General features: G+C 47.3%; 1 protein-coding gene and 1 long non-coding RNA gene across 4 annotated transcripts; both read left to right on the top strand.

The window, feature by feature from the left end:
- Positions 1-16,505: 16,505 nt before the first annotated feature.
- Positions 16,506-85,890, top strand: LOC142574308 (monocarboxylate transporter 14-like). 2 transcript variants are annotated; one of them, XM_075683428.1, is made up of 4 exons: positions 16,506-16,870; positions 57,156-57,299; positions 58,188-59,177; positions 85,694-85,890. In XM_075683428.1, the coding sequence occupies exons 1-4, from the start codon at positions 16,573-16,575 to the stop codon at positions 85,849-85,851; spliced, it is 1,590 nt and encodes a 529-aa protein (XP_075539543.1). In that variant the 5' UTR covers positions 16,506-16,572; the 3' UTR covers positions 85,852-85,890. The 2 variants fall into 2 exon arrangements, with proteins under 2 accessions (XP_075539543.1, XP_075539544.1); XM_075683429.1 differs by having other exon boundaries at positions 58,188-58,366.
- Positions 85,891-95,170: 9,280 nt separating this feature from the next.
- LOC142574309 (uncharacterized) lies at positions 95,171-100,697 on the top strand. Of its 2 annotated transcripts, XR_012826490.1 has the most exons (5): positions 95,171-95,215; positions 95,892-96,000; positions 97,114-97,240; positions 99,557-99,669; positions 100,437-100,697. It is a non-coding gene; the product is annotated as an uncharacterized LOC142574309 (long non-coding RNA). The 2 variants fall into 2 exon arrangements; XR_012826489.1 differs by lacking the exon at positions 95,171-95,215 and having other exon boundaries at positions 95,733-96,000.
- The last annotated feature ends 43,482 nt before the right edge of the window (positions 100,698-144,179 follow it).

Consider the following 144,179-nt stretch of genomic DNA (forward strand, 5'->3'; position numbering starts at 1 on the left):
CACTCATGCGACGAAATCCTAAAAACCATATTGAGCACTGCACAAGGTTAAAGAAGGCATACTAATTCACTGTGACCCCAATGACTGTATGAAGAAAGCTTCCGATAACTTTTGGGCGGTGGTATCACAGCACTTTTTCAAAATAGTAGTATCACGAAACATGGCTTTGAACTTCCACATTTTACAATGTTGAACCAAATGGGAACCTGTGCCTGTTGGTATGGATCACTCATGTTCGCAATGTTTCGTGATACTACGATTTTGAAAAAGAGCAGTGACACCACCACCCGAGAGTTACCGGAAGCTTTCTTCATAAAGTCGTTGGGGTCACAGTGCATTAGTGTGCCTTCTTTCACCTTGTACAGTGCTCAATATGGTTTTTTTTTTATTCTGTCGCTTGTGTGTGCTCTTGTGAATGGGATGTTGGTGGTTCCTGCACACGGTGTTCAAAGCGCATGTTCTTGTAGATTCTGCTGTCTATAAAGGAGTGACGCAATAAAGTGATGTCAGTTGAGAGTAGCGCCTTGTTCTGGTCGTCTTTCTAGTGTCTGTCGTTTTGCGCAGAGTAATTATGTATTCCTTGTGTGTGTTTGAAGACAGCTCCACACGCAGTAGCGATTCCAGTATTGGTGCCCAGTGGTTTAACTCACCGCAGTATGAAGTGCCACAAAATATAAGGAGAGAAAACTGCATTATAGTCTTGTTGCAAACACGAATATAACGTGAAGTGCATTCTGAGGCCAGAAACTATCAAAAAAATTTTATGATGCACCACTGTGCAGGGTTTTATAGCAAAGTCAAATACATTTAGTGCAAATATTATGCTATGATGGCACACAATGGTGATAATCTGTAAAAACATAAATGGTGCCTTAATATTAGAACAGAAGTTGACATTACTTAATGATAGCCCTGTAAATTTTAGCATGCAGGGGCACCACTTGGTTAAACAATCGTGATGTAATGTCTATGTGTACCAGTATTACCCGTGCATTTCTGCCATTGTCACAATGGCAGAAATGAATGGGTAATACTTGTATACATAGATATTGCATCACTATTCTTTAATGAAGCGGTTAAAATATGTCGGCCTCATACAAGATTAGAATTAAAGCATAAATTATATATAGTCACCCTAACAGTAACGCCTCATTTGAACTTCACTGCAAGTAGGCGCCTGTTGATGCCAGCCTCCCCCAATGCTAAACTGTGCTGCATGCTTTACAGAGAAATTATAGTGGTATCACTTAACTCTGAAGCTATTCAGGACTGCAGCAATGTAAAAAAACATTGTGGGGTTTTACGTGCCAAAACCACTTTCTGATTATGAGGCACGCCGTAGTGGAGGACTCCGGAAATTTCGACCACTTGGGGTTCTTTAACGTGCACCTAAATACACGGGTGTTTTCGCATTTCGCCCCCGGAATTCGTCTTTTCCCCGAAAAAAAAACAAACTAAAGAAAAGTGGGGAGACCCGTACCTACTGAAAGCAATAACGGGTTTAAAGCCAATTAAATATAAAAAATGAGGGGTGGTAACCCAAAGGACGATTTGAAGGTAAAAGCCAATTGAAAAAAGAAAGAGAGGGCACGGTAACAGCAGGTGTCCCAATGTTCCTTCGGCGAGGACAGAAAACCGCGCATAAAGCGTTTATTCAAGTAAAGGAGAAGGTGACTCGATGATGAGATGACAGAGACCAGGTGCCCGAAGGGGATGTGGCCTGGATCAGCCTGGGACTTCCGAAAGCTGGAAAGGCTGGATGCCTGTGCTGAAGAACACTGTAAAACTTGAAAATGAAATCAGTGGTAACTCGACGGGTCCAATATGGATGGACCAGTAGAATGTACGTTGGCGATCAAAGGATAATTAATGAGACAACTCAGAATAGGATGAAATTGTAGTTGGATAGAAATGTTTGTTCGCAAGAGAAGAACAATGTGGCGTGCTAAATGGGCCACTGAGATATGACGGTCCTTCATTGTGGGTAACTGTCCCCTCCCATCCACGCACGGACCAGCTGGGAAGCAGGCGCACTTGGATGTACAGAGTGGTCGCCATGGATTGTAGTGTTTTTTTTTTTTTTTGAAGAGACTGGTAATACTGATTAGTCGAGCCGATATATACGTCGAACTAGCCCGTTACTGTAAACTACAGCTATTGTGGCGGTCTGTCTAGAAACAGCAGCTGCCCCTCCCATCCACATTCTGAAAAGCGAGAAGTGAGGACGCCGTGGCGGCCGAAAGTTGTTTTACTATAGAATGAAGGAAGAAAACTAAAGAGTATAGGAAAGAAGTAAGGGATAAGCCAGGCAACACACCTATAGGGGTCCGAAGCATTTCCTGAGCCTTGTGCTAAGTGTGGGCTGAGGTATGGTCTAGGACGAGCAGACCTTATGCAATACATTTGAACAGGTACCCGACCGACACAGCACCGCGAAGCCACCCCAGAGCGCCGCGGCACCGCGACACGTGCGAAACCCCGGTCCCCCGGATGCGCACAGATTAATCAAGCAGGCAATGGTCGGCTGCTGAAGGTAATGACTTAAGCCAGCCCACGCAGGTGTGGAATAATGACCTCGTTTTGTAGGCATGCGTGCGCCTGTTTGCTCTCGTCATCGGTTGCCTTCTAATGCCCAACGGGGAGGCGCGCAGCGCAGACGCGACAGCAGGCCCGCCGCCCGCGCACACGAATGAATGGCGCTCGACACCCTGTCAAGAGTGGAACAGCAAAGGTCAGCATTGGCCTATAAATGAATTGGAAAATGCGTGTTCCGGCGCAGTCTGGGTGGGCATTGCCGCAATGCAGTACGAGGGAGATCAGGCAGGCGCTGAAGCCCTTGCGGGTAAGACTCGCGACAGAGCCACCATTAAGATATGGAAGGGCATGCGGGTCGGCATCGGGCACACGTGTGTGAACCTGGGTGAGACTGCTGATGCCGAGTGCAAGACGGGTAGTGCGAACTCATAATTGGCCTTTGACGTCGGAGCCGATTAGGCGTCCGCATGCCCCTCCGAGTCGCTGGAGCAAGGGTCCGCCACGACCCCCAGCCGTCCGGGTACATGCAGCAAGGACTGGAAGAGGTTGGCAGCAGTATAAGCTGACCCATCCCGTTGCCGGAGCAAAGTTGACGGCCGTCCCAGTCGCTGGATTTAGTGTCAGCCACGACACTGGGCATGCACGTCCGGCCGTGCGTTGGCACTCGAGATGTGGACCGGTATACACCCTCGAAATGTAAAGTTGGCATCCAAAACAGGAGCCTACTGCCTGTAGAACAAGATGCGCCAACCCAGCTGCACTTGGAACTGAGACGCATTCTATGGTGTGTGGGAGGAAAGGAAAGTGGTAGTCTACGTATACATGGAAACGTGCGGCAGACAGCGCGACCTACGACGCATCCACCCGCGGGCCGCCCCGCGGATAATCCGGCAACGAGCCACCAATAAGGTGAGCCATGCGAATAAGAAGTGCCCGGTTTCGCTTAGGCCCCAAAATATGCTTGTATGAGGTCTCGTCAAGACGGCCCACCGGCACGCCCGCAAGCTGTCTCGCAAGTGCCGCCGTAATGTGGCACTTGCGCCCATCAAAATGCGGCCGCCATGGCCGGGATTCGATCCCGCAACCTCGTGCTCAGCAGCCTAACGCCACAGCCACTGCGCAACCACGGCGGGTTCGTAGCAATGTAGAAGACATCTACAAATGTCCCATTTCATGTATAACAGCCTGAATTGCTTGCACATCTTACCAAGTGCAAATTAAAATCACTTCTACTTGTTTAGCATTTTTGCCTGCTAGACCACAATCCAATGACATCAATATAACAACATATTGCCTCAAAGAACCTAATGTGGCTTACAGATTAACACCTTCGCATATTGCCAGAGCTGCACTCTGTCATATGCGTTGCAATCATAAAGGAGTGTTTGTCCACCAGCACTACAATGTCACTAACAGTGGTCACCTGCACAGCTACGTAGATGGTCATGATTCAGGTAGCAAATAGCCAAGAGAAAAAAAATCCACTCACTTTGAGAGCTACAATACTGCGATAACTTGAGAGAGATAGACCCATTGCAGGTAGCAGACCTCTTCTCCGCTCCAGCAGAACAACAGCAACTTGCCTTTCAGTAAAAGAAAAGGATTAATTATTAATGATAAGTTACCTTGTTTTTGCTGAGTATTAATATAACTTGAATTTCACGCATATCCACTCTCCGCTTTAGTAATACAACTGAATTATTCGTAAAATAGAGTCTATGATGATACCATTCGCTTCTCTTGTATGTCCAAATTTTTTCGCACTGATACACCGTTTACTGTTTGCTTACTGACACGAATGTCTTGACTGCCCAGACATCATTCGAAGCAACACGTCTTGTTGCACCGCAAAAAGTTGCACCAAGGAAACACAGCAGAGCAGCCAGAGCGAAGAACTTTTTTTCTGGTCACAATTAAAACGTGCACCTAAGCAAGAAAGTAACGATCACAGGTAGTGAGCCACTGCTATTGCCTCGAACGTTTATTTCCGTATTCTTGCAGAAGTTCCTGTATCAGATACAGTATGCTCTCAAGTCAATACAAGCGTCAATACAAGCGTCAATACAAGTGCGCAACTGAACGCAGTTTTATTCTACGCTTTTAACGCGAGTGAGAAAAGGTTAGAAGTACCACACGGAAATTGCGATCGAGCCGATCGCGCTACCACTGGAATCGATCTGAAAAGATAGGGTGATCCCTTTCCCCATTCATGCGTCATTTTTGCCCTAAGACGTTGCATAGTGGTCTTTTGAAACAATATTTCTGTTCGCGACACCGGTTTACCACATATAATTTTAACACCTACGTTATACAAACCAAATAAGATTAAAATGGGCTTACCTCATGAGCAAGTTACAAGCGCGCGTAAACTGTTGAACACCCGTTGAGAGCAAGCAGGCTATCCGTGTTCAAGCGCATACGTGCACCCAAACACAGGACAACTTCTTCGCTGCCGCAGCGTGCAGAGTTTTGTACACGAATTCAAAGACATCCAGTGCAAATATCCCCGCGCGACGACGCAAATGACGAGCGCACAAGCGTACACCACACAGCGACAAATTCGCAACTTTGCCAATTCGAACGTGCCGAGACCTAAGCAGCGTAACCATCCATCGTTTCTGTTCATCGCTCCCGATGCGTCAATCTCTCTTCCTTGGGGTCTTGCTCCACTCTTGAGTACAAATCAAGAGATATTTACGGCAAACTAACAACTTTTATAACACTCCACGATAAATGCCGGCTGACTTCACATCTGTCGGTTCGTCCACCACTCCTAACGGAAGCGCAGCGCGCGCTGTCCCCTGGTGCCGCACTCTGTGAGCTCGGAGAACCGAACAGAACCGGTTTCGTTTTCGCATTTGTGCTCTAGCTACTGGAACTGCAAAATAATTGCTTGACAAGTAATTCAATTCTTAAAGAGGAGAACGCTTTCTCTCCCACAAGTCCGTGCGTTTTATACAAAGGGAGAGAGAATGCAAGAAGCAGAAAGGCGGGGATGTCAACCAAACAGTTCGATACTGCGGATAGCAAACCCCTGTGCTGCAATGAAGTGCAAAGCAGTGCACTGCGATGCATCAATAAGCTCTAGTATAGTGATAATTTGGGCTGGTTGGTGCATGTAATGAACGGGTAAATAATGAGTTGTGTCATAACATTCACCGATGTATAGAGCACATGGAACTAATGGTGTAGCATTCTGGGTCAAAAAGAAATAAAGCTTGAACGGTTACGTCTCGGCACTGGGCATTCTTTCTTTCCGTCTTTTTTTTCCTCTTTTTGACAGTACACACAGTGCTAGCACGGTAATAGGTCCTGCATCTTTAGTCACCTTCCAGTAGTTTGCGCACATGTCGGTGCATGTTCGCGTTCTTTATTCTGCCGTGCAAGAACGAACACGCTTACCGGTCTTGTTTCAAGATGAAGCGCCAAATGGTTGCGGTTACATCTTACCTCAAGAATATACACATGAACAGTGAAGATTATGCGTAATCGATTTGTCTCAATGAATAGGCAGTTATTGACAGAGACGAGATATTTTGTAAATATTATGGGAATGAATTACACCAACTATATTGCAGTTCAGCAAAGCCCTTTCACACTTGGATTAATTGCTTGCCGCATTCGAAAATTTCATCCGACCGTTGTACTTGGATCTATAGGCCGCCAGTCGCCTTCGAGACCATTTGTTGCTAAATGTAGACGCAGTTACGGTCATTATAGCACTCCCTGCGTTTCGGTACTGATCTATAGTGCGCACAATTTTTGGTGGAGAGCACCAAAATCATTCCCAGTGCACCAGCACCTGCGTGCCGCAAGCTTGTTTACGTATACGCGCATGCCCACGGCTCTTCTTTCACTTAAATATATATGCTGCATTATTAACTACAAAGCGCTTAATTTGAGAACATTGCAAGAACACGCATATATTTGCGCATATGATCAGCGTTACAAGGCCCATATGCGCGGCAAACAGCGACCGGAATAGAATATGCGTATAAATATTTATACGATCTGTTATTGCAGCTTTTGGTGAAAGGGTAGCTCTCACATTTTGTACGTATTTCATAATGCGTACAGTTTGCGTGTTCAATAAAATATTGTTGGCTGAAACTTTGAGTACGAGCGCTCATTCAGACAGCTTAAATTTTCTCACAATAATACGGATGTTCGCATAACAAAAATACGGAATTTTGTCTGTTTCGTGCAAAACAGTGTCCATAAAGCTTAAAACAGAGAGCACTTCCGTATATTAACGGCAGATTTTGCCGTATTTTTGAAATATGACAAACTTTCCGTATTTTTGCCTGCAGTTCTCCGTATCATGACGGAATTTTTTTACAGTGTAGTGCCAGAGAAATCGGCGGGCGTTCATCTTGTATTCCTCTCGGAACGGGGCAGTCTGTCTGTTCAGAAAGGAAAAACACTTTTGTTAGGCATAATAATGCGTCTTTAACATGTCCACGTCACCTTGACGCGGTGACATTTCGCGGTTTTGTGACGTCTCGTGAGAGACAGGCGAAGTGGGAGCAGTGCGAAAACGTTTAATCAATGGCTGGGTCATCATCATCATCATCAACCTGGTTACGCCCACTGCAGGGCAAATGCCTCTTCCATACCTGTCCAACTACCCTACAACTACAATGTCGGAGTATTATGGCGGAAAGGCGTCGAATCACAAATAATCATTTTCTTTCGTTCAGTCTAATCATGTATAAACAGTGCGCACACATCATATCAGTTGGGGTGTTCTCTCCGTTTTCGTGACGTCGCGTGGGGGACAGTCGAAGTGAAGGTGGCCGAAAATGTTTTACAGAACATGGAGGGCTGATTGCAGAACTGGAATAGAAATGTTTGGAATAGCTTTATGTTATAGCGCCCATGAAAGCACAGATATGCTATGAACATAGAGGGAAATAGAGAGGTTAGCCGACGGGCAACTTCCACCGAAAAAAGGCACAAAAGCGCATACATTTTTAAGAAGGAGGGAATAGAAAAAATTCAGCAGAGATACTTAAGACTGCTTCCGTCCGATCAAAGCGGACCCTTTGATCAGATGTTCTTATTTCATACACTCGTTTTATAGATACATGTCATGGCGCCGCCTCCTCCCTATTGGCTGCGCCATCACATGCGCAATGACGCACGCATGAGGTCACACCTTTAGTCAGCCAGAACCGTGGAGGTGCCACGGCGTTGGGGAAGTGAGCTCGTCTCCAAGATAGGAGGCCCGGGATCGATTGCCACCCACACCGAGATGTACCAAATTCTTCGTTCGAGCCAATAATTTACTTTGTTTACAGAAACATTCCTGATAATGTTGATGTCAGTCCGAGGATTTTTTGACGTGCCTTTACCGTTTGCGCAATCTGCCATTTTTGGTGACATCGCTCGGTCACGCCACGAACGACGACGCTGGAATTTCCCCGTAATATGGCATATAATGCTTTCGCATTAAATGGATTTGAAGGTAGGGACGTCAGAAGTAAAGAAGAAAGCTCACCCAGATTGCACTAATTTCAAAAGTTGCAGCCGATGAAAAACATTGTTTTGCTGGTTGAGTTGGGTTTAAGCATTTATCACCACTAGTGCCACAATTTCAATTGTAATAGTCATTATCATCATTAGTGTCCTCTTCTTTGCCATCTTTAGCGTAATCTTCATCATAATTACCTCTATCATCGTCACAGTTATCATCAGCGCGGCTTTGAGAGCAACTAAAATGGTTCATCACCTGCAATCATTATCCTAAGTTTGGTCACATATTTAAGCTGCCCTATCTTTGGGATCGTCGAGGCTATAAACAGAAATTAGAACAGACATAGCAGACACGGTAAACTGGCACGAATTAGGCAATTCAAAAGTGCAAGAAATAAAAAATCAACATGGTGTTGCTCCCCGCAAAAACAAGAAAAAAAGAAAACGCGCTGCTCTACAAAGGCAAAGTCAAGTCAGTTTCTCGTAGGGAAAGTAAGCAGGCCGCAATGGATACCGGTCGCGCAGAGAAGCGCTGCCGCTTGGATTGAAGCAATCACTGAGAGCAATGCATCACCGGCGAAGTAGACTATAGTCCCTGAGTGGCGATGTCCACTGTGCAAGGAAAGGAGGACATTTCATTATAAGGCGTTGACGTGTCTCGCAGGATATACAATACGCACACGAGCGACTGTACACGTTCAGCATAGCCTTTCAGACACCAATACAGAACCACACCTAATTTAAGCAATAGTACTCTAGCACGATGAGGCAAGCCTCAAACCCCAGCACGGGGAGGAATTCATCCATTTGCTGCATACCAGTCCGGGTGCCGCTTGAGGGATAATCGAGGAATCAACAAACGAGCGTCGGCAAACCTACACAAAATTTTCGAGCAGTTACATTCGATGTGGGCCCAATCGCAAGCAAGTCGATCGACATTTCAACTTCTGAAGATACGCACGTGCGAAGGTATTCATTGGGCAACGATGGAGTAGATGTAGGCCAGTAATGGGTTAAAATGATACAACACACAATTGGGCGATCAGCGTCACTTCTTTCTAATTCGATAGTGGTAGTGCGGAAGTACGTAAGAATGACAACCTGCGATGTGCTTAATTATTCTCGGGAATAATTCAGAGCAATATCAATTACCGAAAGCTCCCTAGTTGTTGATGAGGTTGGATGCTTTATGCAAAACACGCGTCGCATTTCAGTGCAAGCGCAGAAGAAAGCTGGAGAGGCACCTTAGCCACCGCTGTGTCCACATGCAAAAGTGGGTACTTCAAATAATCACATAATATGTCGAATAACTTCGACTGAGTAAATGGCACTAACGCCGGAGTCTACAGTTTATAACTTTTTGTGTAATTCAGGAATTGAAAATCAAACAGGCAATAGACGCTGGTTTAATTATTCGGGTGGTGTAGCCGAAGTAGAACTTTCAGCATTGTCATCAATTGTTATGTGCATTGTCACCATTTTTCTTATTAAAGGGAATTCGCGCTGAACCACCCGAATAAGAAGTGTTTTGCCGTCCGACGTGTGATGCAGTCGTTCGATGAGACGTAGAGCTCCCCAATCTGATTGCACCCTCAGTAGCAACTGGTGTGCTTCAGTAAGATATGGAACAGATTGTGTCCCAAGAGGTAAGCCAAGCATGTATCGTAGCAATACCGATGGTCCCGTTCAAGTTGGACCATCAAGCTGGGTTGGACATTATGGACTGTCAATGCATAAATTGACCCATACAGTACCGATTAATGATACATGTGCAGTGCTACCGTTTTGTCGTAGCTGGCACCTCCAGCTGTTAAGGTGGCCACATATTTTAGAAGGCAACATGGTTTCGTGCACATATTTAACGACGGGGCCCCTCGAGAGGGTGATCATCAAAAACTAGTGCCAGAGAACGGTTTTGTTGTACCCATTGTATTGATGTCTCGACGAGGTAGAGTGGATTCATGGTTGGAAGAGCGCATCGACTGAGGTGCTATACAATTAAAACCAATTTTGCAAGCGAAATCTACAGGCAAACTTCTCTAATGTAACCTTAAATTACATTCTGGGATATCTGTAAGCTTACACCGAGGTGTGGACTAAGGTCTAAAGAGTCGCCAATCCGCAGAGCGGTTGCACCGGAATGGACAACTATGTTTATCAAGTATTCGCATTCCTGACAAAGGCTGCGACACCCAGCAAGAACTCTGTTAAGCAGTGACGAGAAAACACGGCCTTGCGGGAAACCTTGACTCCCAGCACAATAGTTACTTGCTGCTCTTCAAAGAGCCCACAAACTGAGGCAGAAGACCAGATATTCTAGCTACCGAAAGAGCGAAAATATTTTTTCTGAAGTGGAACCAAGTGGAAAGCTTGCTGTATGTCAATAAATGGCATATATGTGGAGTGCTTACCATCGGAGTGCTTAATCGGTCATACAAGGCCTGCACCGCTGTTCAGGGCTGAAGGATGGCTGCGAAAGCCGCTTATCACACCAGCAAAGAAATGAAATTCCTCTGTTCTGACCTACAGACGAAGAGGGCGAATAATTTCACCATCTTAATGACATACGGGGTTTGTAATATCGGCAGATAAGACTTAAGCAGCCGAATTCACAAATCTTTACGTTTGTACGTGCTCTTTGTTATTGGCTGGCCACTTTCGCTTTAGGATTGGCTGGACTTTTTTTTTCCGAACAATTATCGCGTGATAACATCCGTAAATACAGGCCTAGGTATCTCACAGAGCGCGGAAGCCTTGATACTGATATCACCACGGATGATTTCCAATCAACAGGGAACAGACAAGTTCCCCCCACATGGATATATTTGTCCTTTATACACTAAAAATACCTGATCGATATTTTGTAAGGTTTGGTACATAATAGCATCTTCACCTGGGACCGTACGGCGCATTATACTAAGAGCGTGGCGCAGCTTCTCGAGAATGAAGGCTGCGTCGTCAATCTGGTATGTTATGGTACCCTGAGAAGTTATGACGCTCTAACTTGCCCAAGAAGAAAGTTCGCCGTTTGTGATGCCACTTGACATAGGACAGACGAATATGCCTGCAAATGCTTCTGCCAGAAATTTCGGGGACTGGTCGGTCACTGTGCACAATGCAGCTGTTGAATGCCCACAGACTTCCTGAGTGCGGATAACCTTTGCGGTGCGCCATGCACTTTCAAATCCACTTGCAACCTGCAAAACAAAAACTACGTGGGGCTCGAAGTTTTTGCGACGAAATTGTTTGCTTCATCGAGGAGGCTATACGAGGGCGAATCAGAAAGTATTTGCGCCTATTTTTATTCGCCAATATAAGGTAGATACAGCGATTGCCAATATGGGCTCTATTTTACGCACCTTACAGTATTTTCCAACATAGTGCCCACATCGGTTCTGACCATCTGTCCCATTGAAGCACTTAATTTGAAATGCCCCTGCGGTAGAATTCTTTCGGCTGACTGTCTTGCATGTCCCGTTGTCATGCAAGTCTTCAGGCCTTTCGCGAACCTACAACAGCACCATCTCATACTTCTCAAAGCGAGACAGCTTTTCCCATACATGCGCTGCGTTTGCATGTGGATTTCGAAAAGCGTTCGTCCATTGCTCTATAGAAAACGAATCACTCTTCGTTGCTCGTATGCCGTGGACATGTGAAGCACAAGCGCCATCTTCAACAACTGATGGCGGTGCCGTGCCGCGTAGCTACCGGCAGATAAGGCGGTGCTAGTCCAATAATGTTCCACCGCTGGGAATGGATATGCTGACTTCGAATTTACAGCCGTAATTTGGCTAAAAATTAGGGGCCGAGACTTTTTGATTCGCCGTAGTACAATGTTTCGATGATACGTCTTTTAGAACATTCCGCCCCCTAGTAAGCACGCCACCGACAGGCCCGTAGCGTCAAGAGCTTAAGGTCAGGATTTGGGTTATTTATGCTCAGCGGTTTTCGTAGCGCATACCCTGTTGTAGACACTCGCTCACCAGTTTGAACAAACTGTTATGTGATGGCACTTATGCTATCAGCTGACTTGTCCAAGTTTGTCGCTGTAGACGGCAGTCTGTGGACGTTCATTCGCCAACGAAATGAGTACATGATCTTAGCTCTACGGATTCGCTTCGCATAACTAGGCCAGGCACACATGTCTAGCTGATATCGAAAGGTGGACGAAGGACGAATATATTCCCCAGCCCACGAATGTAGGTGATTTGTCTATAAGTGTTGGCATATTACGTGTATAAATAAGATCGTTACTTTTCGTCCCACGACTATTTTGTGGATAGGAACACCAGGGGGCACGGTGGTCATTAAAATTGCCGGATCACGCAAATGACGGCTGACGAGAGGAGACGAAGCCCTCGTCTAGTATGATGTCTGAAGAACGTGTAGGTCGATTGTATGTGCTTGCTACTGTCATTGTTGCAACCCTGAGATGAACACTAAAAGGTCTATACTCAAGTTCCTCGTCGCTTTTATCGCGTTTATCAATAACAGTGACATTTAAGTCAGCGCCTACGTATATTGATGCTCCGAATACATTGCACGAATGCGAAGCGCACACGGGCTGATAAAGCCACGTGGTCATGCTGCGCATCGAGAGTTATTGTGCACACCTGAGGCACTAATTTCCGGCCTGAAAGCCGCAATTTTTCATCATATGAGTGTATTGAAACGCTGTAACATCTGGCGCAGTCTCGATGGCGAAGTGTCGAAGAACTGTATAACCCTGTTGTGGTCGCAGTTACGTGAGATTTCATTGAAGAACAATGGGAGATACTTTCCAAATGTCTTCAGAATACTTTAATCAGAATGTCAAAGAAAGCTGTCGAGGGCTGGAACGATAGCCTCTAAGATAGGCTCTGCCGCTGGTGCTGCTGGTGTCTGACGGCCTACGATGAGAGACGTGATTATGTTGACTAGAGTCTTGTAAATATTTAGGAGTTGAACAGTCTGCCTTGGCCAAGGCAATTTTAAGCACCATCTTTACAACGTGTTCAAGTGAGGCAGGGGTCTTGGCGGACCCCTTCCCACGCTTCCGATGGCAGCGTGGGCAATGATGTCAGAGAGGCAGAAAGCCCACTCCATGCTTCCTACCAATGCAAAGGTTCTTCCATTGTTATAACGTGAAATAATTATATTCTTAGTTGAGGCTTTTATTTGGAGCCACCATTCGTACACTCCGGGTACGCGTTATGTTCTCTTCTGTTACCTTCCTTTAACGCGTTGGCATTCTTTGGGTACTTCACGTGCATTTCGGGGGCTATATTAGTATGTTTTAGGTACGTATGTATGTTTCTATCTAACCGTTTTTCTGCCTAGATAGGTCAATGGGTAGTCAGTGACCTAATGGGTTGTGCGTCGGGCTGCTTTACTGAGGTATCAGGGTTCGAAAACAACCATCAGACCGATTTGCTGAGTGTGTGGCACTGTAAACATATCACCTGCTCCTCAAAAAACCTCTTTCACGCCGACATTGGTCGCTGTGTAGTGGCGGCACGGCTCAGATATTGCTGTTCGTAGGGTCTGACCGACTCGCAGTACCGGGTATGTGTCACTAGGTTGGTGCTGGTGGTCCCCAACGAACATTTTTGACGCCAACTTTGGTAACTAGATATATGCCCCGGGAAGTGTGCCGCTCTACAGTAAATAAAAATGTCAAATTTCTCCAATGTTGACTGGAAACAAGCCCACGTCACTAGGGTTCCTCAATCACAGCAACCCGACGCATTGACACGCTGTGGTAGAAATTCATTGGGTAGATGCCGCCATTCAACGAACACCTCTCACGCCAGCACTTTAGCGGTTTGCGCCAATGTTGTACCGGGCATGTGCAACTGTTCAGTAAACCCTCTCGCCAACTTGGGTGACTGAGAATGTCTCACTGGGTGTGCAGCCAAACTATAGCATAATTTTCAGCTTTCGAAGGCACCCGCACACCATGATTCTCATCTCAGAGCCATGCGCGGACTTTTCGGCTCTGCAACTAGGTGGAGCAGTATGTCCAGAAAGAAGCGTGAGAGAGGAGTATGGTGTTAGAGTATGATGCGCTTCTTAGCGTTAGCCACGCACTGGCACGCAATGTATCTTGAATCCCATGCGGAGGCTTTGCGGCGGCAGCTTTTGATGACACAAACTATTTTAGGGAAGGAATAGGAGCCCTTCTACCGTACACGCATCACACATAATTCATTTCAACGGCGGCAAAACTTTGTGCCGCTATACTGATTCAATGCTAAAGAATGACCGTCGACAGTCATCGTAAGAAGGGTTCTGCCGAATCTTTTTGGCTTTCCCTTTCAGTTGTTCAAGGTGGTCCTTCTATGAGAAATATTCATTGTCTGCGGCCAATTATTCAGCATAAATGTTAGGGCACCGAGATGCGTGACTTTCGCAGGAATTTGAATTGTAATTCCCGCGACGTTACGCATCGCTCAGTAACCACGCACTTGAGCAATCCCTAAACAAATCATCAGCCTCGTTACGCCCACTGCAGGGCAAAGGCCTCTCCCATACTTCTCCAACTACCCCGGTCATGTACTCATTGTGGCCATGTTGTCCCTGCAGACTTCTTAATGTCATCCACCCACCTAACTTTCTACCGCCCCCTGCTAAGCTTCCCTTTCCTTGGAATCCAGTCTGTAACCCTTAATGACCATCGGTTATCTTCCCTCCTCAGTAGTAGTCCTGCCCATGCCCATTTCTGTTTCTTGATTCCAACCTAGATGTCATTAACTCGTGTTTGTTCCCTCACCCAATCTGCTCTTTTTTTTTCCTTTAACGTTATGCCCATCATCATTCTTTCCATAGCTCGTTGCGTCGTCCTCAGTTTAAGTAGAGCCTTTTTCGTAAGCCTCGAGGTTTCTGCCACGTACGTAAGTACTGGCAAGGCGCAGCTGTTACACACTTTTCTCTTCAGGGATAATCGCAACCTGCTCTTCATGATCTGAGAATGCCTGCCAAACGCACCCCAGCCCATTTTTATTCTTCTGATTATTTCCGTCTCATGATCCGGATCCGCGGTCACTACCTGTGCCTAAGTAGATGTATTCCCTTTCCACTTCCAGTGCCTCGCTACCTATCGTAAACTACTGTTCTCTACCGAGACTGGTAAACATTGCTTTAGTTTTCTGCAGATTAATTTTTAGACCCACCCTTCTACTTTGCCTCTCCAGATCAGTGAGCATGCATTGCAATTGGTCCCCTGAGTTGCTAAGCAAGGCAATATCATCAGCGAATCGCAAGTTACTGTGGTATTCTCTATTAACTTTTATTCTTAAATTCTTCCCAATCCAGGTCTCTAAATACGACACTTTGTATTTACAAAGCATATATGGCACTGTAAATGCCTTACTTGCTACAAAAATTTCGAATTGGGTATTGCACTATAGTCTGGTCGTTACGTGACCAGGCGGCTTTTCACACCCAAATAAAGCTTTCACAGACTTTGACGAGCACATTCTTGAGACGCTGATTATTTTGCGTGGAGCTTACCAACCGAGCATGCTTTTTCAAAGGGTCGTCTATGAATTGTAGGCTACCGTGCGATATGACACCTGCTGTTACGTTTGAAGTCTATGGTGTGTGATTCCGTGTGCGGGCGCCAAAGTCTTCAGGCAAACCAAGTTGAATTTGTATCGCCTTATTTTATTGTGGGCCAAAGGCAATGATATTTTTCCATGGCTTCAGGCAACTTCATCACAAAGACAAGAGGCCAACCCAAAGAAAAGTAATGAACTTTTGTTTGAAGATGGCATTCAAGCTTACCAGTAAGAGAATGATGGCTACAGTTGTAGTCGCAATGTTACTGTATATAATAATTGCTTCACTGGGGAACAATATCACCTTGAGCACAATGCGGCCGTTGTCTATATTGAACCGCGGCACTTAGCAAGTATGATGGTTTCCGAGTCACCTGACATGGCGTCAAAGAGCTTGGAATCGGCAGCGTGGTGTGACACTTGAGAGCTGGGGCACTTCGGAGCAGAGGCCGGCCTGTCGGTGCTTCGAGGCGGGTCCACAACCATCTCCCGCATACCAAGGTCTGCAGGTAGGGTCTAACAGCAGATTTCGAGTCTTCAGGGGCCACTACAAACAGCGCTGAGTATTAATGATGTGCGTTGAGCCACACAACCAGAAAAAGAGCTTGGGCACCAGATCTCAGTGTTGTCTGTACTGGCCTTGAATATTCGAGCTTCACTCGGAGACCCTGACTACAAAGCTTGCTATGAAAATATGGCCGGGGACATATACGGCAGCAGTGACATAACAAAACTTCGGCATCGTGGTCTTACGTATTTGGCCGGCCAAATCATGCAAAAGCAATGTGTACACGTCATATTGAGATATTTATAGCTCTGCATGTGGAATCTGCGCCCGCACAGAGATACGGCCCTCACACGCGTGACCTCCGGTTGTACGACAGAGCACAGCTTTTAAAACTGAAAATCTCTTTCAATGCGAATACGTGTAACAACTGCACATGTGAAGTTATATGTTCTGAAAACAAAAAGGTTGGTAGAATTTTTCCTCCTACAATGTACATGTATAAGCATCCATGTGTGTATGCGCTACAGGCAACATGTTTTCCCCGCATGCTATTTGGCAAGGCTGGTGTACATACGTGAACGACGTGAAAGCATGGTTCCTCCGAAATCAGTGCTGTGCAAAAACGATGCGTTGCCCGTCGCCATGGACTGCTGTTGGTCAGTACCTATACTTTCTGCCTGCGTGAGCCTACTCTTCACGATGCCTGACGTCAATGCTGGTTTGCTCTACGTCCTCTTCATGGAAAAGTTTCTCGTGAGCAGAGAAATAGCCTCTTGGCCTCGAATAATCGCTACGCTGATGACAAATTTCATGGGTAAGACGACATCTGAATCTTTTAATGCTGCGAAAACATGCTGATGCAGCCGCAGCCAATAGAGAACGATTCAAACGAGATCAAAGCCACTGCAATATAGGCAGTCCTATCGACCAGTCTATTCCTGACAACTGCTCAGAACATATCATAAGATGTTGGGGAAAATGGAAAGAGCGTAATTTATTAGGATGCGGCGAAGCATTACGCTGACATTCTACGTAGAAAATATAATTTTAGATTGGTGTATAAAATTACAGAAGAGGCTAAGTGGCGCGAGCTTGGGGTGACACTTAAGTGCTTTTGGTGTAATCGACGAAATTACTGTACGATGAGGTTCGGTGTTGTTAAGTGCCAAATTATTCTTGTTTAAATTCACAGTCTTTAATTTACAAAGGTACTTGTGCTTTATCGAACGAGTGGTGCTCCCTTCGAGGCAATGATGAAGTCTGTCTGAGAAGCTTGGTGTCTCTGATTCCATCGTGGCGCACATAAGTGAGTACCTGAGGTTTCGTGGCCTCCCAGTGAGATTCAATATGACATCAACTAATTCTGTCGTGAATGAGTGCCATCATTGCAATAATAGCCCTAGCTGCATATGCTACCACTTTGGCTGCCTCGGATTAAAAAATTCCGGGTGCATGCCATGCCTCGAACAGAAGCATGGCCCTCGAGATTATTTTCTGTTACTTTGTTACGCAGATTTGGACACCATGTAATATTGTACAAATAATTCTGCACTTTACAAAACATCAACTGCCATGAATATCGCCCTGTTAAACAAGATATTACCCTCTTATAGCTAATCTCACACATGTCTTCTGAGGACGTATTCTGCGATGATCACCTTCGGCGATACTGTGCCCTCGGCCGTCAGGCGCGCGCTACTCGCCTTAACAACAATAAACATCTTGAAAGGTTGAGTTCTGAACAAGCTACATTACAACATTGTTTCCCTGATGTGATCTTCGCATTCAGGATTCTGTCGTACAGTTGTTTTTTATATTGCTATTAAGCACATACAAGGCAGCACTCATGCAATGCCCGTCGAGATACGCGCGTCACTGGTACATGTCGGTGTTCCTTATGAATCAGTTTGTATGAGTGCACATGGGGTACCTGATTGTTCGACGGGGTCACATGCCTGCAGTTTTTAGCCCGTTTTTATGCAATGCAGCAAAGCATCTGTCAGCCCACGGTTATTCATCTCTAGCCTCTGGTGATGATAAGCAAAACTAGTTACAAAATTATAGGAGAACCCATCTCTATATGAATGCCGACGTGACCTCCGTTAGCATTGAAACAATGTATCGGTAATTTTTATAGCAACCGCGAAAACACGTCGTATGCTCATCCACGCCTTTCCTTTATTTATTTGGTTAGGCTGCGCCGTCTAGCGCCGCCGCTGCAATGTCTCCGCGTGGAGCGCACGTGAATATATGTTCAGGCAAGATTGTATAGGTACGAGGCTAGGTGGACTCCGCCCACCACCGGAGAAATTAAAATTATTATGATGTCATTGAATTTTGAATATTGAATTTGAACATACGCAATGGCACATGCCCGGTAAACCAAGTTGAAGTCAAAAATATTAGTTTAAGAGCTACACATAGCCTGTTAAGCATACGCAGTGGCAGAAGTTTGCATTCATAAAAGAGCCGCAGATAAGCAGGGCACAATCCCAGTAAGGATACTTGGGGTGAAACGAATTACCTAATGATGGAACATGCCAATGCCACATAACCGTGACCCAGGTTAGGCTAACGATTGGTTCTCAACCCAGTTCCCGCAGCCCGATTATTCAACCATTACACGATAGCATTCCAGTCCCCCAAGCTGGTAGGATAACGGTTTGAGACGCCGACCGACAGGCAGACATACATGTAGAAAGGCAGAAAGCACCACAGAAACTGGTGAGGTACGCGAGAATGTTCATTGCATTTATGACACATGCCTTCGTGGATTGGCTTGGTGTATCGTGCTACCAGGCGTGGTGTTTGCGTAGGTAGATATGGATGCCGTCCTAATTGTCGAAGAAGTTTGCAAACAACTATAAAGGATGAGGCGGTTTCTGAGCCCGACCATCGCAATCATCCTCCTACAAAGATTCAATGAAGGTATTTGCATTGATAGATTTTAGTTTATTCTTGAGTCACCTAACTAAGCGAGCAAGAGGTGGATAATAAACAAATATTTTATAAGAATGGCGGCAGGAGTCTATGGATATTTAAATTGCAGTGCACCCTATGGTTTGTTTCAGTTCGCGGCGGTTCACGTCGTTTATCATGTTAATTTTGACCCAAGGAGTCTGAGCGACGTTGTGCGGTGTACAACAACAAATGCATTGCGCAACTATGGAAGGCAAGTCCATATTTGGGGCGAGGACTTACGAAGTCACCATCTGTCGGAAGCGCCTCGCTTGCGTAGTACAGGGTATAACGCCGCATGCTCCTAGTAGGTTTTGCGGTCGGCGCTCAGTAAAAACGCCACACAAGGGCTTTCCTGGAGATTTCTGTAAGTACTATGGACACGACGCAAGTTTTTACTATCAAAATAATGTCAAAATATGCAAACAGGAAGCACAGAATGGTTTAGAGACGCTATCTTTTTGCCGAATACGTACAGGGAACGCCCACTGCGCGCGTTCGCCGGCATGGAGTCCCCGGAACCGCTTTCTTGCGTGAAAGGTAGGCACTGGCAGAGCACACTATGCGAAATATATTCTTACAATGCGCTCCCTATGTAAGCAAATGGAGCATAAGAGAATGGAGTTGTGACGAGGTGATTGCGCGGCTTCGCAGTGACCGAGTGTGCGTCTGCATGCACGTCCGCGCATTATGTTTCGGTTTCCCTGCAAGCACATTTTCGCACCGTGCCGTAAACCTTAGGTTGCCGCATATAAGCATTTTACCGTACTCAAGCAACCATTGTTACGTGGACGCTATCAGAACTGTTCCAAATTATTTTGTTATATATAGCGACTTCGATGCCTATACAGTGACTTGTGACGTGCCGTCGAGACAATGCAATCTTCTTTTTTCTTTTCTAGTTGCGTCGCACTGTATGCTTTTCTATCTTCTCAGCGAGCAATTTCCCTCTTCTTCTTTTTCTTAACCTTGTACATTCATTGTTTGGGGCCAACATAAATATCAGCATATGAAATAATTTTTTTCATGTGCTTCTTCCCGTTCCCTTTCTGTGCAGTGACCTTGGCAGCAGGCACATACTGAGGATTTTTTTCGGAGGGTGGCGGGGCAACCTAAGGTAGCTAAGAACAAATGTCAATAATAGCCCCTTTCGTAATAAAGATGCGTAAACCCCCAAAGATAAATGAAATAAGGTGTATCTGACAGGTAGGCCTGTGAGATACACCTCTCTTTTACTTGAATAACAACGAACCACATCAAATGGACACGCGCACGAACGAAGCGCAGGAAGAACGCTGCCAAGAAGTATGCAAGCGAAAGTGTAAAATTTCAATTAGCGTTTCTTGAATAATCTCTGGAATTATTACAGAGAACTATATATTTGCGGAACAATAACAGTTCTTTTGGATTCCTTGTTAACTCCTCTACCAAGCTAAGTGCCAAAACCGACTTGTATTGTCCTTTCGGAAGGTGTGTAACAATGCGTGGCCGCCAGTCCTATACAAGTTCAGTCCGCTTCTGGCAGCGTTTTCTCTACTTAGTTTTTCAATAAAACGGTGTTGATCCATAAGTATTTTCACAAACAATGGCTAAATTTGTTAATTGTCGCTTTTCCTTCCTGTTTTGATGTCGCCTTGGCTCTCTCCCTTAGTACATCGCTTAATTTCTCAACTCCTTGCGACTGTTGTTTTCATTTGCCCATATTGCATGAAAAGTGCTGCATAATTAGGGAAAAGCCAGACGAGGTAATGGGTGACAGTCATATTGCTTATGGGTGTAAAGGTTATTGCAGGGCTTGATCATGGACGATGTTTCTCATTATTTTATTTTCCACCTTATCTAACCCATATCGCTGGTATGTAGTTCCGAGGATCTGCCAGCGTCGCGACGAGCCTTCACTCGAGAAAATAATGCAGCAAAAGGAAAAGTTAAACGAAACTGGCGTTCTTTCTGGTCGCAGCGCGTTCCACGAGCATACATACTAGCTGACTACGAACCGAATTCCTTTGCTGGTCGCTGGATCAGTTGAAACAAAGAAGGTTGAACTAACGAAGCAACAGCGACGCGCGTGACCGTTGAATATTGGCGACAACTCAGCGCATCTCGAGTTAATCGCGTGGGCACAAAATCGATGAGAAAGCTCGCCTTCCCACTGCAGGAGATGTCGATAACCACCGCCATTCCAAATAAGTGAAAAAGGCAGCAAAATGTTGACCGCCGAATAGCTGTCAAGTCTCATGATTGATTTGTCGCCGCTTTAGGGAAGTGTGCGAGCAGTGGATCGTGGGCGGGAGGGGCGCCCCGGACCCCTCCTGCCCTGTGTACCTGCCTGCTTGGCAGTATCTAGTATCAACGAGTTCATAGACCAAAGCATCATGACATTAGCCGGGCCGCGCGCGCGGGACAACGTCTCAGTGCGCGCTGTCTGCTACTCAGCGAACATCGCAACCCCGATGCCATAGCAAAATTCTTAGCGGAAGTGCTTTCTGGTCATCCGACTTGTAACAATATGGCTACTTGCCGGTCATAAGTTTCGCGATCAAAGCTGCACGCAGCTTTTGTCCCGACGGTACGTGTGAAGCCTGACACCCTGCTCCGTTTTGTACCTGCGGCACTGCGGCACCGTTAGGGAGCCTACCATGTCGGACGCTTTCAAAAAGGCAGGCACTACCTATTACAGTGCTTTCAAGTGCTGTCAAGCAGACACCCTTAGCAGGAAAGCCTCCCCACTTAATAAAAAGCCCAGTGAAGGTGGGACTTTATCGTTTTCAGCTTGCTTCGGCGCTTCCAAAGCAGCCGACGCGGCCGCTATGTCCACGTGATCCCCCATGCCACACATCACACCCACGGCGGCGCTAGCTTTTCCAGTGGTGGAGCTCGCCCCAGATATTGCAGTATCCTTCCCTTTAGGAACTAGAGAATTAGCTGTTATCGGCCTCCAAGCATATGAATTATATGTTTTCTAATAAATTGAACTCTCCGTGCGTTTTATTTTAATGGAATATCATATAATCTTCATTTAGCTATCGCATTGCAGCGTCGCACTAGTGTATAATTGTTCCTGTGTGATACTCTGACTCTAAGCGACCTGCGCGGAGAATGCCTCGCCGTTCCAACTTTCCTACGACAGTGCTGGAAACAATATATTTCCTGCAACCACCGAGGGCAAAATATTTACACGTGTACTTATCTTTATCGGGCGACCACGTTTCGCCGCCTAAAAGATGTTATCGCACAGCGCGGGACGCGCCTGCATGTATCTGAAGTTTCTGGAAAGTTATCGATGCTTCTACCCGCTGCCTGTTGTCGCCGAACCTTATGTTATATGATTTCATCGCCTGACGCGAATGGTGTAGAACTTTGTGGAAGGCACGCAGGTCCCAACGATTAGTCTGGAACATTCGACGACTGCTGTATAAAAGCCGACGCGCTTGACCCGCTGATCAGATTTTCGACGATCGCCGACCGTGTTCGCCGCTGTCGTTGTGCTATAAATGTAGCCTCTTCTTGTGGGCACAGGTTCGCCCAATAAAAGTGTTTTGTCTTTCACAGTATTGCTACTGTGTTCTTCAACGTCACCACCACGGGACAATATTGTCCTCGAATGCCCCGCTGTAGGCTTGTGAGCTTAAAATATTCAGTCGGTCATAGGTGGAGGGCATATGCATAAAAAGTATTGTGAAGCGGTGGTGTCATAAAAATGAGAAAACCTGTTATAGTGCTAAATTAAAGCAATATCTCGTGTAAGGGTCCCCGCACGCGGTCGACCGATCCTTCTCAGTTTACAATTTTAACTGAGAATAGAGAGCCAAATAAGGCTGCACAAACAAAAAAATATTCAGTTTGAAGTTGCTGCCGTTGAGGCCCTCCTACGGACAGCGACCGCCATTTAGGCATGGATAGTGGGATGTCAGCAATCGCCCACCGCTCCTTTATCTGCTCCAACTTTTCGAGACCAACGGCACGTTTTGCTACGCACGCTCTGGCCCCCAACTTGCGAGGGCGTCGCCGTTGAATGAAATCTGCCAGCTCTTTAAGCACATGATGAAGGGAGCAGCAGAACGTCGAGACGCGTATGCAAAAACAAAACAACGCGTGGCAGCCGTGGCCTATTGTCAGCTCACAGAATCTCTCCCGCTGATCCCAGTTTACAAAATACGTTCTTCGAGATGCACTTCCGTTACTTATAGGGATCTGTTTCCGTGGTTCGATTTTGTTTAGGCACCACATGGTGTTGGAAGATTGCTCTGCAGTTCAACTGCAATATATCTCGAAACGCAAATTTTCTACCGCATCAAATGCACTCAAATTTTACTCGCTCTACTGTGGGGCGTGTACGGCAAGGCATAATTCAAATTCGAAAATAGGATGTCTTGATATGGCTAAAACTGGCTCAGCAGGAATATTTCACACATGAAGTTCGGGAATGAGTTATGAGATTCAACATCAGCATGTGGCCGGACCCATTGCGTCCGTACTCAACCTGCAAATGTAACCATCCCAGGCATTTGCAAGTCACGCACTTGATCTGCAAATGATCAGCTTCGTGACTTCATCGCAGATCATTTGCGAGCAAGGGAGTTATGTATCTTGCTCTTGCAGACCATTTCGCTTGTAGAGGTGGTTGCAGGCTGTCGGCGTCGTTGCGTGGCCATCGCCATATGCACAAGCAGATGGTCTCATCTATGATGGCGTATCCTTCTCTGCTATTCAATAAAATAACTTGAGCTTGACATCGAGAGAAGACGTCCTCTTAATAAGTGGCCGCAACACGGTGCATTGTTGGCGTTGTATTTGAGAAAGCGCTGATGCACTTAAGGACTTTCGATGTAAAACGTATGGGAAGGCACAAACAACGCTCACAAAGGCACATACGCAGGCTATACTAAATAAAAGCGAGGACTCAAAAGGTTTATCGTGCTGGACAAAAGCACATAAAGTAATTTGTCACCTTTCTTATGCGATGTGATGGGCGAGAAAGTTGGGAATATAATTTTTCGGAACGCTAATCTGGCTAAATGGCGTAGCACATTTAGAAGGTTTTTGTGCAAGAGAGGGGGGCGCTGCGAGCAGCTGAAGCGAGTGGACGCGTGTCACATGCGCTCCGTGAATTTCGGGTGTTTTGGCCCGGTTAAACCGATTGGATCGCCCAAATTTTTGTGGGAATCCACGCCGGAAGCGAAGCGGACCACGAGGACACCGAATTCAAGCCGGTACGTCCAAAATTTACGGATTTACCGGACTTTGAATTTTCCGAGTGGCCGACCAGGCGCTAAGCCTAACGAGGCCTAGCACGCGTACGGGCTTCGAGGTCTTCCTCCGGCTTCGGCCAGCGGCGAGGTGGACCCGGAGCAATGGCCGGACACGACATCCCGAGCTACGACCACCTCACGATATCAAGACTACTGAACACCGCCACCGAGGCGCAAGATTTCATGGAACAAGACCCGCACGAAGCCGTCGTCGCCGCACCGTCGACGGCGGTAGGCCTAACCCGAGGAGGAGGCCCCCGACCGACCCCAGGCAGCACCCCAGCGACAACGTCGGCCGCCGCGTCGGCGTCAAACCCGCAAGTAAGCCATTTAATTCGAGATTCGGACCCGGAATGGCAAATCGCCATGTCTAGACGGCAAAAGAGACGCCAGCGCGGAGGCCCGGTTTTGGCGGGAACGGCGCATAGCAACATCCAATCACAGAACGCCGCCATGATGTCAGGCGCCGCGCCAGCTGCGCCCGGCGAAGGAGTGAGAGGAGGAGCGCCGCCGCAGAGGAGGAGGCTGCCGCCGCTCCCGCGCGAAGATTTAAAGATCGTCCTGAGGCCGAAGGGACTCGCAGTCAAGGACTTGCACACGCACCCAGTGGCGCGGGCGGTGGTGGCAGCCACCGGCCAGGGCTGTAAGGCGGAAGACTTTATAGTCCGGCTGCGCAACGGCTCTAATATCATAATCATCAGTACCAACGACGAAGAAGCGGCCCAGAAAATCAGACGGATCACTGAGCTGACTTTCGGCGGCAAGAGCTACGCAATGAACAGCCACGTCGCGGCGCCCGAGGGGACGCTGCGCGGAGTCATCCACGGCGGCGACCCGGGGACTCCGGCCGAAGAACTGAAGGCGAACCTCCGCGTCCGCACCCAAGGAGTAAAGGTCCTGGCAGCCAGAATGCTCGGGCGATCCAGCACCGCCGTCGTCACTTTCCACGGCCCAAGTCTCCCCAAGCAAGTCATATATTACGGCGGGGAGATGTGGTGCTACCCGTACCGCCGGACGCGGCAAGTCTGCTACGCCTGCGGTCAGCAAGGACACCGGACAGACGTCTGCCCGAGCCCGGAGTCCAAGACCTGCCGGCAGTGCGGCAGCCAGAATCCAGTCGAAGGCCACGAGTGCACACTCAAGTGCCTGCTGTGCGGGGGCGACCACGCGGCCGGCACCACGGACTGCAAGATAAGACTCAAGACGGCGAGCGAGCTGCGGTGGGGCAAGCCGCCACAGCCGCAGCAAGAGCCGCGGCGCCGGCGGAGCCAGACGTCCACGGTGGTTCTCGGACGAGGGTGACGAGAGCCAGCAGAGGGGGCGGAGCCGTAGCCGGAGCCGAGACCGGGACAGGTCCTGGCCACCCCCACCTCCGAAGGGCCAGCAGCCAAAGAAGCAGCAGCAACAGAAGCAAGGAGGAGTTAAGGTAAGCTGGGGAGCCGGCCCTCCCATCACGTTTTTTCCAGATGCTCCGCACTCAAACCCAACACAGACAATACGAAGGACAAAATAATCGAGGAACTAAGGAAAGAAAAGCAACAATTAAGGAGACAACCTAATGACATAATTAAAGAACTACAAGAGATTAGACGGCTAGGTTTCGTCTCGCCGCCCTCGTACTCCTCGCCTATTAGGGTAGCTTCGCCACCGAAGACCCCTAGCCCCGTTCAACAGGTGACCGGAGAACTAAGCTTTCATGATAAGCTAGAGAGATTTATGCAAAGTATGCAGCAAATGCAACAAGAAACACAGAAACAGATGAAGGATATGCAGAAGGAACTGCAGAATACCCAACAAAAGATGGCCCTCCAGGAGCAGGGATTCCGAAACTACATTAAGAACCAGAACACTCAAAAGATAATAGACTCCAGAGAAAGACTCTTTAACGAGCGCCGCTTTGGCGGTAGCAGAGAAACCCAAGGAGCGACTAATCCATCGACCTCAACAACATGGCAGGAAACAACCAATTAGAGATTTGCCAGTGGAACTGCAGGGGCTACAAGCGCAAGCAAGGGCTCCTGCAGCAACTCATTTATCACAGAGGAACCGCGCCAGACTTCATACTACTACAGGAAACCTTTAGCACTCCGGCACTTAGGGGCTACACGTGTCTGGAGAAAAGGAATACCGCGACACTCATAAGTAACAAAATCGTCACCATAGCTCACGACGAGATTAAGGATACAAAAATCGAGCACGTGATAACGGAGATTATTCCTAAAAAGAAACGGAAATCGCAGAGCACTTTCGTAATTAACGTATACAGCTCGTCCAAACAAAGGGACGGGGACTTTCTAAAACTTTTTGCCGAAGCCAAGAGGCTATCGGGACAAAACAGCCTAGTGATAGCGGGAGATTTCAACGCTAAGAGCCCCCTGTGGGGTTACGCCAAAGAGGATAAGAAAGGGAGTGAGATTAGCACGGCCGCGGAAAATGCGGGATGCGAGCTCCTAACCGACGAGGCCCAGCCTACCAGAATGGGTAACAGCGTCAGTGTAGACACGTGCCCCGACCTCACGTTTGTCAAGAACGCCAAGAACGCGGAATGGCAGATCCTGCTGGAAAACCTGGATAGCGACCACCACGTCCTCCGCCTAGTACTCGAGGCGGAAAACACGAAGAGAAAGATCGGCTCGACCAGACTGACGGACTGGGACGCCTTCAGAAGACACTGCAGAGAACTGGGCGGCGACATCACTTCCCCGGAAGTATGGAGCCAATAGTTGAAGCAAATCCAGGAGCTCTACACCCGCGAGGTGGACAGAACAGAACAAGCACCGGAGGTGGACAAGCGGCTGCTGGGGCTATGGGAAGCACGCCGCGGCCTCACCAAGCGCTGGAAGAAGCAGAGAATGAACAAGAAGCTAAAGAAGATTGCGGAGATCACCAAGAAGGCAGAGGAGTACGCGACGCAACTGGCCAGACAGGGTGGCAGCAATTCACCGACTCGCTAAACGGCACCCTCAGCACGGCCAGGACGTGGCAGATACTCCGAGGCCTACTGGACCCCAGCAAGAGCAAGCGAGAGAGCAGCAACTCGATCCAGAGGCTGACCCACCAATACCTAGGCACAGACGAGCAGCTGCTCGAGGAGGTCCGCAAGAAATGCTACGGAACGGGAGAGCCGGAGGGATACCGCGGCGAGTACCGAGGCGAAGACAACCCGGACATGGACCGACCCATCTCGAGGGAGGAGGTCGTCGAGGTCATCAGATCGGCCACCAAGAACACGGCAGCGGGAGCGGACAGAGTCCGGAACTCCCTCATACGCAACCTGAGTGACGGAGCGATAGACCAGTTCGTCAAGTACCTAAACACGCTGTGGCAAGAAGGGAAAGTTCCGGCGGAGTGGAAGCACGCTGTCGTCGTAATGATCCCCAAGCCCAGAAAGAAAATTCAGATTGAGAACCTGAGGCCCATCTCGCTGACGTCGTGCCTAGGAAAACTACGAGAAAATCGTCACCACGCGCATCCAGCGGCACCTAGAAAACGGAAGATACTATCCAAACTCGATGTTTGGGTTCAGGGCCAACCTCTCGACACAAGACGTTCTGCTGCAGCTCGAGAAGGAAGTCCTGACTACAATGCCGAGAAAGGGCGAAAACGTCGTCATGGCCCTCAACGTCAAAGGGGCCTTTGATAACGTCAGCCACGAGGCCATCATGGAGGGCCTCAACAATACAAACTGCGGCAGGAAGACCCACGACTACGTCAGGGACTTCCTCTCGGGCAGAACGGCGACGGTCGGCCTGGGCGAGCTGAGGAGCGGTATCTTTGCAACGCCTAGCAGAGGTACGCCCCAAGGCTCGGTAATCTCGCCCGTACTGTTTAACGTGGCGATGCTGGGCCTAGCGAAGAGACTCGAAAAGATCCAGGGAATCCGGCACGCGATGTATGCGGACGACATCACGGTCTGGACCACCTGCGGAACCTTGGAAGAAAAGCGAGCGGCGCTGCAACATGCGGCCAAGTGCGTCGAAGGCTACGTGAAGGAGAGGGGCCTCAGGTGCTCCACCGAAAAGTCCGAACTGCTAAGAGTCGGCAGACATCCCACCAAGGCGAAACTGGAGGTCAGCCTCGAAGGACAACTCATCCCCGAACGCAACATGATACGCGTCCTCGGCATGTGGCTGCAAGGCAGCAGAAAGTGCAACCACACCATCGGCCTCCTCAAGAAGTCGACCGAGAACGTGAGCAGAATGATCAGCAGGGTCTCCCAGAAGAAGCACGGCATGAGAGAAGAAGACACTCTCAAGCTCGTCAACAGCCTGATCGTCAGCAGAGTCATGTACTCGCTACCCTACCAAGTGAGGACTAAAACGACCAACGAAGAGATTGAAGTCGTCCTGAGGAAAGCCTACAAGACGGCGCTGCACCTGCCGAGAAACACCTTCAACGAAAAGCTGATGCAACTAGGGGTGAGCAACACCTTCGTCGAAATGGCGGAAGCACAGCGGAAAGCGCAAATGAAAAGACTAACGGGGACCTACACGGGGCGAAACCTGATCGGTAAGCTGGGCTTCGAAATAGGAGACGTCGACCGGTACGAGGACGTACCGGCGGGAATTAGGAAAACCTTTAACGTAAAGCCTATACCGAAGAACATGGATCCCAGGCTCCACGAAGGCAGAAGGAAAGCTAGGGCCGAATACATAGAAAAGACAGTGGCTAGAGAAGAGAACACTCTCTTCACGGACGCGAGCATAAGTGTAATAGGAAGCGAGGCAAAGGCCATCGCGGTAGTAATGAACAACGAGGAAAAGCTTGTCTCGTGCGTCTCGGCCGAGATATGGAGCGTAGCTGAAGCCGAGGAAATCGCCGTGGCGCTGGCGGCGATGCAAGGATATAGGGAGAATAAATCGCTAAATATTCTCACAGACTCGAAAGAGACCTGTCGCAACTACATGAGGGGCAGAATATGCAAAACTGCCCTTAGGATCCTCAGAGGGGGTAACCCCTCGGTGGAGGCGAAAATCAAACACAATCTGATCTGGATACCTGGACACGAGGGCATAAGGGGTAACGAGGCGGCGGACGGTCTAGCTCGCGCTAATAGATTCCGGGCTGGGCAGCAGCAGGAGTACCGCGCTAGTTACGCCGGGATCCTCAGTGACAGTTATTCGGAATTACTGCAACACTACAGGGGGACTAGATTCAAGTACCCACCGCCCCATAAAGCGCTGACGAAGGAGGAAGCAACGAGCTGGCGTAGGCTCCAGACAAACACCTTCCCCAACCTTTTCATATTCAACAAGATGTTCCCAACGCAGTATAGGGACACCTGCCCCTGGTGCGGGGCTACACCCACACTCTATCACATAACTTGGGAGTGCGAACGAAATAACGCATTCCGCGGTCACAAACCCCCGAGTGCGGAGCATTGGGAGAGCCGGCTCGTCAGCTGCGAGCTCGCCGTCCAAAGAAGGATGGTGGAGCACGCTAGGGACGCGGCCAAACTCAGTGGAACATATCGTGCCAAACATATCCAAGCCAACAATATTTATTTTATTTCAATAACCTAAAGGCCCAATGCGGGCGTTACATAGGGGGGGATTCATCAAAGAAAACTTAACAATATACCACACAGAATATAAACGGCTGAAGACAGGAATAAACAAGTTAATAAGCCAGGTACAAGTTAATAGGGGAAAAATGGCTAGAAACAGGTACTGAAAAAAATGCACATGTAGCAAATCCCACAAAACAAAACAAAAATCGCACCTTCAGAAGTTACAAAACATGTCATCTAACATTCCACGGAACGTTACGGCTCACACGCACACACTGAAAAAAAACGAAAAAAAACGCACATTATTCTACAGTGCAATTCTCTAAGTATGACCAAAGAGCTGTTTGAAATGATGATGTTCCAGCGATAGCCGCAATGCTAGAAGGAAGCGAATTCCACTCTTCGATAGCCAGGACCAAAGGTGAGTATTTGTATTGTTCTGTCCGAGCGAAAATGGGTTTAGTATTCTTCATGTGATATACACGAGCCCATGTGTGCGGCACCGGGAGATGTGAACTTGCGAATGGTGTGTTGCTGTGGTAGAGAGTATGGAAAAAAGATAAACGGCTGAGTTTTCTGCGCATGACCAGAGGCGAGAGATGGAGCGATATTTTCAGTGCTGTTACACTTTGTTACCGAGAGTAACGGAAAAGGATGAATTGAGCAGCCTTTTTTTGGGTAGATTCCAACATGTGAACAAGATAGGTATAATGAGGGTTTCAGATCACGGACGCGTATTCTATCACAGGCCTGATTAGCATGTTAAATGCGTGTAGTTTTGTGTCCTGGTTGGCTTGGTGTAGTCGGCGTTTAAGAAGACCAAGTTTTTTTAATTCTTTGGTAGTTATCAGTTCAATGTGAGTGCTCCAGGATAAATACGAGCTAAAATTTACACCGAGGTATTTTGCCGACGCTGAAGTTTCAATGATAGTATTTTTGACTGTGTAGGCATTAGGAATCGTCTTAGCAGCGGAAGTAAACTTGAGATGTATAGTTGTGTCTGCGTTAATTAATATCTGCCCTGCCGCACCAATGAGTTAGTTCATCAAGATCAGTCTGGAGAGCAATGATGTTAACAATCATGCCGTCGTTTCTATGCAAAGAGGTTATGCATTTAAACTTCTGGAGTGACAGTCCAATCCGCCACGTACGGGAGCGCGTGAAGCCGCCGGCGGCCATATTGTTAGAGGAAAAGGAGCACAGCTACAGTACGTGGCTGCGGTATACGCGCGACGCAACTGTGCTTGCGGTTCTGCGATGAAAAATAAAATAGGACCCCTTTAGAAAGTATATCAGTCCGGCATTGTGTGTCGCTGTTGTCAAAAAAAATGTCATGGTGGTGAGTGCCTTGTGTTCTGTGTACAATATGTTGCGAGAACTGAAAAACAGTCGTTTCCTGTTTCCTTCGTTCAATAACCTGCCGCGTGCATCGGCACTGTGATGCCCTTTCGTCGATACGTGGTGCCGGGCCGTATTGACAAAACATGACCTTGAAATATAGTATCCTTATGCCAATTCTGAAAAAAAAATCACTATTTGTGTAAATGAGCGTTTTTGCTTTAAACCTAGAAAACAAGAAAAATATTCAACGGTAGGTCTCATTTTTGTACGGCGTTTCAGTTCTAGCTGAAAAGAGTTGGTGAAAGCAAATTTACAATAAAGCTAAGGCGACCCACAGTCTGCACGAAGCCGCAAGCCTACATGCGCTCCAATGAGGGTGACCTGCCAAAGTTAAAGTCATGCGTCACTGGCGGCTCAAGCAATCTTTACTTTTTTTTTCGTTTCTGCATCCGTTCTTCCTGCGTCTGCGGCAAAAACGAGAAGTGAGAAGGCACATAAACACAAATTAGTGGAGGCAGGTGGTAGCGTAATGGTTAGACTGCCCATCTCCCAAATGCAAGATGCTGCATTTGGGAGATGGGCTCGAATCCCGGTGGTTTGTGTGGGAAGACAGCTTTTTGTGCTCTCTGGTGAGTGCGACGCTCAGAATTAGGCGGCAGCCTGACGACAACGGTCGCTGTCAACGTAACAGAATAAGCGGGCGTGCAAGGTCACACTTAAAGCCGAAAGTACATTCAGAGGAAATACGCTATGCTCTTGTCGACAAAAAAAAGTGATGAGTAACGAGCGCTGTTGTTGAGCGAAGCTGTAGCCCGATAATGTCACCATAGACAGGACCACGCTCCAATCCCGGTGCTAAATGGAAATATACGTCGACAGCATGTCAACTAGCGTGTTATTGATACTTCATTAAGGTCGTTGGGTGTTTGTGTTGTGTCTAGCAGGAGCGAGTAGTATAGGAGATGACATTGGAGAGAAGGCGTTGAGCGAAGTCCGCGAAAAGTAATTGAGGATAGCCATATTGAAGGTCGACGCCGTGTTGAAGAAAGCCTGCGACTTCAGTTGCTCAGCCGACAGAAAGGCTTGAGTGGTAGCATACCGCTGGGTATATTTGGTAACCACAGCGATAGGCACACACTTTGCGGAAGTAAACAGAGGAAAGGGACGTAGTGAGTTGGCCGCCCTTTTTGAGCTATGGTATAGTTTGAAAAATGAATGTGGCGAAGTATAAAGCACCAAATAGTATATGCCAACCCAAATGAATCAGCGTGGTCATACTTGCGCGACATGCCATGGTGGCCTGCCACCAGGACACCATGAGCTTGCAGCGATGACAGTTTTCATTGGGTACTTGAGAATAAAAACGAGCACATCAGAGTCGTCCGAGGGATGTTTCTACGGTATAAGAGCTCATCGCTCCCCCCCCCCTGCCCAAATAACTAAATCACGTATATAAGCTTACGAATAGGGGCATCGTAAGATCGAGCACTAGGGCGCCTGTTGATCTTGTTCAGGATGACGTCAGCGTTTCATTAATCGTTTATTTCTGAGAAAATGAGTTGGAGTTACGTTTATTTGCATCACAATTGCGGGCGTAATCAGGCAAACATTGACAGCATTTCATTAGAGGGTGCCTGACTACTCTGTGGAGCTTACGTTTAACAATGACAACAAACACAGAAAGCTTTGCTCACATCGATTAGCCCATACGTGGGATCCGGATAATTTTGTGACTATCAATTTAGATGCTTCAGAATGGCGCTCATTAACGCAATATTTCCATCCACAGTGAGCAAAAGTGGCTGTCGTATCCACAGTAGAATTGATTTAAATGGCTTTAATCCCATGGAAATTATATCGTCGGCAACTTCCGTGGGATTGGAGTCGTCAAAATGGGATACATGTGACAGGGAAATCAGGAGCTTGATGAACAGCAAGAACGCAGAAGCTTGCACAAGACCTCAGGGATATAAAATGACTTTTTGAGCAGCTTGGTCAAGGGGCCACGCGATGGTTTCCACGTCTAATAAAGATCCTTGGAAATATGAACAGAGGCCGACAAAAATGCGGGCATTTTGGGAAAGGTGAAACCGCTGGAAATTTCAGGACAGGATTAGTCTAAATATAAAAGATGACTTAAAAATAAGAAACCATAACGTTGGCAGGGCGGCCAAATTTTGGCACAAATAAATTGACTGTTGAAGCAGCTCAGCTGAAACGCAATGGTGCGAAATATGGCGAGAATGTCGGTAAGAGTTGAACAAAGGTCAAGTAGGTCCTGTGGCCGACACCAGCGCTCGGCAGCTGTCAAGCGACTACACGTGTTAGCCAGATGCCTGGTCGTCAGTAGTTACAGTATGATTCGGGTCTGAAATATTGGACGCGGACTCCGTCACATTGAATACAGTGCATTCTACGGTGTCACTCTTCGACAGCTGGCACCGATTCTCGCGCAATGAGGATGGGAACAAATTGTCTCACGTGCCGGCTGTCACCTTCCTCGAACTGCCAACTTTCCTTGCCCTCCGTAGTTGTTTAGCTTTTATTGGGTTCGGCTGCTAATCACGAGGTCTCGGGATTGAATCCCAACCACGGCAGCCGTACTTAAGTGGGTGTGCAATGCGAAAACACCCGTATACTGAGGGTTAGGCGCACGTTAAAAATCCCAAGTGGTCTAAATTATTCTCGAATCCTCAACTACAGCGTGCCTTATAATGAAATCGTGGTTTCGGCAAGTAAAACCTCATACTGTGTTATGTGACATTTGTTAAGGATATCCTGGGCAGTCGCACAACTCCTGAATACAATTAAATGTCAGGAGTTGTGCGCCAGGTCTTTGAGTATGTGGATAGTCTTTATGGCGTTCGATAGCTGCGAGTCTACGTTGCGGCGGAACGGTAACATGGTAGAGAATGTGGAGAACATACCCATCCCGCATATATTACTGCACAATAATTTTAAATAGCGTTCTTGCTTCACGCACGTGGATAACCGTCATTGGAGACTATTTTGGAAACTAACTGCAAGTATTGTGTATGTAATACCAAAAGGTGTACCTGGCCTCGTGGCCAGTAAATGTGACGTAATATTGCGAGCAGCTTCGGCCATAGCGTGCTAACGGATGACGACACAGACTGAAGTGACTAGCGCAAGAGTGGACAGGGGACACTCAAGAAGCTAGAAGGACAAGCGCCCAGTTGGAAGTTTGCGCTTATCCTTGTCGCCTCTTTAGTGTCCCGTGTCCACTCTTGCGCTAGTCACTGCAGCATGGAATACCAACTAGCCCGGTCTCACACCCTGCGACGACACAGGGACAGTTTGCTGAATTATTGGGTCGTGACTTTTGTGTCAAGGTGAAAAACCAACATATTCATGTATATGTCTTTACATCTAGATGTGCAGCTGCGGCGGTAGCCCATGAGTGCGCATTGCAAGTCGCTAGTGAAATAATTGTGTTCACCTAAACGAATTCGATAGGTGAAAATCAAAATCCGTCCACGACGGCGTCTCTAGTAAACGCTGTCTAGTAAACGCATTGTTCGGACGTTAACAATGCGTGCCGACTGACGCAAGGCTGCCACGAAGAGCTTCTGACGATTGGCCTAACTTCTTTACTACGTAGAATCAAAAGAAAAAGAAAAAAGAACAAGAAAAAAAAAAGAACCGTATCAAAAGCCCAGAATCAACCATGGCTCGTCGCGACTAAATGCTCTTAGGATGACGAGTAATTTCCAGGCGACGAGCGGCTACGCTTTATCAAGAACACCGATAACGCCGGCGGGACAAGCATTGTGGCGAAGTTCAATGCGCAGGGAAAGCTTTTAATTATTTTATTTTTGCTTTGTTGACGTCATCACGCGTCACCGCGGGAAGATTGAAAAGCTTAAGGTCAGTACGCCACGTGGCGGCACTCACGCGAACTAAACCCTTGTGTCCAGAAAAGCTGGATACGTTTCGATTTCCACGTATCGTGTCGGGGGTAGGCATGTTGGAAATTGTTCACCGCCAAATAGTCTTCCTCTAGTAACGGACCTATACATCACCGTTGAAAAAGAAAAGAAGCTCTTTCTAGCTGGGTCGCGGCGTTCAATGGCTGTGAAGCAGTATTTTTTCTTATGTTTCATACGGGATCCCTGAGGCACAGCTTCAGGGAAACCAATCGAGGAGAAAGCCGTTCGTTCCATAAACCACAAAAAATTTAAAATAACCGGTGTTAGGAAAAATATAGAATAAACAGTGAATGGAAAATTCAGAGCAAGACACAAATACAATTCGAGATATAATAGCACCAACACAGTAAGAGTTAGGACATGGTGGAAGCGTCAGCCCGTTCCACAGTTCAACGTTGATTGGCGGCGGCAAAGCGACTAAAGAAGCGCCGTTCGTTTCACCAAAGTGTGGATGGGGCTGACCGAAAAGTTGGTGACCAGAGCATAGCGGTTCCGTCTTGAAACGGCACCGCAGGCTCCTTGGCTCCACCTTCATATGTAAGCTGCAGTGCAACGGCACGTTCAAGCCAGGCACCTGTTCGCAGAACTCGGCTCGTCACCCGACTACTCTCACTGTGCCTACGAGCACACTAATCCGCAAGCCTCAGGTAGAAGTCCGCGGCCTGGAAGAGTTGCGACGCACGGCAACAGGCTAGCAGGCAGTTCGGAAGAGGAATATAATGGTCCGTGTTCGTCTTCCGGTCCGGTGGCCGACCTTCGCCCTGCGTTACATCCTTGTTACGTCTCCCTTTTTCTTTCGCTCTGGCCTCTGTGTCTCTTTCGGATTGGTGAACGTCGGAGCACCGTGTCCATCAGTGATTGGTTTCTGGGAGCCTCGTGGGCTCTCAAGATTGGATCTTTATCCATTTATTTCTTTTGCTCGCGCCGCGCGTCCCCGGGCTCGACGCTATTCGACGTCGTCTTTTTCTTTTTTAGCACTGGACGGGATTCACGTCGGCGCGCGCACTCTTCATTGTCCTGTTTTCAGCTGACAATTCATTGCACTTTGTCTAGCGCATCAAACGCATCACAATCGCACAGGTTTAAGCAGGTTCCATATAAAATGACGTATTGGGGGCAACAGGTCCTTCCGCAACGTTCTTTTTAAACTTAAGCTTTCTTTGCCTGGCTATGCCGAGTTGTTGCCAATGTTTTATTTATAGCAAGTGGGTATGCCTTGCTCTCTTGGTGGTGATGCTCAAGCGATAAATGGAAGAGAGAGGAGGAAATAGCATAGGGGGACGCACATTTGCGCGGACAAAGTCGTCTCACAGAAAGCTTCTACGACAGTCCGGCATCCCCATACTACATCTGCTGTGGCTGCCTTCTTGACTTCGTGCATTGATGGAAACTTGTGGCCTAGAGGACTGCGAATAGACAGCTTTTAAGTTTGCTTCGGTGCGGAATAAGTGCTGTGATCTCCTATAGCAGGTGCAAAACACCGTCTCGCTTTCCGACGTTGCAACTCAAACAGGGATCTGCCGATGTGTTTTATGCAGTAGGAGAAGAAGTCTTCCTTTTGGAAAAAAGTGCCAGCCTCGCAGGGGTCAGAGCCTTGCCCGTCGTTTCCCTTTTTAAGCAAAATTTTGCTGCCGGTTCGTCTTTCTGTCCAACAGAATCCGGTGGCCGAAGCGAAAATTATTTTATTAGCCACTGGCTTGTCGTCTTCGCTAATGATATGTTCTACGTCAGGTTTCACCCTCACTTCCTTGTACGAGCAATTCCAGCGATCCCTTTTCGCGAATGCGTGCCCTGGTCCTGTATTCACAAAGCTTCTGCGTTAGTGCGAATTAACAACAAGCAGTTGAGCAAAATAAAACCTTAATTGGTTCTTCACTGGACATAATACAAGCGAAGCGAGCCATCGAGACTTTCTCTGAACTTCTAGTAAACGCAGGCATAGTTTTAAGGTGTTGATACGCTAATCGGACAAGAACACATATATAGTCAGCTCCTATTGCCTATCATAATCATCACACTCCATACCCCCTCTTCCCTGTGCAGATAACAGTAGCAGGATAGCGGTCCCTCTGTGCTTCCTTAATAAATTTGGCTCTCGTTCTGAGGCCTGCGGTGCGGTAGTCAGGCATGGCCGGCCGGTCCCAACATGCGAGCGGCCCACAGCGTCCACAGCCACAGCGTCCCCCATCGTTCTGCAACAGCCCAGGGAGCCACCGACTTTCCATGGATAATAGTCCAAAGACCCAAAAAATGTCTGGAGACCTATGAACGAACGGCAACTTTCAACAACTGGGACTCCGACGACAAGCTGCGGCATGTATACTTCGCCTTAGAAGACGCCGCCAGAAAGTGGTTTGAGAACCGGGAGTCGACCCTAACATAATAAGAACTGTTTTGTAGCGGCTTCCTGCGGACAATTACAAGCGTTGTGCGCAAGGGCCTAAGCTATGCTAGAAGCCCGAGTACAACTACCCAAGCGATCTTCGCCGAGGAGATGACGCGCCTGTTGCGGCACGCCGACCCGGAAATGTCCGAAAAGCAAAAAAGGCGCTTCTTGATGCGAGGCGTAAAGCAAGAACTTTTCACCGGAGTGATCAGCAACCCACCGAAGACCGTAGCTGAGTTCTTGATAGAGGCACGGACGATTGAGAAAACTATAGAAAGGCGTACTATGCAATATAAGAGCCAAGAACTTACGCCGAAGTGCCTCCATCCAAGCACTTGGCTACGGTGACTTCCAAGAGACCATCAGGGCCGTTGTGCGCGAAGAACTGCGCAAGCTGTTCCCTTCGTCGCAACCTCAGGTGTCCTCAGTCACTGACATCGTCAAGGACGAACTTCGAAGGTCACTGGGCGTTACCGAAGTGCAATCCGAAACGTCGCTTCCCATGCCGGAAGCGATGACCTACGCCGCCGTCGCCCGTCGTCAACATCCCCCTCTGCGACTGCGCTAGGGCCCTGTAACGCCACAATGACACCGTCCACCGCCGCCGCCGCTCCAGCACGCCCGATCGTCGACTAGCGCAGCCACCCGAGGAAGACGGACATTTGGCGCGCCCCCGACCACTGCCCGCTTTGCTATCACTGCGGGGAAGCCGGACGTGTCTACCGCCGATGCCCATACCACGAAATGGGACTATGAGGCTTCGCCGTCAACGCTCCGCGCCCGCAGCAAGGTAAGCGTCCACGCAAAATCGCCGACTACCTCGCCGCTACTCAGTGTAGCTTTCGACAACCGTCCCGTTCGCCATCACCAGGCCGCTACCTGTCGTCGCAGAGACGTCCATACAGTGGCCCAGCCCGGGGCCGCTCTGCGAGCCCATATCTAGAAATCTAAAAGCAGTAACCGATGAAAGTGGGTTTGCTGTTCGTAGAACTAACGAAGTTCCTCCGCCGTCGACGAAGACGCCAAAGAGACTATCTCGACCACATAACAACAAAACGGCGCCGTCCCGACGAAGTCTGGAAGCAAAGAATACGCCGATGAAAGGCGACCTGACGACGCCACGTACCAGCCACAGGCGAACGCGACACAGCAGTAATCCGATGCCAAAGCCTAACTGTAACGCAAGCCAAAGAACCATCGACCTCAAAGCGCTTCTAGACGGCCACGCAGTCACCACCTTAGAGGACACAGGGTCCAACTACTCCGTAATGAGTGGACAGATCGCAGCACAGTTGACGAAAGTTAAGACTAAACGTGAGGCCCGCAAATTCGGACGGCTGTAGGACACCTCATTACGCCGGCTGGAATCTGCATGGCAAGAATAACTGTTCATTACCGGACTTAACCTGCGGCCTTCGTTACCCTCCAACAGTGTTCACGAGACGTCATTCTTGGCATGGAGTTCCTGAACCATCACGGCGTAATCATCGGCCTGAAGTCGAAATCGATAACGCTGTCGGAAGATCAAGCGATGCCGCCGGAGAGCTGTCGTAGTCACCCTGCCTTGAGTGTGCTCGAAGATCAAGTGAGCATCCCGCTGAGCACCGGCATTATTATTTCCGTCGGCACCGAAACACCCGCTGACGTAGAAGGCATCATCGAGGGTGACAAACGTCTAATACTCGACCGGGAAATTTGTGTCGTAAGAGGGATGGCTCGACTGCATGGAGGAGAAACAAAAGTGCTGCTGACAAACTTCAGCCACGAGTTCAAGCACATCAACGAGGCCACGACGATCGCCTAAATCGAGGAAATTATGGAAACCAGCAATGCGTTTGTCCTCACGGATACTGTCGTATCTAACCCGACGACCGTAGTTCCCGAACCAGACTTCGACATAAATGCAGGTCTCCCCATGATTAATCAGTACCAGCTCAGAAGTCTGCTTCCCCGATACAAAGACCGCTCTTAGATGTCATCGAGGATTCGACAAACAGCAGTCGAAAGCCCTTACCGAGTTTCGACGCAAGAACGTGAAGGTATTTGGCAACAAGTCGACGAAAAGCTGCGTGACGACACCATCCAGCCGTCGAAAATCCCGTGGGCATCTTCTGTAGTCTTGGTGAAGAAAAAGGACGGAACCCTACGTTTCTGCGTCGACTATCGAGGACTTAACAAGATCACGAAGAAGGACGTATACCCTCTCCCACGGATAGACAATGCATTGGATCGGCTCTGCAACGCTAAATATTTCTCGTAGATGGATCTCAAGTCTAGCTACTCGCAAATAGATGTCGACGAGAGAGATCGCGAAAAGACCGCCTTCATCACGCCAGACGGCCTCTACGAGTTAAAGGTCATGCCATTCAAGCTGTGCTCGGCGCCTGCAATGTTCCAGTGCGTCATGGACACGGTGTTAGCAGGGCTGAAGCGGCAGACCTATCTTGTTTACTTGGATGACGTCATCGTGTTCGCCGGAAATTTGGACGATCAGCTTAAACGGCTTGCGACAGTACTAGAGGCCATCAAGTCACCAGATTTCGCTCTGAAGCCGGCAAAGTGTCGCTTCGCCTACGATCAGCTTGTGTTCCTGGGCCACGTCATCAGTAAATCTGGAGTCCGCGCCGACCCGCAGAAGACAGCCACCATCGCAAAGTTTCAGCAGCCCATCGGCAAGAAGGCAGTGGGTGGATTCCTTGGCATGTATGCCTACTACACGTGCTTTGTTAATGACTTTTCACGCATCGCTGAGCCGTCGACACATCTAACTAAATGTGATGCCGGGTTAAAGCGGGAAACGCCGCAGGCCGACGCATTTGAAAAAGTCAAACGACGCATGCAGTCGCCACCAGTACTTGCGCACGTCGCCGAGTACGCCAATACAGAAATTCGTACTGACGCCAATAGCTTAGGCCTCGGTGCCGTTCTATGCCAGAGAAAAACGGATTTGAGCGGGTGATAGCTTGCGCTAGCCGGTCGCTGTCAAAAAAGGAAGCCAATTATTCTGCGACAGGGAAGGAATGCCTCGCCATCGTTTGGGCTACAGCACGACGGCATCAACACGATGTGGCTCGCATCGAATCCCTTGCTGTATTTTGTACAGATCTTTGGCCTGTTGCTCACTGCCAACAACACGCGCGTGTAACCGGCGAACATCGTAGCGACGTATGAGCGGAGTTTCCATTACTTCGAAGGACCATATAATCTACAAGCATCATCATGGACGAGGCTACCCTTTGACTCAACGGAGACGCTACAGCGCCACCATGTGACCAGGCAGTGGATGACGACATTGACGGATTCCGCTATATAAGGCTTTCCAGCGCACTTGTCTGGCACTGGGCACGGCGGCATCACCACAATGTAGGTCGCATCTAATCCTTTCCTCTATTTTGTACAGGTAGGCAAACGATATGGAAAGTGCTTTCGTTCTGACGATCCATTCTTGGTGGTGTTGCCGTACTCACGGTTGTTCGGCGCCTGAATATGTTGCGTATCGTTCGCTGCTGCTTCATCTGTTCGAAGGGTACTACTGCTTCGTGGCGACATCGAAACTGACCCCGGCCCTGACCTCACACAAATAGCAAAACAACTTAGCGAGATTGCAATCGATATTAGGGTAATTAAAGAAAAACGCCTTACTGACATTGACATAAAATTACATTCCTTGGCCAGTGTAGAAATTAAGGTTACGTCGTGCCAGGAGCAAATTTCCCACCTTGAAGCAAGAATTGATGACCTGGAGAACAGAAGCAGAAGGTCTTATGTCAGTGTTTACGGACTACCTGAAGCTGAAGAAGAAAAAAGCGAATCGCTAGAGGGTGCTGTGAACAATGCGATAATAAAAGGTATTCTTGAGCTAGAACAAGTGGCTATATAACGTATTTATAGGTTGGGGCGGCCATCGCCTGGCAAGGTCAGGCCTGCTATTCTCAAGCTCCTAGATTCGAGAGACAAAATTACAATCCTAAAGCAGGGAAGGAAACTGAACGGCCCGAATTTCTCTACTGGGGAGAATTTTTCGTTAAGAGTGCGGGAAATCAGAAGTATGGCAAAGCTGCAGAATGAATCGAGAAAACGACGACAAAGCCTCACTGGTATACGATAACCTATATATCAATAAAAAAGGCATACGTTTCGGACGAAAACAAAAATGATAATGTACCTGTCCAAAAAGACGGAACCAAAAAGCGAAGCACTGCTGCAAGCGAAACCCGACGGCCAAACACGCGTAGCCAAGCGCCAGCGCCGCAGTCATTACTGAGGAATGCGACCAGATCCCTCGTCGAGAAACCATACCCAATGTAAAAATCGCTAGGTCCTCCGAAAATACCGGAGATGGAACCAAACGGAAAGAACTGATGCTACTTAACATAAACGCGGGCAGTGTCACTAATAAAATAGATAAGTTACAAACCATACTTATGCAGCATGATCCTCACATCGCGGTGATTACAGAGACGTGGCAGAGAAATGAAATTCGTGAAGATGAAGTCTTTCCCCCATGTTACAACGTGTATCGAAAAGACAGAACTACCAGAGGCGGGGAAGTAGCCATCCTTGTTAAGCCCGAAGTAGAAGGTACGATTAAAATTGATGTTGGCATTCTTGAATGCTTGTGCGTACAGTTGTCCTGTTGGGGACATAGTTTCATCTTATACGCATGTTACAGGCCTCCGCACGCTTGCCCGGAGTACTTAACTGTGCTCAAAGAACATATGTCACTGTATCATAATAAGAAAATTTTCGTGGTTCGAGACCTTCATTTGCGAAGTGCGGACTGGGAGTCACTGGCCTGTTCCCAGGCCAGTAAAAACGCTAACATTATTTTTGATATCATGCTCGCTCACGACCTAACTCAAATAATCAAACAATCCCCACGCGTACAAGGACATGCAAGCTCGGTTCTAGATTTGGTATTTGTAAATAGGGCTTTCTCAGAGGATACCATTCTAGTGGAACAAGGGCCGTTCGATCATGAACTTGTAAGCGTGTCTATTCCTCTTCTTAAATGCAGTAGCTACCAAAAATCTCCCATTCGGTATTTTAAAGACTATTCCCGAGCTGACGATGCTCGTGTGCTTGAATACGTGCAAACTGTACTTGCAGACATTGATGATGGCACCAAAAACAAGGACGCTCTTTGGGACAAATTTGTCGAGACGTGGCATTACTGTATGAATAACTTTATACCAAGCAAACGGAAACACACAGGCGTATACCCTGAATGACCCGTGAAATCTTTATATTGAAGAGAAAAGTTAAACGGCTATGAAAGCAGCATGCGCAATGCAGAGTTATAAGCGAACACCAAAGAATCCTTGCACAAGCGATGCACCACGCAAAGGAGTACTACGTTAAATCTGTAATGCCCAATTTTATAAAGAATGATCCTTCTAAGTTCTGAAATTATCTTAGTGAAAGCAAGAAAGCTGTTTCGATGATATCAGTTGACGGTAGCATGGTGACAAATTATCATGATATAGCAAATAATTTTAACGCCTATTTTCATAGCGTGTTTTGAGTATCCGGGCCATGTACGCCTACCGAAATCCCATTTCAACCATGCGAAGTCAATTTCATTTCATATCCTAGTTTGGTTTCTATGCTTTTAAACTTAAACACGAGAAAATGTTACTGCCCTGACGATCTTCCAAATGTCTTTCTTCGACGATATGCCGAATGCACTGCCAAGTTCCTTTTTATTATTTTTAATAGTTCCTTGACAACAGCGACCTTGCCGCGTGAATGGAAGACGGCCCGAGTAATCCATGTCTTCAAGAAAGGCGTCAGATAATTACTGTCTAATTACAGAGCGATATCTTTAACTTCCTCATGTTGTAAACTTATAGAACATATTATAGCCACTCGAATTACAGAATTCTTTGACAAACACTCCATATTACCAAGTTTTCAGCACGGTTTTAGAAAGAAGTATTCGACAGTGACACAACGCGTCACTGTTACGCATGAGTTTGCAAAAGGTCTTGATTATAATATTCAGATAGACACAATTTTTTTTAGATTTCTGTAAGGCCTTTGATAAAGTTCCTCATGACAAACTAATCTATAAACTAAACAAAATTGGTCTTCCGAAAGTGTTGGTCGCTTGGGTGGCTGAATATTTGAGAAATCGGGAGCAGTTTATCATAGTCGAGGATCGAAATTCGCGCCTGCTACCAGTCACGTCGGGTGTGCCCTAAGGCAGTGTGCTAAGGTCTTTGCTATTTTTGTGCTATATAAATGATATCGTAGATATAATTGATCCAACCGTTCAAATTTGATCGTTCTCAGATGACTGTATATTATTCCGTGAAGTTTGCAGCATACACGATGTACAATAACTAAACAAAAATCTAGATAACATATACCAATGCTGCAACAAGTGGGGCATGGTCGTAAATGCACAAACAGTTTCGATTTCTTAACTACAAAAGATCCCCTCTTCAGTATGCTTACTCCCTAGTTTCATCTACAGTTAATCATGCCAATAGCTACAAATATTTAGGTGCAACGTTCACTTCTAAACTCTCCTGGAATTCACACGTTGACTACATTTGTTCTTCTGCTTTCAGAATGTTGTGTTTCTTGAGACACAAACTTCGTAATTCACCACCAAATGCAAAACTCCTATGCTATCAATCATGCATCAGACCAAAGCTAGAATATGCAAGTACAGTATGGGACTCTTAAACAAAACGTAACATTGATAAACTCGAAAGAATTCAAAGAAAGGCCGTTCGATTTATCTTTTCTAAATTTCATCGTGTGGACTCTCTGTGGGAACTAATGACAGCCAATAAGATACCCTCTCTTCAGTACAGAAGAAGGCAATTTCGCTTGGGCTTCCTGAATTCTCTCCTCAACCAGAAATTCACTATTGAACCTTCATTGTATTTATCCCCCCTATCAAAAAGACATACACGACAAGAACAACCAAGGTCTTCAACGCCATATTTCGCAAAAGAAGATGCTTATAAATTTTCCTTTTTTCCCGCACACAGTGCCTCATTGGAATTCTATGCCAGAGCGCCATCGTCTTGCCATCGTATAGCATTGTGTATATTTACCCATTGTGTTCATTTTTGTCATTTATTTGTCTCTGGAAGTAAAATACAATGTTCACTCTTATACTAAATGTGATTTGTTAAAAAAAAGAAAGCCCGCCCTGCTTGGACCACGTTATGAGGTCTGCAGTATGTATAAATAAATAACCTATATCGCAGCCCGTTCAACGTCGTGAACGACCATCACGCGTTGTGTTGGCTAGCGAATTTAAAGGATCCTTCAGGACGGCTGGCGCGATGGAGCCAGCCGTCCTGAAGCTGTCCGTTCTTCTTACACTTTCGCCATACACTCCTCCTCTGCTTTCCTCCTCGCGCTCTCTTCGCTATCACCGTATTTCATCCGACGTGGTCGAACGCTCGCGCGGGACATGGGAAAGGTTGCAAGGGGTCGGCGGCATTGAGGTACCGTCTTGCGTCGTTGGCATATGTGGCATGACCGGACGCACTGGCGAACGAAACAGTACTTACCGCGCCAGTAGTACCGAAGCTGGAGGCTTGAGTATGTCTTTAATACACCAGCGTGGCCGCATTGTAGGTCGTCGTGGAACGTGGCGCAGATATCGGAGCGGAGGTTTCGGGGTTTAACACGCAACCACTTGCGGCCGCTTGAATTGTAGTTGCGGTAGTACAGCAGGTTATCCCGAGTGATGAAGTGCGCAGGTTGGTGAGGGAGCATCCGAAAGATCGGCGCTGGCAGGTCTCATGGCATGTCCGACATGTTGAGGGCTAATGCAACGCAGCTGGAAATAGACGAGTGGACAGGACCAGAAGGCGTGGGTGATCAGGATACAGCGCCTGCGTCGGAATACTCTCGGCCTGAAGGATAAACAACGCGGATGTCGGTTCCACTGCACCCTCCACTGCTCTGTCCTCTTCACGCCTCTTCTCTCTCGACTTTTTCTTCATCCCCCGCTGCGCACCGCGTTCACTGTGAATTTTCGGTGTGCTCGTGTTACGATTTGGAACGCCGACGCTCGTCGCAGGAACGGGCGCCTAAGAGCTGTGCTCTAAACGAGCATATTTTCAAGTTTGGTTTCGATGAAAATGTGCCGAGAAGTGGTGAAATATATAGTATTAGCCCTTGAAACACTCATTGCGCGAGCACGCGCATTGTAAAGGCATGCCTGTTTTGGTAGAGCACGTGCAAGGGCAATATTGTGCCAAAGAGTTTTACTACACTAACACATATACAAGATAAGTACTACACTTTTCCATGAATAGCGTCAAGAAAGCGACCTTAGCTTTGCTGTTTATAAATCATGCATATATCACATGACTATACTGTATACACAGTTCTTGGGGTCAAACTATCTAAGGGCTCATTCACACCGGTGACTTGAGGAGGTCGCGCGACCATTTGCGACTCCCGACCAAAAAGCAACCGAAGGCGATTGATGTTCACACCGGCAAGCCTCGCTGACCGCGACCCGCAAGTCGCAATCCCGGAGATTATCGTTCTCAGCGAGAACTCCCGGAATCTACGCAGTTCGCGCGCATTTCGCTCGTCTGCCGCCAACAGCAATGCATTTCGGTTCTGGCGAAGAGGAAGACGTCGTCAGTGTGCTGATGTGCTCTGCCGTGGTGTCAGTCCTGGCAGCGGGGAAGCCTCCGAAAAAAAGCGACACTGGCGGGTGCGCCCGCGCCTCCGTTCGCGAGAAGTGGCCGGCCACGCAAGCCGCCTCCTGCCAGAACTAAAGAAGTATTATCGAGAGTAAGTTGTAAAGTTCGCGGTGTCTGGGAATCGGGTCATAACTTGTGTGCTTTCTTTTGCTCCTGTTTAGTTCCTTGAGAATGCCGCCCACCACATTCGACACATTCCTGGAACTGCTGCGCCCCAGCATCACAAAGGAAGACACGAACTACAGGCCTGCAGTCTCGGCTCATGATCGCCTAGCCATGACCGTCAGGTAAAATGCATGTCCTATGAAGAATAGTATAAATCACGTGTGCGTATGCTTCGCATGTAAAGAAGCCACAACACGAGCCATGAACATTGATGTGAGGTCAAAGCAAGTCCGGCGCTTCTTTTTATACACAAAGCGACTTACGTACACTTTATACGTTGGATTTCATTTTCCATTAGGCTGGGGGAGATAATTACAGCACTCAAGGTTGTTGCTTGCATGACGGAGCATGCACTGATTTCACGAGAAATAGCAAAGTTCTGTATTGGCGATTGGCGAGGTACATAATTAATAACCTCTGAATAGCCCTTTGCAAAGTTGGATCTCAGCAGTGTCCGACGCTCTGTGGACTGTGTTGAAGCCACTGTATCTTCAGCATCCGCAAGGAGCTGATGAATGGCTCAAGGTACGCGATATTTATTTCACTAGGTGTTTCATAAGAATGATTTGTGACGTATTGCTTGTTCGTACTACTTGTTCGGCATATTTAATAGAAGAAAACACATCAAACATTATTTCCCTTATATGAAACGGCCATGGAATGTCTGTTCTGCTGCAGGTATCCGTAGAGTTTGAGGAGCGGTGGAATATGCCACACTGCGTCGGGGCCATTGATGGGAAGCACTTGAACGTTGAGTGCCCCGCAAATTCTGGGACCCTTAACCATAACTACAAGGGTTCATTCAGCAAATCACTCGTTGCTGTCTGCGACACACAATACAGGTGAGACTGGGTCCTTGCATCCCAATCTTTACTCAACGTTAGTGGAAGTGGAATTTCAAGACGGTAAACATCCAGCTCCCTAAAGTGTAATGAGAGGTTGACAGGTGCACAACAAACTGAATGTCTTGTGCACGTTGCACATTTTTAGTCGCTATGTGATGCACTTCAGACAGTGTTTATCACAATTACATCTGCATGTCACTTTCTATTTCATACTTATCACGTGCAACAGTTTTTTGCGATCGCGCCGTTTCTGTGCAGTTTCCTGTACGTGGAAATTGGCCACAGCGGCAGCGAGAGTGACGGCGGCATTTTTTCACGGTTCACTCTTCAGAAAAAGATCGCCAGAGGGACATTAGGGCTGCCACCGCCAAGACCTGTTGGCAGTGAGGGGCTTCTCCCGTACTTCCTAGTTGGCGATGAGGCCTTCCCGCTCAAGGAATACATGATGCGGCCATACCTACGACGGAGTAGGCGCACACATACTACTGAATATATGTTTCTGTCTGTTATGCTATTAGCTGTTTGACAAAGAAACGTATCTGTGTGATAGGCTATGGAGGTGAAACCAAACTATGCGAAAAAGCTGTGAAATCCACCACATTTATATTCTCTAATTTCAGATCTTGTTGAAAGAAAAAAAAACAAAGCAACATTATGAGAGGTTACATATGTTATTTTTGGTGTTACTAGGGCTTATTTGTGCACAGTAGAAAGTTTCCGAAAAGAGAGAGAAGCGCATTAGTGGCAGGCTTAGCGTCGCAAAAGAGATACGCTATGCTGTGCAATGTACTCGGAATATTTTGCGTTACATGTCGTTTTTGCCATAGGGTATGCCATATTGCATTGCAGCAGTTTTACTGTGCCCCAGTGATGAATTTTTATTAAAACACTAATTGTGCATTTTCCTCCCTTCATTCATAAATGCTTTTTTTCAGCACTGCATGAAGACTCACGCGAGACGCAGGGCCATGCGAGTCATCGAAAACGCCTTTGGAATCCTTGCACAACGGTTTAGAATTCTGCGGCGACCGTTCAAAGCCAAGACCGACAATATTAATAGATATGTGGGAGCCTGAATAGTGCTGCACACTTCTTAATGAAGGAGTCATCAGCCTCTTCTGCTGCATACTGCCCGCCAGGTTCTGCCGACAGCGAGGACTGGGAAGGGCGACTTTCCCCTGGCAGGTGGATGGAGTAGAAATCAGCCGGTGGTGCCCTCTTGCCACCAAAGTGTGCTGGGCGTCACGCTGCCCGGGGCGAAGGTTACTTGTATTTCAAAATATGTTTGCTGTTAGAAATTTGAAAGGTAGGTAAATTAAACCTGGCATATTATGTTTATAGGGATGCGAAAGAAGTTCGGGAAAAGCAGGCATACCAATTCATCACCGCCGGCCAAGTTCCCTGGCAAGATGAAGTGGTCACCAGTACTTGAATTACACAAGATGTGTTGTCAAAAAAGTTTATTCAAAAGAAACACTCGCATTTTACATAGGATTTTATTGTGCAAGAAATATCACAAATGCACAGGGAAACAAGCAACGGAACTGTCATACGAAGTTAATCTTTGCAATTAAAATATCACGCATGTCTTACCTGGACATACAAAAGTATTGCCTTTTCATCTATGTTTGACAAAGGCACACGTGCATAAATATCTCAATGGCACCTCGAATACAAGTCAATAATTGGTAAAAAAATTTACAAAAGTTGCAGTAGCAACTTAAGATATTCCTTAATATTTCAGGCTGTGTGGTGATAATATAACAATGATAATATAATTATATGAAAGGCACTGTTTCAAAAAAGAAAGTTTTCACAATACTAAAGAAAATATGAGGAAAATACAAAAAATAGCCTAAACATAGTCTGATGATGATTATGACTAGAATATGAAACAGCACCCGAGGTAAATGTTCCTTTCAATTGCTGGTGTTCCTATTTTCCACCTCTGTCTGATATATCATGGACTGCATCAGGTGAATCAGGTCTTGCGCCGCATGAATTGGCAGTGCCCGCAGGCGCGCATCAATTCTCAGCGCAAAATACGCAATGCCATCCCTTCTGTTTGCAGTTTCGTGCTCCCTTAGTTGCGCTAGATGCTCCATACAGGCTTGCGCAACAGCCTCGTGGCTTGCGCTCTCACCTGCATGGCTGTAGAGGAAGTATGTCATCTTGGATGCATCAGTACTCATGCTCCGGGGACATGCTATTTCTTGCACTTGGCGGCACGCGTAGCTTTCTTGCCTAAATGGTAACCTAAGTTTCTGTAGTTTTATGTTCGGTGAACATTACACGTCTCTCACCTCGAACCTTCAGTTTCTTTTTGCGATTCTTCGATGTCCTCGGGCTGCAGGCAGTAAAGCGTAGTGTGTTAGGTTGTACACAAAAAAAACATTCTTGAAACCACTTCAAAGGGTAGAAATGATAGAATTTTCTACCATTATTGGTAGAAAATTGAAAACATTGCTCACATACCGTTTTGCTTGTGGCATCTCTACTGTTTCCACAGGTGTTTGTTCTGTGGCATCTCTGTAAAATCAACCACTACTACGGCAGAGCAGGCCGTGAAGCATAGCGCGTTATGTTGTACAAGAAGAATGATGCCATGCAAGAATTATTAAGCTTTGCTGATTGCTGGAACTTTATAATCTTTGCTCACATTAGCACTGTTGCTTTCTGCGCTAGCTCCTCTCCTATGTCTTCGCTGTAATCTCTGCAAAAGAAACCACTATAACAGCACAGCTGATTCAACGTCATTGCGTCATTAAACATAACCTCTGAAAAACCAAGTGTATTTCTCAGTACTTCTGGCAATTGAGACAGCTAATACACATGGAAATTACATTTCATGCAGTAATCCACAAAAACATGATTGTATGTTAAATTTAAAGTTTTCTTTACGCAGAACTGCGGGCCCCGTGTCTGCTTCCATGGCGTCCGAGGAAACCCTTGGTTGGCTGCCATCTGTTACTTCTGCTCGGCTGCAATGACAGCGGAAAAGCATCCTTTTACATATGACATTGCTACATGCAGATGCCATTACCAGTGGTCAGCTGCCTGCCAGTCATTCGTGCCTACTGACCTCACATTATACACATGCTGTAGTATAATAAGCGATGTGTATTTATTTTCACCTCTTAAGAAAACAACATTCTCAATGTTTTATGTTGTACTGCTCTTCAGTTGCTCTAAATGGTGTTTTATTTTTACTATACTTTTTGGCTTGTACTTGGTTAAAATTCCTTGAAATTTTTGCGTTTGTTTCGTTTCTCAATCTTCATGTTATTGTTATTTTTATGCCCTTTTTCAGTCAACTGTATATTGCTTTTATGTATTTGCCTTGTACTGCGTCTATTGCACCGTTGTCGTGATTTATTATTTCTGTAGTGTATTTATATTGATATGACCCTCTCACCCGTGCTCTTCGGGGCCTGTGAGGTATCATAAAGAAAAAAAATAGTATGAGATGTACCAGCATTAATTAATATTTGGGGTTTTACGTGCCAAAACCACTTTCTGATTATGAGGCACGCCGTAGTGGAGGACTCCGGAAATTTTGACCACCTGGGGTTCTTTAACGTGCACCTAAATCTAAGCACACGGGTGTTTTCGCATTTCGCCCCCATCGAAATGCGGCCGCCGTGGCCGGGATTCGATCCCGCCACCTCGTGCTCAGCAGCCCAACACCATAGCCACTGAGCAACCACGGCGGGTGAGCATACACGCTATGTTTTGAAATGTTGTGAATTAGCACTTTTTGCCCTGATTAGTAGAAATTTGTAAAGTTGTCAAGGTTCCACTTACGGTTAGGTTTACGTTGCGGTCACCCATTGCATGGCACAAACTACATAGTTTACGCCCGTCTTAAATGTAGGCTGCAATTTATACGTTACCTTGATCGAGAGTCCTCCATGCTGCACAGTACCCTGAAAGAAGTCGCAAATTGATTATTGATTATTGATATGAACCGTCGCAAGCCTGATTATTGGGGCATTATCCAGCTTATTAAATTTATAGGGCTTGCACATCTTAATGCCCTGACATGCATGTGTTCAAGGGCTACCGTATTTCTTGGACAACAAAAAGTTTCCTTTTGCAAGGTTTCGTCCGAGCGTGCTGCATAATGACGATACTTATTTAGCATAAAACCATGCACGATAACGAGACCAATACAGGCGGGTTTTTGTCCTGAGCACTCTATGCAGCAGCAGTTGTGCCAGGGAGGTCAACACCTGGTGAAATTTATTGAGACATCGACGGCGGTGACTCAGGAATGCTGCCGGCTGAAGTAGCTCTGAGTAGTATAGCTGCGACAGAGAAAGATGCCTTCGATGGATTCAACAGAAGTCCAATAAGCGTTCGTTTTGCACACTGTGAGGAGTGTCGGCTGAACTTTCTTTGCTGCTAGAATTAGCAGCTCCTAAAAAATTTTACAGAAATTTAGTGAACTTGAGTGTAGCATTTTGAAATTAGCATACAAGCGTGTATACCTAATCGTGTTTCATCATGCCGACCAAATTAAAATGCAGTCTCACTACGGTGTGAGTTGTAAATTAATTTTTCCTTTGAAAATTGCTAAGAGCTCAACTTCCGACTATACAGAGGTGCAACGTATAGTAATGAGTATATGAAAAGAATGCTTTGTTTGCGGTAACTAAGTTAATTTGAGGCTACATAAATTTTGTTCTCGTCCATCGCCTGCCATCGCAAACAGCATTTGAATGTATGCTGAGCATGCATGTCTCCTGTAAAACTTTCTTTTGTCTGTGCGTTTGCACGCATGAAAATAAACTGCTTCATTGCGACAACAAAATAAACTTACACCACGTGTTCTGATGCCACCTCCGTTAATTGCAGCATGGCCTCGAAGTGTGGCCATTTGACGGTGGGGACATCAATGGCTCCTACACCGCGACACTGCTTATCGCGCACCGCCTGTTGCTTCCTCTTGAAAATGTCTCTCAAGTTTTTAAATTTTTATCTGCAAAGGTTCCTGCAAAATAAATAAGCAATTATACTTTGACAGCAACATGAGATAACACGAAATAAAACATGCTATAAAGAAGCCTCTTCTCTCCTTTTCTTCGTAGTGTGTTAGCCGCAATATTTATATTTTTCACAACGCTTACGTAAATCACAAACTTTTTTCAGATGTCTAGCTCTGCAGACTCGCAAATGTTTTTATAACAGCGTGCGAAACGCCAGTGCAAACCGCACGTTGCCACACTCTTTCCTTCACTCATGAACACCCGCGAGTCTCCATCGTTCAAGCTAAGTTCCTTAAAGATGTGCAAGTAACAGCGGATATAAGCATAAAGCTGGCAGGAAGGGCGTGTGTACCCAAAATAAACAGGAAGCGATCATACAGTCAAGCATTGGGCCGCGATTTTGTAGCGTTGCTTTTCCCGATTTATAAGACTCTGCGCCGTGGGAACAGGTCGATCGGACCAGACACGGACGTTTCATGAGCGGAAATACATTAGCATTGAAAAATGCACCGCAACGCACCTCCTCCATATTTCACATATAGTTGCAAACCGGAAACCATATTGCACTTTCGCTTGAGCTACTTACGGGAGATGCCGAACATGTTTCCGATCGCGGTCCATGCGACGTGCTTCTTGTTACGGTCTTTGAATGGTGGGTGCAGCTTGTTGTACAGGTACGGGTACTGTTTAACGGCCTCTATAAGCAACTCTGGCGAATACGCAGCAGCTTCCATGGTGGCGTGGACTTTGTATTTTCCGCGACGCGGGAGGGAGCCGGATGTGGACACATGAGAAATCACTTCCGGTGCGCCGCTGATTGGTTTATCAGTTTTGCTACCACGTTCGCGCGACTGAAAAATCGCGCAGAGAGCGACTCGCCCAAAATGGTCGCTTTTCGAGAAAAGCCACCGTTTGCGACCATTTTGGTCGCATTGCGGTGTGGAGGAGCCCTAAAAGAACGTGAAATTGTGGTGGCAGCTTGTCATGCGGTAACTTCTTCGGAAGCGCGTTACTAGTTTGCACGCGGAAAAAAAAGCGCCTCAACAAACCAAAGACTCAGTCAGCCTCTTGGCTTGTTCAAAACCATAATAAATATGGTGTCTAGTAATTAAGGCTTTCACAGGCGAAACTTTTATTACCGGTGTTCAGGACGTTTTTCTTCGATTGCGGATTAAACCTGCATTTGTTTTTGCAGCAAGTCATAACGCTGAATTTAGATAGCAGCATGCGCCGACCTCGTAAACTCTTGCTTCCAGCTGCCAGTTCGTGACTGTTAATGTTAGCTTCACTTTAGATGCACGCAGGGTGCGCGCTTCGCGAACACATCGCCCTTGGCGACACAAGCATGACTTGCCTTCTAAATAAACTCCGTTATTTGCAGTAGCGCCTCATTGTTCTGAGACTGTCCTTATGTGAGAAGGTACAAAATAATTTTACATGGTTGCGCATGCCATGTACAAAGAGAATTCAGCCAATTTCCTGTTTGGCATAAAGGCGATAGGCGTTGAATATGTTTTGCAGAACAGTATTTTTGTTTGTTTGTTTCACATCTATTGGCGCTTTAATGAGCCCCATTTTTTCCAGTACACATCCCTGACCTCTTGGTGTCGCGCTTTCTGGGTGCTTGGCAGTGTGCGAAACCGAAAAAAAAACATGGCGCGCGCTCAAAATCATCACGAACTCAATTATGGTGCAACCGTCTGCGACGTCGTTTGTGGCCTCCGTCATTATATTGTATAGGCCAGCATGCTCTCGTTAAGTGGACTCATCTTTGACAACTAACTGCAGCTGTCTTTAAATACACTTAACCCTTGTAATGCGGGAAAGTCCCCGGGTATTCAGGTGAGCAGAATGCGTTCAGTACCGTGTTTGTCATTACCGTGGCAGACATAGTCATCTATTGTTAGGCACTGAAGCAGCTGATACTGACTAAAGATAAAGAAATTTAATAAAAAGGTAAATGGAAAGCCGAAATGGAAAATTTACGTTTGTGTAGTTTTGCCTAAAAATTAACATTTAGTGGTTCACAATGAAGTGCCCGTTCCAATCCAACTCCATTTCAGAATACCTAGTTACGATTCCCTTCTCATTCTATCTTCTGCACTGGTGCAATCATTGCATTGCCATTCCAGATGTCTAACTAGGTTGAATGATTCGGGAAATGCTCTAAGTCCAGAGTTTCCGCTTTGCAAGTGTGGTTACATGCGAGTGCACATTTCTACTTGGCATCACAACGGCAGCGCACCAATGGTATAGAGGTATAAAATGTTCATGTGCCGTATCCTCAAGCTGCCGCTGCTTTATTGTGCAGCGTACCGCAAAATCGCATGCACGTTTGTTTTCCGTACAATGTGTGGCCTGAACTCGCCTCGTGTTTTTCTCGTTTTCCGCTCTGGCCTTGTGACGGCGCGACTGCGAGCTTAGCTCCCACGTTTTCAGGGTTGTGTAGGCTGCTGCTCTGGAACTGAAGGCGGGATATCCTTCTGTAGTGAACTTGCCAATTTACAGACACAAAACCAGTGCCTGGATTATACAGTGTACAAAACACGAGCGACAGAAAACACGTGCCCTGTTGTGCGAGAGCTAAACAAATTTTCCAGCGAACAGAAGAAAGCAGCACGTGGAAAGAATTTCCGAGCTTCCACTCGTCGATCTCTTTTTTCCTGGGATAATAAATACGACGTGCCTATGTGACCTGTCTCGCATAATTTGAGTTCTCAATGTGAACGGCAAACGCGAACAAAGCAACTAGTTATTATTAGTTCCTTAGGTGGGACTTTGTCATCACCTTCGACAAACATCGCTATAATAGTACAGATTGGATTTTTCACATGCTAGGCGTATTTTTCAGGGTTAAACTAGTTTGGTTCATCGTATTACATTGCAAGGTAGCTTTAGAAGATATACGCGAAAATTCAGAAAGAAATGAGCAATTTTTCAGTGCACTTCGCTCACGTTGGAAGCGCAACCTGATGCCAAAAATGGCCTGGCGTAGACTTGCGTTTCAAGACAGTAGGCATCTTCAGAATGCCGTCCAGATTGAGGTCCAAGGGTGCGAAAAACCTCTGGCCTTGTTTCGATTATTTGTTGCACCACAGTAATGTTCGCTGTTCATGAATCACAGGACGACGCAGGCCATTGCAGCATTTTGGAGTCCTGAATAGCCCTATAGCGACGATTTGGAGCCTCCTAAACATGCTGGAAGAAAAAACCAAGAGAGGCCCTGACGTCCCTGTTTGTGAATCTCAGTGATGCCAGAAATTGGCCGTCATGTCGGGGTAGGTTCTCCTCTATTATTCTTTTTTCGGCTCCGCTGCGCAAGCACGCCGGGTTGCGCGGACATGCGCGCGTCCTAGCGCTTCGACCAGTTTTCCCGATCGCAGTGTATACCCTCACGATACCGTCGCCTAAGTCATTTCTTCCGAGCAGGCTTATCTGGCATTGAAAGGAGTTCATAACAAAATCCGACAGTTGAACTCTGACGCCGCTCCCCCGCTTCTTTTGCCGGCGTTTCAGAAAATAAATCTGTGCAATCTCACTGTACAGCAAGAATGCACAAGCCATGACCGGCAGAACAGATTTCGCACATTATGACCTACGGCCAGCCCATCTACAGTGTATGAGAACAAACACACATGCTGACTGGGGCTTTATAAGAATTGTTTTGCTTTTTAGAACGCGTTTCGATGTGACGAGCCACAGCACGCCGACAAAGAGGCCAGCTGAACCCAACGCCGGTACGCTTTAGTTACACTCACTGCGGCCTGAGGTATATTCTCCTCATGCTAATTGAAACTGCACGGAAACAAACTTCTGTAATATGCTTCGTGCGGTTCCGAAGAGTAAGCGCCAATGCCTGCGGTTAGCACGTTGGCCAGGCCCACGTGCGATCATCAACCACTTGGCGTGCGCGCTGGCGTACGTTCTTTTGTCGAGCCTTGTTTAATGATGCACCGCATCCACCAACCTTCACTTTTACGCGCACCTCTAGTACATATATATTTGTGGCAAGTTCCTGTATTAATTACTCACAGCAGTTGCTTCTTTCGCATCCTTCGACACGGATGCTCTAAATGTCACACATACATCGTCTGCTGTCAAAAGCAAGAACACTGCACAGTTGACACTGACCAGCGAGACGTTTATCTTGCATACTCTGAAGCACAGCAGTTTCAACGTATGAAGACACGTTGACATGAATCCACCGAAGATTGCAAATATCTTCCCAGATTGTTTTTCGTCCGTGGCTTGGTACGTGTTGTATGGCATTGCCTGCCCGCTCATTTCATGCCTTTTATTTTTTGCCGTATCACCCGGTCACAACAGCAGGGAGAGCACGGTATAGATAAAATAGCGGAATAAAACAAATATACTAACGCAATCCTGCACACACGACGTCTTTACCACGGTACGGAACCTACGGGCCAGCACACAAACAAACACATACCGTGATAGTAAAACCACCCTTGAGCCCCAACAACATGGCCGTTACAACTTCCTTCATCCTCTTCTGCTGGCGCGCGGAGTGGCTAGCGCCTCTCCTTAGGTTTCTTCTCACTCCATGCTCCCAATTTACGGCCACCTGGTACTTACGGTGAAAGAGAAACGACAGACGCGGCGAGTTTGCCAGATGACTATGAACTTACCATATATCCTTTTGGCTTAGTGCGAACGTATGTCTTCAATCACAGCCTCGTCATGATTAAAAGAAAAACCGTTTTAATTAAGGATAACGTGTGTAGCGTGTGCAAAAGGGTTAACGGGAACGCGCGAGCACGCGGACGCGACAGCATCGTCTCGTGATAACCACCCAGGTAACCGACGGGAATTCCGCCACGCCCCCGGCCGGCTGGGACTGCAAAATGCATGTGCCCTCGTCGATACCACGAGTGGTTAACACGGGACGCTGCGGCAGGTATTGACGTCCACCCGATCCTGCATTCTTCTAGCGCATATGAGCGCAGTAATTTTGTTATCGTACAGGGCTCGCAGGACGTTCACACGACCGTTCTTTCCAGGCTTTGCTATCGGCGCCGTCCAAGAAAAGATTGCTGTCTACACCATGCTACTGTTTGGCTCAGTGCTGTGTCCGGCTGCTGTCATCGCATCTGCATTTGTTCCAAACATGACCTGGATGATGGTTACCTTAGGTTGTCTATACGGCAAGTATAGTCTTACAAAAAGTGAAAATAGTGAGCAAAATGAAGAAACAAACATTGGAAAGAAATTTTAGTTTGGCATGTGGTTGGTAAACAGAAAGGAGCTTAACTTCTGTTATCAATGCGGCAGTGTAGCCATCACTGCTACGCGAGCTTTTTAGTATGTTAAAATGCGAATATAATGCTTATAAATACATATAGGCGCGCACTACTCTTTATTGCATTATTCCCACATTTATCTTAAGGAAGTTTAGGAGTTACGTTACGTTTATACAAATGATAAAATAATATTTTGGGCGCATACATTCTACGGTACAGTGAAAAAAAAGAATAGGCAAACATCGCGAAATAAGCGGCGGCAATCTAAAACTGACGAGTGAGGCGGCGAAAAAGTTGGTGCCTAAATTTCCGACCACCTCCGAAAAAATCATCACAGTCATGCTACATCAAGAACATTAGCTTATCTTTGAAGCTTAGTTCAAGTAAATGAAAGAAAGAAGTGTCACATTGCATAAACAAAGAACTGCTGTTCGAGAAGGAAGACCAGAATATGTTTGGTCGCTACGCGAGATCCGAACGGAGGAGTCGAAAGGAAAGTGGATAATGGCTTTATCATACTGGAACTAGTGACAGCGCGAAACCACACGAAGTAGACCAGTACGATGCATGGACAAGCTCGTGTTTGTCACAACTCACGAGCAGAGAACGGTTGCGAGAAAACATTTAAATCACTAGGAGTATTTGTGGCGAAGAAGCTCTCGAAATGCCATACACTGTCACAACATGGACGTCCATAATCAATCTACCATCTAGAGTAATTCATGTAAATGACAAGTAAGTAAATCAAATTGATCAAAATCTCGCTAAAACTCTAATTTCTGCTTATTTCAGGGCTCTCCGTGGGAACGCTTCTCATCGGCACATCCGTGTACGTTGTGTCTTATTTCGATGAGTACCGAGGCGCTGCTACAGGAATCAAGTATCTCGGCGTATCAGTGTCGGGAGTCCTCGGTCCTGTTCTACTCTCCACTTTGGCGGCCACATATGGTTTGCAAGGATTGCTGCTAGTGGTGGGCGGCATTACATTGAATGTAATTCCTTTGGTGCTCCTTCTCAGAAAGCCACAGCCTACAAAACTAATTCTTCGTTGCCTCACAAGAACTGCTCAAAGCTCAAACAGCTTAGAATTAAAGCTTGGATCATCAGGCTTAGCGACAATTCAAATTGGAAGTGGAAATGAAGAACCCCAATCGGCTGGAGCCGGAAAGACAGGTTCTCAACATGCCACCTCTTTACCCAAACAAAATGAATGCGGTATGCTACCCGGTTTAAAATACGAATCAGGGTTGCCAGCGTCTAATACGCTAGCACCAAAAATTGAAGTTGGGTTTCATACTGAAACTGGCATCTTGACACAAATATTGGAGGTTCTACGCACGCCAATGTTCTATTTAATATTAGTGCCCATCGTTTTTGCCGATTTCACCCTACCACTGTTTGCGTCTACCATCGTGGACTACGCCAGGGACAAAGGCATTTATATTGACAAAGCAGCGTTGCTCGTGACTTGCATGTGCATCGGTGGGTTTTGCGGACGCATAGGAATTCCTGTTGTGTCGGACAAAGTCACCAACGGTCGATGCCTCGTTGCGGCGATCAGCTTCTTGCTGCTGAGCGTCTGTTTTGTGCTTTTGCCGCATGTCGACGTTTTTCCCGCCGTAGCTGCGGTCACATTCGTCACAGGTATTCAGCAGGGCTACCTCGCAACCATCAAAACTGTCTTTGCTGCCGATTACATGGGAGTGCGGAAGGTGGCGTTGTGTTGGGGACTTTTCGGCATCGCCTCGCTGCCGCTCACATTTTGTGAGCCTTCAATTGTAGGTGAGGCTTTTTTGGTGTTCCTTTTTCGTATAAATATCCCTAAAAGAAGAGAATATACTGCAATTATTTGGCATACTTATAGTTCACCGCGCTGACGCGTATAATAACTTTCGCTCAAAAGTGCAATAGGCATGTTACCTTGCGGTCAATGAGAAATTGATGTACAACATAGTGATCGTTGTACACGCAAGTATGCTGTACTAATGCGCTGCCCTCATCCATATATTCCATATAGATGTGTAAACGTGTTATGCGCGAACGTCTGTGCACAGCTTCTTTCTGTATGACCATCTTTTGATGATTGAGACATTCTGATGATTGAGACAATAATGAAACATTCTCAATTTACCATGATTATAAGATCTTTACAATCCAGAGTGTACTTTTAAAATGAAAGCTAAATTGCAAATTAGATCAGGTCGGAGTTCATAAAAGGACCTCACAATAAAACCAGTGCCTAAAAGAGAAATTAAGGAAACGTCAATCACTGTACGAGTCAATGTTATGCTAAGCGTGATGTGCCTTGCTATGCAGCGCCGTGTGTGTGATTTTAAACTTGAGCAGATTAACTAAAATGTTTGCGTAGAGTGAGCAATTCTGCTTTTGACGTGCGCGTGTGTGTCATGTGCGCATGAAGGCGTCAACGACAGTACTAGACCGGCGTCGACATGATGCCTGATTTACATCGGCGAAACAAAGCTAAAACCTGTTGCGTCATGACAAGGGTCGGTTCCGAAGACGGTATAGCGTCACATATGATCTCAATGTCCCGAGTGCCTCGTGGAGGATAGAGGAACTGGCGCAGTCTTGCGCTTATAAGCAACGTGTTTCTCGGCATATGCAACAACGTTCTGCAACACGAACCACAGGATTGACAGAGATAAGGTTGACGATTTCTCGCCGGTTCCATCCTTGAAACCTGTGTTATAATGGAAATTGGCACGCGAGCAGGTGATCGCTATTTAAGTATGTACTGCAAAGCGCCAGGGAAAGCTCATAAGAACAATAGAGTGTCCCAAATATAACGCACCCAGATTTAAATATATGCGAATGCCAGGTTGCTAGATAGAACCACGGTAATGTTGCTTGCCGTCGCTTAGACATGCTCATATTATTTAAAGGCGAAAGCCCTTCTAGGCTCATGGCCTGGACATGCTCATATTATTTACAGGCGAATGCCCTTCTAGGCTCATGGCCGAAGCGTCATCACGCCATATGAAGACAGATTAAAGACAGGTTAAAGAATGAAAAATGATTGATGGGAGCAGTTAGTGAATGATAACATTATAAAAGAGATTGGTAGAGGTTAATAAAGACTAGTGATGACTAATAAGGAGTACTAATGATTTGGAATGACTACTAATGACTCCGAAATGACCAATATGTCTAACGGCGGCTTGTAAGGACCACAATTGATTACAAATGACTAAGACTATTTACTATTGAGCAGTAATGATTGATAATGACTGAAATTAATGGTAATCACTTGTAATGGCTATGAAATGACCAATGTGTCTAACAACAAATTGTGACGACTACAATTGATTAGAAATGACTAAAAATGCTTAGCAATGACCTGTAATGACTAATGATGACTGAAATGGCCTGTAATAAGCACTGATGACTATGATATGACCATATCTTACGACGGCTTGTAGTGATTACAAGTGATTACAAATTATTAAATATGCTTAGTAGGGAGCAGTAATGACTATTAATAACTAATAAGACCTATAATAATTAATAATGACTACCAAATGATCAAGATGTCTAACGACGAATCGTAACCACTACAATTGATTTCAAATGACTAAAATGCTTACTGATGAGCAATAATGGCTAATAATGACTAATGACTTCTCATGACCCATAATGAATCGTATATGACTTGGGATTACCGAAATAAAAAAAAGATAAGGAAGAGAAAAGAAAGAGAAGGAACGAAGAAAGAAGAAATAGGTGAAGAGAAGAAGGGAAGAGAAAGACAAGGAAGCGAGAGGAAAAGGAAGAAGAGGAAGAGGAGAGGCACAGAGAAAGAAGCGAATTATAAAAGGAGGAAGAAGGGACTTTCACCGTTCACCTCTTAAGTGATATCTTGAGAGACCCTGTAATTTCCTTGCAATGCGACTAATTACATAACTAGTCTTAATTATTTATTCACCTTCTCAATATTATTGCATCGGAAAATATTGTGAATCATGTCAAAGCAAGCACATGAGCGCACTTCGGATAGCTTCAAACCTGACTTTGCACAATACCTGGCAGCCACTACTCAGTCAAAAGGTCGATTGTTGCGTTAACTGGTGGCACTCCAATACCATCTACATTTCCAGTACATGAGGAGGATCCCGCTGACAGTTGAAGGTGGTAACAACTGGAGAGAGACAAACATTATGCAAAAAAGAAGTGAGGCGTGCAGACAGGACACAAGAGTAGAGAAGTCCTGTCTGCACGCCTCACTTCTTTTTTGAATAATGAATCCTTACCAACTAGCTCAGCTTTCTGTCGTTCTAAGAGAGAAACACTGTTTCAGCATAATGAGACAGCAAGAAATACCCTCAGTCGAGTCTCGCTGCTTTGATCATATAGCGCCGCGCTAATGAGACCTACCAGTACTGCTGCGCTGGTAAGGTGGATGCCTGGGTCAGCCACGCCGCCGTGTGAGTGGAAGAGATCAAAGCTAGGGAGGTGGGCGTGGCAGGAGGCATAGGGGATCAATGAAAGAGATTATGTGAAGTAGGACTGTCACAGTAACATCAACGTTGAGGTAGAGGTTCATCGGCTAATACGCAGAGAAGGTCAAGTGACGTAGGCGAAAGTCAGATATGTGTATGAGCCTGGTGCCGAAGCACGCCAAGGTAATTAGGAAGGAATACTTGTGGAGGAGGGAAAATGCTCCGATCAAGGCGATGAGGTTTAAGGGATGCCAATGTATAGCGTGGGACGGGTGTGATTTTGGTGAAGGGATGTCGGTAGCCTAGCTTAATGTATCACAGGCGAGCACGTTAGCACGTTCGTTCCCCGACGTGACGTTCCCCGACGAGCGACCCAAACAGGAGGAATAGATAGAGAATAGAAAGACGGAATATGTTTTGATAGACGAGAGTGGATTAGGAAACGTGCTACGACACAAGCCAGCGACGAGCTTCTATGGAGTCGGTGAAGATGACGCGAGGTTTATGCACCGGAACGCTGCAGCAATGCGGAGGGTCTTACTCTAGGTCAAGGTCCCTTATCTGGAGCACTTTACGATAGAAAATTTCCTGCACTTCAGTAAGAACAATGGCTGAGCTGCGTTCAGAGACGCTAGCGTCTGAGTAGACATACGTGCGGCAAAGATACTATATTATGTGACGTTGTTATGTAATGGCTGTGGTACAGCAATGTTAGCGTAGGTAACTTGTATTGGAAGTGGGTGCTAACGGAGGTTACAAAAAAGAAGCTTTTATTATTTAGCGGGGGAACACGTCGGCCCAGTGGAGTTAGCAGTTTGAGAAATGTCGTCGTTGGAAAGTTGCAATGTGTCTTGAATATTGTATAGTGACGCCTACCGTGTAGCTCGTACAGCGCCTGTTAGAGAGAGCAGCAAGAAGTAGATGTAGGCTACACATGGCCAACTTGAAGCAAAGAGGAGAAAGGACCAAGCCTTGCGGTATAACTCATCAGCTAGAATAGCAGGCGGGGGGAGTGGGGAACAGTATCCACAAAGCAAAGAGCGTAGGTTAGGTCCACCAGAAATCTCGCACATAGTTGTGTAGACGAGAGCCACAGACCATGCGAGCTAGCTGGAGCTACAGTCATGTTGCTTCGTACGCTACATGATTGAAAGACTCGTTTACATCGACTGCCAAAATAACTCGAAGTTGGACCGCGCTGGTCTCAGTAAATATGTTGGCATGGAGCTTGAGAACTGCGTCTCAGTATAAATGGTTGAATGAAAAGCGGTAAATATGCGGCAAAGGTATTCAATAGAAGCTTGGTGCAAGATGAGTCGAGAGAACAGGACGTATTCCATATTTTGCCTAAGATGATGTGTATTATGCTGTGCGTGGTTTGCCGGCTTTCGGTATAAATCTGGCCTCGGTATGATTCCAGTCGGCATGGAGGGTGGCTATGGTTCAGGAGTGCTTCACATGTGCAGGCAGAAAGTCATAGTCCACTTTAGAGAGGTTGCGCAATTTGGTGGTCATCGCGATGGGTTCTTCGACAGGTTTTACCCTTATGTTCGGCAGCAGCCGCTAAATGAATATAATTGGGAGAAAAGTCCTCATCGAGTATGTAGGAGCCGACGCGAAGGTGTAGCCGCCGTAGCGATGCTTTAGGCCAGCCAGCCATGGTGCCGCGAGATCTTGGCAGCGGCCGATACCAGGACAGCGGAGGTCGAGCGCCAGCGTATTCTTTTCTTGCGCTACGTGCACGTGCGTTGTCTTCTTCTCTGGCTATGGAGGTGATGGTGGCACCGCCAAGGGCCCCGCCTCCTAGTGCGCAGAACGATTACAATATTCACAAAATGCTGTGTATTGGCCGGTTTTTCGCGCGTGCAGAGAATTCGCGCCGTTGAGGGGAATAATGCTGAAAACGGTGTCATCCAACGGCGTGCGGTGAAGGCACTGGCCTTGGTAGTGTCATTGGTAGTGGCAGTCGCAGTCGTTGATAGTTTCGGGTTCCATAGTACAATATACCAGGCAACACTGGTAGCGTAGGTTGTGAGCGATGCGCAGCCACAGTGATGCTGCAGTGCGAAATCATGATCTGCCACCGGTTCCCCTAAATAACCGGGCCTGTACAAGTCAGAGCTCCGAAAGAGGAGAGTCTGGGAGCTCGCGATTTGCGTGAAGTTAGCGCAAATGTAGCTCCCTCATGTTGGGATGTACAACTTACTCTCCAGCTGAAGAAACCAGATGGCAAAGCTGCTTCTGTGAAGCTTCGGTAAGCCACATGCACGTGGAAGGTAGGAGAACAGAATGTCAGAAGGGTCACCTGCTGCTCCATATGGCAAAATCTCGAAATGCGATAGCATATGGGTTGCGGTGGTCGCGGAAATAATAGTGAAAGTTGTGCTTGTGGCGTCACCGTGCCTGCCAGTGTGAGATAGCCTTCGAATCTGTGAGGAGTGACGTGAGTCAGTACGGGTGGCTGGCAGCCGAGACGGAAATGGCTCTCCAGTTGGTTGAACTAGATGTCCGGCACACTCACCTGGGTAGAGTGGGTGTGCTGGCGCTGGCATGGCTGGGCTCAGTCGTCCGGGTCAGCAATATGTGGGAGGCGGCGCGAAAAGACAGATGCCGTCATCATCATCATCACCATCATCATCAACCTGGTTACGCCCACTGCAGGGCAAAGGCCTCTCCCATACTTCTCCAACTACTCCGGTCATGTTCTAATTGTCGCCATGTTGTCCCTGCAAACTTCCTAATCTCATCCGCCCACCTAACTTTCTGACGCCCTCTGCTACGCTTCGCTTCCCTTGGAATCCATTCCGTAACTCTTCATGACCATCGGTTATCTTCCCTCCTCATTACGTGTCCTACCCATGCCCCAATTTCTTTTGCTTGATTTCAACTAAGATATCACCAACTCGCGTTTGTTCTCTCACCCAATCAGCTCTTTTCTTATCCCTTAACGTTACACCTACCATTCTTCTTTCCATAGCTCGTTCGGTCGTCGTCAGTTTAGGTAGAACCCTTTTCGTAAGCCTCCAGGTTTCTGCCCCGTACGCGAGCACTGGTAAGACACAGCTGTTATTAACTTTTCCGGTGAGGGATAATGGCAACCTGCTGTTCATGATCTGAGAATGCCTGCCAAACGCACCCCAGCCCATTCTTATTCTTCTGATTATTTCGGTCTCATTATCCGGATCCGCAGTCACTATCTGTACTAAGTAGATGTATTCCCTTACCACTTCCAGTGCCTCGCTACCTATCGTAAACTGCTGTTCTCTTCCGAGACTGTTAAACAGTACTTTAGTTTTCTGCAGATTAATTTTAAGACCCACCCTTCGGCTTTGCCTCTCCAGGTCAGTGAGCATGCATTGCAGTTGGTTCCCTGAGGTACAAAGCAAGGCAATATCAACAGCGAACCGCAAGTTACTAGGGTATTCTCCATTAATTTTTTTCCCCAATTCTTCTTAATCCAGGTCTCTGAATACCTCCTCTAAACTCGCTGTGAATAGCATTGCAGAGATCGTATCTCCCTGCCTGACACCTTTCTTTATTGGGATTTTGTTACTTTCTTTATGGAGGACTACGGTGGCTGTGGAACCGCTATAGATATCTTTCAGTATTTTTACACACGGCTCGTCTACACCCTGATTCCGCAATGCCTCCATGACTGCTGAGGTTTCGACTGAATCAAGCTCTTTCTCGTAATCAATGAAAGCTATATATATAAAGGTTGGTTATACTCCGCACATTTTTCTATCACCTGATTGATAGTGTGAATATGGTCTATTGTTGAGTAGCCTTTACGGAATCCTGCCTGGTCCTTTGGTTGACGGAAGTCTAAGGTGTTCCTGACTCTATTTGCAATTACCTTAGTAAATACTTTGTAGGCAACGGACAGTAAGCTGATCGGTCTATAATTTTTCAAGTCTTTGGCGTCCCCTTTCATATGGATTAGGATTACGTTAGCGTTTTTCCAAGATTCCGGTACGCTCGAAGTCATGAGGCATTGCGTATACAGGGTGGCCAGTTTCTCTAGAACAATCTACCCACCATCCTTGAACAAAGCTGCTGTTACCTGATTCCCCAGCTGCCTTCCCCCTTTGCATAGCTCCCAAGCCTTTCTTTACTTCTTCCGGCGTTACCTGTGGGATTCCGAATTCCTCTAGACTATTCTGCCTTTCATTATCGTCGTGGGTGCCACTGGTACTGTATAAATCTCCATATAAATCCTCAGCCACTTAACTATCTCATCCATATTAGTTATGATATTGCCGTCTTTGTCTCTTAACGCATACATCTGATTCTTGCCAATTCCTAGTTTCTTCTTCACTGCTTTTACGCTTCCTCCGTTCCTGAGAGCATGTTGAATTCTACCCATATTATACTTCCTTATGTCAGCTGCCTTACGCTTGTTGATTAACTTCGAAAGTTCTGCCAGTTCTATTCTAGCTATAGGGTTATAGGCTTTCATACATTGGCGTTTCTTGATCAGATCTTTCGTCTCCTGCGATAGCTTACTGGTATCCTGTCTAACGGAGTTACCACCGACTTCTATTGCAGACTCCTAAATGATGCCCACAAGATTGTCATTCATTGCTTCAACACTAAGGTCCTCTTCCTGAGTCAAAGCCGAATGCCTGTTCTGTAGCTTGATCTGGAATTACTTTATTTTCCCTCTTACCGCTAACTCATTTATCGGCTTCCTATGTACCAGTTTCTTCCGTTCCCTCTTCAGGTCTAGGCTAATTCGAGGTCTTACCATCCTATGGTCACTGCAGCGCACCTTGCTGAGCACGTACACATCTTGTATGATGTCAGGGTTAGTGCAGAGTATGAAGACTATTTCATTTCTTGTCTCACCGTTCGGGCTCCTCCACGTCCATTTTCGGCTATCCCGCTTGCGGAAGAAGGTATTCATTATCCGCGCATGATTCTGTTCCGCAAACTCTACTGTTCCGCAAGCTTTCCCCTGCTATTCCTAGTGCCTATGCCATATTCCCCCACTGCCTTGTCTCCAGCCTGCTTCTTGCCTACCTTTGCATTGAAGTCGCCCATCAGTAAGTGTATCTTGTTTTGTTTGTTTTATGTAAGCCGGCCAGCCATGGTGCATGGCGATCTCCGGAGTGACCGCCACCGCGGCCGCTCACGTCGATCGTAGGCGTGTTCTTATCACGTGCTGCCTGCACGAGAATCAGCCTGTCTTCTTCCTTAACTGATGTGGAGGCGATAGTCGCGCCGTTACAGAGCACATCATGCTGAAGGTAGTAAACAATGAGTTTGCGAAAGCAGTGTGCGTTGGAAGTGCGTGTGGATTGTCGATCGAGGAGGCCTTTCAAGAGTTGTGATTCTGAGTCAAGGTGCGGAGTGTTATTCGGTTGATCGCACACTGAATATCAGTCCTCTCGCGTGAGGTTGCCCAAATGTGTGGCTATTTGAGCATAAGGGTTGTTTATGCGTATGCGGAGATGGCGATTGCAATTATTCTGCTTCCAATACCGAAGGAAGATGTGGCGGGCGTTCCATAGATGAAAAAGGTGACTGTCGTCTGCGGAGGGGTCACTGGTAGGGCGGACACGTTTTATGTGGTTTTCCGTGCTCACATGCGCAGACAGATTCCAGTCGCTTAGATAGGGCGGTATGAGGCCCTATAACGTAAAACTATTCGAATATCTTTTTATTCCAATCTCGTACGTCAAATTTGCAAAAGTGCAGACGCAAGCATAGGGCGGTGACCCGCAGGGTTGTCAGAAAAGACCAATCAAACGCTCTCCTCGTTCATAGGAAGTCACTTTTGTTTGTATGAAAAATGAATAACATTGCCTACACTGAGCGGCTTGTCTTATCTAATTGGGTCTCAAGAAACGTGGAGTGCGCTCAAGTGGAGAGCGATTCAATGGGGCAAGCCATTGCATCGAAAATCGACAACCGGATGAAGAGAAGGGCGGTGCCGGTGTCTGCGATTGGTCCGCTTTCCCTTACTTAGCTTGCGGTGGCTGGTCGAAAATCGCGGCGGCATGCAACAGAAGCTTAAGAATGACACTAAAACAGATCCTCAGCAAACACCTCTTGAAACAACGAGGTCGTAAACGTACAGGAAGTCCTCAAAAACGTTACACGGCCACGCAAAATGCTTTACGATACGCAAATAAACCCATGCTCTCGGGCAGGTGCGAGTAGACAGTGCCTGAGCGTTCGGTGGCCGCCATCTTTTATTCCATTCGGAACGGGGCAGCCTGCGGCTGTTCAGAAGAAAATTCAGTTTTGTTCGGAATATTAATGCACCTTTAACGCGTACACCTCACTTTGACGTGGTGCGTTTTTGCGGTTTTCTGACGTCGTAGGACAGGCAGGTGAAGTGGGTGCCGTCCAAAAACTTTTGACCAATAGCCGAGGGCTAATGGCGAAAGGCGTCGAATCAGAAATAACTATTTTCCTTTTGTTTGGTCCAATGATACCTAATAAGTTTTATTTACACGTCAAATCAGACGGGGAGCTATCGCGGTTTTCGTGACGTCCGTGACAGACAGGTGAAGGGTAGGTGGCCTAAAAATCTTTTTACCAATCGCGGAGTGCTGGTTGCAGCATTAGAATATAAAAGTTTGGAGTATTTTTACGTTATAGCGCCTATGGTTAGTTCAGTTCGGTTGGGCCGGAAACTGGGCCAATCGACATGACGAGAGGCGCGCACCCGCTGTTTAAATGCTGTGCTTGTAGGGTAATAAGTTTGTGGTCACTGGCCAGTGTGTTATGCGTGCTGAATCATGATGCTAAAAATTGGAACCTTGAGACGTGTGAGATCCGGTGGTGCAGGTACGTAGCCAGGGGTGCGGGGGGCGGAGGGACCCCTTCTTTTCAAAATAAGCGCCATACGCCTCCTCCCCCACCCCCCACTCAAACCACCACTCCTCAGACACTTTCCTAAAGCGCTGTCGAATGAATCTTGGGACTTAACAGCTATACGGCAGTAGACATGTTGCTCCCTTTTTTACTCCTTTTGGAAGGCGCTAGTAACCGGCATCTCTTAGGGTGCGAAGGCTAGTTTTCTGATCGATTCCGTGCCCGCGCGATGAACTCGAAGTGCGTTCAGTCGTCACCGTCAATTGCAGCGCTCACGCGCATCGCTGTTGCTTCGTTAGTTCAACCTTTTCTGTTTAGACTTATCTAGAGACAGGAAAAGGACTGATTTCGTAGTTGGCTTGTCTATGTGCTTTCCCTTTTCCTTCATTATTTCCTCGTGTGACGGCTCACCGCGAGGCTGCCATATCCTTTAAAACATATACCCGTGATGTGGGTTAGATAATCTCAAAAATAAAATCATGCGAAACAGCGTCCATCATGAAATCCTGCAATAACCGTTAAGCCCATAAGCAATATGAATGTTACCCGTTGCCCCTCTGGTTTTTCACTCTTGTAAAGCATTTTCCGTGCGACACTGGCATTTTAAAACAAGAGTCGCAAGTAGTTGACAAATTAAGCGATCTAATAAGGGAAGAGCCGAGGCAACCGCTAAACATGAATGAAAAGCAGAAATAATAAATTTACCGTTGTTTGGGAAAATATTTGTGACAACATCTTTTTACTTAAAAAGCAAGTAGAGAAAACACCGTCGGAAGTGGCTAATCATTTCGTGTGTTTTGAATGACGCTTCTAAATGTAACAGTCAAGCCGACTGGCGTAGCCACTTCTCTGCTGAGTTAATATGGGTGTTTTTCTCACATTCCGTGGTGGGTGGAGTACGTCTAGAACCGCAGCGTCCTGCGCTCTACGCGGTTGTATGGGACTGGTGGGCCCGCATCGTGACGCAACTTCCGAAGTAGCAATGCGAGTCGTTTTTGGCACTTAACTTGGTAGAGCAGTAAGCGAGGGATCCAAAAGAACTGTTATTGTTCCGCAAAAACATATTTCTCTATCATTCTTCGAGAGCTAATCCTAAATACGCTGGTAGAAATCTTTATTTTGAACTTTGACTTGTTTGCTTGTTTTTGGCAGTGCTTTCCTGCGCTTCTTTCCGGCACGGGTACATTTTATTTGGTTCCATGTTTGTCAAGTAAACGAGAGGTGTATCTTGCTGGTGTACCCTGCGAGATACACCTTCGCGGCCGGCATTATTCACATTTGCACTAGTAAAGGAACCCGCCTCGCTCGTTTCCATAGCAGAGTTACCTTGGGTTGCCCCCCGCCCCTACCTCTCGCCTCCAAAAAAATCCTGGATATGTGCCTTCGGCGTGGTGTCGCGCTCGACAGAGGTACCATGTCTTGACGTGAAAAAAGGATGTTGAGGAGATGAAGGTTGTAATGTTGAAATGACGTAAATAGATGGGTGCTGTTCGGTGTGATCCTGCTGTAGCCCCATTTAGTGCAAACGGCAATAAGTTGTTGCGCCAAGAGGTCAGTGACACTTTGCGGGGCGTAGCAGGAGCGCATCATCAATGAATGTGAGTGGATCGCGAGGGAGGCAATATACTTTGATGATATAAATACATGGAGGTTGATGCGTTTGATGAGAGGCAAGAATAAATGGCATCGTGAGACTGGGGAAAGCTTCGTGTGTGGCCCAGACAGTAAAATGTATGCGCACGTAAATAATATGAGCGGCATGCGTGACATCAGGTATGTATTATATTAAGACGACTGGGTGATGATGCACATGGAAAAGAAGGTTATCTGGTTTCGCACCTGTTCAGTAATGAACTGGAAGAGACGCCTGCGTTTGTGGATGAGTCCCCTGCACTAACAATGCCAGAAATGGGGTCGCCTACGTCACCTTAGTGATTTCATGGTCAATCCTGTTGGGCTTACGGTGTCACTCGATTACTGCTTATTGCTACGGCACAGCGTGATGTGGCAACTTCCCCATCAAGCGTTGAACGGTTGGATGGAGTCATTTATAACAATGCTAATGAGTTGTGTAATTGGTATCGAAAAACAAAGTGATGGTAGGGGCTAACTTCTCATGGGTTGCCGTGAGGGCAATGGTAGCCCAGTCGGGAGCGGCCCCTAAAGCGGCCATGCGCTAATTGAGGATAACCATTTCGGGAGTGTGACAGAATGGCATTGCGAGGGTGAGGGCCTCAGTGGCGTATTGCGTGAGGTGAAGGTGTGAAAGAACAGAACGGAAATGCCAGAAGAAACGGGCCGCGGAGGTTGTTCAGAAGTATTGCCAACTAGAAAGAAAAGACACCGCTAGTCGAGACGTCAAAAACCTCTCAAACTCGGGACACGATCCGCTCAATGCAGAAAACAGTCAGGATCACTTTCGAATCAGGTTTTATTGTCCCTATATGAAACACATTAGAAAACAGCCACACTGGGCAGGAAAGTCTGTTTTCGTTTTAATCATCCATATTCGGATTAATGGTATCAAATATCAAGAGTAATCCGCGCTTTTTTGAACAACTGTGAAACGCGGAAACGTATTGCGATACGAAAGAGAACAGCTTACATCAGAAGCCATCTCAAGATGATTAGGGACAGTAATGCGAGTGCTTAAGCAACGCAGAGACATAAGGTATGTCACACTAAGTCACACTTATTTAAAATCATTATGGCTATTCATAGACTTCGGTTGCTTCGGCCACATGCGACATACACTGTCTGTGCTATAGGCTTACTTCGCTATGGTACTCACTAGACAAGGTCACCCATGAGCTTCACGGCATGACGACGAAGCAGCGACGACGATGGAATGACGACGAGGGATTGATGCCATTGTATAGAAAAAGGTGGCATGACGATGACGGCATGGTGATAATGAGATAAACGTCCTCTAGAGATAATCATGATATAACGAAGACAGCCCAACGCCGACGGCATGAAGACGATGGGATGACGAAGGTGATATGACGGCGATAGTATGACGAAACCGATGACCCAATTGGAATGACTGCGATGACGTGACTACATCGGCATCATGACAGCTTAACAATGGATGCATGACAGCGTCTGTAAACAATGATCGCATAAAAATGGCGCTTAATCATGATTGTGAGGCATAAGCATGATTACGGTGGAATGACAAACGTACGTCGTCTATGAGCCGACGAAGGCCGCATGACGACGATAGCATGACTACAATAGAATCATATAGAAGTGATCACGATGATTAACGGTCGCGGGAGGATGGGGGCATGATCACAAAAGCATGGTGACGGCTGTGTGACGATGATTGTAAGACGACGAGGGCATGACGAAATTCGGATGACGAAGTTACAGAGGTGGCGACGACATCGGCATCATGACGATGGTATGAGAACGAATGCATGAAAACAGCTTCCTGGGGACGATGGCATTACATCGGTATGAGGACAATGGGGTAACCATGATCGTGTAAAGACGATGACGTGACAGCGGCTGTATGAAGTCGTTAGGGTGACGAGAACGGCATGACGAGAGTCAACTGACAAAGCTCGAGTGACGATGATGAAACGCTGACTAAGGCCTCAGACGACGCTGTGAGAACAAACGCATAGACTGCATGATGATAATCGCCTGACGACAATAGCATGACGCGAGGCAGACGGCCAAACAGTAATGGTGATGATTCAAAAGCCACGATGGAATCACGACAAGTACACACTTAGTGGCCCAAACTATCAGTAAACTTGGGCCACTGAGTCAGTAAAACGCGTGACGACGACAGCGACAAAGCGACCACGACGGCCTCACATTGTTGGGATGACTGATAATACCCGACTACTTGATGATAATGGCTTGACGAGAGTCTATTGAGAAAGCTTGAATGTCGACGATGCAACAATCGAGAATCAAAGACGACCGTCACTTACCTAGTGGCCCCAGATATTAGACAACTAGAAGGCCTAGCGACAACGGTATGACAATAGTCTAGTCACAAAGCCGGAGTAACGGCAATAGAATGAGCACGGCAGCTTCGGGAGGACGTTACGTATGACGATGACGGCGTGACAACGACGGCATGACGACAGTCAGATAGGGAAGCTTGAATGACAACAATGGAGCGATCACGATGACGTCACGACCTGGTGCGCCAAGATGGTAAATAACTTGGGCCGCTTGATCAGCGTAAGAGGTTCAATAGATAGATAGATAGATAGATAGATAGATAGATAGATAGATAGATAGATAGATAGATAGATAGATAGATAGATAGATAGATAGATAGATAGATAGATAGATAGACATCAATACAGACAGACAGACAGACAGACAGACAGATAGATAGATAGATCGATAGACATCAATATAGACAGACACACAGACAGACAGACAGACAGACAGACAGACAGACAGACAGACAGACAGACAGACAGACAGACAGACAGACAGACAGACAGACAGACAGACAGATAGATAGATAGATAGATAGATAGATAGATAGATAGATAGATAGATAGATAGATAGATAGATAGATAGATAGATAGATAGATAGATAGATAGATAGATAGATAAGAAGGCAGGCAGGTACGATCAAAACGGTTCATGTAGGCAAATAAATCAAATCGCTATTAAAGATGCTTCCTTGAAAACAATCCCAGGAGAGAAATCAAGTTGAACGACTGGGCGTTATAAAAGTACAGGAAATTATCTTCTGTTTAATCTTGCGAGCGTCGTTCGAGCTATTTGTGTATTCTTTTTTTTCCTGCTATCACTGGAACTAGGGTAGGTGCCATCGCCGATGCTGCAGAGCTGCATCATGCCGACGTTACGAAACAAGTGCTCTGGCGGTCTGTAACTAAAGCAGAATTTATCATTTCCTTTAAGAGCAGCCCGCCACGTAATAACAGCATTTTCATCTGAGAAATGATTCATAAGGTTAGCTTAGATTTAGGGCCCTGTAACGTACAACTATTCCAATATATTTTCCTTCCAGTCTCCTCACGTCCTATTTGCGTAACAGCCGACGCAAACATCGGGCGGTGACCAGATGCCCGATGTTTGCTTAAACATGAATAACATTGCCTCGAATGAACGGTTTTCCTTCTCTAATTGGCTGAAAAAATGCGAGGGGTACGCTGAAGTGGGCAGGGTTTCGATTGTACTGAGCCAGTGCAGTAAAAACATGCAACCGGATGAGGAAGGTAGTGCCGGCGATTGGTCCGCTTTCCCTTATTTAGCTTGAGGTGCCTGGTCGTAAATTTCGGCAGCGTGCAAGGAAAGCTTAAGAATGTAGTTGAAACGGATCCTCAGCAAAGATGCGTTGAGAGAGCAATGTCGTAAACGTGCCGAAAGGGCTCCATAACGTTATACGGCCATGCGAAATGTTTTATTATAGGCAAATAAACCTATGCTCTCAGGCAGGTGCGAGTAGCCAGTGCCTGAGCGTACGGCGGGCAGCCATCTTCTATTCCTTTCGTAAGGGGACAGTCTAAGGCTATTAAGAAAAAAAATGGTTAATTTTGTTCGTCATATTATTCCATATTTAACGTGTGCATGTAACCTTGAAGCGGCGAGCTTTCGCGGTTTTGTGACACTGCGTGACATGCAGGCGATGTGAACGCAGCGTGAAATTTTTTGACCAAGAGCATAAGGCTAGCGGCGAGAACGCGTCGGATCAGAAATATTTCTTTTTTACTTTTGTTCGGTCTAATGAGTTATAGCCAGTGTGTACACGTCACATCAGATGAGGGCTGTTGCGGTTTTCGTGACGTCGCCTGACAATAAGGCAACCTGGCATGGCCCGAAACGTTTTTTTACCAATCGCGGAGGGCTGATTTCTGAATTAGAATAAAGAATTCGGAATAGCTTTCCGTTAAAGCGCTCTTAATGATGGCCACTTGATTGAAAACATGCCCAACACCAACTTTGCACTACGACGGCAGCACGACTGGTGAAGCTAAATTAGTCAATTGAATTTTTGGGGGTATTTCACCGGGCTGTTTCAGGAGGCAGAATTCCCTAAAGAGCCTTTACGAATTTGGCCAACAGATAAACTGATATGAATTGCTGATATTGCTAGAACTATAGTTCAGAGTAGGCACAATGCAATGGGGCTCAATACTGGACATTATCAATATTCTGCCTTGTAGTCAAATTCTGTAATAGCAGCAAAAGCCTGCTGTAGGAGAATCAAAGCAGTTAAGAAGGCAAATTCAACACTTTTACGAAATTCGGGGTTATCTTCGGGAGATTGTAAAACTCATTCCATATCGTTAAATTTGGGAACCATGGAGGTCATATAAACCCCCTCGAGCTCTTTGATTGGTTGAAAATGTCTCCCTAAAAATTTGACAATACCATGTAATTTGTGAACGTCCGCTATAGCACCCTCTAGTGCCTCCTCCCATTGGGGCAGAAATTCGAAACACAATTTTAATTCGAAAGCATCAAGTGGCCCATTGAGTGAAAAAGCCTTCGTCTATAGTAGCGAAACTGTACCCAAGTCCCAGTGGCTGCGACGCAACGTGAGCGCGCATCGATGGAGCTCAGCGGGTGAAAGGGCATCACTTGCTGCCCCATAGCGCGCGCATCAGTTGCCGCGTGAGGGGAGAGAACGCCGCCGCAATGCCACGTCACCCTCACTGTCACAAGCCTTGTTATTCGCGCGTTCTTTGCTAGCGCAAGCTCTCGCCTGCGTTCTAAATGCCCCTCGGCAATGCCAAATAGCAACCCGCTGAGCGTGACAACGCGCTCGCTTGGCCGCGAGACCTTCATAACTCTAAGGACCGCTCAGCGCGCCGTTCAAATCGACATTAATGCTTTCGTATTTCCAACTCATGACAAATGTTTAGGGGTCCTCCTGCTGCTTTTTGAGGATAATAATCATAATTGAGTTGCGCATTCATAGGAACCTGGATAAGGTACTCGTTTGTGACACGTGAAGAACGAATTAGTCACAAAATATTAATCATTCTTACCGACAAAAGTAATCTAACATTACACGGAAAGTGCTCAGAAACGAACTCAACACTAAATAGACAATCCCGCTAAACAGCGCGAAATACCGCTAAATTAGCAGGAGAACGACCAAGCTGGCAACACTGTTCTTCAGCCATGGGGATTTAAACGGCAGTGGATAGAGTCTGAGCAGAGATAAGAGGAAGTTGATGTTTAGGGTAGGACAAAGCCAAGTGCAGAAGAGCGGCTTGGTATTCTAATGTCATTGGCGGGCATGACTAACGATGGGCTAATGTGGGAAACGCGAGGTTATGTGGAGGGAAATGCTTTGTGGCGGACTCATCTTTGGGAACTGGATAGCTGGACGTGAAATTGTGTGGGAACTAGAACGAATGCGGGATGCAGCCCACAAGTTTTTGGCTTGTGCTGCTTGTGGGCTTCGTCGACAGAAGCGCAGCCTTGTAAGTATGCTTCTTCGGCGCTGTCTCCCCGAGTTGAAGACAGCGATAGTATGTCGCCTAGCGCAGGCCGTGCTCCACTTCAACACGGCTTTGGTACCTGGGGTCGACCGCTTGAACGTATTCAACGCAACGTTGACATCCGGGGCGGCATTCCAGGGCTTGCTTAGGGGTGCATCAGGACGGTCGCGCAGGACTTGCCTGGTTGACACTAGCTTGGAAACACACATCGGTGTTGTGGCCAAGTTCGAGTCAGGTATTGCAGAACTGGGCGCGAGGCCACTGTGGAGTGATGCGAAGGAGGACGCCTAGGCAGTTCACCCACATTTGTATCTGATAGCCGGTGACGGCACCCATCCAGCCGACCGCACGGGTGACGGAATATTGGTCCCAGGAGCTGGTGATGATTTCTAGGGATGGCGTATGTGACTCAAGGTTGCGGATAACCCTAAGACAGATGTTGTGGGCGGCGGCTTCATAGATACTGCAGGACGAAAGGCACACGACGCAACTACGATCTCCAACTGAAGCAGCTTCTGGGTCATCTAAGGCGCAGCGAACGCAATTATTTCAATCATGTGGTCGCGGTGGAGGCGCATTCGGGTAATGTGCAAATCCGAACCAGTGAGAGCAGCGGTGAGTCTCGGCTGTTTGTGCAAGTATGCGCTAGCAATAAATGCGAGACGAAGTCCCGTCGGTGAGCCATATTTGAAGTTTCGTACCCTACGAAGAGATCTGGTGGTTGGGAACGGGATCGGGGCTGGTGGGTTGTCCACCCGTGGTCGTCGGTCCTGTACGCGGGCACCACAAGGTAATGGCAGGTCGGAGAGGCAGCGATCGCCGAACGCTAGCAGTAGGTGCGGTCAGGCGTTGCCAAAAATGGAATCACGTAACACGCCGATCAATCTCAGAACGCTAAGGAGGAGGCGACACAGCCGAATAGCTGGCCATACGACGATATCGGGAGTAGACCAAAGAGGCGGCACCGCTCATGGTAGCGAAGCATCGCGAGTAATTTTCATAAGTTCTGGAGGTATCAGAAAGTATCCTAGCTGTCCGAGAGTAGCCAAAAATATCACTTCTGTTATAACGAACACTATACTAATCGCGATGTGAATGTAACTGTATAATAAATTCTCGTAGGCTGATTAAGCCTGTCAGTTGATGAGATGTTATGCCCGCACAGTGCAATATGCGCAGTAGGAATGTACTCGGTGAAATAATCAGCATATCCAATTCATAGCTTTTCTTAGCGTTAGGTTTTCTCAGCTCGTAGCTCAATTTAGTGTCGTAGGTCGTGGCGCCCGTGAAGGTTCTTCGGAACGCGACTCAATGTGCTTCTATTACAGGGCCTCTTACATTATTAATCCCTGACAGTCCCGAACTGCCCAAGGGGACGCTTTTCACCAATGAGCGGTCAATATGCCGAGTCTCGAGCAGTCCAGGACTGTCAGGGACTGTCACGCCACGTGCGCTTCCACCAGTGATGGAGAAGAGTTCGGTGAAAGTTTTCTCTAAATTCAGAGAAATTCTGCTAGGGGGCCACGGATTGGGCAAGCGCTTCCCATGGGCTCGAATTTCTTACCATGTTTTCCGTTGTCCAAAGTTAGGAAAGTTCTTAGCTTTTGTGCTCGCGGATTCAGCAAGCCAAAGCCAACTGAATGACACGCCCACTAAGCAGTGATCAGAGCTCTCTTACCGCAATTTAACTCTTAACATCTCGATGCTGAAATTTCCCGTGCTAGCCCTAACGCCGCGGTGACCCCCTTAACGCACCAGCAACGTTTGGCTCACACCCGCGACGCATGCGCATGGTACCCGGGAGGGAGGATCGCGTCCCCACCTCGACGAATAAAGGGCAGAGTAGGAACCACCTGCTACCCGCCACCAAGGCTTTTGAGGGAAATGCATGGCTACCCCGCTACAAGAGGAACCGACAACGATGCAAATCGAGGGGACAGAGACAAATTCCGCAACTGCGTCGGCCTGGACCTGTAACTGAAACCGCGGGAACATAACTGAATCTAACATTCTGAATGGATGCAAGCCGGACGCAAGAGAAAACGAGCATCACAGCCCAACAAAGCACTCAACGAAATGCCGAAACAAGAGCCAAAGCCCACACCACAACCGCCAAAACAACAGAACCCGCATATGCCACCTTTGACAATAGACCACTTCAATATCGTCTACAGACCAGAATTCGGACTCGACATATCGAAACGGAACCAAATCGCATACACCCACGATATAGGAACATGGACTGGCATCACGCAACCGAACTACTACGATAACGTTCGAGTTCAGATGCAGAGGATAGTAAACGTGATCATTTCGAGCACCACCGACACGGAACGCTATACCGAATTGAGAAGCATAACCGCCAACCAGCTAGGTCGCACCTTCTTGAAAGGGAAACCCGCATGAGAGATCCCGACGAGGTATGAACAAGTGTGATCTACGGGCCCCTACCAAGTGCCGGCGGTGCTGATGTCGTAGCTGGTCTCAAAGCCGCCCCGAATACACTGTTCTTGGCGCACGAACACTCGGCCGGTCCACCACGGCCGTCATAACCTTCGACGCGTCACATATCCCGTATTTACTCACCCACCAAAGTGGGAACTACTGCTGTAAGCCTTATCGAAAGTCCATGTAGTACTCCCGGACGTGCGATGCTATTGGACACATACACCTGCCCCAGGCTGAGAGATGACTTCTGTTACAAGAGCAGGCAACCCACACTTACCAAAGGTCGCAAATGCGTACGCAAGTGCAAAATATACGGACAAGTACACGAGACCGCTGAAAAAAGAATGAGGAAACTACGACCGAAACCACCTCCTTATCAAGTGAGGCGACTTGATCCGAGAGAGAGTCGAGAGAGAGAAAGTCCGAGAGAGTCATAGGAGTTGATACAGTGACGAATTTCCTAAGTTGGACAACACGTTTACATACTCGGGCAGCGCACGACAAGGCAAGCCTGGTCGGCACATTTCTAGGTCTATCATACGATCTAGCTCCTTGTATCGCTCGAAATCCCGATCGTGTTCTGCTTAGCGAGTCGGCTATGCTGCTGCAGCAGCCGGCGGCTCAGTTCCTTCCAGAACACGAACACTTTGGGTTTCTCGTCTGCATACAACGTGGCACTAAAGAATTTGGAGAACATGGCTCGAAAGCAGCAGAAGGTGCTGCAAAGCCATCAAGACCAGATCCACTCAACGGTGCCATCGTCGACCAGTTCACAAAACTATGGAAAAAATAAAAGAAATCATACACAAGCGCAATGAAAACAACAAGAAGCCCACTCGATTATGTCAAGAACAGTCACTAGCTAAAGAAGCCACGAACCTCACCAAACAAAAAGTTGACGCTTGTCTAGTGAGAAAGAGCGTGTCCGCCATGCTTGCAGGAATAGTGTAGTCGAGTTTAGAAGCAGTCGTATAGGCGAAATTACAGGCAAACGCCATCCTAACCAGCAACGCGCTCACGACGCTTAGCCACACCATGGACACGTATACCGCGCGAATAAAATAGATTAAGTACCAACTCACCAATTTCATGGTCCACGTCAAGAAAAACTACATGAGACACGCCGAACTAGAGGAAGGGCACCGATTGAAGAAACCACTCCCAAAGAGAAAGATGCCTACCCATTCGACCTCTCTTGAACGGGAGCATGTTAACACACCCAAGACTATTATCGATAGCAACCTTTAACACAAACACGTTGATTTCTCAACCGACTTTCCCCATCTGGCACTGGAAATGTAGATTCTACAGGCCCCAATCCTAGAAGAATGTCTAAAGACAGGTCAACCAGACATCATCACCCTCGAAGAGACCAACACCTATAACCTTAGGCTTACAGCATACAACACACTCAGCATAACCCCAAGAACAGCTATACTTCGCAAGAAAACAATCACGGCCCAAGAATACAGGACAGAAGTGACCACGGTCGAAAATACTATCATGGAAATCATGCCCGATCGCAAGACGCACCAAGGTCTCTATTTGGCTAACGCATACAGCCCACCTCTAGACAAGAGCACGGACTGCAATCAACTTCATCTGAGAGCTCAGAAAACGCACCAGGGGCCACTCGCTCGTAGTCGGCGCGGATTATGCCCCGCAGACTGCCTGGGGCTACGCCAGCAGCACCAAAAAAGGCGCGAGAGTCGATGACACCACTCAGCAGCACAGCTTCACTTTGTTGAACGATTCGATGCAGCCCACGAGTGGGAATCAGCGTCTCAATGGACACCAACCCCAACCCACGCTTACGCGGGAGATGAAGAAGACGGAATGGACCTGTCTCCCAGACACTCTGTATCCCAGGCTAATCATTGACTACCGCTCCGGGAACAGCAAGTTGCCCGTCCTTGCCACCGACGTGAAGGGAGCGTTCGACAATGTAAGCCACAAAGCAATACTATCGAATCACGAAGAGACAGGCTGCCGTGCCAAGAGCTATGACTATGTGCGAAACTTCCTCACCGGCCGGTCGGCCACGGTAAAGATATGCAATCAACGCAGTAAAGAATTGAAGCTACTGGGCACGGGCACGCCTCACGACTCCGTCATGCCATCCCCCCTATTCCACGTGGGGCTCCTTAAGCTGCCCCAGCTGCTAGAAAACACCCCGGGCCTACATCACGCCTTCTACGCGGATAACATCAAGTTGAGGGCGCGAGACAGTAACACCGGAGAGCAAAAACGTTGCCTCCAGGAAGTGGTTGATGTGTTCAAGAACTACGTCGAGAGCTGCGGCCTCCACTGCGAATACAAGAAATCGGTAACTTCTCGTGCTCAAGGCAAGCACGAGTGGAAGACATCCCACCTGCAAAGTGCCAGGCCTGTGCGTGACGCTCAACGGGGTACAAATGCCAAATATCGCCTTCTGTTTGTGCAGCGAGACGGATCGGAGGCCACCACACTCCCTCAGCTTCAAAGGACGATCTCCGAACTCACACAGCTCGTAAGTAGAACAGCCAATCGACGCAGCGCCGTCAAGCAAGACGCCCTGAGGGTTCGAGCTTTACTGACACAGGTACGGAACTCTGTACCTGTCTGCGAGTACATGTCTGTCAATCTGTGTGAGAAAACGGCTTGCGTGTGGTTCTGTTTTTCTTCAGATTTACTGAGCTATTACGCGTGTTGAATGATGTTTCCAGGGTGCACTTCTAGCGACAAGAACTAGTAATAAATCTGTTGTTGAAAGTTAGCGCTGTGTGTGTCAAGTGTGCACTTCACTTGTCTCGTCGTTCAGCTTGCGCTACAACATGTTAATATACAACTTCAGAGGCCGCAGCTCTTGCCGATGGGCAGGTCGATCCTTGCACGCCTTAGCTGCAAGGAACCCTACCTCTCCACGCGGACAGCAAAGCCAAGATACCAGCATACACAAGAGAATCCCGGAACATCGCAAAACTATTACGCAAGATGCAGCCCGAGCATCATCGGGATGTCGGCTCGCTTGAGTCGACGCCATCCGAGGAAGGCACAAGCATGATCCAGATGCTCGATACGTAGACTCGTGGAAATACCCGGGTTAAACTGCCTACGCCTTGAGCATGGTCGACTGAAGAGGCATAGAACGGGCGTCCGTCACCGTCAAGTTACGGAACTCTGAGACCGCGGAAGAAGCGGCGATCGCCCTCGCCACCACGACGAGCACGGACGCGGTCGCATACTTCACGGTTTCCTATTCCGGTGTGCGCAACTACACGAGAGGTCGACGCAGTCAAGATTATGAAGAACGGAAACACAGGGTACCCTTACACCTGCCTCACGAGGGTACCGTGGCTCGAAAGGCACGAGGGGTTCGTGGGGCTCGAGGGAAACGAAGCGGCTCATCCCGCTACTCGAGGCCACGTCGACCGGGCATCCCTCACCACCTCGCGAGATCCCCGGCCGCCTGGTGCCGCAGCGGAAGCGGAGACCGTGCCACCCAAGTATAACGTCACCTTCGAACACTACCGACCAGCAAGCAGGGTGTACCCGGTGCATCATTCCAAGTGCCTCGAGTCGCGCGGAAATATTTCGTGTATACGCGGGCTTCGTTCACGCTTGCAAAAACACGTTTATATATCATGTATTGAGAAAGAGAAAACTGTATCGGGAGTTTTTGATGTCACTCTGCTCACTTACAGTTTTCATTTAAATATCATATTTGACAATTTTATTTAATAACTAATACTAATTATATAGTTATGAGGAATGCAAAAAAATAATTTGACTGTCTCCAATCTACCTCAAAAAAGATAGCCTTGGTTATGTCCAGCTACGTGACACATCTTTAAATCTTGGCGCATGATAGTGGGGACACCCTATATACTAGGACTAGCAATGTTGGCGGCAGTGTAGTTAATTACACTATGGAACAATCGATAACGGCATGTTTCGTTCTGCAAAAGACTTGCACATAGTTAAAGCTTGATCAAACGATGCGCATAGTGGATATATTTACGAGTCCTTTGATGTGATCGAAAAAAAGAAATGAGGAGGTAAATTAATATAAGTTTACTCTTCTCTTCTTTCTTTAGCTCCGGTAACTTTTGAATTAAAATCAATTATCAACAGATAACTTGAGCAATCTAGCTTCGGCAACCATTGGTTTTCGCCTATTTAACAGCTCAGCGCCTATATTCACAAGAACAGAAAAAAAATGAACAATATCAGGAAAATATTAGGTACGCGCCATCTTACAAGGATATCTCATCCTATCCTTTTAGGATAAAACTCTCCGAGTAGATGAACAGTGTCTGGAATTTGTAAGATTCCAGCCACTAATAAAGTGCGATATTGGTATAATAGCGAATGCGGCCATCTTATGCAAAACAACAAATGCGAACAAAAGATTTGCGAATTCGCCCGCAGGATCTTTGTTTCTCTTTTCGCCTGTACAACCAGTAGGCCAGCGAGCACTGCATTGGCATTAGAGAGCCTCATTATTTTTCGTTATCAATGCTACGCTATAGAGAAGCGCGCGCAATGTATTGTTTGGCTTGAGGGCGGTAAGGTGGACTAGAAGTCAGACAAACGCAAGTCCCTCTCTGCACTTTCCTGAAGCCACCGGTCACATACCAATATTCCAAACGTATAAATTCCTCTGTGTGATCATTTTTATTCGCATGATCAAAGAAATGTGAAATTCGTACGTTGGAACAAAAATATTTCGGGCCACACAGCTTTACCTTCGTGAGAGATGGAGCCCTCTAATAAACGCTATACAAGTCTGTTTCTCTTACATTTCTGTTATTAGCCCTCCACGATTTGTCAACAATATCTGGGGCCACCCCCACTGCGCCTGTCTATCACGCGATGCCACAAAATCCACGACAACTCCTTATCTGATATGACCTGTACACTGAATTTATCCCAGTGACTAGCAAAGAAAAACAATTCGTTCCGCTTGCACGGATTTTCGCGATTAGCTTTTATCTAATTGGTCAATTTTTTTCAGTCTGTGGATAATGTGCCTGTCTGTCATGCAAATTCACCAAACCGCGAAAACCTACGACGTCGAGGTTGCGTACGCGCACTAAAGATGGAACAAAGTACCTGCCAAACGGAAGTTATTTTCGGAAAAACTTGCCCATGTCCGGTTCGAAATATAAGAACACATAGCGGCCAACCGAACGATCAGGCAGTGGCTAGTTGGAGCTGCCGGAGAGAATGGATTTCTATGCTCTTATAAAAAAAATCACATGGATGTATACGAATATCCAGTTCTTCACGCACGCATATGGCATCGCTCTTCAAACACTTCGTCAGCGAGGATCTGTCTTAGCGCCATTAATAACCATCCGTAGCTCACCGCCGCGATTTTCGACTAGCCACCGGAACGTAAGCAAAGGAAAGCAGACCAATCGCAGGAGCCAGCACCGCCCTCCTCATTTGGTTATCTAGTTTTACTGTACCCACCCACCGACACCCTTTCAACCTCTGCGTACTCCTCATACAAGTCCCTCATACAAGGCAGACCTATCAAGGTAAGCGATACAGTTTGCTTTCGAAATGAACAAAATTGACCGCATCCGAACTAGGAGATCATTCGATAAGACTGTTCAGACAAAATGGGAGGTACATGCTTGATTCTTACGAAGACGGTTACGTAAATGCGACGTCAGGAGATCGGAATAAAATGAGAATGAAATAGCTTCACGTTAAACGGCCTGTGTTTCTCTCCGGACGGTGGCGTTCGCTAATCACGACAGTATCACGGTTTGCTGACGCCTACTTTTTCAGTATATCCTACGACTACGGAGGCAACGCGCCTCAGACAATCCTACTATCGGCTCATTTCTATAGTAACGCTTATTTCCTTTTCGTCATCTAGCTCCAAACAGATGGCCGTTTTCATAAATGCAAGCCCTGTTCTGCTGGAGAAAGTTTTCCTTCCGATACATTGGTAAACATTGACAAACTTGCAGAATTTCTGATTTTCAGACTCGGTTAGTGGTTGATAGGCGATTTTCACACTACTACGACTGTGGCAAGCTGAGATATGCTATTTTGAGATACTTCCTTGAATTATAATAAATTAAATTCTGGCTTGTTACGTGTTAACACCACGAACTCATTATAGGGCATGTCGTAGTGAGAGACTTCCGAATAGTTTAGACTACTCAGTTTTCTTTAACATGCACCTATGTCGAAGCATACGAGCGTCTTGGCATTCAGTTGCCATCACAATGCGGTTACCGTGGTCAGGATCAAACTGACGACCTAAAGCCTATCAGCGCCATGTCATAGCGCATAAGCTACAGCTTCGGTGCTCCCTGGACCGGTGCTGGTACACTGACATGTCAGTTGTTGCAGGTTTGTTCTCTATGGCGGCTTTCCAACACAACTATAATGACGTGTGTATTTCTACTTTTCTATTGTAGAAGTGGCTATCTTACAGCGCAGCTGTCTAAGGCTGGGATCGCGGATATTTTTCGCGTCCATCACGTCGACAGAAAACCCAGGTGGGCCGATCCCGGTGGCCCTGCAGGGCCAGGAGCAACGGCTTATACCCTCGTAAGGCAGAGGCGTGAAGCAAACCTACAGAACATATTTCGTTTCAATACGAAACGCACAAAATTGATGACTACAACCGCGCACTTCAGCGTTGGTCGACGTACGTTGCCGCCAATTCTTCGCCCGTGGTTATTGTCGGATACTTTAAAATAAGCATCTCAAAACCGGAAACAAAACAGTGGTTCACGCACTTTATGGAAGAGTTTGTTGTCGGTTACTTCAACCGTCCCAACAAACAAGCTACGAGGCAGGGGTCATGCATCAATTTAACTTTAGCCAAAAATGTTTCTCAAATACAACGGAAAACATGAATGCGCATCATAGTGACCTCAGAGCAGTTATAAATGAAATAAAGCTTTTGTAAACTGCATTCAGGTGTGTATTCGTGCCATATATCACTTTGAGGAGCAATGTGCGCAATGGAGGCACATCATGCGATGGGTGTTTGACAAGTTGGCCTATTTTGGCACAACATGTCTTCAGCTTCGCTAACGAACTGCCTCACAGGAGTGGATTGGCGGTGATCTTTGTTTATTTTTACCAATCACTTCGACGCAGGTGTGTTCCGCGACACTGGAGGATCGTACAATTTGTACCGCCTGTGTGGGGGAATCAACCTCATCGCAGCCATCCTGCTATTGATCCCGGCATGCGTTCGCGCTATAAAAAAGGAAGCATCGCATGGAGGAAATTGCCAAGGTTACCAGGAAAACTGAACACTGATGACTCAATGAACATTCCCGCCAATAAAACGCCATGATGTTCATTTTCAGTATTGTCTGCGTGACATATAATAAACTTATAAAAGTCCAGAAAGAAGGTGAAGCGAATGTTGCACAAAATATGCTGCCACAAGCTTTCGTTATCATTTCTCTGCGGATCATCTCCGCGCTTGGCGATTGCGTTGTCGATTGTTTGGCTAGACTTTGCGGTAATTATTCTAGAGATGGAACTGAACTAGCATCTTCGCAAATGCCATAAAGTATTTTAAGCAATGCTGCTATTTTCCCCATGAAGTAGAATGGACACTCAAGCTGTCGATTAAAATTTGCTTGGCCATTCGATGCGAGGTAGAGAGTCTCGATGCGATGCAGAACTCCATGACGTGCTTGCAGTCTCTGATCCAGCGGATGTGCTTCACTACGTAGCGGACCGGATCGCGCCTCACAAGGTAAGGCGTACATGACTCCGAGGAAACCCATGGTTGCGTTCCAGTTGGACCGTCAGACTCGGTAGCACAATAACGAGTGGCAATGCGCACATCAACCCTGAGAGTCGAGAGTATTGATACAAATATAGTGTCGTCTTTTGGTCACAGCTCGCGACCTCTCTAGCAGTGAAGATGGCCACCTAATTGAGGAGGGTTTGTACTTTAGCCGTAGAGTGAATGACAGGGTGCCACAAGAGAAGCGATCATCGACAATCACGTCCAGGCAATGGTGTTGTCTTACGCATTGCATTGGTGTATCGCCGAGGTGCAGTGCGCCGATAGTTCTGGATCGAAAAGGAAGTTGTCTGGGACGGCATGCAATGGCAGCTGACTTAGCAAGTGAAATCTGTAGGTCAAAGTCTACTATGTGCTTTGAAGATGCACTAAGAGCTCTAGGCAGGTTGACGCTAAGGCATGAACCAAGGTGCGAAGAGCCACCGATTTGCAGCACGATGTCAAAGCATAGTTAGCTATGCTTATCGGGAAGACACATTCCTGGGGCAAACGGCTTGGCAGCCCTGCAAGAGGGCAGTTACTGAAAGGCAGCGATAAGCCACTTCCTTGACGGACACCGCTCACCAAAGCGCAAGGTTCACTTGTCGCTCTTCCAACGCACAATTTTACACTGCGCTCCTATATAAAATACCGCACAAATGAAGCCGACGACCAGAAATTCTAGGGTGCGCAAGAGAGAAAATAATTACCTTATACGGAACCGAGTGAAAAGCTGGCTGTATGTCGAAAAATAACATATATCTGGAATGTTTGCTTCCTCTAGCACACTCAAGCGCTGATACAAGGTATAGATTGCTCTGCAAGACGACGATGGCGACGAAAGTTATAAAAAAAAAATTCTTGAAAGCTTCTGCAGCCTGACATCTAGACGAAACAATGTCATTTCTTCCATCGGCTTGATCACTTTCAGGTTTGGTATTTTGGCCGGTACAATTTAGGGACTAAATTCACAAACCTGCTCTGGCTTGTAAAAGGTGTGTACCAATGGCTGCGCACCTGCGCTAATATGTTAAGTATCAGCATTGGCTGGGAATTTTCGTTATAACTAACTGAAGCGCAAAAACGTTTTGCGAATACGGGCCAAGGTGTCTTGCAGACCGCGCTGGCTTTAAAATTTATGTCACCACGCATGATTTCGAATATTGAAGTATAATATAGTTGCCCCCCACTTCGTTATATACGTCAGATATTCACTAATGACAATATATTTCGTAAGCTTTGGTACGCGACACCGCCTTCACCTAGGAAAATGCTGTGTTTCGAGAGACTGAATGCATGGCGTCGCACCTCGAGAGGAAAAATCAGTTTTGTATCTGGCCGGCAGCGCCAAAGCAAGAAGTTATGCAACAGTAATTTGTCAAGGAACGTGGTCGTTAGTGGTGCTACTTTACATAGGAGATATGAAAATGTCTGCAAATGTATCTGCGACATTATTGGCTGACAGGCCGGTTGTTAAGCAAAATTCAGCCTTTGCATTCTTGCAGACATCTTGAGTGCGGAAAGACATTATGATGCGCCATGCCCTTCCAAAGGCACTTGCGCTTTACTACGTACTACAAACAGCTGCACAGCTATTGTGACGAATGTGTTTCACCAAGGTGGTTATACGACATCGTGTCGGTGTGCCTTTTAGAGCGCTGTGCCCTTGTGGAAGTAAGGCGTGGACAGGCGCGGAGCCTCAAAAGATCAGCCTTTGGTTGATCTATGTTTTGCCCTCGCCCTTATTGGGGGCACTTACTCACCAATATCAACCGAATGTCATGAGTTTGCGCCTGTGAAATCAGCAGACGTAAGTTGTCGCAGTATGTCGCAGTCTGGCGGCTCTGGGGACGTTCTGGCAGCAACCTAATGGCTAGGTGACGTGGGTGTCATGGATAAGGTTCGTATGACTAGGTCAGGCAGGCATCTCTCACTAAAAGCGCCAGGTCGATAGTGAGCGGCTTTCTCACAAATCTAGGTGATCTGCGATTGAGTTATTGCGTAATATGTTTAAAAATGATCTCGCTAAGTTCCGCGGCACGACTGTTTTGTGGATAACAGGAGCAAAACAGACAGTGAACAATAAAGGCTCAAGATAGCACAAACGATTGGCCACTCCGAGAGACTAAGCATACAACTAGTGGAACATCCGAAGAACGTGTAGCTCAACTGGACAACCTTTCTATTTTCGCCGTTCCACCAATGAGACTCACAGTAAGACCTGTATCCTGAAATTCGGCCTCGCAGATGTATGTATAAATAGCACTGAAATGTAAATAAGCGGCTATGTGTGCTAATGGACAGCGTCCATGCACTGATAAGAGCCGCATGGTGGGGCGCTCTAAATTAAGCTTGATCCGTTCTGGATTGGTTCCAATCTTCTGATATCAGATTTACACACCCGCTGGCGCAAGCACTGGCGGTGACCTGAAACGCTTTTCGAACAGCTCAATCAAACTGTCCTGGTTTATCAGAGGTTACTTTTATTTGGTTTCAAAGCGAATAGCGTTTCCTACCGTTACAGATTTTCCGTATCTAAGTGAGCGACGACAGGCGAGGAGCGGGCAGAATTGGAGAAAGCTTTGGTGGAGCTGAGCTAACGGGTGAAAGTAGGCACCAGGTTCACAGGAATGGTGCCGGTGTCTTCGACTGATTCATTTTTCCTTGCTTAGCTTGAGATAGCTTGTTAAAGATCGCGGCGGTGTGCAACAGAGCATTGAAATTGCCGACGAGATGGATTCTAGGTGAAGATCAGTTGGCAGAGTGACGCTGTATACGTGCCTCAAGGGGTCGACAATGTTATACTGCAACGCAGTACTTATAATGCGCGCAAAAGAAATTGCTGGTAGCACCAAATAGCCGACGCCAGAGCAATTGGAAGGGGGGGGGGGAATAAACTTTTATTCTAGAACCAGCACTTTATGATGGCCGGGCCTAACCCTATTGAAAAATTTGTATGAGAAATTGAACGAGATGTATGCATGTCGTACAGATTTGACGAGAAATTGAACGATATGTATGCATGTCGCACAGATTTGACGAGAAATGAACGATATGAAATGCGTATTGAACGAACTCTCATAGAAAACGAGCGAGATCTGTATGATGTGCTACGCAGACTTTTACCAAGTGCACGAGATTTATGCGATGTGCGATAAGAATGCGTAGAGCTTGTATGACATGTGTGCGATGAGTTGCGTAGACCTGAAGAGATTATGTATGACATGTGTGAGGTGGCGTGTGATGTGTACGTACTGTAGTCGTATGAGAAACTTGATCTTTGAGGATGACTATGAATTGCATACAAAGTGTGTGTACTCAAGTCATAGTGCATACAAAAGCTCATTAATGACAGTGAGATTTATGATGAGGTGTTTGTAGTACCTGCAAGAGCGTGATCAATATGCTGTATGATCACATTGAACCATTGTGACACATATATACCAGCATAAACTACAGAGCAAATAAGATGTTCAGAGTTGAACTTCTGGAATTTCATGCAACGAGCACATATACATCCCCATCAAAGCTGGTGTCGGTACTTTTGATGCAATGATTTTCACTTGGGGACATATTCTTGGATGAACACTTAAGGCGATACTACTGCCTTTGCATGACGCATTCCTCGACCAGCCAATAGGCACTGGATAGCACCATGATATTGTCGAAAGCTATCATCAGAGAATGAATCCTTTGTTCAGAGTAGATCTGCCTAAGATTTTATTGCAATATAGTAGTCAGGTACCATCAAAGTTTCATAATAAAATGCTATATGTTTGTTTGTGCACGCAATAAAATAATCTGGCAATGTGATTATAGCACATTGGAAACACTTCAAACAAGGACGAGTTGGCAAAGTTTATTGCAGGCAGTTTGATCAGTGACAAATTATGCATGCACTTTGTCACATCCTAATAATATTGCTTTGCATCAGAGATATCAGTCAGAGGTAGTAATGGGCGAACTTGAACCTGCATATTTTCCAAATAGCCAAGTGCGTCAACCACAATACTGTCAAATACAAATCTGCTAAGAGCATGTTAGTGCCTGTTTATGTCAAATTGTAGAAGGTAGGCATGGGATTGGCCATGCATGCCCACATATAAAAATAAAAAGCGCAACCACAAAACAGTGTAATAGGTTGGTGAACAGATAGCCAAAATAGCAGTCAAAATCCATCGCACTTTGTCACAAATAAATAAAAAATATGGTAATAACAATAACAATCCCTAAATATGTCATGTGATCAATTGTGGTCATGATCACAGTTACTGCTGTGAAAAATTATTTGCACTAAGTGTTTCATAACTTGCTAAGAGAGCCTGACCTAGTAAAAAATCCTCATATGTGCACAGCAGTGGCAAAAAACGGGATGAGCGTCGCAACTTGGTGACCATTATCTGCCTACATACTACAAAAAACTGAATTTGAATTTAAAGGAGAAATGACAAAGCAGTTCGTGTGCCAATGATGGTTAAGCGCACTGCAATGCCTTGCCATGTGTTGAAAGCTGACCTCCAAGCAACCAAAATGTAAGTGACCCTACACTGAAGCAGGGTCTTTAAATGACGAACGTGTATCACATCCTGGCGTTCGCGGACGCAGTAACCAAATGAAAAACACCTTTGCAAATCGCAATAACGACGAATGTCACGCGCGCACACAGACAGAATGCGAGCAGTTTCCGAAAGCACTCACGAAAGACTGTACGGACGTTCCTACGCATTCGACGCAAATCAGAAGCGCGCGCGTGCGCACACACACACCCACACACACACAAGCACAAAAGGCGAGCAGTTTCCGAAAGCACTCGCCAAAGACGGTACGGATGTTTTTACAAGAAAGCAAATCCCGCCGGCGTGGCACCATTTTCCGAAGCACAAACAACACCACTCATTAACAGTACACATCCGTAGAACGGCGCACAACAAGCCTGAACAAAGTGTACACCACTCGACGCCAAATCTGCCGTCGATTACGCCGCTGAGAAAGACGAACACCTTCTAACATTCACAAACCAAACCACGATGTGCTGCGAACTTCAAACAGATTTTACGGCCCTGTCCGGTTGATAGGGCTGCTTTGCAGGCTGTCCTCGCTGTTGAAAGCAATGTCAGCAAAGTTGTTGAAAAAGGTCGCCTAAAACACGCAAGAACATTGAAATAATACGCCTGTACTACCCACGCTACCCATGCGATCACGGTTACCGGAACCACATACGGCGAAGTAAACAAAAGACGTCATTTCCCTTCATTTCGGACCGAGACTTATGGCAATGCCTCCTTTACTAGATGCCTGCCGCGTCGCTAGTCTTCCTATTGGAGCGGAGGTTCCCGTAGTTCAGGGTAGTCGCGGAGAGACGGCGCTCGCAGCCGACCCACTTCCTGTTGCGGAGGAAGTGACGATTACTAGGCTGGCGCGCGCTCGACCAATGGCTTGACCAGAGACTGTGGGTCCTGTGCCTCCGGGATCGCATCAGACGCCGCTAAAATCTCGGAGGCATGGCTACGTGATTTAGGTTTGCCGCGGCCACCGCAGCTAGCGCTCGCAGCCGACCCGGGTTAGAGTTACTGTATATGCTACCACAGGTAGCAGAGTTGCGCGTATGTCCGCCATCTTGCCTGGGAAGCAACCAAATCTGTGCGGCGAAGCCGCACTCCGTTTTTTGCAGGCGGCATGCCTACCGTATCGTCGATCGACCGGTGGTGGTTTTGCATCGCTTTTGGACTGCTTGTGCGCCTAATCGCAAACAAAGCGCATCGAAACAGCTGACTGCATAAGATCGTCAAGAAAAAGGCGCCGAGATTGGTCGTCACCGAAGCTTCGGCCTAGCGTATCCGCCGAGTCCGTCTGCACGCTCTCGGCGCGCCTAGGCTCAGGAATCAAGAAGTCTAACACGGATAAATCACTCTATATTTCAGCTTTCGCATCGGTGTTCTTAAATAAACCATTTTTTTCATGTTTACAGTGCCAGCACAAGTAGCGATGAGCGCCGATGTGACGCGTCATAAACACAGGTATATATGTGCTGTCGCGGAAGGCTCCCGGCACTAGCCTGCGCTTCTCTGACGAAGATATATGACTAGACAGACGTGTCGACTGAAAGGCACCACTGAACTAAGAAAACGTTGCATATCCTTCGCGTGAAGAACAAGAAAGAGCTATCCAAATCAGTAGTAACAGCCCATACAACGTCTCGGGTCGGCGGTTCATTTAGGACTTTTTTTCAAAGGTAAAATGCCAGTCGCAAGTGAAAATAGATGTTGTGGCACTTCCGAGCATGCTACTGAATACGGACAGCAATATTTTCTTTGTGGTACAGGCGTGAGTTTTATATGCAGGGTGATAGCGCATCTACCATGACTGAGCGAGACATCTCCGAAACTAAAACTGCTTCTCGATCCTTGACATGGCATATTATCCACTGATGTTCTCGTCCTGGCGTGCGTGGCGCAGTGTTAAAGTACCGGACTTGGGATATGTAGGTCTGACGATCGAATCCTGGTCGGAGCTTTTCTTTATTTTTTTTATTGCACCAAATCGCTCTCTGTTGCTTTTTGTATTCCAACAAAATATATACAGTGTCCAGGCACCGCGTATTTAACGCGCTAGAATTATTTTTCGCACCAGTACTCAGTGCCTCTGAGTACGCCGTGCCTGCCCAGCATCCAGCGCGCGGCACTGGGCCCATAATCCGGCACTGCACTGAACACTGGATAATGGGTACTCGGTTTTGCATTAGAGATACCTGCTTATGTGCCAAAGCTCTCAACGTGTAGGCAGTCTAAAACATTACTGGTGAATCAATGACCAACCATTAGTATTTCGACACTGGTACCCCATTAGACTTGCTCTAGAAACGTACCCACCTACTAGCAGGCACTGGATATCAGCCACACTGGATATCAGCCACACCTGCAAGTACCACTTCATTATGTGCCTTTTCACTGCAGGGATTCCAAAAGTAACCTTCTGTGGGAGTGTAGTGAAGGTTTTTCTCTCACAGGATTGACATAGCTACATTGACATAGCTATATAGCTAGCTCTCCGCAGCTAGCCCGCACGCGAACAGCGAACGCCAAGGTCGGCCGGATTCGCTTTGAATTATAAATTGTGTCAATCCAGTTCGCTGCAGCGGCGGCGTCGGGAAATACAAAAATTGGCCCGAGCATCTGCTTCTCCGCAATGCACGGTTGCTTGACTACCACGTGATGACGCTCTGCCAATAGAAGCGCCAGCGGTGTGATAAAACAGACGCGCAACTCTGCTACCTGTGGTAGCATATACAGTAACTCTAACCCGGGTTAACCCGGGTGGGGAAGAGTAAAGAGGAAAGGGGCAGGAACCAGCTTCTCGGCTCACGCGGCAGGCATCTAGTAAAGGAGGCATTGCTTATGGTTACTTTCTCAGTCGCACAACTCTTCCTTTCGAGCAAGGCGCGACTAGTTCCTGGGACTGTGAGGGCGCTGCGGTCGAGCTCTGCACCAAGTGAGCGGTGCTGCTCTGCTGACATGTGCACGTTAGTTGCGGGTGTTTGCGCTTCTTGTGCTGTAGACGATTTTATTTTCTCACTGCGTGTGCCTTGTTACTGTCCTCGTGCACGTGGCTGGCGGTCGAGGTCTTTTGCGTCCGGTCCAAGTTTTGCGCTCACGGAGGCGCCAGTACCGGCGAAGTGTGGGTCACCGAGCGTTAACATTGCGTGCGCACGTTGGTTTGTAGACCCACTTTTTTTTCATCTCATTCCTTTCTTCGGACCTGCACCCCTAGGTATGGTGTCTGTAAAATATTATACTTCAGCTTAAACAACAACAGAAAGAAAAAATTGGAGGACGCTCAAGCTTCGCCTTCAAGAGTTGAACGCGACAGCGTTCCCGTCGACCCGCCAAGGGGTGTAAGACAATGGGCTACGGCGCAGCGACTACGCGCCCCGCATCGGACGCAGTGAGCGTCGAGCAACGCAGCGTTCGGCGCAACAACGAAATGTGCGCCTGAGCAAGCGACGCACGCCTGAGCCTTAGAAACAGCTCGTTTCTAAGGCAACACCGCGTTCACTAGAGGCGCTTTTGTACCGCTTTGAAGCATCGAACTCGTGGCTCAGTGGTAACGTCTCCGTCTCACACTCCGGAGACCCTGGTTCGATTCCCACTCAGCCGATCTTGGAAGTTGCTTTTTATTTATGAAGTGCCTGCCGTGATTTATCGCTCACGGCCAACGCCGCGGACGCCGACACCGACACCGACGCCGACGACACCGGCTTTTCTGCGACACGAGCTCCTTAACGCTATCCCGTTAATAACGGCTGCTTTATTCAGCGAGCACCATGTAAATGCCGAGTGCCGCGACAAACACCCATAACCGTGCCAGGCTATAGCAGACGATGCTCGGACGCTTGGCGCGGAGGTCGATGGCAGCGATGCGGTGGCGGGAACGGCAGCGGGCTAAATGGTGCGCATAGGCTAGGAGTTGGGGCACTTAAAGAGTTCTATAAGCGTTATTGCGGCGGCCCGGGTGGTCGATGTGGTACTGATCGTTTGATCATATTTACGCGGTGCTTAGAGAACTTGTGCTCCTTTTTTGTGTGAATTACCGATCACTAAGCCCTGGGTCCCGTGCAATGCTATTAGCTCGCTGTATGTTTCTTGTGGTGCGCCGTTGTTGGTTATCGTAGTGCGGTCCACACGCGCTTTCTTTGTGCCCGGCTCATGAGAAGCTGGTGTACTCTCGCCGCTCCCGCCTCGGCTCACAGTGCACGGAAGAATGTGTTGATAGTTGTGCTATCGCGTGCTGTAGTTCACCGCAATTCAACACTACGCTGGACGGACTGTTGGTCAGTCGATGCGGCGTGAACGGACACGAAGGAGCACTCGCCTCAGAAGGTAAGTCCGGCGCCTAGCGCATTCTTATGGTTCATGTAGTGTACCTTGTCATGCGCAGCAGAAGATGATTAGTAGAGCTACAAAAACAGTAAAAGTGATTCCCTAATGTTCGTTCGATATCGTAGTGCACATTTAGCAAAACGTTTCACGAAAATTATCCCGAGATTGATGTTGTTAAGAGCTTCATCTATTGTTCATTTTCTTTTTGTTATGAAGTATGCTAGCGCCGGGGCATCGCTTGGTCTGAACGGGCACAAAAATTCAAGCAGGGAATGTCACTGCTTCTCTACGTAATTTCTCAGCAAGAAATCGTATAGACAATCCTAGAAGTACGTTGATGTGTTGTGCAAATGTTTTCACATCTAAAGTCAACGCGCGACGGCATCCAAATGATCTGACTCGTGAGAAGATTTTAGCTTGTATGCAAACTTTGATGCTTATAGATTGTCGCCAAGGCAACCTGTATTTCTTGTGTCTAGTGTTCTGTTTGTTTTCGTGCCTTTGACACGTTGAATAACTGCCTGTGATGTAAAAATGAAATATTTAATTTGTCTAAGCGGATGCAGCTTCTTGTAGCTGGCTGTACGAGAGCTTTCCACAATTTGACGCGGTGTTGTTAAATCACAAGTTTGCAGATTCAGCAGTGATTACAATAAGCTGAACATTTATTGTTTAGGGATGTCACAATTTCCAGAGACGGAGGCATCTCTGCACCACAAAGGAGACTGCGGCACTATGCAGCCTGAACAGCACGACAAAGCATCTGATCTGCCTGCTTTGACAAGGTACGTACAAAACAGTCACAGCCATTTATGTGTTCTAGGTTCTGTTCGTGTATTTGGTACCTGCCAACTTTCCCGATTAGTTTCTGCTTTTCCAAGTGTGCTGTTTGTGTACAGCGTGTCAAGGTAAATAATGGTTAATAATGTATGCATAGAAAAATGTGGGCGCTGAGAGAAAGCTTTAGGAAAGTGCGTGCTGTCTTTCCAACACAGGATTTCTGTCTAGAATTTTTGCAAAATATGAAGTGCAGAGGCTGGCAGGTTTGGCAAACAATGTTCAACACTTTCGCTTTAGATTTTAATGTAGCCAGTTCATTATCTGTCCCTAGTATAGCATAGCGTCAAGCTTGAAGCTGATCTCTGATGTCACGTCAGTTGCAGGATGTAATAATGTGGTATCACAAACTGCTTGTTACGCATGTCAGTCAACATGGTGCAGTGGTCACAGGTGCGAGTATAACCAAAAGCTGGGCATTCTTTGCCCTTCTGCACATGATGTGGGATAGAGCTTGAACTATGCTATAGTGGCACCATCTCCCTCACCTTCTCTTCCTCATTATTCTGTTAACTTGCACTAAAATGCACAACTTCTAGAGGCTTAATTATGGTGTTGTCTGCTGAACTTGGCTGATGTGAATTTCAGTAGTCTGGGGTACCCTCAAAGCCATGCTGTACTTTGCATGCATTTTAATATGGTCAATTTGAAATATGTGATTGGCTGTGGCATTCTCAGAGAAACAAGGCCTCTTGTGAATAATGCATACATGCATTATTCGCATTTTCTAATACTCTTTCAAGAAGCAGCCTGTAGGCTGCTCCCCGAAGAAGTGACCACCTTTGCTTACTCTACGTGGCAGTCTGGTCCAGTTTACTTAACCTGTCTGCCATCTATGCACGAGGAGGACAGAAGCGAAAAAAAGGGACCTTCGATTAATGTTTTTGCACAGATGGCTCATACATTGCACTTTTCTTATCTTGCAGGCTTTGTTAACTCAAATCTTTCTATGGGCGAATATCAGCATTTCATTCCTATTTATACCTAATAAGAATTACTTTGTTCATAGTGTCACTTTATATTATACTCTTGTGAGAATAAGCTCACTTGTTTTAATGCAGATGTGGCTGGGCCTGCAGAAAGAGTGTAAGCAGACTACTGTGTTGCTGATCAGTGCTGGTGCTGATCTCTACGTCTGAGTTGGCCTCACAACGTCCAGGCACCACTGTGCTTTGCTTCTTTGACAAGGTAATATGATATAGACAACTTGCACCTCAGTATCAGTTTTGAGAAATATGCTAAAACACAAGAGTTGGCCTTCATGATAAATACACTCGTGTTCTTTTTTTAAAGCGTTCTTGCAGTGTTCCTCATGTACATGTTTTCAGAAGATGCTTAAATGCAAACCGCCATGGAACTTGTTTATGCCTTAAAGTAGCACTCTTTCACCAAAAGAAAGCCTTATTTAATGCACAATTCATTACAAAGGTGAGCAAGTGACAGGACATAAGTCTAACAACCATCCAGTTTTACTGCTTGCACAGCACTATAAAGCGAGAGGTGAAAGGGCAAGAACAGATAAATCGAAAATGCATGTTGCTCACACAACTGCGAAAAGGACACATGGCATGGCTACTATGACGCCTGTTTTACAATGATAAATAAGCAGTCTTGCTGTTTGATAGTCCACTGGAGGTGGAGCCAACTTGCAGATTCCCTGTCACACATATAAGGAAATCTTAACGAATTTCGCCAGCACTATGGTCCTTATACATTGCCACGGTTGCAGTTTTCAAACAAAATAATGCAAGTGAGCTTCGCACTACCAAGTGACCACGAAATGACCTGAGCATTCAGTTAACATGGTTGCAAATCCAGTCATTTATACATTGACCTGTTTTGCCGACGTAGTGTCTACTGCACGACAGTGGTATTTAATATCCATCAACACCCCTGTGCTCTACGTACTCTTTCTTGCATGCTTTTTTTTCACAGGTAGTGGAAGATTACTTGATTCCAGAACAATTAGGTTTGTTCTACACATGATAGTGAACTTGCCAGTCTTATATTAAACATGGAATAGGGTAGAAAGATGTGGTATTTCTTATGGTGCCCTGGTGCGTTCAGCTTGTGCAGATGCTTCGAGCTTGTATTGACAAAAATTGGGATGAAGCCATAGGAGGAGAGTTGTAAAAGTGTAACAAAAGCCTCCTGATAGATATGGTGAGTTGTGCTGCTGTGGACACTTATTGGTTATCCCTACTGGGTAATGCTGTTAGGGTTATGTATGCTTTGACACTGTAGGGCCTACAAGATGGCTAGCATTACTGAACACATTAAAACGACTAGGGATGCGTGTCGTGCTATGCTATCATAATTGGCCCACAAAGTGACCACCTTTGCTTACACTATGTGATAATCTGGCCCAGTTTACTTAACCTAAACTAAAAAAATGAAGGGACCTTCGATTAATGTTCTTGTACAGATGGCCCATACATTGCATTTTTCTTATCTTGCAGGCTTTGTTACTTAAAGCTTTCTATGGGCGAATATCAGCATTTCATTCTTATTTATACCTAATAAGTATTGCTTTGTTCACAGTGTCACTTTTTATATTTACCGTATTTACTCACATAATGATCGCACTGACGTAATGATCGCAGCCCCGAATTTTGTCGTCGAAATTCGATTTTTTTTATTTCCTGTGTTGATCACACTCCGAACTTGCCACAGCGATCTCTCATGTGCCAAGTCTAGCTATTAATGATTGCGCTTACCATCTGTCTGATGCTACGCGAACAACTCTTCAAGACAAACCAAGCAGTCTGCACGCGCCAAACATTCTTAAGCAGATGCCCGATTTCATTCCTTTCATCACTTTCCGCACATCCATGACAAAAAAGCTACAACCAAAATTGCCTTCATTATGTGTAGGCTTTGTAACGGTTGTGGTCAAGAACAACAAAAAAGGTACCTTTCGATTCTTCTCATCTGCACTCGTGGGCACGCAACAAATCTTGTAACACTTGTAACACAGCTAAGATATTCGCCCACCCTTAGCGGAAACGTGCTGTATTAGGATAGTAGTGAAGACAGATGCCGCAGTTTCCGTAGCATGCCCGCCGTGTCTTTCTACGTCACTGGCAGCTAAGCGCACCGATCTGTTTCTGCCCCCTCATAGTGGACATGGCTACGTTATTGCCACAAACTTACTGATATTAATGATATTATTCATTACGGATACGGAAGAAACTTTCAATGCATGTAATGTACTCACGAGAAAAAAAATCGAGTTCGGCGCATTTGGTGTGTTCAGCTTGCTGCGCCGGCCGCCATTTTTGTTTTGGTGTCCCGCACTACACTCAGTGGCAGCCACCTATTTGTTGACCTGTTGCCATCCCGCAGCAAACGCGGGATAAAAAAAATTCTTTTTGCAGGAAATTTAACCGGCGTAATGATCTGAATAACATCTGAATTTTCGACCATTTTTTTACAAAAAAGTGCTATCATTATGCGGGTAAATACAGTACTCTTGTGACACCAAGCTCACTTGTTTTAATGCAGGTGTGGCTGGGCCTGCAGAAAAGCTGTAAGCAGACTGCAGTGTTGCTGATCAGTGCTGATCTCCACGTCTGAGTTGGTCCCACAACATCCAGGCACCACGGTGCTTTCACAAGGTAATATGATATGGACACCTTGCACCTCAGTATCAGTTTTGAGTTTGACTTTTGATAAATATTTAAGACGACACAAGGGTTGGCCTTGGTGATAAATACAGTCGTGTTCTTTTTTTAAAGTGCTCTTTCTGCAGTGTTCCTCATGTATATGTTTTCAGAGGATGCTTACACTCCTCAAATGCAAACTGCCATGGAGCTTGTTTAGGCCTTAAACTAGAACTCTTTTACAAAAACTATCATTTAGTTTCTATAGTAGTATTAAAGGTGAATTAATCTTTCCTATAAACAATTCTGCAGTGGCATCTATGCAGTGTTTTCCATCTGCATATTCCGCAGTGCGGTAGCAAAGAGCTGTGCTATCTGTGTATTCACTTGCATGAGCTTGTTATACTTGTTCATTTAATGTAAAATACTTGTGGAAAAGTATTAGACTATTTCTGTGGTCTTGTATTGCAATTCTGCAGCCATTTATATTGTTTGTAAAACACGAACATTTAACAGAGACAGGAACAAGACAATGCGAGGACGAGCACTTGCTTTCAACTGCTGTGGCTAATGTTGAAATATCACTTTACATAGGTAGAAAACTCATAAGCCTCCGTGTTCTCTTTTTCCTGTTTCTCTGTGAGATTTTCACGCTTTACACACAACATCATGCAAGAACCAGCCCATTCAGTTATGCAGTGGAGCCACCTATTGTGCATGTCAGTTCCAATGGCGTGTTAGAATCTAACAGGGCCGGCTGCTTTGTTTACATTTTTTTGCAGAGGCATACAAGCACTTTGTGTCAAAAACGCCGAGCACTGTGGATACAGAGGCAAGGAGGCTGAAGGACCTGAACAAGCACCTGGCCACCATGCTTCAGGATGCAAAATAAAGATGGTTTGTGTTAATTGTGTGCCCTAAAAAGTGTCCTCTTTGTCTCCGAGCTGGCACATCGGCCGACTCATGTGATAGAAATTAACTCGCTGTAATGTTGGCAGTAGATGTTACTGTGTGGAACTTCACCAAAAATATTGCATGAACAAAAGAACTCATTCAACACAAATGAGAACACCTTTAGAATGCAGCTAAACAAGAATAGTGTCATTTTCCATAGCTGAACAAGAACATTTTCATGTAGCATACACAAACGAGAACGGTATCGTTGAGCATAGACGTGCGAGAACTATCTCGTCAAGCATTCACTATGCGAGAATAATCTCGTTTAATGTACCCATACGAGAACGATCTCGTTCAGTGACGATGTCCTCACGTACACATGTGACATACGACATTGTTGAGTCTACGGAGCAATAATAGCGTAGAGAAGTTCTCGTAAAATTCTCATACAAATTTTTTCAATAGGGAAGCCTCCCATGAGGGGACGTCGAGGGCATGCCTTGCCGCTCCTTACGGGCATGCTGGGTCGCCCAGGTTTGGTCGTCGAGGGCGGAGCTCCGCAGAGCCTCATGTAACCTCGACGAGAGGGTCGTGGTGTTAGTTTGTGTGTACTTTGCTGAGCACTCCCACAGCATGTGGGGAAGCGTAGCCGAGTGAATGCCACAGCACCGGCAGTTGGGGGTAGTGTAAACGTCTGGGAATTTAAGGTGGAGGCGCGCGCGCGAAGGGTACGTGTCTGTTTGTAGCAGACGCAGGGTGGTCTATAGCCTGCGCCCGGCTGAACTTGGGCTGAGGTGGGGGAAAGGTTCGGCGACTTCGGTGAAAGGCCTTAATGAGATCGTTATAAACGGTAAGATTGTCGCTTGTGCCCAACCAATTTCCAGCGACTCCGGCGCCGTTGACTAGGCCTCGCGTAATGGAGTGGGCGACCTCGTTGACATTGGGGGAGGTGTAAGCGGCCAGGCCCCGCAATCGCGGGATCCATGTCAGAGAGATCATGCTGTCTTTAGAGTGTGGTGCCTGGCAGAGGATGCGAAGAGCTTGGGGAGAAATACGGCCTTTGCTGAAGCTAGTAACGGCTGAGCGAGAGACACACACGATGGTGTGACAGGTGGGATCTAGAGTGGCCAGGGCGATGGCCACTTCTTCAGCCGTCTCGGCAGTGGGGTTAGTGAAGCTGGATGCGTGCTGTAGGACTCCATCGCGTATGGCGACTGCCACAAATCGTGTACCATGGGAATATTGGGCTACATCAACAAATGTGACGCCAGGTACGTGAGCAAGTGCTTTTACGATAGCTCCGGCCCGAGCTTGGCTCCGGGTTCTTTTACATTCAGGGTGCATGTTTCTAGGGATATGGTCTATGTAGATCTAGCTACGGATGTGGGTCGTGATCGGTTGTTTGGGGCCTTGTTGCTGATGGTAGCTGAAGCCAAGCGTGGATAGAATAAAGCATCCCGTTTCAGTAAGGGTGAGCCGTTCAAGCTGAGAGCGTTGTTGCGCTTCAGTGAGTTTGGCAAGGGTGTGGTGAACTCCGAGTTGGTTGAAGAATCGGCGGGTATTGATTTTTTATACCTTTCAGAAGGGGGACAACAGGCAATTCAAAAAATAAACTCATTTATTTCTGCATAACACTGGGTTAGGGGGGAAGCTTTCTTTAGCACGTAAACGCCACATTGAGCTTTGAAGCGTGAGATTTCACGGTTTTACGATGTCCCGTGACAGAGAGGTGATGTAAGCGTAGCCTTAAACATATTGAGCCATACGGGTAATTAATGGCAGTGAAGGCGTAGAGTGAGAAACGCTCGTCTTTTCACCTAATCAGACAGAGTTCCTTATTTCACGAAAAGCAAGCCAGCATGCAGCGGTGGCGTAGAGCTAAAACACCCGCCTCGCGTACAAGAGGTCCGTGGTTCGAATGCCGGTGCCCGCAATTTTCCACCGGATAAAAAAAATCCGTGTGTTGATAAAATTGCATAAACAGGCCTGGAGTGTGGCCTGATCCCGGTGACCAGAACCGGTAACGCACTCCCTCACGAGAGCAGGATTGGCCACCCTGGTGCAGTACTTGGCCACAGCCTCTTATATTGACACGTGTACTTATCTTTATCGGGCAAGCACGTTTCGCCGCCTAACAAATGCAATCGCACAGCATGGGACGCGCCTGCATGTATCCGAAGGTTCTGGAAAGTTATCGATGTTTCTATCCGCTGTCTGTTGTCGCCGAGACTTATGTTATCTGATTTCATCACCTGGCGCGAATGGTGTAGAACTTTGTGGAAGGCACGCGGGTCCGAACGATTAGTCTGGAACATTCGACGACTGCTCTATAAAAGCCGACGCGTTTGACCCGCAGATCAGATTTTCGACGATCGCCGACTGTGTTCGCCGCTTTCGTTGTGCTATAAGTGTAGCTTGTTTTGTGGGCACAAGTTCGCCCAATAAAAGTCTAGTTTTGCCTTTCACAGTATTGTTACTGTGTTCTTAACGTCACCACAACGTGACATCTGGTGGAGGTGCTTGTGCGTTCATGTACCGAACGCCCCCGCAAAGCCGCGATCCAAGCCCGAAGCCCGAGGACAGAACCAACATCGCCCAAGACCAGCGTGCTAGCCGCAGACTGCAAGGACTGCCCCCAGAGCACGGACTTCTACCTGAGACGACAAAGAAGATCGTGGTCAAGACGACCCCAATGGCTGCCCCAGCGTCCCCCGTTATCCTACAACAACCTCGGGACCCACCAACCTTCCATGGAGCCGCGACTGAAGACCCGGAATCATGGCTGGAGACCTACGAACGAATCGCAACATTCAACAACTGGGACTCCGACGAGAAGCTGCGGCATGTCTACTTCGCCTTAGAAGACACCGCCAGAACTTGGTTTGAGAACAGGGAATCGACCTTGACAACGTGGGACCTGTTCCGTACCGGCTTCCTACGCACCTTTACAAGCGTCGTGCGCAAGGAAAGGGCTGAAGCTATGCTGGACGCCCGAGTGCAGCTGCCAAACGAGAACGTCGCCATCTTTACGGAAGAAATGAGCCGTTTGTTCCGCCACGCCGACCCGGATATGGCCGAGGAGAACAAAGTCCGCTTACTGATGCGTGGTGTAAAGGAGGAACTTTTCGCCGGTATGGTACGAAGCCCACCGAAGACTGTCGACGAGTTTCTTCGCGAGGCCACCAGCATCGAGAAAACACTGGAAATGCGGAACCGGCAATTCAACCGCCGCACGAATTCAACAAGCTACGCCGGAGTTCAGTCACTGGCCACCGACGACCTGCGCGAGACTATCCGAGCGGTCGTGCGGGAGGAGCTACAGAAGCTGTTCCCGTCATCACAGCCTCAAGTGGCTTCGATTGCCGACGTCGTACGTGAAGAGCTCCAACAACAACTCGGAGTAGCCCCTGAATCGCCGCAGCCTCAGCCGCAAGCGATGACACACGCCGCCGTCGCCCGCCGTCAAGGTCCCCCTCCGCGACAACGCCAGGGCCCTGTAACGCCGCAATTCCGTCGTCCACCGCCGCCGCCGCCAGCACGCCCACCCGTCGCCCAGCGCACCTACGCGAGGAAGACTGACGTTTGGCGCACCCCCGACCACCGCCCGCTTTGCTATCACTGCGGAGAAGCCGGGCACATCTATCGCCGATGCCCATACCGGGAGATCGGACTCCGAGGGTTCGCCGTTAACGCGCCGCGACCACAGATTGGCGAACGACCTCGCGATATCGCCGACTACCTCGCCGCCACACAGTGGAACCCTCGACGACCGTCCCGTTCGCCGTCACCAGGCCGCTACCTGTCGCCGCAGCGCCGACCATACACCGGCCCAGCCCGGGGCCGCTCTGCGAGCCCATATCCGGAAAACTAAAAGCAGCTACCGATGGAGGTGCGGTTGCTGTTCGTCGAACTGACGAAGATCCTCCGCCGCCGACGAAGACGACGAAGAGACCATCTCGACGATATAATAACGACACGCCGCCGTCCCGACGAAGTCAGGAAGCCAAGACTACACCGACGAACGACGACTTGGCGACGCGACGTTCCAACTTCTGTTCAACACAACGCAGCCGTGATCCGACGCCACGACCTAACCGCAACGCCAGACAAAGAACCACCGACCTCGACGTGCTTCTCGACGGCCACGCAGTCACTGCCTTAGTCGACACAGGGGCCGATTACTCCGTAATGAGTGGACACATCGCCGCCCAGTTGAACAAGGTTAAGACTGCATGGGAGGGCCCCCAAATTCGGACCGCTGGAGGACACCTCATTACGCCGACTGGAATCTGCACGGCAAGAATTACCATTCATGACCGGACTTACCCTGCCACCTTCGTTATCCTCCAACAGTCTCCACGAGACGTCATTCTCGGCATGGACTTCCTGAATCAACATGGTGCAGTCATAGACCTGAAGTCGAAATCGATAACGCTGTCACAAGATGAAGCGATACCGCCGGAGAGCTGTCGTAGTCACCACGCCTTGAGTGTGCTCGAAGATCAAGTGAGCATCCCGCCGCGTTCCAGCATTATTATTTCCGTCGGCACTGAAACACTCGCCGACGTAGAAGGCGTCATCGAGGGCGACCAACATCTACTGCTCGACCGTGAAATTTGCGTCGCAAGAGGGATCGCTCGACTCCACGGAGGGCAAGTGGAAGTTATGCTAACCAACTTCAGCCAAGAGTTCAAGCACATCAACAAGGGCACGACAATCGCATACATCGAGGAAATTGTGGAAACCAGCAATGCCTTTGTCCTCTCGGATTCAGCCGCATCTACCCCGATGAGCATTATCCCCGTACCAGACTTCGACGTGAATCCAAGTCTTCCTATGAGTAAGCAGCAACAGATCAGAAGTCTTCTCAGACGATACAAAGACTGCTTTTCGACGTCATCGAGGATTCGACAAACACCAGTTGCAAAGCATCGCATAATAACCGAAGAGAGCGCTCGACCACTCCGCCAGAGCCCTTACCGAGTTTCGACGCGAGAACGTGAAGCTACTAGGCAACAAGTCGACGAAATGCTGCGCGACGACATCATCCAGCCGTCGAAAAGCCCGTGGGCCTTTCCTGTAGTCCTGGTAAAGAAAAAGGACGGAACCCTACGCTTCTGCGTCGATTATCGTCGACTGAACAAGATCACGAAGAAGGATGTGTACCCCCTTCCACGGATAGACGACGCATTGGATCGGCTCTGCAACGCTAAATACTTCTCGTCTATGGACCTCAAGTCTGGCTATTGGCAAATAGAAGTCGACGAAAGAGATCGCGAAAAGACCGCCTTCATCACCCCAGACGGCCTCTACGAGTTCAAGGTTATGCCGTTCGGACTGTGCTCGGCGCCTGCAACGTTCCAGCGCGTGATGGACATGGTTTTAGCAGGATTGAAGTGGCAGGCCTGCCTCGTATACTTGGATGACGTCGTCGTCTTCGCCTGAAATTTCGACGTTCACCTTAGGCGGCTTGCAACAGTACTAGAAGCCATCAGGTCATCAGGGCTTACTCTGAAGCCGGAAAAGTGCCGCTTCGCTTACCAGGAGCTTCTATTTTTAGGCCACGTCATCAGCGAATCTGGAGTCCGCCCCGACCCGCAGAAGACAGCTGCCATAGCAAAGTTCCCACAGCCCATCGACAAGAAGGCAGTGCGTAGATTTCTTGGCATGTGTGCCTACTACAGGCGATTTGGCAAGAACTTTTCACGCATCGCTGAGCCGCTGACGCAGCTAACTAAATGTGACGTCGAGTTCAAGTGGGAAACGCCGCAGGCCGACGCATTTCAAGAACTCAAACGACGCATGCAGTCGCCACCCGTACTTGCGCACTTCGACGAGCACGCCGATACCGAAATCCACACTGACGCCAGTAGCCTAGGCCTCGGTGCCGTCCTAGTCCCGAGAAAAGATGGACATGAACACGTGATAGCTTACGCTAGCCGGTCGTTGTCAAAAGCGGAAGGCAATTATTCTACAACCGAAAAGGAATGCCTCGCCATCGTTTGGGCTACAGCGAAATTTCGCCCTTACCTATATGGCAGGCCATTCAAAGTCGTCAGCGACCATCACGCCTTGTTTTGGCTAGCGAATTTAAAGGATCCTTCAGGACGGCTGGCACGGTGGAGCCTCAGACTACAAGAATATGACATCACTGTAACATACAAGTCCGGACGAAAACACTCAGACGCCGATTGCCTATCACGCGCCCCCATTGACTCGCCGCCGCAAGATGACGAGGATGACGACGCCTTCCTTGGAATAATAAGCGCGGAAGACTTCGCCGAACAACAACGAGCGGACCCGGAGCTTAAAGGCCTCGTCGATTATTTGGAAGGGCACACCGACGTTGTCCCCAGGGCATTTAAGCGCGGATTATCTTCCTTCACGCTTCAAGACAGTCTACTCGTGAAGAAGAACTTCTCACCAGTCCGCGCCAATTACCTTCTTGTTGTCCCGTCAGGACTTCGTCCAGAAGTATTGCACGCCCTACATGACGATCCGACCGCGGGACACCTCGGATTTTCCCGGACACTATCGAGGATACAAGAAAAGTATTATTGGCCGCGCCTGACCGCCGACGTCGCCCGTTATGTCAGAACATGCCGAGACTGTCAGCGACGCAAGACACCGCCGACAAGGCCAGCCGGATTACTACAGCCAATCGAGCCTCCTTGCCGACCATTCCAGCAGATCGGGATGGACTTGCTGGGACCCTTTCCGATGTCAATAACCGGAAATAAGTGGATCGTCGTGGCGACGGACTACCTCACCCGCTTCGCTGAAACAAAAGCACTGCCGAAAGGTAGCGCAGCCGAAGTGGCGAAATTCTTTGTCGAAAACATCCTGCTGCGACATGGCGCCCCAGAAGTCCTCATCACCGACCGAGGAACGGCCTTTACAGCGGAGCTCACCCAAGCCATTCTGAACTACAGTCAGACAAGGCACAGGAGGACAACGGCATACCACCCGCAGACGAATGGTCTTACGGAGCGGCTGAATAAGACTCTCGCCGACATGCTAGCGATGTACGTCGACGTCGAACACAAGACCTGGGATGCCGTCCTACCGTACGTAACATTCGCTTATAACACGGCGGTACAAGAAACAACACAGATCACGCCGTTCAAGCTGGTCTACGGCAGGAACCCGACGACGACGCTCGACGCCATGCTGCCGCACGTCACTGACGAGGAGAACCTTGACGTCCGTACCTACCTCCAGCTCGCCGAAGAAGCCCGACAGCTCGCCCGCCTGCGGATCAAGAACCAGCAGAGGACCGACAGCCGACACTACAACCTCCGACGACGCTTCGTGGAGTACCAGCCCGGTGACCGTGTTTGGGTTTGGACCCCTATACGCCGACGAGGACTGAGCGAGAAGCTTTTGCGTCGCTATTTCGGACCGTACAAGATCATCCGACGTATTGGGGCACTTGACTATGAGGTCGCGCCAGACGGTATTTCGCTATCACAGCGGCGCCGCTCACGACCTGAAATAGTCCACGTTGTGCGACTAAAGCCCTACTACCAGCGTTAATGAACTTTCGGGCTTCGCGTAACTGACCTTTGGACTTTGTTTCTTTTTGTTGTTACTTATGTTTAATAAGTGTCCTTTTGTGTTTCGCTCTCTTATATTTGTAGCATCGGGACGATGCTTTTTAAGAGGGGGGTATTGACACGTGTACTTATCTTTATCGGGCAACCACGTTTCGCCGCCTAACAAATGCAATCGCACAGCATGGGACGCGCCTGCATGTATCCGAAGGTTCTGGAAAGTTATCGATGTTTCTATCCGCTGTCTGTTGTCGCCGAGACTTATGTTATCTGATTTCATCACCTGACGCGAATGGTGTAGAACTTTGTGGAAGGCACGCGGGTCCGAACGATTAGTCTGGAACATTCGACGACTGCTCTATAAAAGCCGACGCGTTTGACCCGCAGATCAGATTTTCGACGATCGCCGACTGTGTTCGCCGCTTTCGTTGTGCTATAAGTGTAGCTTGTTTTGTGGGCACAAGTTCGCCCAATAAAAGTCTAGTTTTGCCTTTCACAGTATTGTTACTGTGTTCTTAACGTCACCACCACGTGACAATATGAATACAACAATCAAACCCCGGCCCTCAGTCCCCAGCAGCTGCGAAGCAACTGACCACGGCGGCGGTCAGACCTGCGACGCAGCAGAGGGTGCTAAGAATCCCTGGCTTCGGACAGGCCGACATTGGAATATGAACCTGGCAACGTTCAACGCTAGAACGTTATCTAGTGAGGCGAGTCTAGCAGTGCTATTGGAGGAATTAGAGGGCAGTAAATGGGATTTAATAGGGCTCAGTGAGGCTAGGATGCCAAAAGAAGCATATACAGTGCTAAAAAGCGGGCACGTCCTGTGCTACCGAGGCTTAGCGGAGAGACGAGAACTAGGAGTCGGATTCCTGATTAATAAGAATATAGCTGGTAACATACAGGAACTCTATAGCATTAACGAGAGGGTGGCAGGTCTTGTTGTGAAACTTAATAAGAGGTACAAAATGAAGGTTGTACAGGTCTACGGCCCTACATCCAGTCTTGATGACCAGGAAGTAGAAAGCTTCTATTAAGACGTGGAATCGGCGATGGGTAGAGTGAAAACTAAATACACTATAATAACGGGCGACTTTAATGCCAAGGTAGGCTGGAGAGAAGGCAGTGGGGGAATATGGCATAGGCGCTAGGAATAGCACGGGAGAGCTATTAGTAGAGTTTGCGCAACGGAATAATATGCGGATAATGAATACCTTCTTCAGCAAGCGGGATAGCCGAAAGTGGACGTGGAGGAGCCCGAACCACGAGACTAGAAATGAAATAGACTTCATACTCTGCGCTAACCCTGGCATCATACAAGATGTGGACGTGCTCGGCAAGGTGCGCTCCAGTGACCACAGAATGACAAGAACTCGAATTAGCCTAGACCTGAGGAGGGAACGGAAGAAACTGGTACATAAGAAGCCGATCAATGAGTTAGCGGTAAGAGGGAAGATAGAGGAATTCCAGATCAAGCTACAGAACAGGTATTCGGCTTTAACTCAGGAAGAGGACCTTAGTGTTGAAGCAATGAACGATAATTGTGTGGGCATCATTAAGGAGTGTGCAATGGAAGTCGGCGGTAACTCCGTCAGGCAGGATACCGGTAAACTATCGCAGGAGACGAAAGATCTGATCAAGAAACGCCAATGTTTGAAAGCCCCTAACCCTACAGCTAGAATAGAACTGGCAGAACTTTCGAAGTTAATCAACAAGCGTAAGACAGCGGACATATGGAAGTATAATATGGATAGAATTGAACATGCTCTCAGGAACGGAGGGAAGCCTAACCGCAGTGAAGAAGAAACTAGGAATTGGCAAGAATCAGATGTATGCGTTAAGTGACAAAGCCGGCAATATCATTACTAATATGGATGAGATAGTTCAAGTGGCTAAGGAGTTCTATAGAGATTTATACAGTACCAGTGGCACCCACGACGATAATGGAATAGAAAATAGTCTACAGGAATTCGAAATCCCACAGGTAACGTCGCAAGAAGTAAAGCAAGCCTTTGGAGATATGGAAAGGGGGAAGGCAGCTGGGGAGGATCAGGTAACAGCAGATTTGTTGAAGGATGGCGGACAGATTGTTCTAGAGAAACTGGCCACCCTGTATACGCAATGCCTCATGACCTCGAGCGTACCGGAATCTTGGAAGAACGCTAATATAATCCTAATCTATAAGAAAGGGGACGCCAAAGACTTGAAAAATTTTAGACCGATCAGCTTACTGTCAGTTGCCTACAAACTATTTCCTAAGGTAATCGCAGACAGAATCAGGCACACCTTATACTTCTGTCAAGCAAAGGACCAGGCAGGATTCCGTAAAGGCTACTCAACAATAGACCATATTCACACTATCAATCAGGTGTTAGAGAAATGTGCGGAATATAACCAACCCTTATATATTGTTTTCATTGATTAATAGAAAGCGTTTGATTCTGTCGAAACCTCAGCAGTCATGGAGGCATTACGGAACCAGGGTGTAGACGAGCCTTATGTCAAAATACTGAAAGATATCTATAGCGGCTCCACAGCCACCGTTGTCCTCTATAAAGAAAGCAACAAAATCCCCAATAAAGAAAGGCGTCAGGCAGGGAGATACGATATCTCCAATGCTATTCACAGCGTGTTTACGGGAGGTATTCAGAGACCTGGATTGAGAAGAATTGGGGATAAAAGTTAATGGAGAATATCTCAGTAACTTGCGATTCGCTGGTGATATTGCCTTGCTTAGTAACTCAGGGGACCAATTACAATACATGCTCACTGACCTGGAGAGGGAAAGCAGAAGAGTGGGTCTAAAAATTATTCTGCAGAAAACTAAAGTAATGTTTAACAGTCGTGGAAGAGAACAGCAATTTACAATAGGTAGCGAGGCACTGGAAGTGGTTGGGGAATACATCTACTTAGGGCAGGTAGTGACGGCGGATCCAGATCATGAGACGGAAATAATCAGAAGAATAACAATGGGCTGGGGTGCGTTTGGCAGGCAGTCTCAGATCATGAACAGCAGGTTGCCATTATCCCTCAAGAGAAAAGTGTATAATAGCTGTGTTTTACCAGTACTCATCTACAGGGCAGAAACCTGGAGGCTTACAAAAAGGGTTCTAGTCAAATTGAGGACGACGCAGCGAGCTACGGAAAGAATGATAGGTGTAACGTTAAGGGATATGAAAAGAGCAGATTGGGTGAGGGAACAAAGGCGAGTTTATGACATCTTAGTTGAAATCAAGAAAAATAAATGGGCATGGGCAGGACATGTAATGAGGAGGGAAGATAACCGACGGTCATTAAGGGTTACGGACTGGATTCCAAGGGAAGGGAAGCGTAGCAGGGGCCGGCAGAAAGTTAGTTGGGCGGATGAGAATAATGAGTTTGCAGGGACGACATGGCCACAATTAGTACATGACTGGGGTTGTTGGAGAAGTATGGGAGAGGCCTTTGCCCTGCAGTGGGCGTAACCAGGCTGATGATGATGATGATAGTGAAATTAGATAACCGGATGAGGAGGGCGGTGCCGGCGTCTGCGATTGGTCCACTTCCCCTTAGCTTGCAGCGGCTGGTCGAAAATTGCGGCGGCGTGCAACGGAAGGTTAAAAATGGCGTTAAAACGGATACTCAGCAATGTAGAGTTGGCAGAGCGATGTCGTCTACGTACGGAAGGGTCTAGACAGCAATATACTGCCACGAAAAATGTTTTGATATACGCAGCTAAATACACTTTCCCCGGCACCTCCGAGTTTCTAGTGCCACAGCGGTCGGTGTCCAGCCATCTTCCATTGTTTTCGGAATGGAGCGCTCTCCGGCTATTCAGAAAAAAATTCAGTCTGATTCGGCATATTGAGTCGCCTTTAACGCGTACACGTCACTTTGACGCGGTGAGGTTTTGCAGTTTTGAGACGTCGCGTGACAGACAGCTATAATGTTTCACCAGTAGCAATTGGTAAAATTACACCTTTTACGCTAATGGCGAAAAAGGCGTCGAATCAGAACCTATTATTTATCTTTCGCTCGGTCTCATCATGCATAATCTGTGGGCACATATATCAGATCGAGTGTTTTGACTGTTTTCGTGACCTCCCCTCATAGACAGGCGCAGTGGGTGGTGCTTCGAACATTTTTCGACCAGTCGCGGATGGCTGATTGCAGACTTGGAATTGAAAACTTTGAAATAGCTTTACATAATAGCTCCAATGGCGTTCGAATAGCTTGGTGATGTATCGATAGAGACCTTTCATGCAGTCCCCCCTTTCATACTTGAAGAAGAGGCTTACTTACATCGCCCATATACTAAGGTTTTTTGCCGGTAAAACGGGAGGCGTATCCGTGGCCTCTATGCTTCAACTGTACAGGGCGCTCTTCCTTGGATACTTGCAATATAGCACACCAGGGCTGTCCAATGCTAACAAAACTAACGTCCATGTCCTACAGAGCATTCAAGGCCAAGCCCTTCAGACATATCCGGGGCTACCTCGAAGTGCTTCAACCGTAGCGATAATTGCCACCGCGAGACACCACACAATAATGACCTATATAGCTATCGACGCACTCCGCGCGCATGCTCACCATATATCCAGAGTCTCTGACCACCATCGAGCTCGCTTGCTTCAGAAAAAACCCAACGCAGCGATCTCCAGATCAGCTGCGGCTAATCGGCAATGTTTGCCTTTAAGCCAATCACCCGCAAGAAGAATGCCATCCCCTCTGTGGTGCTTGAATAGGCCTCCTGTGTACGCTGTTCCAGGAATAGTGAAGAAAGCTAGCCTGACCACCGCGGCTCTCAAGAAGATCACATTGGAACTTTTGCATTGTTCATGCGCTAACCGAATTCATGTTTACACAGACGGTTCCGTCTCGGAAAATTTGACGGGCGCCATTGTTATGCCATCTCAATCGGTCGTCATCATGTTTAATACTTCACACATAAACACATCCGCTCTTAACTGGCCAGCTCTTCGCGCTGCTGTAGAATACATTGAAAAAGAATCGCCATACAAATGGGCAATATTTGTGATTCGAAAGCAGCCCTTCAGAGCTTGCGAGGTTTACGACGTGGCAATTATGAACAGCTGGTGTCTAAAATCAACGAAACTTGCCATTGCATATCTGAACGAGAACATCATATCTTTCTGTGGCCGCCGGGACAAAGTGGCGTCGTTGGTGGTCACATCGCCGATGACGCTGCCCGACGTGCCAAGGATGGCGCACGGACACTCCTTATACCTTTATCGAGTAGACGCTGCAACAGGGCTTCGCAGACTCACTCGTACCATCACTTTAAGTTACTGCCATACAGCACAGAACTCTTAAGTGTCGTTTATACAGCCTCGACCGATCACTAAAACTTATATTACCAGGAAAGCTGTCACGACGTGACGCAACACTACTGCGTCGGCTGTGGGTAGGAGTAGCATTCACCAACTCCTACAGCTATCGTATTGGAATGGAAGACTCACCAATGTGCGCTATGTGCAAGTGGGAAGAGCCCATCAGTCATCTGTGCCACTGTTCTCGCTTTGATAACCAACGTCAGACTCTTCAGTGTGCCTTGAATGCACTGGATATGACAGGCCATTGACAGAAAAAAAGATCTTGGGAGCCTGGCCTTACAGTTCGTTAGCTCAGAAAGCATTTCGAGCGCTTCTTCACTACCTGAAAGCATCAGAGTCGTGTGCCCGACTAAAGACATCCTACACCTAACTTAGTGCATGTGAAAGTGCGGTGTAGAGTCATGTTTCCTCTCTCTCTTTCACTCTCAATTCCCCTCCCCACGTGTAGGGTAGCAAACTGGATTCAGTTTGCTTAACCTCCCTGCGTTTCCTTCTGCCCTTTTCTCCTCTCTCTTCTTGGTAACGTATGTAATGTAGCGGCATCAGGTGGTCACGTGCCGTTTTTAAGATGGCTATGAATGATGGATGTATGGAAAACTTTACTGGGTCCTGCAAGGCTATGGAATGACCCATGGGAGGGCTAATCAATCAATCAATCAATCGATCGATCGATCGATCAATCAATCAATCAGTATTTATTTCACGTTCATTCATTTACAGGAAATGAACGCTGGAACAAGAACTAAAAGCTGCTTTTTTGGAGCTTGACAAGGTTCTTGCTCACATTCAGGACAACGGGGACATAATAAAATAAAGTATGTACACTTTAGTGTGCGCAATGTACTATCAATGACAATGTATAAGTGAAAATGTGTAAGGCGAAATGTACAATTAGTGTCACAAAGCAGTGTGTTTATTGAGTACAAATGACATATGAATATACAGTATATAACAGCTATACATAATTATTTTCAATGGCTGAAGGGCTAAAATTTATTATATTATGCCCTGTTAACATAAAAAACACAGACAGCAAATAAAGGTCTTTATAAATGTCTTGCAGGGGCGCTATAACCTGAAAATAATCCAAACTTTTCCATTCCAATTCTTCAATCAGCCCTCCGCAAATGATGAAAAACTTTTTTTGGACCACCCCCACTTCACCTCTCTGTCACGCGACGTCGCGAAAACCGCGATATCTCCCCAGCTCATACAATGTACACATATTCAGTATGAATGATTTGACCGAACAAAAGAAAAAGTTATTTCTGATTCGACGCCTTTTGCCATTCGCTCTCGGTTATTGATCAAAAGATTTCAGGCTGCGCCCATTACACCTACCTGTCACGCCACGTCACAAAACCGCGAAAACTGACCGCGTCAAAGTGACGTGTACACGTTAGAGATGCATTACTATGCCGAACAAAACAGAATTTTCTTCTCAATAGCCGGAGGCTGCCTCGTTCCGACAGGAGTATAAGATGGCTGCCGCCGATCAGCCATGCACTGGCTACTTGCACTTGCCGGAGATCATGGGCTTATTTGCGTATAATAACGCTTTCTGCGTGGCCGTGTAACGTTTTCGAGCTCTTTCTCCACGCTTCCGACCTCGTTCTGCATACTGCTCTTTGTTGAGGGTCCGTTTTAGCGTAATTCTGAAGCTTCTGTTGCATGCCGCCGCGATTTTAGACCAGCCACCGCAAGCGAAGTAGTGGAAGCGGGCGGATCGCAGACGCCGGCACCTCCCTCGTCACCCGGTTATCGATTTTCAGTGCCGTGGCTCGGCCCCATCGAATCCCTCTCTACTTTAGCGTGCTCCTCGCCTCCTGTCAGTCAATTAGATAAGACAAGCCCCTCAGTGTGTTCAATGTCATTAGTTTTTCAAGCGGACAAAAGTTACCTCGTATGAACGAGGAGAGCGTTTTATTGGTCTATTCAGACAACCCTGCGGGTGAACACCCGATGCTTGCGTCGGCGGTTACGCAAATTTGACGTCAGGAGGTTGGAATAAAAACATATTGGAATAGTTTTACGTTGAAGCGCCCCAGGTTACATCCTATATGCGAAAATTTTATCATAAGTAAAACCACCTAATTCGTGAATTCCTCTAGCGAAAGGAACCTTTTAAAAATAATAAATCTGAATTAGGAAGTCTCGTATTGTTTTCCTAATAATATCAATTATCTCAGCACCGTTTTCATGTAGCTTATTTATTAAGGATGGGACGTGATTGGTTTTACAAATTGGTCCATGATTTATGCGGGAGAGTGGTGGCAGCCATCTCTTTCTTTCCCTAATGTTATAAGATGTATCTCTTGGTTCCGTTAGGTTGCACAACCCCCAAAACGCCTAATGGTTATACTCAAAGTACCTCTCGTATTTTAGGGCAAGGTTAACTTCATATAAACTAGCTAGAGAAATGACGTTAAACTTCGAAAATATTTCAATTATATGCACGTCGAAAGGCGAGTTTCCCATATGACGAACAGCCTTTTTTTGTTGCAGTAATAATTTACTCATCTTTTCTTTTGACATGGTGCAAACAAGGCGAAACATATTAAAGGAGATGCGAATAGTGCATTATAAAGGATCAGCCTAACTTTAGATGCTGTCGTCTCACGTAGTCTACAAAGCATGCCGCAAGCTTTGGCTAAACGGGATGCAATAAGTTCCACATATTTATTCCACGTTAATTTTTGAATAAATATAACACCCAAAGTTTTGATGTTATGAACAAGTTAAATTACTATAGAGCTAACCTGCAACAGTATGTCCTCACTCAGATACTTTTGTGGAGGTGCAAAAATAACAGCTTTTGATTTTGGTGTATTTAATTTGAGAGCATTTACCTTCCACCATTCGGCCAATTGTTTCACTGTGACATTTGCCAACAACGAGAGATCACCGATATTACGAGACTGAAAAAAGAGGCTGGTGTCGTCCGCATCAAAAATGGAGTTCGCGTCATTAGAAATGTCGACAATGTCGTTAACATACACAGGGTGTCCAAGCTAACATGGACCAAAGTTTTCAAAAACCTATGCGTTCTTCAGAACAGAAATCGCGTGGATGTTGTTAGCGTTTATCTAATCTTACAGTACCATTCCTCGCTTATCTTTTTTGGGTAATTAGCACAGATAAATGATGAACTTTTTAAATATAGCTTGAAACGTTCAGGCGCCACTAGAAAAGCTGTGGAGACCCACAAATATTGCCTCACCCAGGCACTTCCAACGAGACAGACTTAGCGGGGCCGTTTTTATTCGGGAAAAACGAAAGCCCGCGGAGCTTAAGAACTATCACGTGACCGCGTGCTCTGTGCACCCGAATGCGCCACGATTACAGCGCTCTCAACCGTGCTTTGTAAAAAAAAAAAACATTGCTTGCTTCGTGCCTTTCGTGCTGCCCACGACAGAGCTTCCCGTTGTGCTTGGTTCCGAGGTAAACGCCAGTGGGTTCGTGCGGCAGTTGTAGTACAGCGCGGCTCCGGTTTCTGCTGCGATAATTGCACTCTAACGCTAGCAGAATGCATGCGGAGGAAAAGTGACAAGCTCATGATTTCGAATTTGGGAGCAAGACCCCAACACGCGAACACGCATTGTAATAAGCTTGATAACAGCGTGTGAGTTACGCTGGTTGTCACAAAAGAATTTTACACTGAGATGGAAGGTCGCTTTTTAGCTTCCTGTCCATTTCTTGTCGACAGAGAATTTGTAATTTCATATTACTTACGTGCCTTTTCCACGTCGTACAAAAGTTTCACACAGATGGCTCTTTTCATGGATAACGGTTGTAGAGATTTATTCGCTGTGATGTCTATCTAAACAATGTGTTGAAACAAGTTGCCCTTTGCTATAATGCAGTATCGGCACCTTTTCAGCATGACCGATGTAGCTTTTTTGATAACGCAGGAAGGTATCTCGTTGGTAGCCTTAGCAATCTCTGCCTTTAGCGCTGCTGCTGTAGTTGTGGGTTTGTGGTACACTCGGTCTTTCACATGCCCCCTTAAGAAGAATTCAAGAGGTGTCAAGTCCGGTGACCTTGCAGGCCATGCCATTAGTCCATGCCGCCCGACCCAATGGCGTTTGAAGGCACCGTCAAGCCATCGCTGCCGCTGGTGATATGACGAGATACTAACTGAAGTTCGGAGCGTGACTTCTCCGATTCCCCGCCGGCGGGCAGGGTCTGTCTGGTGTAGCGGTTGTCGAAAAAAATCACTTCCAGCTCATTGTCTTCACCTAAAAGATTCCTTTAATTGTATCCGTTTGTTCCATCGTGTTTGACCCCCATATAGTTATCATTGTTGAGTGTGTTGTTTTCCTTTCAAGTCAAATAAAGACTGATAACGTTGCGCACACATCTTGGTGCGTCTTGTCGCTGCATATTACGGTAGCACACACAGTGAAGAAATATACGAGCACGTGCTCAGTACCCGGCCTTTCGAAAGAACAAACGAAGCATGCCGTCAAAAGAAGTTTGTGGAACTCCTTTATCGCCGATGAAGGCTCAGAGTTTGGCGTCGCACAACGTTAAGTAAATAATATCAGCTCAATTCCCGCAGTACCGATGAAATCGGTGCTCTGCCCCTGACAGAAGCACGCTTGCCGAGAATGCGGACAGCGCGCGCCGCTGTAGCAGACGACGCAGATCACGACTCCGCCCCTCGAGCGCCTGCTCGAGCTGCTGCCGCCGCGCGACTCCATTGCGTGCCGCATCGCGATGCAATACGTTCCAAGCTTTCTCCTCAGTGTGAAACAGACTGTGCACGCTTCTATTTGTCTTTAAGAAGATCGGTACGCTTGACGATTATTTTTATGGCTGCAATGCAGCGAAAGGGGAGCGTCCGCTTAGCCATGTAAGTGACGTTGAGCAGGTTATTGGAAACGACATCGTATGTGCCGCCGGAAAAATCGTCGGCACATACGATGCGGCACATACATACGGCACATACGGGCTATAAGATGTTAGGTGAGATATGTGTGAGCAGTAATGGCTTTTACCATTTCTAAGAGATTTCGGGTGAGTTTAAGTCATTTTTGCAGTTTCTCACAAAATGTTTGCTACAAATCCGTGTTGTCTGAGATGGCGACAACGGACTTCCATCGACACTGTGCGGAAATAAACAGAATGTATCACTGCATAGTACAAGTACGACATGCGCACACAACTAGTACGTCCCCTACAATATAGAAGAGGCAGCAATCTAAATAACTTGGCCATTTTTTAACAGTGCTCAAGAGACGGAAGTTGAAAGTACTAGTAATCAATTCTGCCAACTCTTCTTTGCTGAGGGTTCATTTTAGCGCAATTCTTAAGCTTCCGTTACATGCCGCCGCGATTATCGACCAGCCACCACAAGCTAAGTAATGGAAGCCGACGAATCGTAGGCGCCGGCACCACCCTCTTCATCCGGTTATTGATTTTCAGTGCACTGGCTCGGCCCCATCGAATCACTTTCCGCTTGAGCGTGCTCCTCGCCTCTTGTCAGCCAATTAGATAGGACAAGCCGCACAGTGTAGGGAATGTTATTCGTTTTTCAAGCAAACAAAAGTAACCTCCTATGAACGAGGAGAGCGTTTTATTGGTCTATTCAGACAACCCTGCGGGTGACCGCCCGATGCTTGTGTCGGCGGATACGCAAATTTGACGTCAGGAGAATGGAATAAAAACATATTGGAATAGTTTTGCGTTATAGGTCCCCAGGTTACATTCTCTATGCGAAAATTTTATCAAAAGTAAAACCACCTAATTAAAGGAGGTAAGTAGTGACTTCCCCTAGCCAAAAGAACGTTATAAAAATCAGAATGAATTTGGATGGCGAAGTCTCGTATTGTTTTCCTAGTAATTGGAATACATCATGTAACCGCGCAAACAACAAAGGACCAAGAAGGAAACACACAGGACAGGCGCGGAACTTCATCTGTTTCACGCCTGTCCTGTGTGTTTCCTTCCTTGTCCTTTGTTGTTTGCGCGGTTACATGATGCATTAAAATATTCGCCACCAACTAGCCCGCCTATCCCTGTTAAACATGTCACTTCCTAGCAATGTCAATTATCTCAACACTATTTTCATATAGCTTATTTTATAAGGATGGGACGTGATTGGTTTAACGATTTGTTCCATAATTTGTACAGGAGAGTGGTAGCAGCCATCTGTTTCCTTCTCTACTGTTATAGAATGTATCGATTGGTTCTGTTAGGTTTCATAACCCCAAACACGCTTCATTGTGATACTTAAAGTACCTATGGTACTTTAACTAGCTAGAAAAATTATGTTATACTTCGAAAATACTTCAACTGTATGCACGTCGAATGGCGCGTTTCCGATATGACGAACAGCCTTTTTTGTAGCAGTAATATATTACTGATGTTTTCCTTTGACGTGGTAATGACACAAGGTGGCAATATATTAAATTAGATGAGAATAAGGCATGATAAAGGATCAGCTTAACTTTAGATGCCGTCGTCTCACGGAGCCTACAATGCACGCCGCAAGCTTTGGCTAAACGCGATGCAATAATTTCACATGTTTATCCCACTATAATTTTTGAATAAATATAACACCCAAATTTTTTATGTTATGAACAAGTTTAATTACTCGAGAGCCAACCTGCAACAGTATGTCTTCACTCAGATGCCCTTGTGGAGGTGCAAAAATAACAGCTTTTGACTTTGTTGTACTTAATTTGAAAGCGTTTAGTCACATGGCATTATTAATTAAGCTTGTTATAATGAGTGTTTGCTTGTTGGAGTCTTGTTCCCAAATTCGAAATCATGAGCTTGTCACTTTTCCTCCGCAGGCATCCTGCTAGCGTTAGACTGCAATTATCGCTGCAGAAACGGGAGTCGCGCTGTACTTCGACTGCAGTCAAAACACACTGGCGTTTATCTCGTAACCAAGCACAACGCGAAGCTCTGTCGTGGGCAGCACGAAAGGTGGGAAGCGAGCGATGTTTTTACAAAGCACAGTTGAGAGCGCTGTAATCGTGGCGCATTCGGGCGCACAGAGCGCTCTCTCACGTGTTATTGTTTTTGTTTTTTTAACTCCGCGGTCTTTCGTTTTTCCCGAATAAAACAGCCACGCTAATTCTATCTCGTTGGAAGTGCCTCGATTGGGCAATATTTGTGGAGCTCCACAACTTTCCTATTGACGCGTGAACGTTTTGAGCTGTATGTAAAAAGTTCATTTGTCTCGGCTAATTACTCAATAAAGATGAGAAAAAATGGTACTGTAAGTTTAGATGAACGCAAAGAACACACACGCGATTTCTGTTCTAAAGAACGCATAGGTTTTTTTTTTTTCAAAATCTTTGTCTAAGTTAGCTGGGACACAATGTATATTAAATGATACTTGCCCCAGGATACTTCCCTGCCCTGAGCAATTTCCGGGAGACGGCACTATTCTGACGCAATTGAAACGAGTTGTTTTCTGTGGTTAAGGTAAGATTGTAAAAGCTTCGCAGAAATGTCCCGAAGCCAATAATGCTCTAGTTTAGTATGCAAAGCCTGTTGATTTAGCTACAAATGCTTTAGAGTAGTCTGCAAAAATTCCGAGCGTTAGTTCCTTATTTTCAAAACCATTTAAAATGAACACTTTTTGAGTTAGCAGAGCCAATTCAGTTGACATTCCCGCACACCATCTAAATTGTTTATTCGATATGACGGAATGTTTAGCACAAGATGACTTTTATCTTTCTTAATTTTTTTCTAGTTCCTTGGATAGGACAGGCAGTACTGAGACTGACCTGTAATTCGACAGCTTATTTTTGTCACCTGACTTGAATAAGACTAACTTTCATGAGTTGCATTTTTGCAGGAAAAATTCCAGTTGACAGTGATAGGTTAAAAATATGAGGAAGTACTGGTAGCAAGAAATCAAGCACAAACTAAACAGGTCTTATTTGAAGGCCGTTCAGAACACGGGAACTACTATTTCTTATTGACATGAACATGGTGCAAACTTCATGTGTTCCTGTAGGTTTAAGAAAAGCTATTCGTAAATTGCGTGTGCCAAAATAGTTGGTTACTACTATGTCGTAAGTACTTTCTTCGAGAGAGGTGAAATAATCATTAAACACTTTTCCTAATTCTTTGCCTCTTAGCGTTCTATCCTCAACAAAAAGTTAAATCTCAACACTATTGCTGAAATCGAAATGCAAAGTTTTTTTTAGTTTCCTGCCATAATAATTAGACTGCTCCATTTACTCACCTCTTGAAATAGGTTCGATTAATAGAGCTTGTTAGGATTTCGTACAAATTTTGTAACATCGTTTCGGTATTTCCTAAAGCCTGCAAGATCATCAGGGTTCCGTGTTCTGACAAACTTATGAAACAGTCAATCCTTCTCAAGGATCATCCTAAGGCATTCGTCATTTAGCCACGGTTTCAGTATTCTAGTTGACTTTTTTGCTCTTCTATATTTAAAGAAGTCCTCATATGCTTCCTTAAGGGATTGCATGAGTTTGTCATACGCATCATCAGCGTCTCGACATAGAAGCAGCGAACTCCAATGAACATTATTATTTTCTTACCGGAAAGTGTTTAGTTTTATAATTAATTTCCTGGAAAACAAATGTCTGAGACTTACGCACTGGTTTGAAGCATGATGAAACTTACAGAATTTGTATATCGCCAAATGATCAGTCATGTCAGCCACAATCACTACCTATTTGGTGATATCTTCAGAACAGTTTGTGAGACATAGATTGAGTAGTGTTTCAGATGTATGATTTACACGCGTAGGTTCTGTAATAACATTCTTGCAGTAAAAAGAGTGGAGGAGTAGTTGTAGTACTTGGGATTACGAAGTGCTTTATAAAAGATTAACATTGAAATCACTACCAACGGAAATATTCATGTAGTTTAGACACACTACACTGAGGATCCTTTCAAAGAAAGAAATAAAGTTATCGATCTTTTCATCAGGTGGGCAATACACAACCACAAAAACGTATTTTTTACTGGACGCTTAAAACTTAATAATCTGGCGTTATAGTAGAGAACTCACGATCAAGGTGCAGGAAAACTCAGTCGTTACTAACTGCAGAACTGCGCATCCGCGACGGAAGGGCTGTTTAGGAAAAAAAATGATATCCAGGCAGATGAAGTACTTCACTCTCCTGCCTGTACGAAGTCTCATTACCATGGTGAATGTTTGCGTAAAAACATGGAAAGCCCATCACACTTGTTCTTTGTAGACTGCGAATGCAAGTGGAAGAACTTCAATTAGTTGCAGTCATGCCGCACTACAATGTCACCGAGTGTATCCATTTAAAACAAAAGATTAACGCGAACAAAAAAAAACGTGCTTAGCCAACAGTGGTGGCAAGTTGCATTTTTTCCAAATCTTATTCACATGAAATACGCAGGACAGGTGATGTGTCGGCTTGATGCGGGAAAATCTTGCCGTTCTTAGCCCATGCGAAACGCCAGTTTACTTCTTTTTTCCTAGCAATGGGCATGCCTAGCAGTTTCTTGAGCTGCGGGCAGAGTTGCTCACTTATGTATACAGACTGGATAGCAGAAAATTCGATCTCATTTGTAGTAGGCCTGTGCTTTCTTGCCTTAATAAGGAAGACATCGCACTTAGGCTTGATGTGGAAAACCCCAACTATGTTAGGATCAGAGTCAGAATTTCGCGCTGAGATTTGCTGGCAGACTTTAATGTCCTGTTTTTTTATGGTCTCCCCAAAAACGTCGCCAACTTTTCCAAGTACGGTTACGAGGCTCTCGGACCTCTCCTGCGAAATTCCTTTCACTACAATATTTTTGTTTCTTGAATACTTATCTTGTGCCACGTCTCTCATGGCGTTTTCATGCACTTTCCTTTTCAACGCCTCAATTTCTTGCGCTATCACGTGTTCCTTTTAGAGCCACATTCTCGTTTACTTTACTGCATTCTTTCTTTGTAGCCTCGAATTCTTTGTTTATAAAGTCCATGCCGTTCTTCAGTTCTCTTAATTCTCTGCGAAATTCAGGCTTCAGGTCAGCAATTTCAGTGGCCATAATACGAGCGTCAAAATCCAAACAGTAAACAAAACGAGGCAGCAGAGGCAGCAAAGTACTTAGCAAGGAACTTTGAAAAGAATCGGAAAATTTCAAACCTGAAGAAGTAAGCAGAAGGGTTCACAGTTCCCAAAGTTTGCTTCCTGCGCTGTGAAGTGACTGCCGTAGTCGTCTGGGGGTCCTTTTAACAGGATCCGGCCGGTGAGGGCAGGACCACGTGTATTCGTTATTGCGCTGTCAGTGCTGCTGCGCCCAGGACGCAGGTGCCAAAGATCCTTGTGATGAAAATCCCGAGGCGATGGCCACCGATAGTCCTTGAAGGTCCGAAGAAATAAGCAAGAGGATTCTTATTCGCACTGTTTACTGCCTCCGCTCCAAGTGATTGCCGTAGTCGTCTAGGGGTCCTTTTGCCGGTGAACGTCCTTGGGTCACGCGTATGGGCAAGGACAGCGACTCATAGACCCGGAGTAGCCACAGCTCACGGACTAGGAGTGGATTGGTGTTCACCGTCGGATATGGTGTCAAAACCAACGTGGCGCTCGTGGAGAAAGTCCAGTGCCGTGTAGACGTGAGCTGAACCCGCAACATCCACCCAAAATATCATCAGGATATCAGCACAGACAGTTAAGATAGCACCGGCCTGCCGCCAAAGCCAAGCTCAGCAGGAGCATAGCGCCAGCGGAAGCCGCTATCGCCTTCGTGAACGTTTAAACTATTCGTCAAAATGTGTCGTACATCTTTGATCCTAACTTTAAATCTAGAAACTGGAGATTGGTATTCGTAAGTAACCCAAGAGTACAGCTCAGACCTACCCGCCTAGCTTGCCGCTTTGACTCAAAGCCCAATTACATGCTCGGTCGACACCTGGCGAGTATGGGTGTACTCGCACAAAGTACTCGTGTGACAGCAAGCGCGTCTCAACGAACCAAAATATTGGGCGAAATACGGCTTGCGCGAAAGCACATGCCCATGCACTGGCGTACTTGTATTGGCGGTGAAAGTCCCACCGTCGTCGACTGCCACGAAAACAGAATACGCGAAAGAAAGCTACGCGCTTTTCGAACCACCTTAATGCGAACAATGACGTCGCCAGTGCACTCGACGCGCCAGAAATGGTAGGTCCAGTTGATTCATTCTGCTGTTCGCCAAGTGGTACCCACTAATTCATCGTCAGTTCTTGCTGGTGCGGAACCGGCATGGCATCTCCCTGCACAAAAGCTGCGCACTCAATTCTGATGAGTTCAGGGTATAACCTGCAATGAGAGAAACGAGTGCTGTTGTGATGAAACGAATAGCGAAGTGCATCGCCTTGTCAACTATTTCCCGACAGTACAGGTGAACCAAGCCGAGCCGGTATGCCCAGGAAAGATGCTCCATTTCCAACACGTCAAGAAGCAGACGAACCAAGCCTGCGTCCTGCGAGTGGGGGTGTCCGGCTGCGGCAAATTTTATAAAGGAGATGATCTGCACGCACGACGGCGATAAGGCTACTTCACGCGTGCGGCTGGAGCATCGTTATTGCAAGTGTCGTACAAAGAACACTCTCGTTCTGATATGTTATAGTGACTGATATGCAGTGATCGTTACTTACCATGTGTAAAAGAATACCGCAACGAAAAGAAGTAAATATTGAAATTGTCGGTGACCGCCCTCCCTGCGTCGTCCCCCCCCCCTTACTTTTGCTAAAAAAATTAAAGGCTTATACCCTGTATTGGAAGCTTACCTTTAGAAAATAACTGAGATGTTGAAAAGTATATAGCACTGGAAAATATGAAAAATAGCAATAAGATGGGTTCATGGCAACGTGGCACCGCTGAGTCCTAAGTGGCACCGCTGAGCATGGTATGCGAGTCCTTTTGCATCCCCAAGAACACGAACAATTTAATGTGATTTTGCGTCGCACACCGGAAGTAGTTGTATGGATAATCTTCTAATGCGTCTACTTGCAACTTAGTAAAACTTCTAATAACTGTAGGATACACCGGAGTGTGCCATTATAGTTATTACTTTCACTCAGTCGCATTACGAGGATTACAGAGGATGAATGAGCACTAACTACAGTGGTGCAAGCTACGGAGATCTTGAACTGTACACTCGATCGATTTTTTAACAGTAGCGCGAGAACGTCGACTGACCAACCGGCCAGCGACGCTCTCCAGTGTTGTTACATGCGCGCCGAGTGAGCTATGCTGTTACATCCGCTTCCAATGAACTATGTGCGTAGGCGCTACGCTTGCTGATCTCGTCGCTTCGCGCCATTAGAAGGCGCTCACAGGCCTGCCATTCGACGCTCGCGCGGTAGTGTTAAAGAATCAGTCGAGTGTACTTTTGGCGCACACCATCGAGTGTATATACAGCCCCAATCTGCAACGTGTCAGGATAGCTCTGCAAGTTTTACTCGTCTCTTTTTTTGGACTGTTCTCATCAATGTATAACACCGCATAGTGCTTTGTATATATGACTGCTTCTTTAACGCGCTTGCGAAGGGCATGCATGGATTGTCGGCGTCCGGTGTTTAGCCTTAGTTGAGTCCTCGCGTGTCATAAACAACCTGAGGTCACTAAGCCAGGCTGTACGTATGGCAACGCACGTTACGCAGCTGCTTGCAATGTTTTTTTAAGTGGGAAATTATTCTTCGCAGGCAGAATTTACATCCAAAGTTATCCGTAGGTCATTGCGCACTAGTCTCCGCGTGTGCCAACGTCCATGAAGCCTCACAATCCGAATTCAGGGATGTTCCCCGCTGTCTACCTGCGGCACTGGCCCTTCAAGAAATAGTACGCACCGTCGGATCTTTCACATGTTAACATCGTGTTTGAGAAAAAGGTTTAGAAATTACTTAAAGTAGTGAAGGGGAGATGAATAAATGGTGTACTCGAGAGCGCTTTTACTACAGCGCCATGACTGTTAGATTATCGATGGAAGACTCGGGCAGATAAATAAAAAATTAATCGCATTGTCTTTTTATTCCAAGAAGCCTGGCAATAGATTCCACTGTAAGGCTTGAAGCTTGTTGTCCAAAGCGTTCGTAACTGCCTGCAAACTTGCATAAAAGAAAGAACAGAAAGCCAATTTCGCATAAAAATCATTACTGAATTGAATAGCAATAAGCTCACGCTTCCCATGAGACATATTTCTACCGGCCACGATTTCGGGTGACCATCGTTAGTTTAAATGTACGCTTGTGCTGTTACCTAGCTCCTCATTTTTATGTAGTTTCTACTGAAGAACAATGGAGCCGTGCGTAAGCTTAGTGGCTATAGCGTTGCGCTTGTGAGCTTTAGGCTGATTACATCCCGACCGCCGTGGACGCCTTTTGAAGGAGGCAAAATAAGAACGTTCGTGTACTTTGGCTTTAGCGCATCTAAGTGTTCTGAGGTGGTAAAAATTTATTCAGACTTGCGCTGAGGCATGCGTCATGGTCAAATCCTAGTTTTGAGATCTGAAACCTCAGAATTCCAATAAATGAAGAGCAATGCTTATCGGTCGGTACTCTACCTTCACGTATAAGCTTTGCTGTTCAATAAAGATTTCCTATCTCCAGTTAAATAGTGCGCACGTCTAATACATATGGAATATGCACTTCCTTTATTCGATGCTAGTTATTTAGAACGCGTGTGCGTAGCAGTCACTAGGGCGTCGATACGGGAGTTGAGAAGCTGTCGAGTTCTCTGATATTACCCTGCGCTGGAGGGAAGTTTTCATTTCACAGTGGCGTCGGTACTTCTCCTTTACCTTCTGCTCCCTCACTGAATCGCGATTAATTTCCTCCCGATTAGGATCCCTTATCTGATTGTCAAATGGTGTGGTGAAGCCTACTAATTTTCTTTGAGCATGAACAATAGGGCGAATTGATTCGCTCGATTTGTCGCGCTTTCCAGGTACATGAAGCTGGCAGACAATTGCGACAGACAAACGCAGGCGCAATTTGTTGTTTTTTGAATTGAAATATTCTAACAACGAGGAAAAAAAGACATGAAAGTGGAATAAGAGACAGGCTGCCACCGGTGAGAGTCAAACCTGCACGTTGCGGCCTGCGCGTGTGAGAACACAACACTGAGCTTCCGTGGCAACCGTTGTCTCGTGCACTTTTTTGAGTGTTTGTGTATGTATAATATATTGACACGTGTACTTATCTTTATCGGGCGACCACGTTTCGCCACCTAACAAATGTTATCGCACAGCGCGGGACGGGCCTGCATGTATCCGAAGTTTCCGGAAAGTTATCGACGCTTCTATCCGTTGTCTGTTGTCGCCGAACCTTGTGTTATCTGATTTCATCGCCGAACGCGAATGGTGTAGAACTTTGTGGAAGGCACGCGGGTCCCAACGCTTAGTCTGGAACATTCGACGACTGCTGTATAAAAGCCGACGCGCTTGACCCGCTGGTCAGATTTTCGACCATTGCCGACCATGTTCGCCGCTATCGTTGTGCTATAAGCGTAGCCTGCTTTGTGGGCACAGGTTCGCCCAATAAAAGTTAGTTTTGTCGTTCAAAGTATAGCTACTGTGTTCTTCAAAGTCACCACCACGTGACATCTGGTGGAGGTGCTTGTGCGTTCATGTACCCAACGCCCCCGCAAAGCCGCGATCCAAGCCCGAAGCCCGAGGACAAAACCTACATCGCCCAAGACCCGCGTGCTAGCCGCTGACTGCAAGCACTGCCCCCAGAGCACGGACTTCTACCTGACATGAGAAAGAAGATCGTGGCCAAGACAACCCCAATGGCTGCCTCCGCGTCCCCCTTTATCCTGCAACAACCGCGGGACCCACCGACCTTTCATGGAGTAGCTACTGAAGACCCGGAATCCTGGCTGGAGACCTACGAAGGAATCGCGACTTTCAATAACTGGGACTCCGACGACAAGCTGCGGCATGTATACTTCGCATTAGAAGGCTCCGTCAGAACGTGGTTTGAGAAGCGGGAGTCGACCATGACAACATGGACCTGTTCCGTAGCGGCTTCCTGCGCACGACGAGCGTCGTGCGCAAGGAAATGGCCGAAGCTATGCTGGACGCCCGAGTGCAGGTACCTAACGAGAACGTTGCCATCGTCACGGAAGAAATGAGCCGTCTGTTCCGCCATGCCTACCCGGGTATGACCGAGGAGAAGAAAGTACGCCTACTGATGCGTGATGTAAAGGAGGAACTTTTCGCCGGAATGGTACGAAGCCCATCCAAGACTGTCGACGAGTTTCTTCGCGAGGCCACTAGCATCGAGAAGATAGTAGAAATGCGGAACCAGCAATTCAACCGCCGCACGAACTCCACAAGCTACGCCGGAGTTCAGTCACTGGCCACCGACGACCTGCGCGAGACTATCCGAGCTGTCGTGCGGGTGGAGCTAGGGTAGCTGTTCTCGTCATCACTGCCTCAAGTGGCTTCGAGTGCCGACGCCGTTCGTGAGGAGCTCCAACAACAACTCGGAGTAGCCCCTGAATCGCCGCAAGCTCAGCCGCAAGCTCAGCCGCAAGCGATGACATACGCCGCTGTAGCCCGCCGTGACGTACCCCCTCCGCACCCATGGCAAGGCCCAATGACGACACAGTTCCGTCGTCCACCACCACCCCCGCAGCCAGCGCGCCAACACATCGCCCCACGCAGCATTCCAAGGAAGACTGATGTTTGGCGCGCCCCCGACCATCGTCCGCTTTCCTATCACTGCGGAGAAGCCGGCACATCTACCGCCGATGCCCATAGCGGGAGTTGGGACTCCGAGGGTTTGCCGTTAACGCGCCGCGACCACAGATTGGCGAACGACCTCGCGATATCGCCGACTACCTCGCCGCCCCTCAGTTGAACCCTCGACAACCGTCCCGTTCGCCATCACCAGGCCGCTGCCTGTCGCCGCAGCGCCGTCCATATACCGGCCTAGCCCGGGGCCGCTTTGCGAGCCCATATCCGGAAAACTAAAAGCAGCAACCGATGGAGGTGCGGTTGCTGTTCGTCGAACTGACGAAGATCCTTCGCCGTCGACGAAGACGCCGAAGAAACTACCTCGACGACATAACGACACGCCACCGTCCCGATGAAGTCTGGAAGCAAAGACTACGACGACGAAAGACGACCTGACGACGTCACATACCAGCCACAGGTCAACGCGACGCAACCGTGATCCGACGCCAAGACCGAACTGCCGACCGAACTGCCAAGAACCACCGACCTCGACGTGCGTCTCGACGGCGACGCAGTCACCGCCTTTGTCGATACAGGGGCCGATTACTCCGTCATAAGTGGATACATCGCCGCCCAGTTGAAGAAAGTTAAGACTGGATGGGAAGGGCCCCAAATTCGGACCGCTGGAGGGCACCTCATTACGCCGACGGGAATCTGCACGGCAAGAATTACCGTTCATGGCGGACTTACCCTGCCACCTTCGTATCCTCCAACAGTGTTCACGAGACGTCATTCTCGGCATGGACTTCCTGAACCAACACGGCGCAATCATAAAGCTGAAGTCAAAATCGATAACGATGTCGGAAGATCAAGCGATACCGCCGGAGAGCTCTCGTAGTCACCACGCCTTGAGTGTGCTCGAAGATCAAGCGAGCATCCCGCCGCGCTCCAGCATTATTATTTCCGTCGGCACCGAAACACCCGCTGACGTAGAAGGCGTCATCGAGGGCGACCAACATCTACTGCTCGACCATGGAATTTGCGTTGCAAGAGGGATCGCTCGACTCCATGGAGGGAAAGCGGAAGTTATGCTAACCAACTTCAGCCAAGAGTAAAAGCACATCAATAAGGGAACGACAATCGCGTACATCGAAGAAATTGTGGAAACCAGCTATGCCTTTGTCCTCTCGGATTCTGCCGCACCTCCTCCGATGAGCATAGTCTTCGAACCAAACTTCGACGTCAATCCAAGTCTTCCTATGAGTAAGCAGCAACAGATCAGAAGTCTTCTCCGACGATACAAAGACTGCTTTTCGACGTCATCGAGGAATCGACAAACACCAGTTGCAAAGCATCGCATAATAACCGAAAAGTGCGTTCGACCACTTCGCCAGAGCCCTTACCGTGTTTCGACGCGAGATTGTGAAGCAATAAGAGAACAAGTCGACGAAATGCTGCGCGACGACATCATCCAGCCGTCGAAAAGCCTGTGGGCATCTCCTGTAGTCCTGGTGAAAAAAAAGGACGGAACCCTACGGTTCTGCGTCGACTGAACAAGATCACGAAGAAGGACGTGTACCCCCATCCACGGATAGACGATGCATTGGATCGCTCTGCAACGCTAAGTACTTCTCGTCGATGGAACTCAAGTCTGGCTATCGGCAAATAGAAGTCGACGAGAGAGATCGCGAAAAGACCGCCTTCATCATGCCAGACGGCCTCTACGAGTTCAAGCTCATGCCATTCGGAGTGTGCTCGGCGCCTGCAACGTTTCAGCGCGTCATGGACACGGTGTTAGCAGGATTGAAGTGGCAGACGTGTCTTGTTTACTTCGATGACGTCGTTGTCTTCGCCGGAAATTTCGACGATCACCTTAGGCGGCTTGCGACAAAATTAGAGGCCATCAAATCATCATGGCTCACTCTGAAGCCGGAAAACTGCCGCTTCGCTTACGATGAGCTTCTTTTCCTAGGCACCGTCATCGGCAAATCTGTAGTGCGCCCCGACCCGCAGAAGACAGCTGCCAGCGCAAAATTCCCGCAGCCAATCGACAAGATGGCATTGCGCAGATTCCTTGGCATGTGTGCCAACTATGAGCGATTTGTCAAGAACTTTTCACGCATCGCGGAGCCGCTAACACATCTAACCAAATCTGATGTCGAGTTCAAGTGGGAAACGCCACAGGCCGACGCATTTCAAGAACTCCAACGACGCATGCAGTCCCCGCCGGTACTTGCACACTTCGACCAGAATGACGCTACCGAAATCCACACTGACGGCAGTAGCCTAGGCCTCGGTGCTGTCCTAGTCCAGAGGAAAGATGGACTTGAACGGGTGATCTCTTACGCTAGCCGGTCGCTGTCAAAAGCGGAAGGCAATTATTCTACGACTGAAAAGAAATGCCTCGCCATCATTTGGGCTATAGCAAAATTCCAGCCTTACCTCTATGGCAGGCCGTTCAATGTCGTCAGCGACCATCACGCGTTTTCTTGGCTAGCTAAATTAAAGGACCCTTCAGGACGGCTGGCGCGGCGGAGCCTCAGACTGCAAGAATATGACGTCACGGTAATATACAAGTCCGGAAGAAAACACTCTGAAGCCGACTGCTTATCACGCGCCCCCATCGATCTCCCGCCGCAAGACGACGAGGATGACGGAGCCTTCCTTGGAGTAATCAGCGCGGAAGACTTCACTACACAGCAACGAGCAGACCCGGAGCTAAAAGGCCTCGTCGAGTATTTGGAAGGAAACACCGACGTTGTCCCTAGGGCATTTAAGCGTGGGTTGTCTTCGTTGACGCTACAAAACAACCTGCTCGTGAAGAACAACTTCTCACCAGTCCGCGTCAGCTATCTTCTTGTTGTACCGTCAGCGCTGCGTCCAGAAGTACTGCGCGCCCTACACGACGATCCAACCGCTGGGCACCTCGAATTCTCCCGGACGCTGTCGGGGATACAGGAAAGGTATTACTGGCCGCGTCAGACCGCCGACGTCAATCGTTACGTCAAGACATGCCGAGACTGTCAGCGACACAAGATACCACCGACAAGGCCAGCAGGATTCCTACAGCCAATCGAACCTCGTCGCCGACCATTCCAGCAGATCGGGATGGATTTATTGGGGCCATTTCCGACGTCAACATGCGGAAATAAGTGGATCGTCGTAGCGACGGACTACCTCACCCGATTCGCTGAAACTAAAACTCTACCAAAAGGCAGCGCAGCTGAAGTGGCGAAATTTTCGTCGAGAACATCCTGCTGCGACGTGGTGCCCCAGAAGTCCTCATCTCCGACAGAGGAACGGCTTTTACAGCAGAGCTCACCCAAGCGATTCTGCAATATAGCCAGACAAGCCATAGGAGGACTACTGCCTACCACCCGCAGACGAATGGTCTCACGGAGTGCCCGAACATGACCCTCGCCGGCATGCTAGCATTGTACGTCGACGTCGAACACAAGACCTGGGATGCCATCCTGCCGTACTTAACATTCGCTTACAACACGGCGGTGCACGAAACAACACAGATCACGCCGTTCAAGCTGGTTTACGGCAGGAACCCGACGATGACGCTCGACGCCATGCTGCTGCACGTCACTGACGAGGACAATCTTGACGTCGCTACCTATCTCCAGCGCGCCGAAGAAGCCCGACAGCTCGCCCGCTTGCGGATAAAGAACCAGCAGAGGACGGACAGCCGACACTACAACCTCCGACGACGCTTCGTCGAGTACCAGCCCGGCGACCGTGTTTGGGTATGGACCCCGATACGCCGACGAGGACTCAGTGAGAAACTACTGCGACGCTATTTCGGACCCTACAAGGTCATCCGACGTATTGGCGCACTGGACTATGGGGTCGTGCCAGACGGCATTTCGCATTCACAGCGGCGCCGCGCACGATCTGAAGTGGTCCACGTGGTGCGCCTTAAACCCTTCTACGGACGCTGACGAACTTTCTTATTTTGTTGTTTTCTTTGCTACGAATGCTTTTATTACTTTCGTTTGTTTGCCGCATCGGGTCGATGCTTTTTAAGTGGGGGGTATTGACACGTGTACTTATCTTTATCGGGCGACCACGTTTCGCACCCTAACAAATGTTATCGCACAGCGCGGGACGCGCCTGCATGTATCCGAAGTTTCTGGAAAGTTATCGATGCTTCTATCCGCTGTCTGTTGTCGCCGAACCTTGTGTTATTTGCTTTTATCACCTGACGCGAATGGTGTAGAACTTTGTGGAAGGCACGCGGGTCCAAACGATCAGTCTGGAACAATCGATGACTGCTGTATAAAAGCCGACGCGCTTGACCCGCTGATCAGATTATCGACGATTGCCGACCGTGTTCGCCGCTATCATTGTGCTATAAGCGTAGTCTGCTTTGTGGGCACAGGTTCGCCAAATAAAAGTTAGTTTTGTCGTTCACAGTATCGCTACTGTCTTCTTCAACGTCACCTCCACGTGACAATATAATGGGGACCTTGTAGAGGCGGTAGAGTAAACAACGAAGGGTCGACGCTCTCGGTTTTCACTGGACGCACTAGTGCTCAAAACATTAAGCAGCACCGAAAGCAAAACGGCGGCGTTGAGCCCAGTTATGGCTAGCCGAAATCTGATGCGGCGTTTGAGTGGGCGCGGAGGTGGTGCAGTGCGTCTTGCGCCATGCGACCATCGATATCAGTGAAGATTCGCTGCAAGACAGTCACAATTAAGAAGGAAAATAGTGTGCTACGCGTGATGAAACCTTGCCCTGCGAGTGTTAGCTACAGCCACTGAGAGTCATCGTAGCCGATCTAGAACATTCTTTCAGGTCTAAAGTACCATGAGAGAGTGGGAGTACGGCTGATCCACTCACACAAACGTAGAGTATTGCTCACGTAATGAGACAGATCTGTGTCCGGCTCTCCCCGACTGTAGATTGTCCCTTCTACCATTTTATCTCCCTCATTTTTATCATTCCTAAATGTTTTTTAAAACAACAGGTAATTTCTTGTATTTCTGGCTTCACTCTCGGTTGGTGTCATGTCGCTGTAACTAGTGTTGGTTAACCTATATAGCAAGATTTATTGTTATATCGTCGTTATTCCTTTATTAGACTGACAAGCGTTGACCAAAGTTGCGAGCTGAAGAGTGGAATGATGTTTAATTGAAAGCGAGAAGCAGCAGATAGAAAGCTGCCTAGGAGCAGCGAACAGCCCGAGCTCTCTCGCAAATCACAGCAGTCGTCGTCGTCGTCTCTGAGCTACTATCCGAAACACGAGGCGCGTCTGCTTCACTACATTCGCCCCGGGTGTGAAACGGAGCCATCCTGGTGACTCAGGGTGCAGAGAGGATGAGGGGATCGAAATAAGGCTTCAGCCGGCTAACATGCACAGTCTCGCGACCTCGACAACGAAGGTCCGGCGATGGTGTGATGGGCTGAACGATATAGTTCACAGGGGAGGAGGCATCGATGATCCGGTACGGACCGTGGTACCGCGAAAGTAGCTTAGAAGAAAGGCCAGGCGTGTGAGGCGGTATCCATAGTCAAACAAGGGAACCAGTAGGGAGCATCGGTGTGGTCTGATGACTGTCGCGTCTTGTCTCCTGACGCCCCTGATGCTCGCTGGTAAACGAACGAGCCAGCTGGCGGCAATCTTCAGCGTATCGGGCGACTTCTGAAACAGTTGTGCACTCGGAAGTATCAGGTCGATAGGGAAGGATTGTATCCAGATGAAACGAAGGCTCACACCCATACAAGAGAAAAAAATAGTGAAAAGCCGGTGTTCGCTTGTATCGCGGTATTATAAGCGAAAGTAGCGAATGGGAGTACGGTGTCCCAATTAGTGTGGTCGGACGAAACGTACGTCCTCAACATGTCGCCCAGTGCTCGGTTGAAGCGCTCCGGGAGACCGTTTGCTTGGCGGTTACTTACGGTCGACTTCCCGTGAATGATCCGGCACTCGCGAAGGAGAAAATGTTTCGCTTCTGACAAAAACACACGACCCCTATCGCTGAGTTGTTCTCTAGGAGCACTGTCGCGAAGGACGAAGTTGTGAAGAATGAACATCGCAACTTAGCGCGCAGTTGCGGCGGGGAGAGCCGCGGTCTCGGCGTAGTGCGTCAGGTGATCGACGCCAACAATAATCCAGCGGTTTCCACATCCGCTAGATGGGAACGGGCCATAGGGGTCGATGCCTATGCGGTCCAACGGTCGAGCAGGGCACGGTAGCGGCTGTAGTGGGCCAGTAGGGCGAAGTGGGGGGGGGGAGGAGGGTTTCGCTTTGCTAGCAGGCGGTGCATGGTCAGTAATATCGTTGACACCCTCTACCACCGCGGTGGTAGAGGGTCTTGTCCCGCATGGCAAAGAAGGCTGCTTGACGGCGTAACGTCCGCGTTGAAGGAATGACCGATGGAGCGGCAAAGTAGACGAGTAGCAGGGCGAGCGATGGGTCCTTGCCTTCCTCGGAGGGCATGTCAATAGCGGTCAGTAGTGACGGGTCGGACTTCGGAGAAGGAACGAAAAGAGAAGCCACATCAGGTGTCATCGGCGAGCGGGATAACGCGTCAGCGTCGGAATGCTTTCGACAAGAGCGGTATACGACACGAATGTCGTATTCCTGTAGGCGAAGCGCCCAACGTCCGAGGCGCCCCGACGGGTCTTTCAAGGTAGAGAGCCAACGAAGGGCGTGATGGTCAGTGATGATGCTGACAGGACGGCAGTAAAAATAAGGACGAAACTTTGCCAAATCTCAAATGATGGCTAAGCATTCCTTTTCTGTAACAGAGTAAATATTCTCAGCTTTTTTAGCGCTACGGCTGGCATAAGCCGCGACGTATTCTTCATTCGTGGCTTTCCGTTGGGCCAAGACCGCACCAAGGCCGGCACCGCTGGCATCGGTGTGAACCTCTGTCCGCGCAGTTAGGCCGTAATGGCGAAGAATCGGCGGGGAAGTCAGCAACTCGCGTAACTTATCAAAGGCTTCATCGCATGCTGAGGACCACGCGGAAATGCCTGTGCTTGCGGTAAGCAGCTTCGTCGAGGGTGCAATAATAAAGGCGAAGTTCCGCGCGAAGCGTCGAAAGTAAGAGCACAGGCCTATGAAACTTCACAGGGCCTTGATAGATATGGACTTCGGAAACTCGGCGATTGCGCGAAGCTTGCCGGGATGAGGAAGGATGCCATCTTTCGAGACAACGTGACCCAAGGCAGAAACGGCACTTCCTTAGGTTGAGCTGTAGGCCAGCTGAAGTGAGACCGGTCAGGATGTCATGCAGACGGGCGAGATGTGTCGGAAAATCCTGTCAGAAAACAACTATGTCATCCAGGTAACATAAACAAGTCTTCCGCTTGTGACCACGAAGGATGGTATCAATCATGCGCTCGAAGGTAGCGCGAGCATTGCAGAGCGCGAAAGGCATAGCGTTAAACTCGCACAGGCCGTCGGGAGTGAGGAAAGCTGTCTTTGGGCGGTCAGCCTGAGCCATGGGAACCTGCTAATAGCCGGAGCGGTGATCTAATGACGAGAAGTATTCGGCACCTTGCAGACAGTCAAGAGCATCGTCGATCTGCGGCAGTGGACAGACGTCTTTTCTTGTGATCCTGTTTAGGCGGCGATAAGCGATACAAAACCGAATGGTGGCATCTAGCGGCGGGTAGTCAGCATAGGAAAGCGGCGCTGTCACAGGAGCTGGCAGGTGAACGGGGGTAAGTGCGTCAGATATTTGGGCACGGATGGCTTGTTGCATGGCCGGAGTCAGTATGGGGCAGGCTCCTGGCTGTGAGGGAGTAGCGACAGCTGGCGGGCCACTTCCTCGCGTATGAAATCCTTGAGTTGAAGGACGAGAGCAGAAGGACTAGTATGGTCCGCGGCAGCTGCAATGGTCGAGCCCGAGTCACACTGTGGTACGCTTTGGCGAGCGATGTTACGTTGGCGGCGCAATTCGTCGAAACTCTGAACAGGTTGAAGAGTGCGGCGACGCTGGTTGGACTCTTGGCCAGCAGCATTTGAAACGCGTCGTTCTCAATACCCTTCAGGATATGGTTGATATTATCGTCCTCCGCCATCGTTGGATTAACACGGCTGCACAGATCCAAGACATCCTCAATATAGCTGGGAAAGCTCTCGCCCGGCTGCTGTGCTCGCTGGCGTAAACGCTGTTCGCCGAGTAGTTTGCGGGCCGCGCGGCGGCCAAAAGCTTTGGCGAAATGTGTCTTGAATGCGGACAAACTCGACCTGTCAGATTCCTGGTTCTTAAACCAGAGATTTGCGATATCGGCAAGGTAAAATATGACGTTATGCAGTTTAGGCTGGTCGTCCCACTTATTGTGAGCGCTAACACGTTCATAGGAGGACAGCCAGTTTTCGACGTCATGTTCTGTGGTCTCACAAAAGACTGCCGGGTCGCGCTGACGGAGAACGCCGGCGCAAGTGACAGGGGCAGCCATGAGTAGTCGGGGCGTACGTCGCATCAGTCATGGTGACTGTGGGCAACGTACGATTGCGGAGCTACAAGGTGAATTGGGGAATTTCAGCAATCTCCACAAAATGTAATGATGATTAATTGAAGGCGAGAAACAGCAGATGGAAAGCAGCCTAGCAGCAGCGGACAGCCCAAGCTCTCTCGAAAATCACAGCACGGGTCGTTGTCGGCGTCTTTGAGCTGCTATCCGAAGCACGAGGCACGTCTGCTTCAGTACAAGGGGAAAAGTAACGGCGGTAGCGATCTGGCTATACGCGTAGTGGCGCCGAAGGATGCGCCACTTGAGCGACCTTCCTGTACTCGGGAAATCAGGCAGCCACCCGCCGCAGTTTTCTGCATGGTCGGTCGTAATTCTTTGTTTTATTCACGTTTTCGGAGAGAAATAACCGACAGATGTCTCGTGTGTGTAGTAGCGAAAACTTCAAAGCATGTCGAAGAAAAATTTGTACGAGCTTGGGTGCTGGCACACCTGAAAAAGCTTGCCAGCGACACAACTCTAATTCTCGCGAGGCCACATAAGCAGGGGGACGGTAGCAATGCATCGCCGCTGTTCGCGGAAAATTTATAATCACGCTCTCTTTAGTAATCTCGGTGTTTGTTGCACTCGATCGTGTTGAAGCGGGTAAGCAATGAAGTTGACCACGGCCTAACTACGTTTTCCTTCAGTTGGTGCACAGTGCTGCATGCGGGTTAAATGCACTTCGCTTAGATTCTGAATTCCGCTTGCCACTTATAACGTTTATCGCTTCATTACCGTGTTGCATTTACTAGGGTGCACGGCTGTACGATTGCATCTTGTTGTATATTATACCTGCACCGGCTTTACAGACCCCTTTTGCTTGCGTAATTCTGAGGCACTAGTTCAGTATTTGAGAGAGGAAAATCCTGTTGATTGTACAGCTTTTAGTATGGATATCGAAGGCCTTTATTATTCTGTCGCATGACGGGTTGCTAAATTCCGTAAATAAATGCATAAAAGAACAAGTGCAAGAGTCGGCTTTTATTGACTGATCCGGTGTTTCGACGGGAGATTTTCTAGAAATTAGTTCAATGTACCTGAAGTCGACGCTGATTGGGTGGAGAGATGGCGTTTTTCTGCAGAAATCAGGCATGTATTGGCTCGCAGGTAGCCCTATTCATAGCAATATTTACCTGAGTAAGGTTGACAGCTGCTTAGAGAAAGCCTTAGGTGGTAGCTCTATCAAGATATTTCGTTACGTTGATGACCACCTGATTTTCTGCAATATGGAAGAATTCGATTCCGCTGATACCTCAGTAAGTGAGCAACTTAAACTTTATGGAGGAGGATTGAAGTTAACCAAGGAATTTCCTCATCGACGCGTAATTCAGTTTCTTGACATTTCCTTGGACTTCGAACAAAATCACGTTTGTTGGCAGTACTCCCCAAGATCTTCGAACCCGTTGTTAAACTTTCAATCCAAACATTCCAAAGTTGTAAAAAAACCGAATTGCCATATAGTGCCTTAAGTCATCTCTCACCAGGTCCTGCGTGCACAAAATGAGCACCAGCTTTAATGCCCAGGTCCGGCACCTATTAGAAGCAGGTTCTCCTAGTGTAGCAGTGGCCACTGTGGCTAAGCGCCTAAAGAAGTCGGTTTTGAGGGGGACGGACGTGATCACAGAAAAGAGTAAAAGCAAAAAAAGCAGTAGTGGCTGTTCCGTACATTCATTCAGTGTCGCACAGGTTTAAAAAAAGTTGCAAGCAGATATGATGTTAATGTCGCTTTCACTGCTCCCAATAAGCTAGGTAAGATATGCGCTGCCGTACAGAGGAAAAACGAGCAGGTAAAAGGCAAGAAAAGAAATGATATTTGTCCAGTGCAGCACAATAAGAACAACAGTTTTATTGACTGCCCTATAGGTGTGGTTTATAAAATTCCCCTTAGCTGTGGCCAGTTCTACGTGGGGCAAACGGGACGGTGTATCAATCAGAGGCTAATTGAACATAAAAGGTCATTAACAGGTGAATAGCCTTCTAACCTTTCCCTACATTGCCAACATTGTAACTGCACGCCAGAGTTAGATGAATGCGCGATATTGTACAGGCATAAGAATGAAGATACGTGTCTTATCGTAGAGGCATGGCATACCTATAATGGTGGAAGTGCGTGCGTGAGTCAGCCTTCGATTACATTACATAAGGAAGCGAGTAAGGGTCTTAACAGTTATCTCTCACGTAGACCCGCACACGTACCCGACTGACACGTGGCGATACCATTCCTGAGCGTGCGCAGATGAGCTTTGTGTGTTCTTTCTTTTTTCGCCTCTGTGCTCCCTTCAGTTTATAGTCGGCGTTCGTGTTGTCCACTTTTCTACTCTTGCGTGCCGTCTGCACGCCTCACCATTTTTTTGCATAATGAGCATATTTCTACGTGCAGCTAGTGTGGTAATGTTATGCGCAATTATGAGCTTAGTTGGAGAATCCAGCCTTTTATATTTTTTAAATATAGATGTGATTGTTTTCCTTTGCAGGCGTTCTAAGCACTGTATATCTTTTTTGTGTGGGGATCCCATACAACGGATACATACTCCAATTTACGTCTGATAATGGCATTGTATGCTTGAAGTATAACATTCGCCATTGCGTTTGCAAGCTTCCTTTTTAAAAGAAACATAGTTTCTGAAAAGGTGTTGCGCAAATTGCACAGATGTGTGCCCCCATGTCATATCACTAGAAAGAGTAATCCCTAAATACTTATACTGAGTTACTGCTTGAATGTTATAGCCATGGATAGTGTAAGTGAACACGCTGGGATTCTTTTTACGTGTTAAATTTTATAACACTGTTTTGTGAACGTTTAGTTCCATGTCCCTTTCTGTGCACCAGAACTAAATGTGGCTGAGAGTTCGCTGTAATAGCTTATGATCTTCATGGCAGGGTATTTTTTTTAACACAATACAACCGTCCGCAAACAGTTTAATAGACACTGAGTCAGAGATTACTTGCACTAAATCACTTACATATATAAGAAATAATACTGTCCCCAAAACACTCTTCTGGGGAAGACCGGATGTAGCGCTGAGCATCCTAGATCCACTAGATTTGATTTCAACAAACTGCATTCTATTAGTTAAGTATTCCTCAACCCATTTGATAAGATATAGCGGCAATCCTAGCTTACCTAATTTTAGAAGTAGTTTACATTGCGGAACCTTATCAAATGCCTTTGAAAAATCCAACAGAAGTATATCAATTTGCGCAGAACGATCTAGAGCGGCTAAAGAGCCGTGAATAGTTGTTACCAGTTGTGTGGGCGTGAACATTCCCTTCCGAAAGCCGTGTTGGCAAGGAGATAAGACGTTTATCATCATCATCATCATACTGGTTACGCCCACCGCAGGGAAAGGCCTCTCCAATACTTCAACTACCCCGGTCGTGTATTAATTGTGGTTATGTTGTCCCTGCAAACTTCTTAATCTGATCCGCCCACCTAACTTTCTGCAGCCCCCTGCTACGCTTCCCTTCCCTTGGAATCCAGTCGATAACTCTTAATGACCATCGGTTATCTTCCCTCCTCATTACATGTCCTGCCCATGCCCATTTCTTTTTCTTGATTTCAACAAAGATGTCATTAACTCGCGTTTGTTGCCTCACCCCAATCTGCTATTTTCTTATCCCTTAACGTTACACCTATCATTCTTCTTTCCATAGTTCGGTGCGTCATCCTCAATTAAAGTAGAAGCCTGTTCGTAAGCTTCCAGGTTTCTGCCCCGTACGTGAGTACTATAACACGGTATTATCTGTTAAACGCACTGGATATTGTGATCCACAATATGCTCTAATAGCATGCAACAAACTGAAGTTAAGCAAATCGGCCTATAATTAGAATTTAAGGACCAACTACTCTTTAAAGATGGGGATAACACGTACAATTTTCCAGTTGTCCGTAAATTCCCAACTGCGCAAGGATGCATTAAAGGCCTTTGCCAAAAAATCGCTTATCTGTATGAAATAGCGCTGTAAAAATCTATTTGGAATTTGGTCTGGTCCTATACTGTTTCTGGTGCTCAACTTCCTTAACATAATTAAGACACCTTCCCTTGTGACGATAGGAATGTCCATATCATCATGCATAGTGGGTTGGCGTACATAAGCACTTGACGGAGAGAAAACGCTCTGAAAATAAATATTGAAAGCCGGCGATATCATAAAGGCGTCAGTTTCTAATTTCCACTTCAGTTTAATTTTATTTACCGTTTCTTTGCCTTGACCCCGAAATCATGCTTTCGGTTCTATTTTTGGCGTGGTTTCGCGCATGTTGAACCGTTCCTAGTTGCTTCATACAAAACTGCTGTTGATTCTTCTGAATATGAGGCTTTGAGTTCATCAGCGGTTGGAATACTCAAGTACTTTGACGCTTGATGTCGCAGCGACATTTGCATTTATTCCTCATCTAATATACTGGTATGGGGATGTTGACAGTAAAGAAGATTATATTTACAATATATATATGCAAAAAGAGTCTGACAAGTTAAGATGACTGACCACCAACAACCCGCAGCAGTCAGCGCCTCGCTATCTTCTTCCTCTCTTCCTTCATCCTTCCGTAACAGGACACCAGGTGATGAAGCGCCGTCTCGGCGCTTGGTAGGAAGAGAACTGCGAGCGAAGTATGGCTTCAGCCGCGAAGCTGTCAACAGGTAGCGGACTTGAGGATGGACCAAACTGTAACGGCGTGATCACCTAATTGACGTCGTTAACTTGACGTTGGACTTCATAAGGCCCTGTGTAGCAAGAGAGAAGCTTCTGCGAGAGGCCGACCCGAAGGCATGGTGACCAAAGCAGCACCCAAGCACCTGGTGCGAAATGAATATCGCGATGGCACTGATCGCAACGCTCTTTTTGCAGATGCTGTGAGACTAATAAGCGAGAGTGGGCAACTTGACGCGCCATGTGAGCGGAATCGATGACTTCACGGGCGTACTAAGCGGCAACGCGGGGCACAGAAGGTAGGATGGTGTAAAAGCGCAATGTGGGGTCACGACTATACAAAAGATGAAAGGGTGAATATCCTGCGGTGTCATGTAGGGACGCGTTATATGCGAAAGTCACGTAGGCCAGCGTGGCGTTTCTGTCGCGCTGGCCTACGAACATAGGAAACGAACATTGGCAGCATCTCTGTGAGTGTTCGGTGGAGACGCTCCGTAAGACCGTTCGCTTGTGGGTGGTGTGCGGTGGACAGCTTGTGCTCAGTGGCACAAGGGCGGAGGAGGTCGTCCAGAACTCGAGACAAGAACGAGCGGCCGCGGTATGTAAGTAACTGTCGGGATGCACCGTGCTGGAGAATGACGTGTTGAAGGAGAAAATCGGCAACGCCTTTCTCAGCGATCCACTTATTCCCTCTAGTCGTCGTCGGAAAAGGTCCAAGCAGGTCATGGCCAACACGAAAGAACGGTTCAGAGGGAACTTCAGTTGGATGCAGTCGTCCGACAGGTGTCACGGGAGGTTTCTTGCGGCGCTGACACAATTGGCAACGGGCACCATAACGACGCACGGAGCGGTAAAGACCCGGCCAGAAGAACCGGCGTCGTACGCGGTCGTATGTACGCAAAACGCCCAGGTCTCCCGCCGTCGGTGGATCGTGAAGTTGTTCCAGAACGGCGGATCGCAGATGACGAGGAAGGACAAGGAGCAACTCGGGGCCGTCAGGGTTGATATTGAGGTGATGGAGGATGCCATCGTGCAGCACGAACATGCGGCACATGCCATGTATGCTGCCAGATTGCACTCCGGCGATGATGGACTGTAAGGCTGTTTCGCGTTGTTCTTCAGCGCGCAGGTTGTTCATGTCAGTCAAAGCGGCCTTTTGGGCTACTGGAATTGTCGGCACTCTTTAATGATAGCTGCAACTGTAGAGTAGCTTTTGCACGTGAGCAGATTAAACGCGTCGTCTGCAATGTCCTTAAGCACGTGCCCGACCTTCTAAGCTTCTGTCATGTCGTGATCAGCTTCACGACAAAGTGCCAGGGCGTCCTGGATGTACGAGACATAGGACTCCGTGGGGGATTGGGCACGGGAGGCCAGTTCCTGCTTTGCGACAGTTTTAGGGCCAACTGGTTTGCCAAACAACTCTGTCATTTTCGCTTTGCATTAGTCCCAGCTGGTTAGCTCCTCTTCGTGGTTTTCGTACCAGACTTTGCCGTGCCTCTTAGGTAGAACAACAGGTTCGCTAGCATAAGCGTAGAATCCCATCTGTTGATTCCACTCACGCCTTCGTACATAGCCAACCACTCTTCAACGTCGGCGTCATCGGTCTCGCAGAAAGTTCCAGGATCCTTCGGTTGCACAACGACAACCGAAGGTGACAGCGACGTAGCATGCGACGGTGACTTAGGAGGCGGCAACGACGTTGATCCCACGTGCTCAGTGTCATTCATTGTGCGTACGGTGATGCGGCGTCCACTGCGGAGCTCCGTTTCCAGCCGTGGTACCCCGCATCTCTCACCAATATGTTACGGGGACGTTGGGAGTATAGAAGATTATATTTGCAATATACGTACAAAATTAGTCTGAGTAGTTAAGATGGCTGACCACAAACAACCCGCAGCAGCCAGCGTCTCGCGATCTCCTTCCTCTCTTCGTTCATCCTTCGGTAATAATACATAGTTACATACATACATACATACATACATACATACA

The sequence above is a fragment of the Dermacentor variabilis genome, chromosome 3 (genome assembly GCF_050947875.1).
Source record: "Dermacentor variabilis isolate Ectoservices chromosome 3, ASM5094787v1, whole genome shotgun sequence".
Taxonomy (NCBI): domain Eukaryota; kingdom Metazoa; phylum Arthropoda; class Arachnida; order Ixodida; family Ixodidae; genus Dermacentor; species Dermacentor variabilis.

What these genes read in the sequence shown, in the direction of transcription:
- LOC142574308 (XM_075683428.1), top strand. Translation starts at nt 16,573, where the DNA reads ATGCGCTACAGGCAACATGTTTTCCCCGCATGCTATTTGGCAAGGCTG. An exon ending in GCTGATGACAAATTTCATGG is followed by an intron (nt 16,871 to 57,155) that starts GTAAGACGACAT and finishes CGTTCTTTCCAG; the next exon opens with GCTTTGCTATCGGCGCCGTC. An exon ending in TACCTTAGGTTGTCTATACG is followed by an intron (nt 57,300 to 58,187) that starts GCAAGTATAGTC and finishes TGCTTATTTCAG; the next exon opens with GGCTCTCCGTGGGAACGCTT.